At 48.9% G+C, this 144179-nt stretch overlaps 2 protein-coding genes, 1 long non-coding RNA gene and 3 pseudogenes across 3 annotated transcripts; 3 read left to right on the top strand and 3 right to left on the bottom strand.

Moving 5' to 3' along the window:
- Positions 1-8536: 8536 nt before the first annotated feature.
- LOC149344936 (uncharacterized) lies at positions 8537-12333 on the bottom strand. The gene is made up of 2 exons (XR_016283237.1): positions 11771-12333; positions 8537-8867 (listed from the first exon to the last, which is right to left on the bottom strand). It is a non-coding gene; the product is annotated as an uncharacterized LOC149344936 (long non-coding RNA).
- A 71882-nt stretch (positions 12334-84215) lies between these two features.
- Positions 84216-85482, top strand: LOC149344935 (uncharacterized; annotated as a pseudogene).
- A 2180-nt stretch (positions 85483-87662) lies between these two features.
- Positions 87663-105749, bottom strand: LOC149344934 (uncharacterized; annotated as a pseudogene).
- Positions 105750-111236: 5487 nt separating this feature from the next.
- LOC149344933 (uncharacterized) lies at positions 111237-113832 on the top strand. The gene is made up of 2 exons (XM_089546417.1): positions 111237-111554; positions 112728-113832. Exons 1-2 carry the CDS (start codon positions 111429-111431, stop codon positions 112932-112934), a joined length of 333 nt encoding a protein of 110 aa, XP_089402543.1. The 5' UTR covers positions 111237-111428; the 3' UTR covers positions 112935-113832.
- A 17196-nt stretch (positions 113833-131028) lies between these two features.
- LOC149344932 (uncharacterized) lies at positions 131029-135315 on the top strand (annotated as a pseudogene).
- LOC149344931 (uncharacterized) lies at positions 134483-142061 on the bottom strand. The gene has a single exon (XM_089546416.1). The coding sequence runs from the start codon at positions 141472-141474 to the stop codon at positions 138823-138825; it is 2652 nt and encodes an 883-aa protein (XP_089402542.1). The 5' UTR covers positions 141475-142061; the 3' UTR covers positions 134483-138822.
- Between the last annotated feature and the right edge of the window lie 2118 nt (positions 142062-144179).

The following is a 144179-nucleotide window of genomic DNA, read 5'->3' as shown; positions in this document are numbered from 1 at the left end:
ACTACGAGACGCTGTAAACCGGCAGCTTCACAAGAAGAAGACAGAGTGCTTCAGCTATGAATTTTAAGGTACGCTCCAACGTTTTCCCTTTATGGTAGCTAATCCACACGCTAGCGTGCGTATGAGTGCAGAGACCGGAGTGCCAAAATCAACTGCCTGGAATATTTTGAAAAAAGCTGGACTGCATCCTTATCGTCTGCAGTTGCATCAGTGCCTTCAGTCTCAAGATCTTCAAAATAGACTCAACTTTGTGAATTGGGTTTTGATTCAGGAGGAGCAGCATTGTGACTTTATCAGCAATGTAGTGTGTTCTGACGCGGCAAACTTTGCTCGGAATTCATAAGTGAATATCCACAACGCATTCTACTGGAGTGAGCCAAATTCCTACTAGCTGGGAAGATCCCGCCACCAGTATCAATGGTCTTTCAATGTGTGGTGCGGAATTTATGGGAGCACAATCATTGCCCCAACGGCAACAAGTACGTGAGTGAAATCCTGAAGGGACCGGCTGAAGACTCCTGCAACAACATGCAACTCGAACGGCTTGGCGCGGTGTGGTTTCAGCACGACGGGGCTCCAGTCCATAGCTGTGGTCAAGCACGAGCATGGCTTGATACGACCTTCCGAGAACAGTGAATAGGGAGGAACGGACCCGTTCTGTGGCCGACAAGGTCACCCGACCTTTATCCTGTTGACTTTTTCTTGTGAAGCTAAAGGACCTATACTGAGGACCGCGTATACGCAACAGAAACGACAACTCCGGAGGCCTTACAGGAGCGGATAACTGGAGTCTGCCGCAGCATTTCTCCGACGGTGCTCAAGGTAGCGACAGGAAGCCTTCTCAGAAGATTCCAGAACTGCATCGCAGCAGAAGGTGACCTATATGAGCACGTGTTGTGAAAGTGCATGTTGAGAAAAAAAAATGCAACTCTCAGCAAAAGACTGCACGTGGCCATTCGTGCCCCTATTATTCTAGCATTGGCATTGCTTCCCCAGATCAGAATCTTCAGGCAAAGCAGTCCCGCCGCCGGCATCCCCGCCAACCGAAGCAAGTATGTTACATATCTTGTTTTACTTCTCAGTGACGAATAAGACTCGTGGCTTTTGTGTTTGCTTCCTTTGGGCTTTTCATTGTGCTCACAATGTCCCGTGCGTTCGCTGCAATTTGAACCGTCACGCTTGCAGACTGGCTCGCGCGGGCGTCGCAACCACCGTCGCCATATCGGCCTGCCGGAGCAGTGGGGTCGTCGCGCCATACCAGCAGCTGATTTCGTTCACTCAAGCCAGGATTGAGAGCAGCACAATCGTGGCGCGCGAATGCGCTAGTCACGTGGTTTTTTTTTTGTATTTCGCGGACTTCCTTAGAGAGCTCGCAGAAAAGATACACGTGAAGCTTTGTTTATCGTAAATAAATGGACTGGGGGTTTTTGGTGGTGCTCTCCAACCGTGCTAGTCACATCTGACGTCTAAAGTCAATATATAAGCATTTAGAAAAATTGTCGTAATTACTAATAATTAATAGCAATGCAAAAAATTGCCTAGATGCGCAAGCCGGCAGGTAGCTGTATGTAAGTGGTTTCCCTGGCCTACCGCAAATATCTCATTTTTTAACCCCTGGCTAAAGTTAGCCTTCACACCTGTGTATTATCCCTTGTAGGGAGCACTTTTGACTGTAGTAAAGCTTTATGTTGTGTATTTGGAACTTGCACCTAGACGATGTGGCACAGGTAACACCTATGTCTCGCACCTAAAACATTTGAAAGTGCTTCTTGCATGTATAAGTACTGTTCCACGCAGACATAATGCGCACATAAAATAGTTGCCGGAGATTTATTCAAGCAGTGTGTATTGCACAGCTTTCAACATCTATTTTTAACTTCATTTCTCAAAATTCAACAAACAAAACAATTAAAAATGTACAGGTGTGCATATAAGCAAATGGAGCACAACATTTTGTTCGATGTGCAGTTACGCCTTCTGTAGGAAGAATGCAGAAACATTGACGTTACAGTTGCTGTCTTCGCTGTTGCTGCTCATTCTGCCAGGCCTGTCATTGTTGTTGTTGCCTTGGTGGCATGGCAGATACCCACGACGGGGGATAGGCCAGGTTTCAGTCAGGAGAGCCAAAAGAAGGTAAATTGGGGCCAAGCTAATGGTTTAACTTCGACTGCCAAGCTAATGATGTAACTTTCGGTAAAAATTCAGAGAATTTAAAGATTGAATTATAAAATAAAAAATAAAACAAATAAAAATAATTGGAAAAATAAACGAGCGAAAAGATGAGGCAGTTAGATACAAGAAAAAAATTGCTGAAGGATTTTGCAATGCGGAAATTTTGGATACCATTAGCAAGGAAATCTGCCGGTAGCAATTATGTAATTGTGGAGGTACTCGCAAACTTGATGCCTGTCATTCCCCCTCAGAGTGGCCCGTCTTATCTTCTTCTTCTTCAATACGTTGTCTTCTCATTCTTTTTTTTTTTTGGAAAAGAACGTTATAAGAAGAAGTATAAACAAGCCTAGCTTAAAAAGTGGCAAGAGTTCGCGCTAAAGCGATTATCATGAGTTCACTTGCGATAGCCTCCTGCAACGTCCCATCGCAGGCCTACCTTTCTTAGCGTCGTCTCACGGAAGTTGTAGCCGGGCAAGTCCACAGCAAGTGTTTTTCGTCACACTGGTCTGGCGCAGCACCATAATGGGGACACTTGTCAGTCACTTCGAAACGTTTGTCACGCCACCGATGACGCACAAAAGGAGTCAGAGCCGCTCCTGCCCGAATCCGGCCCACAGATACCTCCTCCTGCCGAGTGAGACTCCGGGGGGAGGTTACGAACACGGAGGAATTAGAGCGCGTGTTCGCTGACGCAAAGCCTGTTCTCGGAAACATGGGACAGGAACGGATCTGAGGGTAGAGGGGAAGGTGGCGGGACATCGGATGTGTCAAGGTGTGTCATTGCATCCACATGAATATTATGGGGATCCTGGGCATGCCCGCGAATCCAATATATACGCACAGGACAGGGCTATTGTGTGCAAAGTTGGTGAATGAATTGTGTAACTTGGAATGTGCGCCGGACAGCCATAAGCTGCTTAAGGGCGGCAAGGGAGTCGGTGTAAATGTGGACAATATCGAAAGTGGGTACGAGTGGAAGGGAAGCAATGGCATTGTGTATCGCCTGAAGCTCCAAGGCAAGGGGGGAGCAAGTATCCGCGCTATTAGTAGCGCGGGGGTTAAGATGAGGATGGGAGGGACTGTAAACTGCAGTAACTCCCTGCAATGCTGTGTGTGATTCATCGGTGTATATTATGCACCCTGAAGGAAGATGCGCGGCTGATATCGGCGTCGAAGCAGAGGAGCGATTGTCTGTGAGTTGACAGTATGACCATGGAGGAAGAGTCTGTAAACGATGAAGCTGAAGCGACATCTTGCGTGCTCTGTTTGCCTCACGCTGGTCGATAATTTCACTCAATGTATTAAGTTGAGCGTACTCTTGCAGAATGGGTATGGGTGTGATACGAGGAAGATAAGTTATGGCGCGCATAGCCTCCCGATTGATTGATTCAAGGGAGTCCCACTGTCGGCGGGTGAGCGATGAAATTGCGACTGGTACACTATCCGCGGCTGAAGGATGGAGCGCACGAGCTGACGGGCAGTATCAAAACGCGCTCCGCCAGAGCGCATAGCTATGCGTCGAATCAGACCGAGAGTAACGTGAGCCGATTTACGGGCCGCGTTTAGCCACGGAGTCCCAGTCCCAGATGTATGAAGTAGAAGACCTAGAACACGCACACTTTCTACTTGAGGAATTGGAGAATTATCTACCGTGAAGGTAAAAGGTGCTGCTTTCCGTAAGCCACTTCTGTTTCCAATGCGAATGAAACAAGATTTATTACACGAGAGGGTCAGACCAAAAGGGGGCAGTCGTGATGTTAAGGCATCCAGCGCTTACTGGAGCGCCGACTGTTGCACAGACGCATGTGGATGACAAGACCACAAGGTTATGTCGTCGGCATACGCAAGGACGCGTACAGAAGGCATTTTCTCTAGGGCTCGGACAAGAGGTATACAAGTTACATTAAATAATGTGGGGGCGAGGACGGAGCCCTGGGGTTCACCGCGGTTGGAGGAAAAGTGACCAAAAGGCTTCCCATGGACACGTACACTGAAGGTTCTGTTTGTTAAAAATGAGCGAATTGAAAGGAGAAAGCGATGCGGGAGACCGAGATCTTGAAGGGTGCCAAGAATCGAAGTGTGAAGGACGTTGTCATGTGCCTTTGTGATGTCAGTAGCGATCACCGTACGAACAAGATGACTATGGGGAGAATGCTTAAGTACGTCCGCAGCCAAAACAGCCAGACCGTCTTCTGTTCCAGTGTGAGGGCGGAACCCAATTCGAGATTCTGGATAGCAATCATTCGATTCCAGCCACCATGACAAGCGAGCTGCTAGAATGTGTTCATAAAGATTGCAGGTAGTAGGCGCAAGTGAAATAGGGCGGAAGGCCGAAAGAGAAACCGGCGGCTGACCTGATTTGGGGATTGGGACAACGATGGAATGTTTCCACTCTGCAGGAATAACTCCAGAATGCCACACCTCAATGAATGTATCAAGGAGAGACTTTAGAGCAGGTCCTTCCAAACTGCGAAACAACGAGTTAGTTACACCGTCATGCCTGGGAGCAGTGCTTGTTTTGAGGCGATCTATGGAGGCCAACAATTCTGCCATGGTAAAATCTGGAGTAACGCCATCAGGGTGCTCAGAAATCGATAATATGGACCATGGACCATGGACCAGACCAGGTACCATATAAAAAAACGGCTTTTGAGAGCGGTACAACCCGTAGATCTAGGACATTAAAAACAGATTAAAAAAAGCCAACCCACATAAGTTAAATCATTCAATTAAGAATGATTTTAGGCATTTAAGAATGATTTGAACATATACGCATCAATTTGACAAAGTCTGTACACGTCCCCTCCCCTCGGTCAAATGTATACAGTTGAAGCGGCCTGCTTCTGAGGCCTGCAGCGTGCTTAGTTATGCATCCTCAACGACAGTAATCTATCGAAAAAAGGAATGGTCTTGCGCCTCCAATCTTTCCAAGCATTGGACTGCTAGATGTGCTATAGAGTATTACTAAACATCTTAGAAGAAACTCCTTGGGCCGCATACCTAGAATGGGCGCTGCACAATTTAAGGCGATGTCCTGGCGGACATAGCGGTGGGTATGAAGGTACTGTGACATATTAATTTTAAAGATATCATGTTTCATCAGGAAAGGAAGTATGATCCTTTACACGTTTGTTCTAGGTTAAAGTTTTATAGTTTGTCAATTTGCATAATTCAGCACAGAATGTGTGGCATTTTTTATAGGAAATGAAGTTGGAAGTGGGTATCTAAAAGTGTTCAGTATTTGTTTTTTAGGTATTTCGCAAGACGTTTCGCAACGATTTTTCCATGCCCTATGATTGCCATTACCAGGGTAAATTAAGTATGAACTACTGTATCTGGAGCTGCACTGTCGGGATTGTAGCTTAGTCTTTCGCAGCATTAAGGCTGTATTCCATTGTAGATCAAAAGTGAACTCTAAACCCAGACACTTGTGCTTTTGCTTACTGGTAATTAGGTGGCAGTAACTCATAGCGGTTTTTTGGGAGGTGAGGGGAGGGGGGTGCTGGAATAAAGACAAACTTGCGTGAGAACACTCGGTGCTGGGCGAGTTTATCTAACGTGACGGTGAAAGGCCAGAATGGCACAAGACAAAGACGAAGTGTTGTTGCCGTTCCTGCTTTTATTCGTATGCCGGTTACACTAACAGAAATGTATTAACTAACACAACAAATTACCTAAAAAGCACCTTTTTAACATACCGACAAGTTAGTACTTGTGCGCTAAGTACCAAACTAGATGACGTGCAGTTACGAACAGTATGCCTTGCCATTTGCCATTTTTCCCAGTGTTATACACTGCCTGATTTTTTGTTTAGCATTTATATTGTACAAACTTTAATAAATATAGCCGGAAGTGCAACAGTTGCATGGTTTCCCCTTCAAGCAAACCATTTGCGTTAAATTAACATTGGTTTTGTTTCTTGAGGAGAAATGTGGCAAGGTAAAAAAGTGGCATATCTGCCAGAAAGCCACAAAATGACAAATGCCAAAGATACGCCAGAAAGAAATATAGCATATGTGCGAGTCAGGACTTGTTTTCTGCAGCCTATTCTTTGTCTACATGGTTCTAACTTACACATGGCTGTGTTCAGCTTTTTATAAATGTGTTAACAGCTGCTTGCTGTACATTTATCCTTCATTTGGAGAAGGCAAGTTCATTACAGGTTAAACGGTTTTGATCCCAAGTTTATGATGCATTTCAGCAATTGATAACTTAATTGCCTAACCTCAAGCCAGTGTTTATTCAAGCGACATTGCTAAGATTTTACTTTTGTTGTCCCAATAGGAGTGCGAGGGCTTCAAGCAGTGGGCGTGGTGCTCCTGGCTCGCCGTGAGTATTACGAATTTCGGCTGAGGCGAGAAGAACTGGCACTAGCAAGACAGTGGCCAGCCCTCGAAGAAAGAAAACGCCTTCGAGGAAGAAAGACACCGCCTTGACGTGCAATGCCGGGAAGAGGAACATGGTCATCTGCTTGCGCGCCTGGGTAGGCTTGAGAAACGTTTTGAAAAAGAGAGCACCTCAGACTATTGGACAATGAATACCAAAAATGAATCGGCTGTCATGCTCGTTTTTAACGGGGCTGTCAAGAGCAACAGCAGTGTGTGTAGGACATCGCTCAGAGTAAATCTTGATGGAAGGCTCATTTACTCCTTGTAAGTGGCAATGATGTGCGGACGCGCGGTATAAGTACACTGCTTAAACCAACTTAATGCCTTCAGAACTGCTTTTACATTCTGAGTCTCAATTCAACTTTATTTTCCACAAGATTCTGGACGGCTGCCTGAGCTTGACACTTACCGGGTAACCGTCACTAGGCATGACTTCAGACACACTGTTAGAAATATTCGCACAAGTCAAAGGAATACTTCAAACCCATTCCAAGCATAACCCAACAGGAACAGGAAATCAACGGAGCATATAACACACATATGTCCACTAAATGCATTAAAATAAAAAATACAAAGGGGATAAACATCAAGAAAAATATCAAGAATACAAAGGGGATAAACATCAAGAAAAATATCAAGAATATGCATACAATCAAGGGTTATATAACAGCCATTCACACATACGTGTTTAGGGCTTTGATGCAACTTAAATATAACAGAAAAACTAACCTGAGAGAACCTGAGATGACATGATTGCAAAGGGGCCAGCCCAGCGAGAACCTTCAGTCAAATAGACTGTACTGGCATTGCCACCCAAGTGACCTGCTGAAGTGCAGCACTAGCGATGGGCTAGGTGTCTCAAGGGACGGAGGACCGAGCCCAGAGTATTATGCTACCTTGGCACTGTACAAACACGTGTGGTAGTTCCCGAGAAGGGCACTTCCCTTAAAAATCCTCTTCACATTGTGACGGTAAATTCTTCTTAACATCAACGAAAGCAAAGAGTTCTACAATCTGGCCTTAACACCTATTCTTTCGGCTGTCTGACAGTGCTCATCACTTTGTTGAACGCTAGCTGTTGTGGCGTAATGTTGGCACCGTCATGAGGCTTCATCAGTAGAGGCCTCAAGGGATGTGCAGGGTCCCCATATATGCAGTAAATCTGATATTTCACTAGTGTTGTAAGTTTGGTGCACACGTCACTTTTCCCGAAGTTTCCTGAAAGGGCATATAAAAAAAACATGCATAAAAGTTAGCACAGCCAAAGCCTATCTGCCTTTCTCTAAGCTGCAGGCATAGGAGCACCAACATGTTACACATACTTTCCTTGTGAGGGAGTTTACCGTTGGCGTGTGCCTATTCACCGCCGCCATGTTTACTGCCTGGAAACGACCCGCCTAGCTGGCAGATAATCTTATTCAGGCACATAATTGCTTGGTATTTCAGAGCATGGACACACTTCTGTCAACTGAAATATATCTTTTGGTCTCTCGACCCCCGGCAATTTGGCCGTGCCGTGGAGTAGATGAATCCCAAGCAATTTATCAGCGTGGCTCCTTTGGCGCGAGCGGCCTCAAAACAAATGAGCAATTGTGTACGGAATTTTCAGCACCCAAGTTTTGCTGAGTTTTGCTTCATACCTGCGAGAACCTCGCCAGCATTCAGCCACGTGTGGTTGTCAATATCATCCAGAATATGGAAAAGCTCGTTCAGGTGCTTTAGAACGGCGTTCGTCACGCTCTATATCGTTGCGCTGTGCCTCCTAAACAAACCTTCAAGGTCGCGCAGGCGGTTGGGATATGCAAGGTGGCGTATTGTTATGCACAGCGCCTCGTCCCCGGGTACTCTTACTTTTTGCGGGGTGTCACGGGTTCGGCGACTAGTCGACATCATCACCGAGTCCGGACAATGAGGGGGTGGCCGTTTGATGCCCGGCGTAGCCGGTAAGCAAACGCAGTGACTGAGAACGAGGCGTATTTAAGAGGTAACAACAACAAAACAACGTTTATAGTTCGATTGAACAATGCGGCAGCTTTCACAGATACATAATTCACATTCTACAAAACAATTGCGGAAAGCACATAGGAGTAAACACACTGAATTAAGTTATACATTGAATATTTCTACACGGGTCAGAACACAAGTGAGAGGCCAATTAGATACAGTCGATCAAAAGTCAGAAGGTGAACAAACATACAGTCAACCGGGAAGCGCGGCTGCAGTCCATCCCAAACACGCAGTCAGTGCGGCCCCCGAAGGCGACGTCCGTCCAGGGCAGCTTGCGGTTTTGAGGATGCGGTGCGGCGGCTCGGAGACCCGGGAGTTCGCGGCGGCAGCGTTTCCACCGACGAGCGGACTGAAGTTCGTTTCCATACGGCCCCCTTTTAAAGCCCTCGGGCGCTAGCGAGCGAGCACTCGCGGCGCCACAGCGTCGGCGTCGAAAAAACAAAACACCAAAAAGCGCAACGAGAGCACGTAGGCACCTACACTTTCACTCTGCATGGCCGCCATCTTGAGGAGGAAAAAATTAACGCACAACTAAAAAGAAGCCCCAGGCTTCGACTCTCGATTCGGTGACCTTGGAAACGCAAAAAAAGTAAAACACAACCAAAAAGCCAGTCACGTAGGCCGCAACTTCTTTCCCGCTAATGGTCAGCTCTAGACCGGCAGTATCGGGGACGAGTTTGAGCCGCCTCCGCTTTCGCAACGCGAGGGGTTGTCTACATAACTGAAAAAAAGCGTGCATGCATTCTTGCTCTTCCCGAGACACATACAAAGAAACGCGGACGCATCAGTTATATATAAACAAAAGTAATTTACAGGCTGCCGCCACTTCTGTGACACGGCCCCCCACTTTCGGAATATTATCCGATAATATTCTAGACCCACAGAAGTCGGCGAGCAGACCTGTGCACAGATATACAGCGCGTAACAGAACCTATTATATAAATCTAGCACACACACACTACAAGTCACCGTGTATACATGCACCATAACACTTGAATAAATTAATAGCGAAAATTAATAGCGCGCGACAAATCTACAGCCTGCTAAGAAAATCGGCACCGACATTGTCCTTGCCCTTTATATGCTCGACGGTAAACTGATATTCTTGGAGCAGCAAGCTCCAGCGCAGGACTCTGCTGTTTAGCTGTTTGGCTCTTTGGATGTAGCTCAGTGGTTGGTGGTCCGTCTGAACTAAGAACGGTACACCATACAGGTAGGTGGAAAACTTCTGTATTCCCCAAACTAATGCTAAGCACTCCCTCTCGATTGTGCTGTAAGCTGCTTCCCTGGGGAGCAATTTTCTGCTCGCGTATGCCACCGGGTGAAGCGTTCCGTCGTGCCGCTGCATTAGCACCGCGCCAAGGCTGGTATCAGAGGCGTCCGTGCGCAGCACAAACTGTTTGGAGAAGTCTGGCAGTCGTAGTATCGGAGGGCTTGAGACCCGTCGCTTGAGCTCTTCGAAGGCTTCCTTCCTGATGGGCCGGCGTCCACTTTACGACGTTCCTCTCTTCTTTTCTCGTCAGCTGGGTGAGGGGCTCGCTTATTCTTGCGTAGTCGGGGATGAAGTCACGGTAATACCCCGACAAGCCAAGGAAAGCGCGTACCTGACGCTTTGTTCGAGGAGTTGGCGCCGCCTGTATCTTGTCGAGCGTTTTCCCGAGTGGTGCCAGCTCACCTCTGTCAATGCGATGCCCGAGGAACTCGATGCTTTCCATCCCGAATTCGCATTTGCTTGGTCGTACTGTCAGGCCGGCCATCTCGATTCTCGCAAACAGCTGCCTCAGCCAAGAAAGATGTTCCTTCCACGTAGCACTGACAACGAGGACATCATCATAATAGTGCTGCACTCCGGGAATTCCCTCCACCACTCGTTGCATCAATCTTGAAAATACTGCCGGGGCAGTTTTTATGGCGAACGGCACGAAACGGAATTGAAAGAGACCCGATGTAGTTGAAAACGCCGTTTTGGGCTTGGACTCCTCAGTCAATGGGATTTGCAAATATCCTTTGGCAAAGTCTACCTTTGAGAAGCATTTCTTCTCTCCGGCTGCAGCGAAGACCGCGTCCGCTGTGGGCATTGGCTCCGAATCGGCAACCAGGACGTCGTTCAGGCGTCGGAAATCAATGCAACGCCGGTTCTTGCCTTCGGGTTTCTTCACCAAGAGGACCGGTGAATTGTAGGGTGACTGGGTCTTCTCGATTGTTCCCAGTCGCTCCATATGCTGCATCTCTCTTTCTACGGCTTCTCTCGTCGAAAACGGAAGTGGGTATTGTCTTACCTGGACCGGAGTGCGGGTAGTGAGGTCTAACCGGCACTCGGCCCAGTCCGTCTTGCCCGGGACGTCGGAGAAGATGCGAGAGTGTTCTGAAATCACTTCTCGGAGCTGTCTCCGTGGATCCGCCGTCAAATAATCAGAAAGCTTCACATCTCCCTCGGCTTCTGACTGTTCAAGCGTCGGAACAGGAATGGCTCCCTCGCTGTCCGATTCGGTGACGCGGCAGATCGCGTCGCACACACGTTCTGTTGGCTGGCTTTCCCGCTCTTTCTCTCTAGCCTCTTTCTTTAGTCGCAGACTCTCTATTTTTAAACGCAGAATCTCTATCTGACGTTCGTCAGCTGCCTTCGCGGCCGCGCGCTCCTGCTCCGCTCTCTCTCGGGCAAACGCCCGCTCTTCGCGCTGCTTATCTTCGACCCATTTTCTGAGCTCAGTGCTTTTCAGCCCCAACTGGCTACCCATAGCTATCAACCTTTCCAAATCCATGCTTCTTTCTCCAAGCACACTTTCAATAACACAGCCACAAGCTCAGCACAAAGCAAATCCTATTGATACACGACACCTCTATAAAGTCGGCACAGTTCAACACCTCAACAAGTCTCCCTCTCAGTTCACCACGTTCGCTTCGCATCAAACGTCCTGTCGCGGACGCCAGTTAATTGTCACGGGTTCGGCGACTAGTCGACATCATCACCGAGTCCGGACAATGAGGGGGTGGCCGTTTGATGCCCGGCGTAGCCGGTAAGCAAACGCAGTGACTGAGAACGAGGCGTATTTAAGAGGTAACAACAACAAAACAACGTTTATAGTTCGATTGAACAATGCGGCAGCTTTCACAGATACATAATTCACATTCTACAAAACAATTGCGGAAAGCACATAGGAGTAAACACACTGAATTAAGTTATACATTGAATATTTCTACACGGGTCAGAACACAAGTGAGAGGCCAATTAGATACAGTCGATCAAAAGTCAGAAGGTGAACAAACATACAGTCAACCGGGAAGCGCGGCTGCAGTCCATCCCAAACACGCAGTCAGTGCGGCCCCCGAAGGCGACGTCCGTCCAGGGCAGCTTGCGGTTTTGAGGATGCGGTGCGGCGGCTCGGAGACCCGGGAGTTCGCGGCGGCAGCGTTTCCACCGACGAGCGGACTGAAGTTCGTTTCCATACGGCCCCCTTTTAAAGCCCTCGGGCGCTAGCGAGCGAGCACTCGCGGCGCCACAGCGTCGGCGTCGAAAAAACAAAACACCAAAAAGCGCAACGAGAGCACGTAGGCACCTACACTTTCACTCTGCATGGCCGCCATCTTGAGGAGGAAAAAATTAACGCACAACTAAAAAGAAGCCCCAGGCTTCGACTCTCGATTCGGTGACCTTGGAAACGCAAAAAAGTAAAACACAACCAAAAAGCCAGTCACGTAGGCCGCAACTTCTTTCCCGCTAATGGTCAGCTCTAGACCGGCAGTATTGGGGACGAGTTTGAGCCGCCTCCGCTTTCGCAACGCGAGGGGTTGTCTACATAACTGAAAAAAAGCGTGCATGCATTCTTGCTCTTCCCGAGACACATACAAAGAAACGCGGACGCATCAGTTATATATAAACAAAAGTAATTTACAGGCTGCCGCCACTTCTGTGACACGGGGTAATCAGCGCATCAGGATTAAGGAACGCCTCCTGCAGCCTGCGGATGTCTTTTTCAAACCATCGACTAACGCACGCTCAGAGAATGAACACACAAACTAGAGAATGCTACACATCCATACACGCGCACGTTGCGAGGGATGGTTTGAGTGGTCTTGACTCTCGCAGTCTCAGACTTTTCAATTTTTCGTAATACGAAAACTTCACTGGTAATAAAGTTCAATAAAACTGTTTGCTGAGCGAGTTGGTTCATTTTGCTTGAGGGGATGCTTGTAGCGCGACAAAAACAGACAAGGGACCGAAGACGAACGAGACAGGTGCTGTCCCGTTCGTCTTCTGTCCCTTGTCTGTTTTTGTCGCGCTACCAGCATCCCCTCAAGTTCACTGGTAAAACTGAGCACCGCTGTTACCAAAAAGCATACAAAAGAAGCGGGTTCAATCCCAGCCACGGCAGCCGAATTTTGTGGAGGCGAAATTGTAGAGGCCTGTGTACTGTGCGATGTCACTGCACGTTAAAGAACCCAGGTGGTCCAAACTTCCGGAGCTCTTCACTACGGCGTCCGTCATGGCCTGAGTCACTTTGAGACGTCAAACCCCCTCAAAACGAAACCAATTAGAGAGGCTTACTTATAGCGATTTTCTGGTAATTCCTGTTACGACCACTAGGAGGCACACCGAGGCGCCTCGCTTGAGCAGACGGAAAAGACCGTTCGGAGACGCAGCGCTAAAACTCTACTCTTGCACGACGCTCCGCTGGGAACTGTGAGCGGAGCGGAAAAGAAACCAGCTCTGCTAAACTTCTGTAATATATCCACCTCTAGCAGGCCTGCGGTGAGATACCGAAGCGTCTGGCAGACGTTCTGAAAAAACAGTAGCCTTTGTAAGGCTGTCGGGCCGACACTGTGGTCTTCGAAGAACAAGTGGCGCAGGGTTCCTAGTGGGTAAGCCGGGAGCCCCCTCCCCAGGAAATCGATGCAGTTGGCAACATCGGCCATCCATCGGATAGCAAGCACACCGCACATTGCAGGCACGTGGGAAAGGCTGAATCCGCCCATGTCTATGAGAAACCGGAGGACCGCGCGCTATTGTCTCCGTCTTTCCCGCCGAAGAGAACAAGCCACGGCGCACACCGACGAGAGGATGATCAACGCGCGCTCCGCGAGGGAGAGGTGAAATCACGCAGCCACTGTTTAGCGTTCCTCAGCGGTTGTTCTGAGTTCTGCCCTCGTCCCGCAAAAACAGGTCACATCTTCAGTGCACGCAGAAACCTTAACCTCGCCTTGGCCTGGCAGGCGGAATCCACGTACGGATGGGCTGTCGGCAATGAGACGTAGCAGTGGGTCTATACAATGTTCAAAAAGCATCGGTGATAAAGGGTCCCCCTGCCTAATGCCACAGGATACAAAAAGGAGCACTGATCGCTCTATTCAATACGAAACTGGCTGAAAGGCTCGAATAAAGTGAAAGGCGCCATGCGTTGGTAAACGTCAAAGACCCCCTTCCCAAAGAAAAATATCCTGGCGTAGCGTATAAAATTCCTTGTTCCGACTGTGACTACGCATACATTGGCGAAACCGGAAACTTCGAAAGGCGGCTAAAAGAACATAGTAACGATGTACGTAACAAAAAAGTGGATTCCAACGCTATCGCCGAGCACGCTGTATCTACAGGCCATGACATCGACTGGGGTCGGGCACACGTGCTTTCAACGGAAAAGAAGCTACGCCCTCGCCTGCACTTGGAATCATTAATCATCCAAACTACTAGTCACACCCTCAACCGCAACGATGGAAATCTTAACCCAATCTACGCACGCTCCCTGCGCCCTCTTTTCAAGAATATGTAATGCCATTGAGCTACTTGCTTCATTTCAATGTGAACAAGGCTCCCGTACAGGAGCCGAAACGTCTGTTTTTGTTTTTGTTTTTCTTTGATCGGCGTTCCATCTTCATCGTAAACTCGAATAAAGTAGTCTGATTCTTGCTACAAATCAGAGGGAAAGCCGAAGGCCTGTAGGACACCTAGAAGGCATCGCTGCTCGACGCGGTCGACAGCCTTAGACGGGTCTAACGAGAAGAAGCAGCCCAGGAAGCAGCTGTCTATACGTAACCGTATCAGTAGTCCCGTGACGAAGCTAGGTGATGCATGTAACTGAAACATCATATCAGGTATGTAGGTTGTAATAAAGGGCTGATTTACGAACTTCCACTATCCTGTGGCGAAATGCAAGTGCGACAAACAGCGCGTTGAATGAATGACAGATTAAAGGAACCCAAAAAGTATATGACTAGCTCCAAAGACCACAACCTGCCGCTTCACTGCTACGAAGGACAAAGGAATGTCAGAAAGTCTGAAAAACCATGTTCGGTAAGTGCCGAGCCTTCAGAAGAAGCATGGACCAAACCACGAGGGAAATAGTTAAAGCGAAAAGGATCTTAGCTATGGGTGGCCCCTTGTCTTGCCTTATCAGGGAAAGAACGGGCGCACTTGACAAAGGGCGCCAAAAGCGATTAGCATTTCACTTTTTTCCTTGCGCATTGTATCTGTTTTCCACCTCTCGCCAAGCATCAAGCCATGTATATTTCGTGAATAAACGTGGTTGAAAGTCAGAGCGCTTTGTGTGTTCCTTCTGTGTGCGTTCGTGCCAGCGCTGTTTTAAGAAGCTCCATATGTAGCCTTCATAAAATTCGCCAAAGCTTATGAGTCGAACATCACCTGTCATGTAGGCATTGCGTAACCGTGGTGTAGACGGTGTATTAAAAGATTCCCGAGGACATCTATAGCGGTTGAACAACGACCACCGTCCTTCAAGGCCAAAGTGTTAAAAACCCGATGAGGACACAAAATTCCTCGCGTGTGTTGCACGACGTATTCACAGAACTGAATTGGGAAGAGCTTGGTGTATAAGCTATTCGTGAATACTTAGCAACCTCGGATTGCCTGACGACATCGACTTGTTACGTACCTCAGGGAATAAACTGCAACGAATGAACGAGGAACTAAAAATGCAAAGCAGAGCGTTCGGTCTAAGAAATAATTTGAAGAAAAGAAAAATAATATTCACCAATCTCAAAAAGGAACAGCAGTCGGTGGTAGGCACCCAAGCGTTGGTAGTGTTCAAGGAATACTTATACATAAGGCAGGTATTGATCGCATATCCGGACCACGAAGTGAAGAAATTAGCTGATTAAAATTGAGATGGAGTACACGCATTTGGCAGGCACTCCAGGCCATGAGCACTTTACCAGTATCCCTCAAGAGGAAAGCATATAACAGCTGTATTTGACCAGTGCTCAAATGTGGGGCAGAAACGTTGAGGCTAACGAAAATGATCGGACTTAAATTCAATGCAACGCAGTCAGCTATGCAAGGAAAATGGTAGGTGTAACATTAAGACACTACACTAGAGCTAGTATTGATAGTAATGTCGATACCATGGATAGCTTAATCACTACAGAACTATCGATAGTAAAAACAAATTGTATCTATAATTGTATCTATAGTGCTATCGATGGTTCTACAGATAGGTCTTTCGACTGTTCTATAGAAAGTACTTTTGATAGTCGTATCGATACTACTTGCTATATATTGTCACGTTGTAGTGACGGCAGTCCAGCTGTCAGGAAGACACCAGAAGGACTTGCAAACGAAGCTCTTTATTTGGGCTGACTTGCGCCCGCAAAACAACTGAATCACTCGGTAGCGGCGTAAGTAACAAGCGTGCTCGTCAATCGTCGAACTACCAATGTCCGCCGCTCGCGGCATCGCTCAATTTAAAGGCGGCAAGGAAACTTCCAGATAACAAGACAAGATCATCTACAGTAATCTAGAAAAACCTAGATGCAGCCCTTCATGGCTGCGATCAATCGAGATTAGTCTGGTCGCTTCTCGCGCCACGAACAAAAGTGATAACAGCCCTTTCCTGCAGCCTTGAGCGTGAACGAACAAACACTACAATGATACGTGGCATTACCCCCCTTCCAAAGAAGCATCGTCTCGATGCTTTATAATGAAATTAAACACGGAGAATGCTTCGAGTCCTTTAGCGTTCCTAATAAGGTGTAAGGGCAGCGGTAAAAGCTTCAAGTCTGGTCGTGTCGTCGTCGTCGTCGGTGTTGTCGTCGGTGTTGTCGTAGTTTTTGTCGTCGTATTTGTCTTCGTAGTAGTCGTCGTCGACGTAGGGATCGTCGTCGTCGTAGGGATCGTCGTCGTAGGGGTCGTCGTCGTCGCAGGGGTCGTCGTCGTCGTCGCAGGGGTCGTCGTCGTCGTCGCAGGGGTCGTCGTCGTCGTCGCAGGGGTCGTCGTCGTCGTCGCAGGGGTCGTCGTCGTCGTCGCAGGGGTCGTCGTCTTCGTAGGGGTCGTCGTTGTTGTAGGGGCCGTCGTTGTTGTAGGGGCCGTCGTTGTTGTAGGGGTCGTCGTTGTCGTAGGGGTCGTCGTTGTCGTAGGGTTCGTCGTCGTCGTAGGGTTCGTCGTCGTCGTAGGGGGCATGGTCTTCTGTTTTCGTCGATGGAGGATCTTAGTTCTTGCGCTCAGAAGTAACCTCACCTTCAGAGGCTGCTTTATTCAGTTTAACCTTCGGGGGCTGGGGAAGCGTCCACGCAATGCCTAGCCTCGGCTAGGAGATACTTAGCGCGGTGACGATGGCGACGGAGAATGCGATAGGCGGCTCGGCGACGGCGATGAGTATCCTTCCCGACGCAAAAAATCCTCGATTTCGGCTGGTCGCTGGCCGGGTCGGGGTCGTGGGGCGTCGTAAGGGAACCCTCGGATGGCCATTCTCCTGTATGGGCAGTACCGGAGAATGTGACCGGCTTCTCCCCAGTGGAAGCATTGTGGGCGGCGCTGGTCGGGTGTTCTCCACTCGACGCATTTCCTCGGCCGTGTACTACGCTCGTAGGACGGGCGAGTTGGAGCGAGAGGGCGGCGCTCCAGCGCAGCTGGCTAAGTGCGATAGGGGCTTGGGTCTCGTGGTCGAGGTACAGGACAGCGCACTGCTGCGGCGTAAGTCATGGCTGGAGGCCCCAGAGGCTACGTGGTAGGCTGGAATCAGGCCTTCCGGCGAATAACTCAAAGGGCTGGCGTCACGACTTGCAGGGGTTGTCCGGTACCTGGAAGGCTACCCAGCACCTCCACCAGATGTCACGTTGTAGTGACGGCAGTCCAGCTGTCAGGAAGACACCAGAAGGACTTGCAAACGAAGCTCTTTATTTGGGCTGACTTGCGCCCGCAAAACAACTGCATCACTCGGTAGCGGCGTAAGTAACAAGCGTGCTCGTCAATCGTCGAATTACCAATGTCCGCCGCTCGCGGCATCGCTCAATTTAAAGGCGGCAAGGAAACTTCCTGATAACAAGACAAGATCATCTACAGTAATCTAGAAAAACCTAGATGCAGCCCTTCATGGCTGCGATCAATCGAGATTAGTCTGGTCGCTTCTCGCGCCACGAACAAAAGTGATAACAGCCCTTTCCTGCAGCCTTGAGCGTGAACGAACAAACACTACAATGATACGTGGCATTACCCCCCTTCCAAAGAAGCATCGTCTCGATGCTTTATAATGAAATTAAACACGGAGAATGCTTCGAGTCCTTTAGCGTTCCTAATAAGGTGTAAGGGCAGCGGTAAAAGCTTCAAGTCTGGTCGTGTCGTCGTCGTCGTCGGTGTTGTCGTCGGTGTTGTCGTAGTTTTTGTCGTCGTATTTGTCTTCGTAGTAGTCGTCGTCGACGTAGGGATCGTCGTCGTCGTAGGGATCGTCGTCGTAGGGGTCGTCGTCGTCGCAGGGGTCGTCGTCGTCGTCGCAGGGGTCGTCGTCGTCGTCGCAGGGGTCGTCGTCGTCGTCGCAGGGGTCGTCGTCGTCGTCGCAGGGGTCGTCGTCGTCGTCGCAGGGGTCGTCGTCTTCGTAGGGGTCGTCGTTGTTGTAGGGGCCGTCGTTGTTGTAGGGGCCGTCGTTGTTGTAGGGGTCGTCGTTGTCGTAGGGGTCGTCGTTGTCGTAGGGTTCGTCGTCGTCGTAGGGTTCGTCGTCGTCGTAGGGGGCATGGTCTTCTGTTTTCGTCGATGGAGGATCTTAGTTCTTGCGCTCAGAAGTAACCTCACCTTCAGAGGCTGCTTTATTCAGTTTAACCTTCGGGGGCTGGGGAAGCGTCCACGCAATGCCTAGCCTCGGCTAGGAGATACTTAGCGCGGTGACGATGGCGACGGAGAATGCGATAGGCGGCTCGGCGACGGCGATGAGTATCCTTCCCGACGCAAAAAATCCTCGATTTCGGCTGGTCGCTGGCCGGGTCGGGGTCGTGGGGCGTCGTAAGGGAACCCTCGGATGGCCATTCTCCTGTATGGGCAGTACCGGAGAATGTGACCGGCTTCTCCCCAGTGGAAGCATTGTGGGCGGCGCTGGTCGGGTGTTCTCCACTCGACGCATTTCCTCGGCCGTGTACTACGCTCGTAGGACGGGCGAGTTGGAGCGAGAGGGCGGCGCTCCAGCGCAGCTGGCTAAGTGCGATAGGGGCTTGGGTCTCGTGGTCGAGGTACAGGACAGCGCACTGCTGCGGCGTAAGTCATGGCTGGAGGCCCCAGAGGCTACGTGGTAGGCTGGAATCAGGCCTTCCGGCGAATAACTCAAAGGGCTGGCGTCACGACTTGCAGGGGTTGTCCGGTACCTGGAAGGCTACCCAGCACCTCCACCAGATGTCACGTTGTAGTGACGGCAGTCCAGCTGTCAGGAAGACACCAGAAGGACTTGCAAACGAAGCTCTTTATTTGGGCTGACTTGCGCCCGCAAAACAACTGCATCACTCGGTAGCGGCGTAAGTAACAAGCGTGCTCGTCAATCGTCGAATTACCAATGTCCGCCGCTCGCGGCATCGCTCAATTTAAAGGCGGCAAGGAAACTTCCTGATAACAAGACAAGATCATCTACAGTAATCTAGAAAAACCTAGATGCAGCCCTTCATGGCTGCGATCAATCGAGATTAGTCTGGTCGCTTCTCGCGCCACGAACAAAAGTGATAACAGCCCTTTCCTGCAGCCTTGAGCGTGAACGAACAAACACTACAATGATACGTGGCAATATAGTAGTTTCGATTCTATAAAATCCACTACGCACGCCCACTGCATTCTAAACTTGATTTCTAGATTGTGTGGTAGGGAGGAGATGGTATCAGAAACTGACAGGACTCGCCCGTTTCCACAGCATACGCGTCATCGAGCTCTGCAGACGTTTCCTACAAAAAGTTACTGGATGAATGGTAGTGTCGCCAATGTCCTAGTTTCGAAGCATGTGGGCGAAGAGCATTTCTGCAGCGCTTACGTCTACAAGACAACGTCTGCAGTGCACGGTGGTGTCGATGCAGTTCCAACCATTTTTCTGAACTGTCCCAATTACCATTTGAGCTGAACTGTCCCGCTTTTGCGTCTCAGTTTAAAGTGGTAGCAATTTTATTTTAACTCTAGTATGCAATCACACACCTGCCAGTTATCTTTAAAATTGGTTAACTTGTACACAGTAATGGCTGCGTTTGGGCGAGTTGGTTAGACATGTTAAACCTGGAAAGCGCATAAAAAACAACGGACAACAGAAAGAGACAGACACACGAGCGCTTTTATACACAGGTCGGCGTATAAAAGAAAAAGGCACCTGACATGCGCAGTGCATATGCCATGCCATCATGAGCCTACAAGTAATGAGCTGAACAGCAATTAACGTCCGTTCTTCTTGTTCCGGCCATCGTGCTGTCGAATACCTTTGTTACGATGTGATACGTTTATATATATATTTATTTATGTGGAACTGCTTCCTGTAATCTGTGATTTCTTGCTTATACTTAGCTTTTATTTACCTTGTGAATCAAGATGTCGTTCTCACCTAGTATTCTACTGGAAATACTTCCAAGGTTTCAGCGATAAACCACTGCCACGCTTGCAACCTCACGACCGACGAAATGTTCGATAAGCATCGCATTACATTTCCATGCACTGAAAAAAAGGTAGATATGACCGCGCACGTTCAAGGCTACCACGTTGCAATGAGGATGCGACAGTTCTGTAAACAAAGAACATCGGACACCTCATCGCCGCGCAACTTGAGAAAGCTCGCGAAGCACCTGTAATTCACGCATTCTGAGGTGATCTTGATCAGCACGCGGCCGACTGATCGAATGAGCGCACATCCTCCGCGGTTTCTACGGGGCTCCAAATATCCGGCGGCGCGAGGCGACGCGAAATTAAGCAGCTGAAGAGCAACGTAGAACCGACGGCGTGCGCTCGCTGCTAGTTGATACGACTCAAGCTTATTGCCAGAGTGTATACGTGCGTCTGGCATAGGGAACAAAGACAACGGCGCTGGCTGTTTTGCTGTGCTGTACTTTGTTTTTCTGGATCTGAATTTTTGTTTTCGGCATTCGAGAACACGGATGCCGGTTTAAATGGTCGACCTATTCATCACGTTTGATATTATACTCCTTACAAAAAAAAAACACTAAGCGACTACGAAGTTTTGTATTGTCATTACATCCCGTATACCGTTCAGAAATCCATTATAGCAATGTTCCAATTCTGCTATAGCGCGAAACACGCGGCATGCTTGAACAAAGCACTATCTTGCACATGTTGGCAGCTGTGGAGACGCGTCTGCTCTCGCACTTTTCTGAATACTTGTTACATAGCGCTCATTTGAATGTTTTCTACCAACAACATTATATTACTCATGTTTCTAGTAAGCCTCAAATTTGCCGTCTGATGCATCATGCGTTAAGAAGACAGCTGCTGGCGCCGTCGACTAAGCGGTGCCTTTCGCGGTCTAGAACACCGAGTAGCCACGACAGACTGCCTCAAGGGCTTCTGAATGGGTCGTTTGGGAACTGCTTCGAGGCGCCCTTGCGTCGTGACACGAAACGGCACCCCGCAGTGTAATGTGCGCCATTGATTTTTCGCTTGCGTGCACTATACCTTTATTATTGCATTGTATTCCTGCAAGCGACATCGTACCTTTAGTATGTAGACAACCTTTACTATTTCTGTGAACATCGCTAATGCGTATGTTCTTTCATTCTGTGAAGCTTTGATGAGCTGTTTTGTATTAAGTGCATACATTCCTCCGTAACTTTCAGTAATGAATCCGCACTCCCGCTGACTTTTACATACCTAGCGAAGAAGTCCGTGCACTAACGACTACTCAGCGCTTTTGTCACTGCATTCACGAGAGTGCTCAAACACGTTTGTATATACGTATGCCCTCCGGGCGCCGAAGAATCTTTTATTAACGACTTAATTCGTGCTACAAAAGACGCAGTTGGCCTTGGATTACCTGAGCAATGGGGCGTATTAGAGCTGTACAGGAATTATAAGCGCATCCTCCAATGCCGCGCATTGATTGCCTTCTAGGTGACAGTGTTCTTAGATACATGCCATGCCTTTCCTGAAGTCATTCTTGTTATGCTGCATTGTTTAAATTATTACCTTTATATCAACGGTGCCTAGAGTAAAATGCGTTGCTGTTGTTTCGTAAATGCATTGTGAATGTTCTTGGGTGATTTGAAGAATATCTTAAATTTAAGGAACCACGTGAAGCGGTGCCACGCTACCTCAATTTCATGACGATCGAGGACAATGCGAAGAAGAAGGAAATACATGTACAGATTCGGCTGGCCCCTGAAAACAGAAGCAAAGCAGGTTGCGGTTCTTTATTTCTAGTCGCTTTGGGACGTTAAACCACTATAGACGAAACCAAGCAAGTTCTTTATATCTGATAAAGAAGCAAAGTATGGGAACCAGGTGGAAAGGAAAAGCTTGACAAGCAGTTAGCCCTAATGATAGCAAGAGACATGCAGCCATTTCCAATCATCACTGACAAAAGTTTTTAGATTTCTGGAAAGCACTAGATCTAAGATACGAGCTGCCAAGCCAGACGCAGCTTTCTTATGTTACTTTCGCGTACTTATACCAGAACACCAGGGTGAAATTGCGTGTCACGCTAACGTCAACAAGCCGTTCTTGCATAATAGCAGACATGTGGACATCATGCACGGCTGAGAGCTACATGTCACTCAAGTGCCATTTTCTGCAAGGTAGGACTATGTGGTCTCCGGTACTCTCCACAACAGTTTTTAGGGAGCACACACTGCACAAAGCATCGTAGACGCCATTGCTGATGCGGCTCATGATTGGGGTATTCGCAAGGCAATCACTGCTCTTCTCACAGATAGCGACAAAACGATGATTCTTTGAGCTCGACTTTAGGTGTCGAGAACTTACTATGCTTTGCTCAAACGCTGAACTTCACTGTCCAGCATTTGATAAAAAGCAGTGAAAAACTAGCAGCCCTGCTGCTAAATACCAGGATATTGTGTGCAGCGTAAGGTCCAGCTGCGTCGCTATATACGGCCAAGCTCCGAGAAGAGCAAGAGCGTGCCATTCAGGTTCCGCCGCTAAAGCTAAAACAGCAGACACCAAAACAGGTGGAACAGTATTTTTTACATGCTAAAAATGATCTTGGAGGTACGAGAAGCTCTAACCTTAGCACTTTTAAAGTTACTCCGTGCACGAAGCCCGTTAGCAGCAGAAGATATAACGCTCACTGATGATGTTATGGAAATAGTAAAAGAATTCGACGATGCCGCGAAATTATTCTCTGAAGATGAATTCTCTGGGCCAAATTGTGCGTCAAGAGCCCTTTTTGCGCACGAGGGGGTTAAGCCAGCAAATGCGCCCATCTGAAAATTAACTGTGCAGTGTAGCAGCCGTGCTCGCTCACTGTGGTGAACTGTAGTAGTGAAAGAAGACGACGATCCTGTGGTGTGACGCTCGCTCGCAGCCCGAACGCTTGGCCTGCCTTTGCTGAACGTTGCAAAGCGACCTAGGTTCTGCTCAGCCACAACCCCATCCTACATTTGGTGGAGGTGCTGTAAGTTCCCCCTCTCGTCCTCATCCTGGAGCTCCGTAGACGCACCTTACCTTCGCCGCCAGTTATGCCTGAAGTCACCAGCCAGACAGCCCCCATCCCGTCGCCTACCATTCTGTGTTCTGGCGGGCTCCGGCAGCGAGATCCCAGCGTCTTCAGCGGCGCCGACGACCACGATGTTGACGACTGGTTGGCGACTTACGAGCGCGTCAGCGCCCACAACAAGTGGGACGATGCCACCAAGCTTGGTAACGTACTATTCTATCTCAGCGACGTTGCCAACTTGTGGTTCCGCAACCACGAGGCCGACTTGCCTACCTGGTCGTCCTTTAAGACCAGCTTCTCGGAGGTATTCGGCCGCCCAGCTGTGCGCAAACTCCGCGCCGAACAACGCCTCCGCGCTCGCGCTCAGCACGCCACTAAAACCTTCACCAGTTACATAGAAGATGTTCTAGACCTGTGCAAGCGCATCAATCCATCCATGCCGGAGGCCGAGAAAATTAGCAACATCCTGAAGGGCATCTCCGACGACGCGTTCCAAATGTTGCTCGCCAGGAATCCGCAAACGGTGGTGGATGTCATTCAGCCTTGTCAGAGCTATGACGTCCTCAGGAAGCAGAGGAATTCTACTCGCCGTTCCGGAGTCCTCGACGAGTCCTTTCCTGCGCCGGCGGTCTGCAGTCCGGTCTCTGACTCGGCCTCCCTGCTTCCCCAGATCAAGGCCTTCATACGGGAAGAAGTGGCCCGCCAACTGTCCCTACTGCCTGTGTCTGGCGACCCTGCGTCACCCATAGATCCCACCCTTCGACGCACCATCCAAGAGCAGGTCGCCGACGCTTTGCCCTCTAGCCCTCGGCCTCCGCCTGTGGCTGCCCCCCTCACCTACGCTGAGGTTGCCGCCAGACCCCGACGCCCCGAAGTCTACGTTAACCGCCCATCTGTCGCACCGCTACCACCTCCGCCGGCACCTGTCCGTCGTCGCCTGCCGCCTCGCCGTGCCGTCATGAACCCATGGCGTACCTACGACAACCGCCCCATATGTTACTCCTGTGGTTAGCCGGGCCACGTCGCCCGGCTTTGTCGCCAACACCCGCCGAGTTTCCGGGACGGGGCAGGCCCATTCCACTACGACCCTGCGCCTCCCTCGCAACCAGTTCCCTCCGGCACCCCTGCGGACTCCTTCCACCTTGACCGCTCTTCATATTCTTCACGCCGGTCGCCTTCTCCCCGTCGCCGATCTATCTCTCCCATGCGCCGGAGATCACCCTCTCGTCCGGAGGAAAACTAACAGCCGCAGTTCCGGAGGCAAGAACTGCGATTCCATCGAACTGCCCAAGTCCTCCGTCTTCACCTGCGAATGTTATAGAAGTATTTGTTGATGGCGTCGCCGTTCTCGCCCTTGTAGACACGGGCGCTGCTGTATCCGTTATTAGCGCAGCCCTTTGCCGTAGACTCCGTAAAGTGACGACGCCTGTTTCGAACTTTTGCCTCCGCACTGCAAGCTCGCACCGCATTCAACCTCTAGCATTATGTACAGCTCGCCTTGTTATCCGGGATGTTGTGTATATCGCCGAGTTTTTCGTGCTGTCCTCCTGTTCTCATGACGTCATTCTGGGCTGCGACTTTCTAACCCTTCATCATGCGATCATCGACTGTGCCCGTGCCAGCATTGAACTGTCTCCGCTCTGCGCTACTCTGCCGTCCGCCACCTCTCTCCGCCTCAGTAAAATGCTGGTCGCTGCAGATACTGACATCCCTGCCTTCTCTGCTGCCCTGGTTCCCCTCACTTGCGCCTGCGCTCCTGATTCAACTTTTCTCTTTACTCCGACCGATGCCGCTGCCCGTCGCCACTGTTTCCTCCTTCCGTTCGCTCTTCTGACTGTCTGCGATGGCCACAGCGCAATCTATGTCACGAACCCTTTTTCTTGTCCATCAACGCTTCTCCGCGGCGAATGCCTGGGCCATGTAGAATCAGTCGATCACGCTCTTCCATACTCCGTCTCTGACGAACCTGCCCATCTTCAGATAAATGCCATTGGTTCGCCTCCTGCTACGCCAAACCAAGACACCGCTTCTGTTTTTTCCCGATCTATCGATGCCAGCCTTTCGCCGCACCAACGTGATCAGCTCGTCGCATTACTTCAACGTTTCCGTACGTCCTTCGACTTCCCGCACAGCTCTCTTGGCCGCACATCCGTCGTCACACAGAGCATTGACACCGGAACGCATGCCCCTTTGCGCCAGCGTCCTTATCGCGTGTCGGCCCCTGAACGCACCGTCATTACCAAGGAAGTGGACGACATGCTTCAGCGCGGCATAATCAAGCCTTCTCACAGCCCCTGGGCCTCTCCCGTTGTTCTCGTGCGGAAGAAGGACGGATCCATCCGCTTTTGCGTTGATTACCGTCGCCTCAACAAGATTACGCGCAAGGATGTGTATCCACTTCCCCGTATTGACGATGCCCTCGACTGCCTGCAAGGCGCAGAATTCTTTTCCTCATTGGACCTCCGCTCCGGCTATTGGCAGGTGCCCATGGCTGCTGCTGATCGGCCAAAGACGGCCTTTGTTACGCCCGACGGCCTCTACGAATTCAATGTCATGCCGTTCGGCTTGTGCAATGCGCCGGCCACATTCGAGCGCATGATGGACACAGTTCTCAGCGGACTCAAGTGGCACACGTGTTTGTGCTATCTGGACGATATCGTCGTCTTTTCTCGAGACTTTTCGTCCCACCTGGCCCGCCTCGAGCGTGTCCTGCAATGTTTGACCGACGCCGGCTTGCAACTGAATTTAAAGAAGTGCTGCTTCGCAGCCCGGCGGCTTACCATCTTGGGCCACGTCGTCTCCAAAGAAGGCGTCCTTCCCGATCCTGCAAAACTGCGCGCAGTCGCCGAGTTTCCCCGACCCACCTCCCTGAAAGAGCTGCGTAGCTTCATCGGACTGTGCTCTTATTTTCGCCGCTTCGTACGCAATTTCGCTTCCATCCTGTCACCCCTGACTGATCTGCTTGCCGGCGACACCAGCCTCTCGTCTTGGACACCAGACTGTGACGCGGCGTTCACAACGCTTCGGCGCCTGCTTGTGTCCCCGCCGATCCTCCGCCATTTCGACCCCAGCCTGCACACTGAAATTCACACTGACGCCAGCGGCGTGGGCCTCGGTGCCGTGCTGGCTCAGCGCAAGCCCGGCTGCGCCGAACATGTTGTTGCGTATGCCAGCCGCACTTTGACAAAGGCCGAGCGCAATTATTCCGTGACAGAGAAGGAGTGCTTGGCAATAATTTGGGCTATTGGAAAGTTCCGCCCTTACCTATATGGTCGCCCGTTCTCTGTCGTTACCGACCACCATGCCCTCTGCTGGCTGTCGTCCCTCCAGTCGGTAATTGTAGTGTAGCAGCCGTGCTCGCTCACTGTGGTGAACTGTAGTAGTGAAAGAAGACGACGATCCTGTGGTGTGACGCTCGCTCGCAGCCCGAACGCTTGGCCTGCACCTTTGCTGAACGTTGCAAAGCGACCTAGGTTCTGCTCAGCCACAACCCCATCCTACAACTGTAAATTTAAAAACAAGTTTTGCGCGGGCTAAGTTTTACTGATGAGCTATCGGATAGTGGTATGCTTAAGTTTTTAGATTCACAGTCAAGTTTTCAGACGGGCACATTTGCTGCGCTTACTCCCTTTGTGCGCAAAAAGGGCGCTTGCCGTACAATTCGGCCCATTCGACGATAGTGAAAAGGGGCACCGCGAACCTTTGCCTGGAGTAATCGCTCCGGAAGTCGTGTGCGAGTGACATGCAAGCCAGTTTTTACAACCAATTGGGCAGGCTCGTTGCAGCTGACTTCCCTGTGGCAGAAACGCTTTTGAATAAGATGAAGGCTGGGGTAAGCAGGAGAGAGACGAAGAGAAATTTGGTTTGGTTTATTAGGGTTTAACGTCCCGAAGCAGCTAAGGCTATGAGGGACGCCGTAGTGAAGGTCTGCGGAAATTTCGACCACCTGGGGTTCTTTACCGCGCACTTACATCGCACAGTACACAGGCCTCTAGAATTTCGCCTCCATCGAAATTCGGCCACCGCGGCCGAGATCGAACCCGCGTCTTTCGGGCCAGCAGCCGAGCGCTGTAACTACTGAGCCACCGCGACGGGGCTATATAACAGGTTAAGGTTTTTATCCCGAAAAATAACTATACAGGGTGTTCAGAGTTATACTTTCAGGATATTTAAAACAAATACAAAAAGCACTACACAAAAGTTGTTTTGTGCACTGGATATGCGGCCAGGCGGACACAATCTGTGGGGATAAGTAAAGGCAATAATTGACTTTTTATTCACTGCAGTAAGCATGCATTTTTATATTCAAACTTAGAGATAGTGATATTTGGTGAATATTCTATTCTTTACTTTTTTGAGTAACGCGCCTGAGTCCTGATATATGCGCGTCTAAACTTTCAGCCCAATCCGCGCAACGACGCATGCGAGAGCGCGGCACTCAGCACAGAGATCCTTCCTGGTGTGATGCAGCTGTTGGCTATGGCGCTGCGTGTGACAAGAATGTGGACCGACAGGTGACGGGGGTTACTTTCGCTTTTGGCCTGCGTTATCGTTCTTGGCCAGCAAAGCGGAAGATTGACTGTGCGGTTGATATGATGCGAGCACTGCTTCTTAAGCGATTCCTATTAGAGTGGGTCGCGATGCCATTTTAGACTCCGCACGCAGCCAAGCGCAGCGTCAAACCAGGAACGCTGCCATGTGCCGCGGTCTCGGAAGAGTGATTAGATGGATTTGGCTGAAACTTTTCACACGCACATCTGAGGAACTAGACGCGTTGCTTGCTAAAATTTGAAAAACAGAATAGTTATCAAATGCCCTCGCCTCTAATTTTCAGCTCAAGCATGCATGCTAACTAGTCAATAAAAAGTCAATTGCATTTAGTTAATTACTGGTATTGTATCGACAACCGCCCTTAAAGTTTGTGCCATCCTGGCTGTATATCCTACGTACAAAACATTTGTGCAATGCTCTTTGTATTTTTTTTAATCTTGACAGTATAACTTGAGCACCCTGCATAGAAGCTGCTCCTCATGCAATGCATAAGTTATGGCTGATGTTCACTGTATGAAATGCGTTTAGTCACCTTCTTGGTTTCATGGCAGGCACATCTGAAAAATAATGAAGGTGTTAAATATCGTCGCCAATGGCAGCCTAACTTTTGCCTCAGGGGAAAGAATGCGTGCTTTTCAGGCTCGGCAACTTAAGGTAACGCCATAAATGCGAGCCAGTACAGTAACTAATCATGTAACTAACTAATCAGTAACTAACTAACCAGTGAGTTGGTATCGGCGAAAAATTTGTCGAGCATAAACTGTGAGGGATCTCGACGGGAAGCCAAATTCATAAAGTGGGAAGATAGATCGATACAGATAGGGTGGAAAGGCAGGGATGTTAACCAGAAAGGTTTCCGGTTGAGAAGCGTTTCGCCAAAACTTAACTGAGCAAGTTGGCATTGACAAGAATATTGACGGCTTCACTTCGCTGCTTAGCTTTTGTATCGAGAAAAATTCTCCATGCCTAATCAGTTCACAAGCATTTTCGGAGAGCTTCAACGACTGAGGGCACTTGGAAGAAAATTCGAAAGGGCCTACCGTCGACCCGGAAGCCTGCGGAGCTCCTCATGCAACGCACCCAGCGGTAACCTCGAACCACCGTACCACCCGACCCACGTCCACCTTTCCCCTCCAGAAGTGCCACCCAGCACTCACCCGTGCATCGCTACCCTCCAGCAGCCCCACCAACCCACCTCCCTCCACAATACCTGCGCTGAGTATAAGCGCACGCAACAGCGGAACGAGAAAATGATCGAAGAAACTACGCTGCAGCTTAGTTACAGCACTCGGCGACAGCCCTCATGAGTCGCAAATCTGAAGTAGAGGCGGCAGCTGCTTAGAGCCCACGCTTCCTACACTATCATCGCTGCACGGCGTTCTTAGCACGAGCTTCGTTTGCAATGGCAGAGCAAAGTCCGCACTGTTCAGTGAAGCCCTGGTCTGTGTGTGCGTTCTTTTTCGCCCCGATGCAGGAGGCCAAGCTGGAGGATGTGGATGACGGGGGGGGGGGGGGGGGGGGCTTAAGAATTGCGGTTGGAGTCCCTGAAAATTTGCCACTGAATCTAAAGGCGGCGCGTGGGTGAGCAGTACACCCAGGCATCTCTATGGGATCGCCACGGATCAAGAAACTGGGCACCCTCCTGGCCCGGAAGGTGCCCGGTAGATCAGCCACCGTACGGTTCTCTGGAGAAGGCACCTTGAGAACTGAAAGGGTGCCGGAGCAGTCTGCGGCGGGTGAACCTCCAAGCAGCTCCCAAGGTCTACAGACGACGGTTACACGAAGGCCTAAGGTTGGCTCTCTATAACGGCTCCCGCTGTAAAAGAAACGGCGAAATCTAATTCGAAGACGCCGTGCGAAAGCCAACTGCCCTCGAGCAGCACCAGCCACCTTCGACGCACATTCGCCCACCTTCTCTGTCGCGTGGGTAAAGCATGTAGTAATCATCATGGTTAAATCCAACTGTTTTTGCAGAATTGCCGCACTGGACGTCTTGTCTTGCCCTCGCTTGTTTACTTTAATTTCGAAAGAGCTTTCTTGAAACTCCGGTTCAAAATGATAAGAAGATCACGTGTTTTGTGCCTATATATAAAGAAACTACGTTGAGAGCCATGGTACCTGGAACATGTTTTATTTATAGTAGCATTACGTCGCTTCTGAATAAGCACAATGTTCTCTATGCTAGCCAACATGGATTCTGTCACGGTTTTTTTTTTAATTGAACACTGGTTTTTGAATTCACGCATGAACTACGGATAAAAATTGATAGGAGACAAATTATTGACTATTTTTTACTTCAGCAAGCATTTGAGGTTGTACATCAATACCTCCTTGTCGCCAAACTACGTAACTATGAACTTCATGAGAGCATCATTACGTAAATAGCTGAATGCATTTCTATACGAAAGCAGCCTGTGGTTGTTGCTCTTCTTGGCGTGACCTCCGGAGAGCTCCAAGGTTCTTTTCTGTCCTCTTTGGTCATTGCTTCATATTAGTGACATTGATCCAAGTGTTCCGTCACCTTTGAGAATGTTCCCGGATGATTACGTGGTTTAGAGCTGATTTCATTAAGCGTAATTCACAGCATAGTAACTCACGTACACGATGTCTGGCATATGAAGCACTTCTTCATCCGAAAATAGCATTTGTTTCCTGGATCATCAATCCCCATCAGATGTGCGCAATCAATAAATTAGAGTCGCTACGAAATAAAGGTGTCTGCTGCACGAATATCTAGTGTTACAAGAATTAAAAATTTGTTGAAATTAAGCTGTCTGGAAAAATGAAGACCTTTTTATGTCGTCGTATTTCCATACGTACTATTACGAACAGTCGTAATGATTTTATGGAAATGCATATCCCTTACCAAGCCTGCTCATCGCATGTTTGCGCACCAAGACCAAAACATGACAGTTGAGCCCATATTCGCACGGTTTATCTCATATCGGGCCGTCGTGGTGGCTGAGTGGTTACGGTGCTCGGCTGCTGACCCGAAAGACGCGTGTTCGATCCCGGCTGCGGCGGTTGCATTTCAATGGAAGTGAACCCGCGTACTGTGTGGTGTCAGTACACGTTAAAAAAACCTCGGGTGACTGAAATTATCAGGAGGACTGCACTACGGCGTCCGTCATAGCCCGAGTCGCTTCGGGACGTTAAACGCCCATATATCTTATACCTTGTTATCCAACGCTCTTTCTCGTTACTCATCGCTCGAACAAGCTTCCCGGTAGCATTACATGCGTTAAAAGCTTTGCCGAATACGGTCCAAAACTAAATTTTTGAGATGTTGTACAGTTGCCGCATGGCTTCTTTCATTTTTTTTTTAGTTGCGTTTATCAGTGGTCTTCTCCATGACTACCACTCCGCCCCTTCCCCCTCTCCACCAACTAATGAAATGGCCGTGGAATCCTTCAGGGTATATGGATGAATAAACAGACAATGCATATGGTTGTGAATGCTTTTTTTTATTTTTCTTTATCTTTCTCTCTTTTTAATTTTTCTCGATAGAGTAGTGCTATCATGCACTACTCTATCGTTGAGTAGTACTATCATGCGCCAAGCGAATCTTGGAAAATTTTAATACCCGTCGCATTCAGCTATCGCATCACATCAGCATTTACACTAGAAGTAGCACAGCATTAACAATGAATACGTCCGCACAGGTGACCTAGTGGTTGGACCATCCGCCTCGCATGCGGGAGGTGCGTAGTTCAATCCCCAGTGCCACCGGGTACCCACCGGTGATACAGTGGGCACAAGCTTTCCCCTGGCCTGGTGCTCGGCTCATTCAAGGTGAAATGCATGGGAAATGGGTCTTTGACCCCACCTTGTGCAATGAAAACTACCTTGTGCCATGGCGCTCCTTGGGCAAAAGCTGCCGTTGCGCCATAAAAAATCATCATCATCATCATCATCATAAAAATGTTTACACAATACAAATACCAAGGTGCCCTTTGTACGCCAGACCTGATGTGGAGAAAGGACGTCAACAATGGAGAGAATAACCCAGCTCACCAGCTGGGATTTTCAAAACCTGATTTTTCGAAAGTTGCCCAGTGTTGCCTAAATAAAAAGTTATATTGTACTCGTGTACTTTCGTTTCTGGAGTATGTTGGCGTGAACTAGAATCCGTACGTCGCCGAATATGTCGGTGGAGAAGATGGAAAACAGAACTGTTCAATTTGTTAAAGGCAACTGGAGTGCATATTGTCACGTTGTAGTGACGGCAGTCCAGCGGTCAGGAAGACACCAACCAGTCTTGGAAACGAAGCTCTTTATTTGGGCTGACTTGCGCCCGTAAAAGAACTGAATCACTCAGTGGCGGCGTAAGCAACAAACGTGCTCGTCTGTCGTCGAACTACGAATGTCCGCCGCTCGCGGCATCGCTCAATTTAAAGCCGGCAAGGAAACTTCCAGATAACAGGTCAAGATCATCTACGGTGATCTGGAAAAACCTAGATGCAGCCTTTCATGGCTGCGAACAATCGAGATTAGTCTGGTCGCTTCTCGCGCCACGAACAAAAGTGATAACGACCCTTTCCTGCTGCCTTGAGCGTGAACGAACACACACTGCAATGATACGTGGCATTACCCCCCTTCCAAAGAAGCATCGTCTCGATGCTTTAAAATGAAAATAAACACGGACAACGAAAACTTCCAGTCCTTCAGCGTTCCTAATAAGGTGTAAGGGCAGCGGTAAAAGCTTCAAGTCTGGTCGTGTCGTCGTCGGTGTTGTCGTAAATTTTGTCGTCGTATTTGTCTTCGTAGTAGTCGTCGTCGTCGTAGGGATTGTCGTCGTCGCAGGGATCGTCGTCGTCGCAGGGATCGTCGTCGTCGCAGGGATCGTCGTCGTCGCAGGGATCGTCGTCGTCGTAGGGATCGTCGTCGTCGTAGGGATCGTCGTCGTCGTAGGGATCGTCGTCGTCGTAGGGATCGTCGTCGTCGTAGGGATCGTCTTCGTCGTAGGGATCGTCTTCGTCGTAGGGATCGTCGTCTTCGTAGGGGTCGTCGTCTTCGTAGGGGTCGTCGTCTTCGTGGGGTCGTCGACTTCGTAGGGGTCGTCGTTTTCGTAGGGGTCGTCGTTTTCGTAGGGGTCGTCGTTTTCGTAGGGGTCGTCGTTTTCGTAGGGGTCGTCGTTGTCGTAAGGTTCGTCGTTGTCGTAAGGTTCGTCGTTGTCGTAAGGTTCGTCGTTGTCGTAAGGTTCGTCGTCGTCGTAGGGGGCATGGTCTTCTGTTTTCGTCGATGGAGGATCTTAGTTCTTGCGCTCAGAAGCAACCTCACCTCCAGAGGCTGCTTTATTCAGTTTAACCTTCGGCGGCTGGGGAAGCATCCACGCACTGCGTAGCCTCGCCTAGGAGATACTTAGCGCGGTGACGATGGCGACGGAGAACGCGATAGGCGGCTCGGCGATGAGTATCCTTCCCGACGCAAAGAATCCTCGATTTCGGCTGGTCGCTGGCCGGGTCGGGGTCGTGGGGCGTCGTAAGGGAACCCTCGGATGCCCATTCTCCTGTATGGGCAGTACCGGAGAATGTGACCGGCTTCTCCGCAGTGGAAGCATTGTGGGCGGCGCTGGTCGGGTGTTCTCCACTCGACGCATTTCCTCGGCCGTGTACGATGCTCGTAGGACGGGCGAGTTGGGGCGAGAGGGCGGCGCTCCAGCGCAGCTGGCTAACGGCGATAGGGGCTTGGGTCCCGTCGTCGAGGTACAGGACGGCGCATTGCTGAGGCGTAAGTCATGGCTGGAGGCTCCAGAGGCTGCGTGGTAGACTGGAGTCAGGTCTTTCGGCGAATAACTCAAAGGGCTGGCGTCACGACTTGCAGGGGTTGTCCAGTACCTGGAAGGCTACCCAGCACCTCCACCAGATGTCACGTTGTAGTGACGGCAGTCCAGCGGTCAGGAAGACACCAACCAGTCTTGGAAACGAAGCTCTTTATTTGGGCTGACTTGCGCCCGTAAAAGAACTGAATCACTCAGTGGCGGCGTAAGCAACAAACGTGCTCGTCTGTCGTCGAACTACGAATGTCCGCCGCTCGCGGCATCGCTCAATTTAAAGCCGGCAAGGAAACTTCCAGATAACAGGTCAAGATCATCTACGGTGATCTGGAAAAACCTAGATGCAGCCTTTCATGGCTGCGAACAATCGAGATTAGTCTGGTCGCTTCTCGCGCCACGAACAAAAGTGATAACGACCCTTTCCTGCTGCCTTGAGCGTGAACGAACACACACTGCAATGATACGTGGCATTACCCCCCTTCCAAAGAAGCATCGTCTCGATGCTTTAAAATGAAAATAAACACGGACAACGAAAACTTCCAGTCCTTCAGCGTTCCTAATAAGGTGTAAGGGCAGCGGTAAAAGCTTCAAGTCTGGTCGTGTCGTCGTCGGTGTTGTCGTAAATTTTGTCGTCGTATTTGTCTTCGTAGTAGTCGTCGTCGTCGTAGGGATTGTCGTCGTCGCAGGGATCGTCGTCGTCGCAGGGATCGTCGTCGTCGCAGGGATCGTCGTCGTCGCAGGGATCGTCGTCGTCGTAGGGATCGTCGTCGTCGTAGGGATCGTCTTCGTCGTAGGGATCGTCTTCGTCGTAGGGATCGTCGTCTTCGTAGGGGTCGTCGTCTTCGTAGGGGTCGTCGTCTTCGTAGGGGTCGTCGACTTCGTAGGGGTCGTCGTTTTCGTAGGGGTCGTCGTTTTCGTAGGGGTCGTCGTTTTCGTAGGGGTCGTCGTTTTCGTAGGGGTCGTCGTTGTCGTAGGGGTCGTCGTTGTCGTAAGGTTCGTCGTTGTCGTAAGGTTCGTCGTTGTCGTAAGGTTCGTCGTTGTCGTAAGGTTCGTCGTCGTCGTAGGGGGCATGGTCTTCTGTTTTCGTCGATGGAGGATCTTAGTTCTTGCGCTCAGAAGCAACCTCACCTCCAGAGGCTGCTTTATTCAGTTTAACCTTCGGCGGCTGGGGAAGCATCCACGCACTGCGTAGCCTCGCCTAGGAGATACTTAGCGCGGTGACGATGGCGACGGAGAACGCGATAGGCGGCTCGGCGATGAGTATCCTTCCCGACGCAAAGAATCCTCGATTTCGGCTGGTCGCTGGCCGGGTCGGGGTCGTGGGGCGTCGTAAGGGAACCCTCGGATGCCCATTCTCCTGTATGGGCAGTACCGGAGAATGTGACCGGCTTCTCCGCAGTGGAAGCATTGTGGGCGGCGCTGGTCGGGTGTTCTCCACTCGACGCATTTCCTCGGCCGTGTACGATGCTCGTAGGACGGGCGAGTTGGGGCGAGAGGGCGGCGCTCCAGCGCAGCTGGCTAACGGCGATAGGGGCTTGGGTCCCGTCGTCGAGGTACAGGACGGCGCATTGCTGAGGCGTAAGTCATGGCTGGAGGCTCCAGAGGCTGCGTGGTAGACTGGAGTCAGGTCTTTCGGCGAATAACTCAAAGGGCTGGCGTCACGACTTGCAGGGGTTGTCCAGTACCTGGAAGGCTACCCAGCACCTCCACCAGATGTCACGTTGTAGTGACGGCAGTCCAGCGGTCAGGAAGACACCAACCAGTCTTGGAAACGAAGCTCTTTATTTGGGCTGACTTGCGCCCGTAAAAGAACTGAATCACTCAGTGGCGGCGTAAGCAACAAACGTGCTCGTCTGTCGTCGAACTACGAATGTCCGCCGCTCGCGGCATCGCTCAATTTAAAGCCGGCAAGGAAACTTCCAGATAACAGGTCAAGATCATCTACGGTGATCTGGAAAAACCTAGATGCAGCCTTTCATGGCTGCGAACAATCGAGATTAGTCTGGTCGCTTCTCGCGCCACGAACAAAAGTGATAACGACCCTTTCCTGCTGCCTTGAGCGTGAACGAACACACACTGCAATGATACGTGGCAGAATCCGTACGTCGCCGAATATGTCGGTGGAGAAGATGGAAAACAGAACTGTTCAATTTGTTAAAGGCAACTGGAGTGCATATCTTTGTGCCCGAGAAATCAAACTATAGACGGGAATGAGAGGAGTCTAAAAAACGCTGGAAAGATTTCAGGTAACATTTTTTCACAATGTGTGTCACTCTGAAACTTGAATGAATAAAAAAATACGTAAAGTTTACTCCTTATGTATCGCAAAGGATGTCCACTCTATTCAATGTTGGTGAACTTCCTGTTGGAAGTGACAGCTAGTGGTATTATTATTTTTTCTATGAGAATGGATTGTTTTTCTAGTAGATATATGTTTGAGGAGCAGCCAATGATAAGTTTTATCATGCTCTGTGCATGCGATTTCTGTTTTAATTTGGTCACAAATACGTACTCCCGAGCTATAGTACCTCAAAGAGGCGTTTCAGGTAGCAGATAAATAAACAGAATGCAATGACAGAAAGATGCATGCAATCGCTGCTCATGCATGCCTGATTGTATTCAACTCCTGTGCGTCGTTCCACTCCTGTAGCAGTTCCAATCAGGAACTGAGAGTATCTTCAAACAAATAAATTTTGAACCATGTTGGCTCATGATAGTGCGTCAGGTTTTGATTTATGGGGCAGGGTACACTAGCCACCGGTAGCCTTATTCCTTTCTTTGTAGTGAGGGCCCTAGGCATCCGTGAGAAACAACCACTGTGACAGGAGATATTATTATGGCTGGATTTCCAATTATTTCTGTATTAAAAAAACTGTCATTTTTTGACAAATTTCTATCAGGAACACTTCGATAGTTACTTGGTTAGGCTCTTCGTTGGAAGGGCAATTAATGGGTGAAAGGTGGGGAGTCATTTGTTATTTGGCCATGGTTCCAGCCGATCACCATAAAGCCCAGCAGGGGGTCAGCACAGAAGCTCAGAAAACTGAGCAGAAAACTGAGCGTCCGCCTTGGCTTCCCTCACCACTCCGCGCTGGAATGACCTTGTTCACCAACCAGCCGACAGATACACGCGCTAGGCAACCATTCGGTGCTTGATGTGCACGCGAATCGATCGTTCTTTTTCCTAAGGAAAGCCTTCACCATTTCATCTGTGTCAACTGCAAAGTTAACCACGGGCATTTTGCTGCCGTAATCAGCTTGGTTGTACATGCGATGGCATATCTGCGGAAACGGTGTCCGATGAGAAATCATGCTCTCACTTTATTTGGATGCTTCTTCTTGTTTTCCCCCTCGGAAGCAGAATTTGTCGCTGACGCACTCTCAGAAGTTGCTGTTCGGCTCGCTGGCCTTACTGCACGTCTTCGACGCGTTGTATACCGCTCGTTGAAGCTTCCGCTTCCATGAGACCCACCCACAAGCACCACATAACGCAATTAAACCTTGATGGGAAGCTCGCACAGAAACACTTAAACTGTAGTAAGGTGGAAAGTTTGGCGAGCTGAATGTTATTGATGATGAAGTTAGCGGCAAAAACGAGGACCAAAGTAAGAGAGAAGACACAACACGAGCACTTTTTCGCAACTAAAACTTTAATGGAAGAACACATGACATATATGCCCATCTCGTGAAGTAAATCAAAAGAAACATACATGATAACGTCAAGATTAACCTTAGAGGGCGATACATCTGGAGAGTGCTGAGGGCGCAAAAGATGCATAAAAGGTGCAAAAACAGTAAACTTCATGTTCACAATCACGAAGAGCAAACCAAAATACCCAAAAAACCCCAAAAAAAGGGGGGGGGGGAATTATATAAATTCCACGTGTGATTCAGGTATGCCAGCTCCTGGATCTGGCCAGATCCTGGATTGCAGCACGTGAAATTAATATAATTTCTCCCCCCCCCCCTTTTTTGGGGATTTTTGGTTTGCTCTTCGTGATTGTGACCATGAAGTTTCCTGTTTTTGCACCGTTTATGCACCTTCAGCACTCTTCAGATGTATCGCCCTCTAAGGTTTATCTTGACGTTATCATGTATGTTTCTTTTGATTTACTTCACGAGATGGGTATATATGTCATGTGTTCTTCCATTAAAGTTTTAGTTGCGAAAAAAGCGCTCGTGTTGTGTCTTCTCTCTTACTTTGGTCCTCGTTTTTGGCGCTAACTTCATCATGAACTTAAACGGTAGAGTGGCATCCGGAGTACATGAGGAGCCCTAATAGCTCCGTTTTCATTCCAAACTTATTTTCCTCCTCACCCGTAACCTTCCACGGTAGCCACCCGCAGCCACCTCATCTTCCATAGATGCAGAGAAGGGGGTATACAGGTATATTGAAGCGAAAAGCTTCACTAGGCTAGTCAACACCGCACTTCGCGTGAGCCGGAGACCAGATTTGCCACTTCTGCGCATGCGCGAAACCGAGCGACGTCACGCACGGCGCAGGTGGCCGCCGTCGCCGCCATCGCCGCCGCTGACTCCGTAGCGTGACCTTTCGCCGCCGCCGCACGCAACTGCGCATGTGCGCCGCCGCTTCTTCTCCTCGCCACCGTATGACCTTTCGCCGCAGCCGTGCGCAATGCGCATTTCAAAGGAGGGGTATAAAAGGCGTGCTTGCCCATAGAACAGGCGTAGACACTCGCCATGGAAGGAGAAGGAGGAGCAACAGTCGGACGGCGCAGAAACACCGATCCAGAAGTGGTAGCTTGGGAGTTGGCTGAAAAGCAGCGAGAGCTTTTCGCTTCGAGATATCCAGGCTTAACCTTAGCTAAGCACCAGCCAATTTTTTTAAAGCAGGAACTGATGGGCGAGTTGATTATGCGTAATATAAATAAAACAGCGCAATGCACAAGGCCTAAGAACAGAACAGAGGAAAGAAACGGACAACACAGCGATTTAATTACCCGACACTTCTACAGCTGCCAACCGTCGCAGGAGCCAGTTGCTTCCCGGAGGCTTTAGAGGGCACCACCAATGTACACTGTTTTCAGGCATGGGTGTTCTAATGTTAAGCATTAAAAAAAGAATTTACGCTTGGAAAATTGTATCGATACGCAGGAAACGTGGTAGCATTTTTCTTTCACTCGCCAATCTATTCTATTTCTGACTATATTCCAGTTCTGATTCCAGTGCCTCCCATTCACCAATTTATTCAAATTCTGATTCTATTGTTATTCCACTTATATTCGCAAGCGCTTCTTTCACTCATCTTTGCTTAGTTGTTTCCAGGTTTGCCGAGTCATTCTTAGTCCAGCATCTTCCTTCTTTCCCCTAAAAAAGGAGACGATTTTCCCTCTCTCTACCAGGCACTACCAGTAGCAGCGAGGAAAATCCCCCTCAGCAGCCCCTGCCCCTACCACATTTGGTAGGACGAGGCTTTACGCCGACGCCGGACAGTTATCACTTTGAAGGTCCTAATGATCAAAAAGCCCTCCCCACACCAGAAATAACCAAATATGGCGTAACTTAGGATCATTACCCTATACAGGGTCAATCCTAGCCGCCAGGGATGAAGTAAAAACCAAGAAGGCAATACAAGAGAGGAAAGCCGACAGGAATTCCAAATTAAGAGAGGAGGACAGGACAACCTGACTGACGATTTTCCCCATGCGAGGCGTGGGGTCATCAACGAGAAGCGGAAGCCAAATTATGGCGTGGCCTCTGCCGAAAAGCCTGAAACGTTCAGGAAATCGGCATAGACTTAACCACGAGGGTCTGCTTTTCCCCGGACACAACTGTATCGTTCGTTGTGTCGATAGATTCACAGCTGGGACCTGTTCCGAGCAGGTGCCCCGGCGTTTATTCGCGCTAGTTTTATACATGTTGCGGGAAACAGAACAAGAAAGGGAACAAATGACGAGCATGCGCTGATAATCAGGCCCGCGTCGCATTCCGCTTATCTACACGATACAACAACCAAACGCAACGCACGGCTATACATGGTAGGCCGAGCCCACATGCTCTCGGGAAGCAGTGCTTTCGCAACGCACTATCATCTCTGTGTCACAGATGCCCTAGCGGGGTCGAAATGTAAGACGCAAAGGCAAGCGAAAAACTCCATGTTGACGGATCACACAATTATTGTTTCGTTATATGCACATCAATGTAGCTCTTTTCTATTTCGTACACGCATGCGCCACTCACAGAAAACAAGGAAGACAAGGCGTGGAGGGTTAAGAAGAGGAAAAATAGAATACGATTGGCCTAGTAATACTACGCCATGATGCGATCGAGAACACAAATTTCAACTGGAGTGCATGGTTTGACATATTTTGTTTAAACCACCAGGCATTATGACTATATATTCTTCGACAGGCTCAGTATATATTTATAGCTCCAAATTCTTCGACAGGCTAGATCAGGTAAAGTGCAGAGCAAAAATTCAGCGTAGTGTATTAGTACCGTTCAAACAAACTCTAGTGAAAAACATTTACTACAGAACACAACTGTTTCAGTTGATGTTTATAAGGCTTTCGGTCAATTACGTAATGCCCACTGATGCTGAAGCGATTACTAACGTCAAAAAAGTGCAGACCGGAGCCAACGTACGCACTGTACGGCAAGGTCAACTTTTTTCGGTATCAGGTTGAACTCAATGAGGCATTTCTGTAAAGAAAGCAGTAAAGGTGTAAAAATGTAGCTCCCAAAAAAAAAACCATCCTCGAATTTTAAGCACGATAACTCCTATAAATAAGGTTTAACAAAAACAACATTCGCCGTTTTATGAATGAATCTAATGCTTCTAAAACTTGAAGGCTGCAGGGCCATGATTGTTGACAGTATTTAATTTTTCCGCTTCATAAAGCTTCAGTGCCTCAATAAAATGTACTAATGTGTGATGTCGTTCTTGCTCTAGATTTTAAAATTTCTTTAAAACCAAATCATGTACTCCATACCCTTCCGTCAATCAGGAACCCAGCAAGATCTTGCAATTCTTTCTCCGTCAAATTCTGGAAAATAAATGCAGAATTATCGAAATTGGCTTTTGCATTGCGGAGCTCACATAGCGTCAGTACTAATAACTGTTACAGACATAATTATATAGCAAGACGTAATATATAGCAAGCTCAGCGGGGCAATTTAGTGTACTAGTCGGAGCATAAGGATATATGTAAAAGCGCCCGCGCACCAAGATCTTCAATCTGATCAAACCTACTGCGTCATCAAAGTTAGTTTTGGTTTGTGCTTACACCGCAGTCGTATAAGAGCCTACCATAGCAGGAAAAAATAGTGCGCACAACTTAAATTTATTGGTATTGTAAAACAAATGAAATAACATGAAACTAAAGATCGCTGTAAAAGCAATCATTTTACTTACAAGCCGAAAGTAAAAATGCACGAGATGATAAAAATTACAAATAAACGAAATGCCATCAAGCACGTTGAGCTTCCAGTCCAGCAGGCAGTGTCGTAGAAAAGGAATCACGTCCATAAGCACGAATTTCATTCACTCCACAATGCGGAAGTAACATTCGGAGATGGCACAGGGTGAATTAACGCTGCGTCCAAGCGTAACACCACGCATTTGCATGCTATGATATATCACCATGAGCACTAAAATCTATAAACACTCCAGCCACCGCGGTGGCTCAGTGGTTATGGCGCTGGAAAGTTGACCCGAAAGACGCGGGTTACATCCCGGCCGCGGCGGTCGAATTTTGATGTAGGCAAAATTCTAGAGGCTCCTGTATTATTAGATTCAACAGGAAAACGGTGCAAAAGACGTGGACAAAAGAGACAAACACGACAGGACCAGCGCCAACTTGCAAATGAATTTTATTTCGCACCAAACCCGCCTTTATGTAGGCCAACACGCCCTAACATCCGTGTAATCACGCACAGGCAGTAGAAAAGATCACTGTAAGATATATAACACATGAAGCGCGATAGCAACCACGTAACATACTATCATGGCTAAAAAAACCAACAAAAAACCCAACAAATGTATAGCAAACAACACTAAAACGGTCATGGCCAAGCAACTCTTAAACACCAAAAACGATACACACCCATGAGTGATACGAGATGACCAACAAGAAACGAGGAAAAAAATGTGAAGAATGAAGCGTTAAGACCAAAGCAGTGTCAAAAGTAAAAAAAGGTTGAAATAGATAAAGAGTGCAAACCTTAAAATTGGAAAGGAACAACCAGCAGCCACATGAATGATAACCGATGACCAACCAGAAACATGAAAAAATATGGACGCGAAGCTGATACCAAAGTCAGCGTCAAAGGTATAAAAACGAGAAAAAATTGGAAACGCACAACCAGCAGCCATATGAATGATAACCGATGTAATGCCCTCATGTAATGCCCCATACCAGGGGCCTTTGAGGTATCAAATAAAAAAAAACATGAAAAAGGATGAACGCGGAGCTCAGACCAAGGTCAGCGTCAAAGGTGTAAAAAAACGAGAACAAAAACCGTGAAAACAACCGCACATCGTCAAAAAATCGTCAAAAATTGCAACCAATGCCAAAGGAAAGAGCGTGCACAACAAAACAAAACGAAGAGCCTATAAAAAACTTTCTAGAAAAGTGTACCCCTCGTTGCTAAGCGCAATGGATGGCTTGCTGACGCATCTGCTCCCTTCTTTCCTGATGTAAAAGGCTTCGACCACCTAGCTCTCTCTCAAGTCTGTCCTTCCCATTCCTCAAAACAATAGTTTTCTCGAACTCCGGACGGCAACCCCTTCAGGCTTTGCAATGATCCACTAGGAAGCTTCCTTCGTTATTCCGCAGATTCCGGCAGTGCTCGCTGGCGCGCTCATTAAAATAACTACCAGTTTGGCCAATGTAGCTGAGCCCGCAACTTATGGGAATCTGGTAAACAACCCGCGTCCTGCACCGTGTGAACTTGTTTTGATGTTTCACAGTACAAGCCGGTTGTTTTTTCCCGTTAGTCATTGCGCAAAGCTTAGAAAGTTTGCAGGGGGCTGAGAATGCGACCTGAACATTATGTCTGCCTGCTAGTTTTTTAAGGTTGTGTGAAACCTTGTGGATATACGGTATTACTGCCACACGGTTGCGTGAAACTGGATCTCTGCTTTTAGGACCTTGCTTCAGTTTCTGCAGTATGGCTTCACACACGGAAGTAACCATCCAAGAGGGGTATCCTGCTTCTTTTAACCGCTGAACTTGAGCACCGAAACTGGACGAGACCATATGGCGGCATGATTTGTTCAAAGACGCTTGCAAGGAGTTCGAAACAATTGCCCGCTTCACAAGCTTCGAATGAGCACTGTCAAAGGGGAGCAAACATTTCTTTGAACGCGGATTATACATCCAACACAAGCCATCTTTGCAAACCCGTACCCTAAGGTCCAAGAACTGGAGTTCGCCATTTGCCGGGACCTCCTTAGTAAAACTGAGGCCTTGGCTGTGTTCTGAAAACACGGACATAGTCCTTGCGACCGCAGCGTCTAGCTCATGCTCAGAAGTGTCTTTAAGGATAGCCAAGAAATCGTCCAAGAAGAAACCAAGAAAATTCAGTTGCAAGTTGGCGCTGGTCCTGTCGTGTTTGTCTCTTTTGTCCACGTCTTTTGCGCCGTTTTCCTGTTGAATCGTGAACCAACTAGCCCAAACTAGAGTTCTTCTTGAGCATTATTCGATGTCCGAGCACGTTAAATAAAACCAGGTGGTCGAACTTTCCGGCGCCCTTCACTACGTCGTCCCTCATAGCCTGAGTTTCTTTGAGACGTTAAACCAAACCTTAAACACTGCGTCATCATTTTCTTAACTATTTTGGAACTAGTTTCCGTTGGTCACGCTGTAACCTTGGAATAAGCGCCGGAAATTTTTTTGTCGGCATTAGCTGTATGTTTTCCTTTTCTCAAACTCCGATAACAATTTACCCGACTGACCAGTGGAGTTCCAAGAATATAGAACATGATGCTCTCGGTTCTAGATATATGCACACCATCCTGCAAAGAAAGCCATTCTATTGATAGTTCTCGGTTGTTTTTTTTTTAATATTGTGGTGGCGGTGTGCCTAGCATAAATAATGCTCTTTCCAAAGGCACGCAGCCGAAAAATTAGTCGTCTCGCAATGCAGAGGAAGGAAAACGCTGCCAGCAAAGACCTTCTGTTGAAGCGCTGCAGGTTCCAGCAGGAAGTCGCTATCACCCTTTTTGCTAAGCAGTCCCGGAGAAGGTACTTCCTCTCGCACAAGCGACACAGTGCAGCTAGTTTCTTTAATGACAGTCTTCTGTCGACTATATACACATTTCTGAATAGAAAGCTCATTTGCCCAAATAAGCGAAACCCAGCTGCGCAGCTTAGAAAAACAGGAAACCAATTTAAAACCCATTTTTTTCATACGGCAGCCTTGCTTTTCAGTGGCAGTCGGCGTCACAAGCTCTGCCATCGCGGACAGGACGACTGTCGCGCCGCACACGAGGAGTGCAGTGGTACTTTTGAGTCTGGTAGTAACCTAGATTCATGTTTTATTTAAAGTACAGCTGCGAAAACTAATGTGGTTTTAAAAATACTATCAATAAAATAAATCCGGTCTTAGTGACCATAGATACCAGCAACAGATCTTGCCGATGGCAGCACCACTGGCAGCAAAGTGGAAGTCTTGCTTTGTAAGAAATGTGACAGAAAAATATGGCTCAATCACTTTGGAAAGGGGGGGGGGGGGGCAAAAATATTGAGGCGTCCGAGATTTTTTTGTAGCAGAAATAACGTTGTATGTTGTGCTCATTTCTGTTTAAAACAATTTAGTGTATAAACTCCAGGCGACGTTGGCCCACATCTTGAGACGGAGCAAACATCGCCTCTGACATTGCCTTTTTGTCAATTTAATATATAAATGCCTGTGACAACCGGAAGTTCTGCCTTCGCAAATGTTATCACAATGACCTACAAGAGTACGCCGATATTTTGAAACTCGCCTCCGGCAGCAGACACTGCATTTCAAGAGATCTCTCTCGTCCGATGACACACTTCATCGAAGTTAGAACGCCGCCCTGCAGTACAGCAGTAAGAAGACGCACTTTTTCTTATCTCCAAAGGCTTCTGAACTGGAATAATATCTGTCTTCTTATGAATTCGTTTGTCAAACATCCGCATCTAGTCACGCCAAGGTATTCGATGTTTACGATCGGCGCGTGCGGAACCACACGCGTGCCGAGCAGCGTGCGGAGCTGGAAACATCTGAAGGTAGCCCTTTCCCGACAACCTAAATCGCGACAACCTTAGCAGCGCTGCTACATGCTCTTAGTGTGAAAGCACAATTCCGGACGTAGCAACCCCCAGCAAGATTCTCGTCCTGTTCTCCGAACTTAACAGAGCTACTCGGGCAGGCTCGAGTAAGTTCGGAGGAGTGTCGCGCAAGCTGCAGCCAATGGGAGGCAGGTGGCAGTTCAATTAATGATCTATCGCGAGAGGTCGCTCGGGAAGAGCCACATGGGTGGCACAATCCCTACAGGGAGCTGTGACAGAAATAGCCACCTACCAGTGCAGTGGCGCATCGCTTAACCGCTGCGCAACTGCGCTGGTAGTGGTAGAGGCCTCAGTCGCCACGATCTATGAATGTTAATTACAGAACGACCAATTCTGCACGTATGGGCGTTAACCCAGTAAAGCCCTTAAGGAACAGCTTAAGTGTCCCCTGCTTTCGCACGTGGACTAGGTCTATCTACACTAAACCCTTACATTTTTTGGACAGTAATATGAGAGGAAGAGGATCCAAATATCTTTTTGCGAGTAATTTGATGCCTCTTACCTAAAAGTATAAAAAACGGAGATGTCGACAGCTGCTGCAATGGAATGCCTGCAGGGCTTCTAGATTTAGGTTTGCGTGGATTCCATTACAGAAAGGACAATTTTAATCTAGATGGAAACTTCCAAGTCAGTGGCTCATAGATCAGTGTCTTCGCTTTGAACAGCGACATTACTCTTATCTTACTCTTACAGTACTGCTCTGCCTGTCTAACTCATTGATCATGTTTTGTAGCTCATGTCGTGACTTATTTAGCGATGCAATGTCACCAGCGAATCACAGATTACTAAGGAATACTGCATTGACTCTTACCCCCAACTATCCCAAATCCAGACGACTGAATACCTCCTGTAAAGAGGCAGTGAATAGCATAGTCTATATAGAGTTTCCCTGCCTGAGAGCCTTTCCTGTTGCAGTTTTATTGCTTACTTAAAGAAGGACTATCTTGCCGGTGTCCTGTCGAAATAACCTACAGCCTACTTCTACTGTGAAATACGCAGTGATAGCTGGGAGATTATAGTTTATTGTTTGAACATTAAGGTCGTCGTCCCCAGTCAAAAGCGAATATCTGGTCTGCACCGATGTCCTGAATTCCTCGACTTTTCCTCTGACCACTGACTCGTTAATAGGCTTCCACTTCACTAGTTTTTTCCGTTCTCTCTGCAAGTTTGACTAATTCGTCACCTTACCATCCTGCAGTCGCTACAACGTACCTTCCCGAAGACCTTCAAATCCTGCACTATGCCAGAGCCGACAAGTTTTTCTAGTGCGATACTGAAACAGTTTTCATTTTACGATATATATATGGCGACACATACAGGTGTTTATGTGCAGAAGTCAGGAGACTGCGCATATGCAGAAGGCCGTTATGGTCCTGCACGACTACTGAAATATTGCCACACACTGCACAGAGATAGTGCACTTCCCTGGAAAAGCCGCTTCATGGTTGTCGCGGGTAAAAAGCGGCAACGGCAGACAACAGAATACAAGAAACCATAATATCACTTTCGCCGGAGACATCCTGACGCTTGAGTATCGCTTGATTGAAATACTTAAGGTGAAAGAATGGGTTCAGTAAAGTGCTTAAAACTCACTTTGACGGTAGAAAAAACTGCTATGGCAACTGAGGGGCAGTAACTCAACTAATACAAGCTCTTCTCTTTTCAAAGCGCTCACCGCTTTTGAATGAAACAGTAGTACAGCTGGCGTAATGTCAAGTGACATGGTTATTTTTATACACTTCAGTGATTGTGACTTTCAAAGAGGTTGACCATAGACAGGCTCTAGAAATTTTTATATGAGCTGAAGACTTTCTTCTGTTGATAAACAGTAAGCCTGCCTGCACGCCTGCCAACATAACGATAGCCAGTTCAATTATTTGTAAGGTAACGCTCGAAAAGACTTGCCTTTACTCACGAAAACTCTAGCAATAACAGCATACACGTTTCAGGCAACGGTGTCAAAGGGTTAAAAAGGAATTTGAGGTGGTCTTATTACTCCAGTTATGGAAGAATGTAAATTCTTGCTTTCGACTCATTCAAAAATTGTAAAAAGGACGACCGCTTCTGTCTTCCACGAATCTGGGCAACAGACATCCTCTCGTCAAATGAAAGAGGTCAATTTCCACAGCCAGAATAAAAGCTTTCCAAATTAAAGCATTTAGTCAGTAAACACCTGTCTGTGCTGAGTGGCGCACTGCCTGAGAACAAATGGGAATAGGTAAAATGTGTCTTTTGAATTTTGTGCGCCCGAATGCTCAATAGCCTGCGCACATTTATATATTCCATTTATTTCCATCAAAGATGGGGTAGGCGAGGCAAAAAGCTGCGATAGCAGCTTGACAAATCCTCGTCCCCTACAAAGCAGCAGCAGTACACGCCGACAACCCGACACATATTACATCGAAAAATGAAAAGATAAAAAAAATAACAGAAAGAAAAAGACGTATATGATAAAGTATAGAATGTACCGCACGTCCAATAAAAAAGACGGTAAAAAAAAAAAGAATCTACGACTTGCACACACCAAAAGCATACACCTGTTAACAAATTGATAAGAACACTGTAAATACCCTGCAAAGAACAATGTAATGTTAAAAAGAAGCGCACAAATGCAATACAGCAACATAAAGGCGACATTGCTTGATAGTTCATATTTCAGAAAGCATTCACAAATGTATGCATTCACGACAAGTGAATTAGGCAAAGCTTAAGTATGAGTAAAAAACATTCAGAACATACAAAGATGGCAAGAAAGAGAAAAAAAACAGTGCATTACAAGAATACAGATTTCAGTTCATTTGAGTTATGAACAAGAATATCAATGTTATCCTTCAGGTATGTGTTTAGTATATCAGAAATTCGATATTTTAGTGTCTGAAATACATAATTACTCCTGAAGGAATGCACTTTCCAAAACTCGAGATTGCGTGTGGGGTAGCGTGATGGACCTTTCATGGCTAATTCGGCGAACCTTATAAAACTATTGCATTTAGCTTTCTTTTCTGTGATAAGCCCAAGGCACAGGTGATAATTGTACATGTTTTCAAAACGCATTATGCCAAGGTTTTTCATTACAGAGTATATATCACAGTCGTATAACCCTTCGCTGTAATATACTCAACTTGTTTATGTTAGTCAGGGTAGTAGTGCCCCAGACCAGACTACAATATTGTAAATGAAAGACAAACCAATAATTATATAGGAGTAACAAAATATTTTTAGGGAGGAAATCTTTGTGTCTGTACAAAATGCCGTTAATCGAGGCAAGCTTACTTGAGATATAGTCGATGTGTCTGTCCCAGGATATATGTTCCGTGAAGATCACTCCAAATGTTTTAAATTCACTATTTCTATCTCCATATTTTTTAAACTAAGCGTTAAATTAGGCGGAAACTGTCGTCTCTTAGGACGGAAAACAATCGCTTTTGTTTTAGGAATGCTGATTACTAAGCCATTTTCCCGTGACCAAGCAGCTACGTTAGCGAGTACAGAGTTGGCTATCATAAACAGTTCAGTAGCCAAATCAAATAATGACATGGTATTTGAGCTTTAACCCTCTGAAGCTGCTCTTGAAAGTTGGAGGGAGGGGGGCTATTGGAGATGGCATAGCGACAGGTTATCAACTGCATTGACACTGAACATCACACTGGCGTTTTGGGGTGGGATTCGATCCCGCAGCCATGGGCTTGACCAAGGAAGCCACATGTCTCTATGAGCATCTGCTGACGTGTGTAAGGATGCACGTACAACACTCGAGTAGAAGCTCGAACGTAAGGCGATGGTTTCTAGAACCGTGCTGTTTTCATATGATCTACAACCAACCTGAGAAGACTGGCTGGCTTGCCCGCGAACTGCTTGCGAGATGCAGCACAACCGTTGGATCCACAACAGTGCTTCGAGTGATGAGTTGGTTTACAAAGGAGTGTCGAATTTGCCGTTAATATCATTAGAACTCTAAGTAGGAGCCGCGATAATGCAGTACGCGAAACGATGGACACAGCGAATGAGACGACGCATCTATAGCGCTTCGCACCAAACAGCTCTGCTCTCTTCGTTGAAAAATCTGTGTATTTCAGTGCCTGCGAAAGGGTTAATGCCAATAAAAAATTCTTCAGTTAAGAACAAGCGCATCAACTTCGCACTTGTGTCAAAATTTGATGTGAACGTGCGAAAAAAACTAGCTGCGGGTGCCCCGCATACTGGTCTGTTCCTTGTGCCATCCATTGTGCTTTTTTCCTTTGAGAACATGCACCAACGACACAGGAGCGTTCTAGATACCTCGTACATTTTAGCAGCACCGAGCATCTGGTTACATGTTTCAAGAAATGAAAGGCAACTACTTTAACATACAAATAATTAGCCTCCTGGACGAAGCACAAGCTGGACATTAGGACTTTACTCTGTATATCGTTGACGAGAAGCAGCTAATGCGCGCTCCATAGTTAAAGTACTGTGACCCAATGGCTTTATAATGTCAGGACTATGGTGGGTCCTGATAAGATTGGTTTACGTTTGGTTTATTGTGGTTTAACGTCGCGAAGCAACTCAGGCTATGAGGGACGCCGTAGTGAATGGCTCCGGAAATTTCAACCACCTGGAATTCTTTAACGTGCACTGACATCGCACTGTACTCGGGCCTCTAGAATTTCGATTTCATCGAAATTCGGCCGCCGCGGCCGGGTTCGAACGCGCGTCTCTCGAGTCAGTAGCAGAGCGCCTTAACCACTGAGCCACCGCGGCGGGTGGGTCCTGAAAAGAATATCACTACTAAGTGCGGCTTTGTTAGTTAGTCATATGGAGTTTTAGGGCGCATAAGCAACTATGGCTATCATGCGCCAAACACAAGCTTAGATGATGTTATGTTAAGTGTATAGAGGTTACATTATAATAGATTTAAAAACATTGGCTTTCTTTAGAAACTTACAAACAAATGAAAACTCGACAAGTGTTTGCTCGCCTAAAAGCAATGCGGGAGGAAGTGGAATGTGTTCGTTGTAAAATACCGTAAAAAATTTTTTTGAGGTTCTTCGAGATGCGAAGAAATTAAAATGTGATTTACTGTGAGCTCTTCACCACACATTTCACACACAGGTTTGTCTCTTTTTGTTAATAAGAAGTTATGGTTGATGTGTGTGGGACCTATGCGTAATCGACATAAAGTTACTTCGATAAAACGCTCTTTATGGCGGCATGATTTCCATTCTTTTAAAATGGGCTTTATGGTATTCAGCTTGTTGTTTCCTTAATTTTCTCAAGGAGCTTGCCACTTGGCTCTTAGTTTTGCTATGTACTAACTTCATGTAATCCCTAGGAGGCAAATTCAAATGTTTTATTTCCATGGTTCTGGTTTGTGCAGCACTCATGTCGGCTCTCTCATTGTCCCTAATGCCAACGTGACTGGGAACCCACCAGAATTTTATAACATGTTTTTGTGTTGTGACCTTTACTATATAGTGTATTATGCTTCCTATCAGTGGCTCCGTGGCATTTTTGGAGTTTAATGCTGTAAGGACGCTCAGTGAATCTGTATAAATGATGCTGTTTTTGATGTTTTCATTTGTTATTTTCTGTACCGCAACACAAATGGCATAACACGCAGCGGTGAAAACTGTAGCACATGAGGGCAGTCGTACTGCATTTTTATTTTTTCCTTGTATTACTGCGCTTCCTGCATGAGCATGAGTTTTTGACCCATCAGTATAAAATGCAGTTTAATTTCTGCATTTTTCTTGTAGTGCTAGATATTCTTGTATTTTATGGTCGTGCGGTGTACAGGTTCTCCTGAGGCGTGTTAGTGTGATGGCACACACTGTAGGGAGAGTGTACCACGGTGGTAGCGCTTCGTGTCTTGGGGCAATATTTTTAATTTCATTTAGTATGTTCAGAGCTTGGCATTTTTCTTCGAAGCGCAAGAGCAACGGCTTAACTGCGTGAGGCTTGTTGTTGAAGAGTATTCGGGATGGGCATTTCGTGACAATTGGGTAACAGAGATGTTTGGGCTGAGAAAGGATTTTCAGGATGTATGTACAAGTTAGTGCAGTTCTTCGATCTTCTAAGGAAGGTTCATTCGTTTCCACATACAGACTTGCTATTGGTGAAGTTCTGTAAGCACCGGAAGACAACCTTAAACCAAGATTGTGGGTAGGATCCAGTCGTTTTATGTAGGACGGTCTTGCTCGGCCATATACTATGGACCCATAGTCTAACTTAGAGCGAACCAGAGAAATATATATATGTAACAGGCATGCCCTATCAGACCCCCAACGTTTTCTTGACTAGTTTCAGCGCATTGAGGGCCTGGAAAGCTTTTTTCTTTAAGGTGTTTATATGTGGCAAAAAAGTGAGCTTTTTATCGACCCCTAGAAATTTATGCTCTTGTTTGACAGGTAATGGGGTTTGGTTCAGATATAGTGTGGGGTTGGCCTGTAGGCCTCGTCTCAAGGAGAACAGAACCGCTACTGTTTTCTGAGGGGAAAATCTAAATCCGTTCCTATCAGCCCAGGTAGCCACTTTATTTATTGTTATTTGTATCTGTCGCTCCCAAGTAGGTATGCTGGAAGACGTGCATGCTATTTGGAGGTCGTCTACGTAAATTGAGTAATTATGGATTTTGGGATTACTTTTCCTATGGAGTTCATTTTGATGATGAATAAGGTCGTGCTGAGGATGCACCCCTGGGGTACGCCAGTTTCTTGAATAAAAGTGTGAATAAAAGTCTGAGAAGGTTGCGCCTAGGCGGACTCTGAATGTGCGGCTGCTTAGGAAGTCGCTCAAACAGCCCAGCATCCTGCCGCGGATACCTAGGTCCGCTAGGTCACGGAGGATTACGAACATCCACGTGGTATCGTAAGCCTTCTCCAGGTCGAAGACCCCGATACAGTGTTGGTTGTGGATGAACGCTTCCCGGACTGTGTTCTCAAAGCGAACAAGGTGATCGGTTGTGGAACATGTCTTTTTAAACCCGCACTGGTGTATATCTAAAAGTTGCCGGGACTGAAGTATGAAGGTTAGTCTGATGTTTAGAATGATTTCGAATGATTTCGCTCTGCAGCTAGTGAGTGCTATTGGCCTGTAACTGGTGGGACTAGTTGGTGGTTTCTCAGGTTTTAGGAAGGGTACTATGATTGCTTCTTTCCATGCTTGGGGGATTTCTCCACTCATCCATATTTTATTGAAAAATTTTAGGAGAGCCTCTATGACATTCTCAGAGAGGTGAGCAAGCATGGCATAATGTATATTGTCTGGGCCGGGTGCTGTCATTTTACCGCATGTTAGTACTGTGTTTAGTTCCTGCATTGAAATAAGCTGATTGTAGTATTCATGTATGCATGTTCCAAAGGGAAGTTTTTGTTTTTCTACTATTGTTTTGTGCTTTTTAAATGTGTGTGTGTAGTTTCATGCGCTTGAAACTGTGGAAAAATGCTCACCCAATTTGTTGGCCTGATCTTCTAATGTTGTTTGAGTACCGGGTGTTGTTAGTATTGGAAATGTAAAAGGAGTAAAATTTCCAAGGAATTTCCGTACCTGCTCCCACATTTTCTTTGATGATATTGAGCTGTTTATGGAGGATATGTACTGTTGCCATGATGCCCTTTCTGCGTTGCGTCTAGTGTATCGTGCTTTGGCTCTGGCCCTTTTGAAGATGAGCAAGTTTCCTGCAATGGGATATCTGCAAAGGTTGCCCCAAGCCTTGTTTTGCTGCTTTTTAGCCAATGAGCATTCATTTGACCACCAAACTTTGTGTTTTTCGTGCAATTTCAGATGTTTGTGGGATTGCTTCTATTGCTGCAGATATTAGGCATGTGACAAATTTTTCATTTATTTCCTCTATTGTAAGGGTTTCGGCATATTCTTTTTCTAGTGTGGCCTTCGTTCTGAAAAGTGCCCAATCGGCGAGCTGAATTTTCCATCACCGTGGCTTTGTAGGGAGGATGAATGTAGCTGATGTTAGCTTTAAAACCGTAGGTACGTGATCAATTCCCCGAGGGCCGTCTAAAACATCCCATATAAAATCATTAAAAACAGATGGTGATGCAAATGCTAAATCGAGGCAGGTCATTTTTCCAGAGCTGGGACAGCAGTGCGTGGCTTTTCCCGTATTCATTAAACATATGTTATTCGAAAGAATAAAATCCTCGATGAGCTGACCCCTGGAATGAGTATGCTCACTTCCCCATAAAGAGGAGTATGCGTTAAAATCCCCAATTGCCACATGTGGCTCAGGCAACGGTTCTAGAAGTTCTTCTAGATCATGCATGGCAATTTTGTTGTGTGGTGGTATGTACACAGAGCATATTGTTATCGTTTTATGGCTAATGATGTTAACTGCGACCGCTTCTAAGTTCGTCTTTAATGGTACCTCTCTTGCAGGGACATCGCTTTGCGTAACGATAGTGACGCCTGCCGAGAGTTGGCTAGCTTGCACTCGGTCTTTCCGGAAAATATTATATTTTTTAAAGATGTTTGTGTGTTTTGGCCCAAGGTTCGTTTCCTGCAGGCACACAGCTGTAGGTTCCATTGTTTTCAGCATATCGGTTATGTCTGTGTAGTTTCTGTGTAGACCTCTACAGTTCCATTGTATTAGATACGCCATTGTGATAAAATGGGGATTGGGGAAAGTTATTTATTCTCAGAAGCAGTGATTCGTGGTTTCCCTTTTTTCTCTAGAAAGTCTCGCCGCCGCTGCAGCGGTGGCGAACCAGGAGTTTGATCCATCGCCACTTTCGTGGCGCCGGATTTCCGCGGAGACGCCGCGGATGTGTGAGTTTTAGATGTCGGTGGACTTTCGCTGACATCCATATCCTCTACAGTGGACGTGGAGGATGCTTCTTGGTTGCTATGGCCCGTGGCCTTCGCATTTGTCTTTTTTGTCGGCACCGCTGCACCAGGCCCTGCTACAGCGGCAAAGTCTCTTGGGCCAGCAGTTGCCTTCTTAGAAGGGTGGGCCGACAGGTCCAGTTCAGCAGAGCTGTTCTGGGTGTCTGTCGCCGAGGATGCCGCTGCTTAAAGTGGGGCCTGAGGGCCTCCGGCGAGGATCGCGTGGTCTTCTCGCGAAAGTTTCAGCCCTGTGAACTGTGCCACCGACTTGTGTGGTGGGGACTTGGGTGTCGACACCAGGTCCACCGGATCGACCTGTGTGCCGACAGAAAGTGAAGGCGGCGGCGGTCACCGCGTCACCGCTTCAGAGTATGTCTTTTTTTGTTGGAAAGAGACGCGTTTTTTTGCCTCAAGGTAGGACAGGTTTTCTGTGGTCTTCAAAGTTATGATTTGTTTTTCTGTTTTCCAGACTGGGCACGACCTGGAGTACGCGCCATGTGCGTCATTGCTGTTGATGCATTTCGGTGTGCGTTCGCATCTTTCCTCAGTATGTGCGTCTTCTGCGCTTGTGACACAGGTGGGTTTACCCCGGCAAGCCAACATTCTGTGTCCAAAGCGCTGGCACTTGAAACATCGTCTCGTATTCGGTATGTATGGGCGGACTTTAGAATGGAGGTATGCGGCGTGGATGGAATCAGGCAGAGTTGTACTATTGAAAGTTAGTACCATGTGTTTTGTCTTGATTTCAGCATTGTTTCTCCGGATGGTTATTCGTTGGGCTGCTATTACTCCTTGTTGAGCTAGTTCTTCCATTTCCGCATCGGTAATCTGTAGGAGTTCATATTCAGATATGACGCCCTTCGAGTGGTTCAGGGTGCGGTGCGGGGTTACCTGTACACTCATTTCTCCAAGATTCTGTAATGACACCAGTTTGTTGCTTTGTTCTTCTCTGTTTATTTCGACAAGGAGATCTCCGGTTCGCTGCTTTTTTGCTTTGTAGTCTTTGCCTACACAGCTTTTTAGGCTGTTGGCGATGACAAATGCAGACAGGTTGGCTACCGGTTCATCAGTGTTTGAGTGAACCATAAAAAAATTCGGAAACGTTTCTGGTTTCTGTGGCATCAATTTTTTGACATCGGTGTGACCCCTTTTTGGGGGCCGATCAGATTTTTTTGCAGATTTATCCATACGGCATGTACTGGCTAAGGGTTCCTAATGCTCTGTCGCCTCTGATTCACCCTTATACACAGAGGAAGGTCCCGGGTCTCCCCGCCTGGTAGACAGACGAGGAGCCCATCGGCCGAGGATTGACCACTTCCTCGACCGCCACCGTTCAGGGTTTCTTCCCTCCACCTCTCAACCTATCGCCACGGTACGGATGGCAGCTTCGGTAGGGGGGCTAAGGGTCCGTGGTGGCGCCAAGCACCAACACCTCGTTACACAAGGTGCCCCTGCGGGGAAGTGTGGCTTTGGTACGGATGCTCCTAACAGGGTAGAGAATAGAATTTTGGGAGATTATTGGTGGTGCAGTTTCTGTACTTGTCACAAGGCCAACATACGTTCTGCCCTCGCGTGAACAAAGAAGCATAAAGGTTTTGGCGAGTTGATGACACACGTTAAGCGAAAGATCGCGCGGCAGAAATCGACAAGGGTGAAAGGTAACACACACACACCAGTGTCAACTGTCAACATTATTGTATAGCTGTCAGGCCTCTGAATATATACAAGACAACACATTATCATCATCGTCATCCTGACTACGCCCACTACAAGGTAAAGGCTTCTCCCATGTCTCTGCAATTAACCCTGTTATTTGTCACTTGCCGCCACCCTAACCCCGCAAAACTTCTTAATCTCATCCGCCCACCTCACTTTCTGCCGCCCACTGTAATGCTTGCCTTCTCTTAGATTCCACTCCATTACCCTTAATAACCAGCGGTTATCTTGCCTTCGCATTATATGCCCTCCCCAAGCTCGTTTCTTCCTCTTGATTTGGAATAGGATGTCATTAACCCGCGTTCGTTCCCTCCCACTCCGCCCGCTTCGGATCTCTTAACGTTACACCTATCATTTTTCTTTCCATATCTCGCTGCGTTATCCTTAACTTAAGCTGAACCCCCTTCGTTAGATTCTACGTTTCTGCTCCACAAGTGAGTTCCGGTAAAATACTGCGGTTGTATACTTTTCTCTTGAGGGATATTGGTAAACTGCCATACATGATATGAGAGAACCTGCCATATCAGCTCCATCCCACTCTTATCCTTCTTGTTATATCCCTCTCATGATCCGAATCAGCGGTCACTACCTGCTCTAAGTAGACATATTGTCTTACTACTTCCATGCCCTCGTTACCAATTGTGAAATCCTGCTCCCTTGCTAGACAGGTGAACATCACTTTCGTTTTCTTCACGTTAATTTTTAGACCCACCGTTCTGATCTACCTGTTTAACTCATTTATCATGTTTGCAGTTTATGACATGAGTGACTTAGCAAGGCGTCATCAGCGAAGCGAACACTACTTAGGTGTTCTCCATTAGCCCCAACTGTTCCCAGTTCAGGCCTCGGAATAACTCGTGTAAACAGGCGATGAATAACATTGGCGAGATTGTGTCTTCCTGCCTAACACCTTTCCTATTTGGAATTTTATTGCTCACTTCATGCAGGACTAAGGTAGATGTGCGCAGTCGTTACGGATATCTTCCAATATTTGCACATAACACTCTTCTGCACCCTAATTTCGCAATGCCTGCATGAACGCGGAGGTTTCCACTCAGTCAAATGCTTTGTCGTAATCAATGAAGGCTAATATAGGGGTGAGTTATATTCTGCCCATTCCTCATCATCTGATTTATAGTATGAATATGGTCTATTGTCGAGTATCCTTCCAGATCATTTCGTTGACTGAAGTGGAAAATAGTCCTGACTCTGTTAGCGATTACCTTAGTAAAAACTTGTAGGCAACGGACAGTAAGCTCATCGGTTTGTAATTTTTCATGTCCTTGACATCTCCTATCTTATGAATTAAGATTATGTTAGCGTTCTTCCAAGCTTTTGGTACGCTCGAGGTCACAAAGCAATGTGTATACTGGGTGGCTAGTTCTTCTAGTAGAATCTCCCCTCCGTCCTTCAACAAATCTGCTCTTACCTGATTCTCACCACCTGATTTCGCCCTTTCCATTCCTCCGAAGACTTTACTTCCTCTTTCGGTACTTTCGGGACGACCCATTGATGTGGGCTACTCTCTCTCTCATTAACGCTCTGATTGCATTGGCTGCTGTATACATTTGTGTAGAACTCTTCGGATATTTCATATCTTATCCATATTGGTAATTCTTTGCTCCATTGCATACTGCTCCGTCATATTGCTCCGTTCTTTAGAGCATGCTCATTTCTCTACATATTGAACTTGCTTATGTTGGCAACCTTGCACTTATTTATTAACTGATAGCTCTGCCGATTCTATTCTGTGTGTAGTTAGACGTCCTCGTGATTTGGCGTTTCTTAATTAGATCTTTCGTCTCCTGAGAAGGCTTGCCGGTACCCTGTCGAGCCATCCTACAGCCCACTTCTACAGCGCACTCCGTAACGATAGATGTGAGATTATCGTTCATTATTTCAACATTACGGTCGTCTTTCTCAGTTAAAGCGGAAGATCTATTCTAGCGAAATCCTGAATTCCGGTACTTTCCCTCTTACCGCTAACTCGTCAATGGGCTTCCTCTTCACTGGCTTCCTCCGTTCGCTCTTACTTTTCTAAGCTAATACTAAACCTTACCATTCAGTGGTCGCTACAACCGACTTTTCCCAGAACCTCCACATCCTCTACGATGCCAGTGTGAGCGCACAGTATGAAGTTTAATTCATTCTTAGTCTCACCGTTGGGCTTCTACACGGCCACTTCCTGTTTTCTCGTTTGCGGAAGAAGGTATTCATGATCCGTAAATCATTTCTATCTGCGATCTCTACTAATAACTTTCCCCTGCTATTCCTATAATATATGCAATAGCCACCAACCAGCTGGTCTGCAGACTGCTTCTTGCCTACCTTCGCATTGAAGTCGCGCATCAGTACAGTTTACTGTGATTTTACTTTGTTCATTGCAGACTCCACGTCTTCATAGAAGCTTTCAACGGCCTGGTCGCCATGGCTTGATATAGGCGTGTAGGCCTGCACCACCTTCAGCTTGTACCTCTTATTAAGCCTACTTATGATACCTGCCATCGTCTCGTTGACACTATAAACTGCGGTATGTTGCCAGCTATATCCTGATTGATGAGGAATCCCACACCTAGTTCTCGTCTGTCCTCTAATCCACGATAGCGTAGTACGTGCCCGCCCTTTACTACTGCATACGCCTCAACTGCCCTCCTAACCTCATTAATCCTATGGCATCCCATTTAACACCCGCTAATTCCTCGAACAGCACTGCTAAATTAGCCTCACAGGATAATGTAATAGCGTCAAACGTTGCTAGGTTTAGTTTCCAATGGCGGCCTGTCCGGAGCAGCGACTTTTAGCACCCTCCGCTGTGTCACAGGTCTGACCGCCGCCTTAATAGTTACTCCGCAGCCGCTGGGGACTGGGGTCCGGATATTAATTGGTTTGTTCATAGAAGGTTGCGGCCAGGTACTACTTCAATGTGGCCAAATCCTGCTCTGGTGAGGGAGTGCTTGTCGGTTCTGGTCACCGAGATCAGGCCTCATTATGGAATTTCATCTACACGCGGAGATTTTTTTCATTTAAGCCCGGTGGACCATTGCGCGGTACCGGGATTGAAACCCAGGTCCTCTTGCAAGCGAGATAACAAGACAACACACCCCTCGATAAAAAAATTACAAAGAACAAAGAATACTTGGACGGTCGATATGAGACGCGAGACAATGCTCATCAGCACTATCGTGAGGCAGTGGTTCACATCGGACACGGCGCATGGCAAACGCCAGGTGAAGGTCATTTCTACATGAAGCAAAAGGAACAGAGCTTCACCCTCACTGCTACCCATGACACGGTCTGATGTTGGGTCATTGTTCTCACAGCAACCCATAAATCCTGACTTCACGAAATCCGTCAGGGAAATCCTGCCCTCAGTCGCAAAAATAATCCAGCAATTCGCCCTTGTAGCCATATCGAGAAACGCGACAAGACAAACGCGTCTCAGTGTTCTAAGATGAATAAGTCACTCTAACTTGAAAGATAAGTTTACCCTGCCTCGGAGTCTGTCACATTGCCCTGATAATCCAGCAGCTTTCACCCACTGCGGTGGCTCAATGTTTAGATGCTCGGCTACTCATCCTGATGACCAGGGTTTGCACCTGTCTTAAACACCTGCGCCAGTTTAAACCTCCCGCAGGTCTACAACTGCGTTTCCGTGGCGGCCAAACACAGAAGGCGCCGTTGTACTCTGTGACATCAGCTCACATTGGAGGACCCCAGGTGGTCTAATTTTTTCTGGAGCCCTCCACTACAGAGTACCTCATAGCCCGCATATCACTTCCGGGCGTGAAACGCCACAAATTAAGAATTATCGAGCAGATTTCACCACTTAGCATAGAATGAATAAGTGTAGCGACCAAGTGCTTACTTACCTTCGTGAAGCGATTCAGAGCCATGATAGTGTTCTTTACGGCACATTCAGTCATAACTTCGTCAAAATGAGTTTTGTTCTGTGGACGGAAGTTTGGTTTCAGTGAACAAACAAAATTGAAAATGATTGCTTCATTGCATACCCCGGAAATCTGGACAAAAGCATTTTTTCAACGGGAAAGAGGTTATCAACACATTTTAATATATTGCAAGGTATTACTAAAACAATCAATATACCTGCAGATCTTCACTCGGCAGGCTTTCACCTTTTGCTATTAACGTTCCTGCTATCGTCACAAACGCTCCCTACTAGTTTTCCTTGGCAGTCTTAACTACTCGATGCGAGCGATGGAAAAACTTTAACGGATTCGGTTATGCATCGGAATTACGGACCATTACCTTCAACACCTCAATAACAGTACCTTAAAATTTTTCAATATGTACAAAGGAAGATGGGCGGCTGCGGCAGCCACACCACAAGCGCACGGCGCGAGATTGTTCAGTTGATGACCGGAGCTCGGACCGCCATTTTGGCTAGCTGTCTTTAGGCTGCTTCCCTGGAAATCCTGTTATAATTTGGTGGAACTATGCTAGGTACAGCGTTTGGCCTACGTCCTGGAGCTTCGCAGCATAACCATCGCGTCAACTATGTCAACCGACGCAAGCCGGTCACCTGCCCCTTCGCCTACGCCCGTCGTTTGCCCCCCGACAATTCCGACTGGGACAGGATCCTGCCCTTCATCACCTACGCCTACAACACAGCCACGCAGACCACCACCGGCTTCTCGCCGTTCTTTCTTCTGCACGGGCGAGAACCTTCCTCACCGCTCGACAATGTACTTCCTTACCGGCCTGACGAGTGCACCACCGTTTCAGAGGCTTCCAAGCGTGCCGATTAGTGCCATCAGCTCGTTCGGTCGTTAACATCAGAGGAGCAGGGGCGTCCAAAATTTCGCTTCGACATACCCCACACTGCTGACAGTTTTCTACCTGGCTCTCTCATCTGGCTTCGCGTGCCGTCTACCCCACCCAGTCTCTCCTCCAAACTTCTCCGACGCATTGTAGAGCGCATTTCCCCGGTCAACTTCATTGTCGATCTCGTGATACCCGCGACAGATCAATGCCGACGTAACCGCGAGACTGTTCATGCATCACGCCTGAAGCCGTACTATGTCCCATGTGTGTTGTTGTTTCCCTGACTCGCAAGGATGGCTTTGTGTTAAGCTGGAGGTTATTGTAAAGAGGAAGATAGCCAGCTGCGGCAGCCGCACCACCAGCGCACGGCGCGAGATTGTTGGGTTGATGACCAACGCTCGGACCGCCATTTTGGCTAGCTGTCTTTAGGCTGTTCTCTGGAAATCCTCTTGCAAATATTCAAAATGTTTGTCTAAGAATGCTTAACTTTGCAATTTATGGGCATTTCTATACCTCTGCTTTGAAAGCCACATCACTACGTAATTTTAATAGCAAGTTAACAATGCTAACAACTGCTTCCTTTGCCTGCGAAAAGTAAACCTGGCATACAAGAGCCAATTCTCCCCTGTCCTTTCTTGCTGTCGCTCCCCTTTATTCTTCTCCTCACTATCCTCTCCCTTTCCCTTTCGTTTCCGCCGGCTGCAGCTCGGGTGCTTAAGATATTAGATAGCAATTGCCGCGGCCGGCAACACTCTTTTGCTTCACTTTTTTATTTTTTATTTCAACAATAAACCACTACCACCACCACCACAAGAGCCAAGAAGTGCTCTTGCATTTCTACCGCAACGCACTTGCGTGCACCGCAGCACTGGACGCATCGTTGGACGCAGCAAACTATAAACGTCAGCAGCATCATTTTAAAATCTGAAACTCTAAAAGTATAGCATAGCATCTCTGGTTTAAGAAGGTGTCTGGTCAGACACCTTTCAACACTGCATGTGAATGACCCGTTCCTGGTTCCTAACTCAGAGGAAATTGTTAACTTTCTACTCGGTGACAACCCTGGAGGCTGCTCTGGTTTTAGCGTAGATGTGGAAGATCTGTTCTTTTCCCTACCGCATGTGCCTCTCCTGCAATATGTACAGCAATCCATTTAAAATCAAAAGACGAGCATGCTTTCCAAGATAGATGCCGAATTTCTACCGCATCCTTTCTGGAACTCCTCACCTTCTATCTCAAGAATACGTACGTTGCTTGGGAAAAACAAACAGCCTTGCAAACGTCTGGCGTGTGTATAGGATCCAAAGTAGCCCCTGTGCTCAGCACCATTTTCCTTAGTCATGTCGACAAGGAAGTGGCGAATGATTTGGCAAGTGGTTTCATACGCATTTTTAGGTAAGTTGATGATTATCTTTGGTTGTGAAGTACCATCAGGCAGAAACCGTGTCAAATGTTTTAGAGCGTTTTGTAAAGAACGGGTCCGGACTAAAATTTACGCATGAAATTCCTCAGCGTAACGCACTGCAATTTTTGGACTTGCTGCTGGTCTTTGAAAAAGACCACGTGTGCTGGGAATACTCCCCTCGGAGCGAGAAGCCCCTGTTCAACTATAGGTCTTGCCACTCGAAACTAGTAAAAAACGGGATAGTAACTGGGTGCATGAGTATGGCGTTAAAGAAATCCTCACAAAATGAAGACTAGCCGCTGCGCCCAGGTAAACCGCTGTAAGCAGGCCGGTTTCCCGGACTCAGTTCTTGTGTCGTGTGCGGAAAACATCCTGAAAAAATTGAAAACCCCTGAACGTGACTCTGAGCAGCGCTCCAGTGTGGACGATAGAAGAAAAAATATAGCTGTAATGGTTTGGTTTGATTTACGGGGTTTAACGTCCCAAAGCGACTAAGGCTATGAGAGACGCCGTAGTGGAGGGCTCCGGAAATTTCGACCACCTGGGCTTCTTTAACGTGCACTGACAGCGCACAGTACACGGGCCTCGAATTTCTCCTCCAAAGAAATTCAGCCGCCGCGGCCGGGATCGAACCCGCGTCTTTCGGGCCAGCAGCCGAGCACCATAGCCACTCAGCCACCGCGACGGCTATAGCTGTAATGCCATACGTACATTCCCTTTCGCACAGATTTAAGAAAGTGGGAGCCAAGTATGGTGCCAACGTTGTGTTCTCGGCTCCTAATAAGCTAGGCAAGGTGGGGGCAGCTGTTCAAAGGAAGAGAGATGGAATTGGCAAGAAAACAGGTTGAAAAAAATTGGCTGAGGCTTAGCTTAGATTAAGCCTAGTCAGATGCGAAGCATATTGTCGCCGAGTTGCATATCGAGCACGCCGCTTGGCTAGACGTTCTTCACGCTCTTCATCAGTCTCTGTAGCACACCGCAACTTTTGTTTCTCATTCCAACGAGCAGCCCTGTCTCCAGGAGGCATCTCTATCCCGTGTACGCCTAGCAGAGGCAGGCGCACCCCCTTGTATACCGCCGCTCCAGCATCACGTGTTCACTACAGCGCACCTAGCGGCAGAAGCAGGAAACACATTGGTCGCGACGCCTCGCGCGATGGCGCGAGCTGGGGCCCCGTTTCTCCTATGTCGTTACGTCACGCATCACGTGGTCCTCCTTGGTCGCGACGCCTCGCGCGACGGCGCGAGCTGGGCCCCCGTTTCTCATCTTCTGTGACGTCACGCACCACGTGGTATGACATGGAGGTTACGAAAGGTCAATGGTAACGACACCGCCGCGCTCGAGGAGCTGGGTTGGGCTATTTTAGTATGCTTCGCATAAAAATTAACCATGCAAACAAGTTCGTCTCGTGTAAGGTTACTGTAGTCTACCAGATTCCTCTGTCCTGTGGCCGAACTTATATTAGCCAGACAGGCCGTTGCATCGATGTACGGCTTTTGGAGCACCAAAATTCTTTGGGAAAGTGTTCAACAAACTTGGCCAAGCATTGTCTCGAGTGCAAGTGTACCCTGTTTCTCGTTGGCACGGAAGTCTTGTTCATCCATAATGATCGTAGCACCAGGGAAGTAGCAGAGGCATTTCATATCTTGAGAAAAGGAAACATGCGTCAGCCAGCCTTCAGCAGCATTGTCCTCTAAGGAAATGAAGTTGCTAAACAGTGATTAGCACCGATAATCACACGTACGATTACGAGACATATTATAACCTGACGTGCATTTTGACAAAGCGCATGCGCACGTTCTCTTGATGCCCTGCCTTAAAAAGCAGCTTTTTTTTTTTTCAAATAAACGCAGTTTCAAGTTCAGCGCCGTGTGTGTCTTCTCTTCGTTCTTGTCCTTTGTCCTTCCGCTGTTTTTATTTCACGATGTGCAGCTGTTGGCCAGCGGTTGATGGGGCTGTATTTGAGAATGACTTGGGTAAGCTCAGCAGTAAATGCTGTTCCTCTACCCATGAACAGAGCGCATGCCACAAAAGAACCTCGTCGACGATAAATTTCACGACTTTCGTTGCAGTACTGCTTAGCAGGGCTTTTGCTTCAGCGTAGCGGGTCACGTAGTAGGCCCCACGATGGTCCGCTTGCGGCCCGATCTTGACGTTGGGAAGGGCCCTAAGGGATCCATTCCTTCTACTGAAAGGGCTTACTCCGCTGGCGGTATGGGATTAATATTACAGGTTGCCTGATCTGTAGCGTCTTCCGTCGTTGTCACTCACGGCAACTTTTGACGTAATGTGTGTGACATCAGCGGCTAAGTACGGCCAGAAATAATTGTCTTGAATTCACCGCAGCGTACGTGTAAACGCTAGCTGTCCCATGTGCGCTCGTAGTGCCAAGCCTGCGGAATTTCCTCTGGAAGGCTTGCGGAATAAGGGAGTATGCGGTCGTTCTAGGTGCGAAGTTCAGGAGGACGCCGTTCTGTGAGAAGAACTGCAATTGCCGCTTGAACCACTCGAGAGAGGGGTGGGGTGATTTTGCTTTTCATTTAATCGACAAAATGCGCGCACGTCAGTGACCAGGGTAGGCGCCGAGGACTGAATGGCGGTTGTTTTCTTCCGGTGTCGTGTGTAGCTCGATAGGCCTCTATGCTCTGGGGGCAGTCCTTGAAAACAACAGCTACTTCGATCTTCGCCTTCGGACTGTATAACTTCGCTCTCTTCTCCAAGAGCGGTGCTTGGCATTTCCCAGCATGTCCACCAGATGTCATGTGGCTGTGTTGACAGCATGGACGAAGACGGAAGATTGGCATATAATTCAAACTTTTTATTGGGCTGACTTCCGCCCACAGCGAATTCAATGAATGGCCGGCGCAATTGCAGCAACTGCGCTGAGCGGTCGGCGAAGGCCAGAGTCACCACCGCCCTCGGCCAAGCTTAGGTTAATCCTGGTGAAGAACTCGAGTTAAGGAGACGAAAGCGTCTACGCTAATATCGACAAAAGAGCTACTACTGGGGCTAGTTGGAAATACATACTTGAAGGAATTGGTGAGCGCTAAAAACCACAGAAAAAGGACGAACACACAGGACGAAGCGCTTTCTAACAACTGTTTAATCTCAAAAGGAACATGACTATATACACACATTTGACATCATATCATGCACAGAAGAGGTAGGAACGCACGCGCTGACAAGAATGAAGGAAAAAAAAGGAAAACAGGTAAAAACTACGCGTGCTTACAACAGCCGAAGATTACTATTCTTGAGATAGGTGAAGAAAAGCTGAAGAAACAGATTACAGAGTGCAAGGCGACCTGTCTAAAGCCTTTCTTCACAATCAAGACGCGCAAAGAAGGCATGCCGTTCAGGGTCATCGTCGAAGACCGAGGAACATGGCAACGCTGCTTGTCTCAGTTTCTAAGAGCCTATCTTTCGATCGTTCCGATTCGGGACCGATTTATGGTTAAAGGATATGAGCAAATCATATATTTTTTGAAATCAAGCCCCCCGGTGCTGTGACTTTCATTTGATGTGGTGGACATGTACTATAACATTCCACGGAGCGCCGCCTTGAAAGCTGTGGAAGAAAGCATTGAACACTTTGGAATTGTCAGGTTTTAAAACCACTGTGGGATGAATGTCAACTGCTTTCTGGAATTTTTTTAATGCTACCTATGCTCCTTGTACGTAGAATTTGAAGGTGAATTGTTTTTGCAAAAGAGAGGCATAAGTATTGGATCTTGTTTGGCGCCTGTGTTATCCGACATTTTCTTGGCACAGGGTAATCGGAGGATATCGAGCACCCTAAATGCACATAATATCTTAACTTTAATATCTTAACGTTGATGATTACTTGCTTTGCCTTCCCAACAGCCCAATTGATTCTATAAACGTGGAAAGCATTCTTAATGAATGGAAGATAGCTTTTCCTGGCCTCCAGTTCACTTCTGAAACCCCAAAGGACAGTCAGATTAGATTCCTACACATGCTGGTGACTTGCGGCGACAATCACACTTGCTGGGCTTACAAGCCTAGAGCAGTAAAACCGCTGCTGCGGTTTGACTCCGGTCATTCCAGAATTGTAAAGCGAGCTTTAGCTACGTCTTGCCTGAAACTAGCTATAAAAAAATCTTGCCCCCACTCGATAATCCACAGCGTAGACCAACAGGTCTCCCGATTGGAGGACAGCGGTTATCCGGAGCAGTTACTTTGCGGCATTGCTGAAAGCTTACTGAGAGAAGTTACTGGGTCCCACAAAACTAAGAAAACGAGCTACGAGGGACGCCTTGCCGTGATGCCGTATGTTCACAATATCTCCCACAGAACAAGGAGGACAGCCAACAAGTACGGAGTCCAGGTGGTTTTCTCAGCTCCCAATAAGCTCATTTGAATGTGTAAAAAGGTCAACGAGACTGAAGACCACAAAAAGAAACCTGGGTGGAACATCAAACACGAAAACACCTATGTAAAGTGTGACGAAAACGTCATTTACAGCATTCCGCTCAGCTGCCAACGAACTTACGTTGGGCAAACGGGCAGATGCCTTAACAAGAGGCTCCGGGAACATGAAAGATCATGTGAACAAATTGCAAAATCCGGGAATCTGGCACCTCATTGTGCACACTGTAAATGCATACCACTGCTACAAAGCACCAAGGTTATAGGTAGGGCTAGAAACAGACGGGAAAGGGAAATTATCGAAGCTTTCGCAATGCACGTTGCTCCAGATAAGCAATGCGCCAGCTCCCCTTCGGTGATGTTAGGGGGAACTGAACTAATCTTTCTAAAGAACAGTAATCTTCGGCTGTTGTAAGCGCGCGTAGTTTTTAATTGTTTTCCTTTTTTTCCTTCATTCTTGTCAGCGCGTGCATTCCTCCCTCTTCTGTGCATGATATGACGTCAAATGTGTGTATATAGTCATGTTCCTTTTGAGATTAAACAGTTGTTAGAAAGCGCTTCGTCCTGTGTGTTCGTCCCTTTTCCGTGTTTTTTAGCGCTCACCAATTCCTTCAAGCTAATATCGAACAAAATACAACCAGTGGCGCGCGGCTCTAAACATTCCATGTAAATCTCGCATCTCTCGTCACAAAGTGATAACGCCACATGTCGGACGCTTTGACCATGAACAAACATTACGAAGCTTTGCGGCGGTATGCTGCATTCATCGGGCGGCAATGTTCGGTCTGACCGCGAAGCGTTCCGCCCCCCGTGCGGCTGGATTTTGGTATGGTACATGCGGTTTAACGTCCCAAAGCCACATGAGCTATGAGGGGCGAAATAGTCGAGGGCTCTGGAATAATTTCCACTTCCATGGCCTTTTAACGTGCGCTTCAATCGGATTGTACACGGCGCCTTGTACTTCGCCAAGGCCGCCGCGGCGGCGATGGCACCTGCATCCTGGGGCTAAGCAGCCGAGCGCCCAACCGCTGAGCCACCGCTGTGGGACTTGGCTAGACTTCGCCGTTTCCGGCGTTTCTCACCACAGCAGCACGCAGCTTCTCGACTGCTGAATACGGCTGATCCGACATCCCCGGGTCTAACATGGCGTAGCAGCCCCAAAGAAGCGGAGCCCAAATAGGATCCCTAAAGCAAACAGGGACGCCACGGGCGCGTGAGGTGCGGTAGGCTTAGTCCTGTGGTGTCGCTGCAACAAGGCCTCCACTCTAAGTCGCAAAGAAGATGCGGCCACAAGCACGTGAGGAGCGCTCGTGCTCCGTTGTAGCTCGGCACTGCACCCATGCAAAGGGCAGTTGATAATATGTTCGCGCTGTACCCTCCTACAATGATAATATGATGCTACTGGCAATGTTCTCCCGCCACTTATACAATACAGCCATAGTTGTGACAGTGCGGAAAAGTTAGTTTATTTAAACGTTATCTAGACCTGTAAGGGAAGTGTTCAGTCGAAGGTAATGGGAAAAGGTTCTAGGCCAAGATGTAGTCAGTTCGGGAACATGATTTCAAGTGAGGGTCCACAGAAGGAAAAAATAAGTAATATAAGATAATGAGTTCTATAAGAGATCCATTTCATCTCTTACGTCATGTCACTCGAAGACTCCTGGAAGCGATCTTAGCACTGAGATAGGCGGACTTTGTTAGACGTGTTGATGGAGGCCTTTCCGCTACAGAGTCGGCGTACCCCCCACCCCCAAACAGCGATGCCGCACTTCTTGTTCCGGCGCGGGTGTGTGAGTACCAACCCTTCGCCGGAAGAAGAGCGCCTTCCTGGTCATGGTAACCACGCTCAATGCATCTACGGCGGCGCAGCTGTCTGCTGAGTGACGACATGAAAGACCAATTAAGCCGTCAGTGTCACCGGCTCTCCATCACTGTTCACTCTCGGTTCTGACCTACATATGTACTAAAATTAACGAGCACGAAGTGGGCAGTATCACTTTTTCTCGTCTTATGTAACAGAGTCGTTAGAGCATATGATTGGCGCCTTTCTGTTCTGCAGTGCAAGAAGCCCCGTATTACGAAGGGAATGGAAGGTAAGTACAAAGTTTTAATTAACATAAAACGTCGTCCTCTTTGGCGATATCATGGTGACCGCCAAGATACCCAACATATCCATCCCATAAGAATGAGCGTAGCTGACGGTAGATTTTTATATTTAAATCATGAATCGCCTTCACTAAAACAACCCGCATTCTAACGACCGCATAACCAACAAAATACCGTGTTCTAACGACAGAGATTTTGCTTTAACCGAAATCGGAGGTAGAATAAGCTAGAACGCAAAAAAAAAAAGCTGTACCACAGCTGTAGCTTCGCCATCGCCGGCCGCTTTCGCGAGTAAACTGCTGTGTATCGACACACCTTTTAGGGTGAGGATCTTGGAAGCTAGGCCAGGAATTTTAGGGTATATTGCCTCTTTACCTCTAAAGGGTACGGCTATAGCCCGTTAGTAAGCGTACATTTCCAAATTCGGTTCACTGTGTACACTCCGACATGACTATACTGTCAGAGAATTTATACAATGGCTGTTATCTGAAGCGTCATTACAATCATTACGGCAGTTCACATCAGCCGGGCCAAAACAACGCCTCACTTCTGATCGCTTATGCTGAATTACACCAGACACGACCCAATCGCACCTCTCTTTAAACTCATCAGCGCCTGCTGGAGCCATGAGGTCGGCTAAAACAAGACTCCATTTCGAAATGAAAGGAAATGAAAATTTCAAAGGCTCTTTCTTACCTTCTGTTTTATTTCTTCGTATTTTTTGTAGCAAAGGCGTATGTAAACGCATATCACATTCAGACCCTGCAAGTTTCGATATAATATCAAGCACTCCACAGAAGAAGATAAAAGTTATGTCACCGTTTTATCAGGAAACGATTCGAGACGAAACGTTTATGCACCCCGAAGTGTGCAAAAACAGAATACAAGTATTAGATAAAAACGAAAAAGTTAACTACGAAAACTACCCGTAACAGTAGGCGAACTCCCTTATTTGACTATAGCCGGGCTTCATACTATTTCTTGCGCAAAACAGTATGTCAGTCCCTGTCGCGCGTTTGTGCTCTCTTATTCACCAACTAGACTGTTTGTGTCATCTCGTTTTGAGGCCTTCTGCAACCGAAGTACGACTGTGCATGTCCGATGATGCTGCAAAGTGTTACTGACTTGGTTAGCAAGGGCGTAAAGCAAGAAGAAAGTTATGGGGGTATTTTTTTGTCGTAACGACAAACTCATCCTGTGTGCCAGTGCCGGCTCCCGAGCGAGACCAGAGCTACGCACAGAGACGTTCATGACAATTCCCTTACCGATCCACCCAGCCATGTGCGGCGATTGTATCCTTCGCACGGCACAAGATGGAGCAGCCGTTGCGATGCTCTGGGCTAAGCTCCAGAATTCTCTAAAGGTCTGAAACGTCGCTTTACAGCAGTAGCGGCAACGAAAACACCACCAGCTCTGGCCGCCATGACTACGGCTGAGCGATACGCTCCCGTTTGCCACGATTAAAGTGCACCTACATGGAATAAACGGAGAAAGAGGCAAGAAATGTTTGGCTGCCTTAACTGACCTTCAAAACAATGGGTTTTATTTAGCTATTTAATTGCAAAATTATGCAGGAATCAAAGCTCAAAATCATTACTTCCACATTATGATAACTAATTTGCTAGTATTGAACAACTAATTAAAAGTAACTGTAAGCGCCGTTAAAATTTAACAAACAGGTATTGCTCGAATTCGCGGCAAACTGCGTTTGGTCAACTTCTGCAACTGATCTCACTTGCGGAAAACCAACTCGAATGCCCGTATTCGTGACGAATACAGTACAAAACAGTTATTATTTATGCAGACTGCATTTCTAGCAGCGGGAGTCGATCTCTGCAATGCAGTGGAGTCATATTCACCATTGCGTAGGAATAGGACATTTTCAGGACAGTCTTTTCACATTTACTGCGCTTGTCTAATCCTCCTACAGCGAAAAACAAACTCAGAAAGGGGAGCGCTCTTCAGCAAACCTACTTCGAATCAACACCAGTCCCGTCATGTGTGTCCTGTTTCTACTTGAAACAATAGCGCTCAACTGCATTCCTTTAAAAACTCAATCATTTGTTTTGACTCTCTCCTTCCGGTTGCCGTTTCTTCTATGCTGAAAGACTTATCTAAAATGGACGCAGAGTCCGAGTTACCACTGGAGCGGTCACTCGTGCCGCAGTTCACAGTTGGAGGACAACGAGGAAGATGCCTCTTGGAGCACAAAATTCAACAGAAGCAGCTACGATGGAAGCCCAACACCACTGACCGACAAAGGCATGGAAAAAAGATGTTCCGACAAAGGGGCTTGTCTTTACCTGGATGATTGCGGTTATCCTGGGCAAGGCTCAGTCTGACCCTCCAGACGAGAGAGGTAGAAGTGGAATGAAGAAAAAGGGAGTGCAAAGTGGCAGAAGTGGTAGGGAGGGTGGGAAAAATATTTTCTTTCAGGTAAAAGCGGATGCATTAGACAGCTTTTGAGTTTTCTCCCTCCCCTCCTATTGTTCAGTGTCGTGCTTCTTGCACCCGCTGTCGCGATATTTTATTACTAAACACGTGTTTTTTAGGTTGGTTGGCCCGTAACTGCCTGTGCTACACATTAGAGCCCATGGCAAAGAGAGGGCAGGTAGGTGGGTTTCTGGGCAACACAAAGCTAACAAGAGAGGCTGAAGCCTCAGAGCGCTTGCAAGCACTGTGAGGACCACCCCTCCCTTGTTCACTCTGCGCAGTGGTTCACACTGTATGTCAGGGGAAACGCGCAGAATCTGCGGTGGAATGAGTTTCAATGTATTTCAAAATGCTGGTACAAAGCTCTCCCTCATGCCCAATGTGCCAAATTCGCGATAAACGGGGACCCAACTAATTATTCTCCCAGTAGGAGTGCTTGAAGCACCTGGTTTCTACAGAGGCAATTTTCAGGCCAAAGGAGAGTATACATTTTTTCCCGACAAATTTTTCCCCATTTTTCCCACAATAGTTCTCACAAATTATGACACGACCCATGCACCACAGGAGATCGGTCCAGTATTGCGAATGGATGATTTCACTGTGGCCCTTTGTAGTACCGGCATTTCCCAATACCTTTCTAATATCGGGCTGATTACCTGTGCAGTTCGGAGAGGAGCAGTTGAACTTCAATAAAACTTGGGTTGGGCCTAGTTGGTACATGATGTTGCGAAGGTATAGGATGCGCAATCAAAGGACGAATCAAAGGCGCAATCAAAGGCGCTTGTGTGTGTCTCTGTGTCTTTCTTCGTGGTTCGTCCTTTGATTGCGCATCCTATACCTTCACAAGAGCAGTTGAACGCTCGCTGCAAGTCGTACATTCCCGTCCCTTTTTCCTTGACAAAGCTTGCTCAAAGCGGCGCCAAACAATTTCAACACAAAGTGGACGCTGCTGGGAGCATAACGACATCAAAGTTTGCATGGAGGCTCCGTGTAGAAATGCGTGCCGGGCGGGGTGAGACACTAGGCCTTATACGTTCAAATTGACAGATCCGGACACACTAAACAGGCATTCATTTAGCGTAATAACGGAAGGCGCTAGAACAGTGATAATCTGCAGCGTATCTCTTGTTAAACTTTGTAGAACGTTTAATATCACCTTCACGAAACTAGAAGCCCCATATCGTATCTTAATAACTTCATGCTTACGCATGTCAAGATTTCTACAACGCGCCTTGTAAGGGTAAGATTAAGTACCTGCAGTCAAGAAATTCCGACGGAGCGCCATACCCTGTCACCTTTGTTGTCTGAAGCTCTTTGGAAACGTTCGCTATGCATGTTAAAATTCTTAACGCTGTTGCGTCAGGACCGTCTTCCTGTTAGCCAATATTAGTTACGGAGAACGGGCTGCAGACTTGTGTCCTACCGCCTGTATGACTTTTGTAGGAAGCTTGTAGCGCATCACAGTGTACGGCATGCACTGTTGAAGGATTCTAGATCCGTATCTTGCTGCTCTTGCTGCAATAATTACACCTGAAAAAGCAAAATCATTGCGAAAGTAAGATTATGTGATCTGCTCATGTAGAGTATACCAAGGAACATTATGTGGTGCTCCGAGAGCAAGAGGCGATTCAAAATGGCACCATCGATATCTTCTGTCCAAAAGGGTATGATCACATTTGCTGGCGTCGAACAGTGCCTTCGTGGGCACATAAGCATCAGAAGTGGTAGTTAAAAGCTTATTTGAACTATCTTCAGTAAGGTTTCTTTAATTGAACGTAAGCTACACTATAGATTCGCATTGATTGTCGCTGTCATTAGCTGCGTTTATTTTTTACGCTATCCGCGCAGAATTTGCAGACAGTACGTGTTCCTCTCATTATTGGTTTATTGGGGTTAAACGTCCCAAAGCAACTCACAGGCTATGAGGGACGCCGTAGTGAAGGGCTCCGCAAATTTTGACCACCTGGGGTTCTTTAACGTGCACTGACATCGCACAGTACACGGGCCTCTAGAATTTCGCCTCCATCGAAATTCGGCCGCCGCGGCCGGGATCGAACACGCGTCTTTCGGGCCAGCAGCCGAGCGCCGTAACCACGGAGCCACCGCGGCGGGGCAACTTCCTTTCATTATGTAGGAAGCTCTGGAGCGTTTCCTGATTACACCGTATGTTTTTTTTTTCTTCCTCAGGTGACATAACAATGTGCCCCTTGAGAGTAAATAACTATACACCACATTTGCACCATCTTCTGTCATCCCCTCACTATGCCTACCTTCCTTTCAGGACGGTGAAGGCAACCTCGAGGCTAAGAGATTGTACGCATCGCATATTCCGTACAAGGCTAATTCTTTCCCTTAGTTTCTGGGGATCACTATGAACCAAAGTGCCTGTTCGGGCTTGTTGATCAGTGATCACGGTTAAAGTGATCACCAACACCTCATGTGATGTTGGTTGTCAGCGCCAGTCCTGTCCACTTCTTCGTTTGTCCTTGTCTTTTCACGCTGCATTCTTTAACCATTAAGTATGAACTACTGCTGGCTTTTAAATCCTTGGTGCTAAAAGGGAGCGATTTGCTATGCTGTGCCGGCTGCACGATAAATATAACATCGGCGTATAGAAAAGTCGGGTGCCCCACAAGATGAAACACAAAATCTCACCGTTTGTTCCTTCACAAACCTTGAATCTCTCGGTTTCTACCTTTGTCTCCATACCGCGGCAGGCGTGCAAGAAAGCGAGAATAATTGCACTTTTCATGGTATAGCATGCGTGAATCGCGAAGGGTACTAGAGTGGACCGAATAAAAGCTGGTTCCCGAGAGCTGAATGAGATTGATCGTTGCCTTCAGGTCGAGCAAACAGCTCGTTCGACATTAGGAGTTCGTGTACGTCGACTTCCTCAGTCATTTTCTTGATGGCGTTCGTTCCCTGAATGTGGTCAGCCATCCTGCTTAATCTTTTAGTCATATTTTTTTTCTCAAAGAACGATGGCAGTAAGCGAGCCATAGAAGTTAGTTAGTTATATGGGGTTTTATGGCGCATAAGCAACTAGGGCTATCATGCGCCAAACACAAGGTTAGATGATATCATGTCAAGTGTACAGAGGTTACAATATAATAGATTTAAAACATTGGCTTTCTTTAGAAACTTACAAACAAGTGAAAATTCGACAAGTGTTTGCTCGCCTAAAAGCAATGCGGGATGAAATGGAATGTGTTCATTGTAGAATACCGTAAAAAATTTTTTCTAAGTTCTTCGAGATGTGAACAAGAAATTAAAATGTGATTTACTGTGAGCTCCTCACCACACATTTCACACGCAGGTTTGTCTTTTTTTGTTAATAAGAAGTTATGGGTGATGTGTGGGTGACCTATGCGTAAACGACATAAAATTACTTCGATAAAACGTTCTTTGTGGCGGCATGATTTCCATTCTTTTAAAATGGGCTTTATGGTATGCAGCTTGTTGTGTCCTTCATTTTCCCAAGAAGCTTGCCACCTGGCTCTTAGTTTGCTATGTACTAACTTCGTGTAATCCCTAGGAGGCAAATTCGCATGTTTTATTTCCATGGTTCTGGTTTGTGCAGCACACATGTCGGCTCTCTCCTTGTCCCTAATGCCAACGTGACTGGGCAGCCAGCAGAATTTTATAACATGTTTTTGTGTTGTGATCTTTACTATCTTGTGTATGATGCTTCCAATCATAGGCTCCGTGGCATTTTTGGAGTTTAATGCTCTAAGGACGCTCAGTGAATCTGTATAAATGATGCTGTTTTTGATGTTTTCATTTGTTATTTTCTGTACAGCAACACTAACAGCATAACACTCGGCGGTGAAAACTGTAGCACATGAGGGCAGTCGTACTGCATTTTCATTTTTTCCTTGTATTACTGCGCTTCCTACATGAGCATGAGTTTTTGACCCGTCAGTATAAAATGCAGTGTAATTTCTGTATTTTTCTTGTAGTGCTAGATATTCTTGTATTATATGGTCGTGTGGTGTACAGGCTTTCCTAAGGCGTGTTAGTGTGACGTCACACACTGTGGGGAGAGTATACCACGGTCGTAGCGCTTCGTGTCGTGGGGCAATATTTTTAATTTCGTTTAGTATGTTCAGAGCTTGGCATTTTTCTTCGAAGCGCAAGAGTAACGGCTTAATCGCGTTAGGCTTGTTGTTGAAGAGTATTCGGGATGGGCATTTCGTCAGAATTGGGTAACAGAGATGTTTGGGCTGAGAAAGGATTTTGAGGATGTATGTACAGGTTAGTGCAGTTCTTCGATCTTCTAAGGAAGGTTCATTCGTTTCCACATACTGACTTGCTATTGGTGAAGTTCTCTAAGCACCGGAAGACAACCTTAAACCAAGATTGTGGATAGGATCCAGTCGTTTTATGTAGGATGGTCTTGCTGAGCCATATACGATGGACCCATAGTCTAACTTAGAGCGAACCAGAGAACGATATATATGTAACAGGCATGCCCTATCAGACCCCCAGCGTTTTCTTGACAGCAGTTTCAGTATATTGAGGGCCTGGGAACCTTTCTTCTTTGAGCTATTTATATGTGGCAAGAAAGTGAGCTTTTTATCGAAAGTTACTCCTAGAAATTCATGCTCTTGTTTGACAGGTAATGGGGTCTGGTTTAGATATAGTGTGGGGTCGGCCTGTAGGCCTCGTCTCAGAGAGAACAGAACCGCTACTGTTTTCTGAGGAGAAAATCTAAATCCGTTTCTATCTGCCCAGGTGGCCAGTTTATTTATTGTTATTTGTATCTGTCGCTCACAGGTAGGTATGCTGGAAGACGTGCATGCTATTTGGAGGTCGTCTACGTAAACTGAGTACATTCTGGATTTTGGGATTACTTTTCCTATGGAGTTCATTTTAATGATGATTAAGGTCGTGCTGAGGATGCACCCCTGGGGTACGCCAGTTTCTTGTATAAAAGTGTTGGAGAAGGTTGCGCCTAGGCGGACTAGGCACGTGCGGTTGGTTAGGAAGTCGTTCAAACAGCTCAGCATCTTGCCGCGGATACCTAGGTCCGCTAGGTCACGGAGGATACGGAACCTCCACGTGGTATCGTAAGCCTTCTCCAGGTCGAAGAAGACCCCGATACAGTGTTGCTTGCGGATGAACGCTTCCCGGACTGAGTTCTCAAAGCGAACAAGGTGATCGGTTGTGGAACATGTCTTTTTAAACCCGCATTGGTGTATATCTAAAAGTTGCCGGGACTGAAGTATGAAGGTTAGTCTGATGTTTAGAATGCTTTCGAATGATTTTGCTATACAGCTAGTGAGTGCTATTGGCCTGTAACTGGTGGGACTAGTTGGTGGTTTGCCAGGTTTTAGAAAGGGTACTATGACTGCTTCTCTCCATGCTTGGGGGATTTCTCCACTCATCCATATTTTATTGAAAAATTTTAGGAGAGCCTCTATGGCAGTCTCAGAGAGGTGAGCAAGCATGGCATAATGTATATTGTCTGGGCCTGGTGCTGTCTTTTTACCGGATGTTAGTACTGCGTTTAGTTCCTGCATTGTAATAAGCTGATTGTAGTCTTCTTGTATGCATGTTCTGAAGGGAAGTTTTTGTTTTTCTACTATTGTTTTGTGCTTTTGAAAGGAGTGTGTGTAGTTGGATGAGCTTGAAACTGTAGAAAAATGCTCACCCAATATGTTGGCCTCCTCTTCTAATGTTGTTTGAGTACCGGGTGTTGTTAGCATTGGAAATGCGAAAGGAGTAAAATTTCCAGTGAATTTCCGCACCTGCTCCCACATTTTTTTGGATGTTATTGAGTTGTTTATCGAGGATATGTACTGTTGCCATGATGCCCTTTCTGCGTTGCGTCTGATGTATCGTGCTTTTGCTCTTGCTTTTTTAAAGTTTATGAGATTCTCATGTGTTGAATATCTCCGAAAAATGCCCCAGGCTTTGTTTTGTTTCTTTTTTGCATCTTTACATTCTTTTGTGTGCCAGTATTTGTGAGTTTGTTTTACTATTCCAGAGGATTGAGGAATAGCTAAATGTGCGGCAGCTAAGATACAATTCGTGAATTTTTCATTTATCTCATTGATGTCAACATTTTCTAAAACTATTTTCTCTAATGTAGCTTGTGCTGTAAAACGTTGCCAGCCAGCTAAATGTAGCTTCCAACACCGTGGTTTTGTGGGAATAACTTTTAGCGAGGATGAAAGACTTATTACGACAGGGAGATGATCACTTCCATATGGATTGTCTAAAACACTCCAGTTAAAATCGTTAAAAACAGACGGTGAACTAAAAGACAAATCTAAAACACTCATTTTCCCCGAGGTTGGGGAGCAGTATGTAGGTTTATTAGAGTTGAGTAAACCGACGTCATTGCATAAAATAAAATCCTCTACGAGATGGCCTCTAGCGTCAGTTTTCTCACTTCCCCAAAAATATGAATGTGCGTTAAAATCTCCAACTACCAGGTATGGCTCTGGTAGCTGCTCTAAAAGATCCTCTAAGTCATGTAGTGTTAAATTAAAGTGCGGATCGATATATAGTGAGCACATTGTGATGGTTTTATGGGCAACCAGAGTGGCTGCGGCAGCTTCAAGTCTTGTTTTTAGTTTAAGCTCTCGAGCCGGGACGCCGCTTTTCACTATGATGGCTACGCCTCCCGATAGTCGGCTCGCCTGTTCCCGATCGCGGCGGAAAACAGTGTAGGTAATTCTTTAGAAAGTTATTTTTTTGGGGACCTAAATTTGTTTCGTGTAGACATAAGGCGACAGGAGCGTGTGCTCCTAGTATGTCTTTTATGTCACTGTAATTGTTTAAAAGTCCTCTACAGTTCCATTGTATTATGAAAGCCATCTTAATTCTGTGTTTCTATAGGGTGGAAAGGTAGATCAAGTTGTTGTTGGCCCCGTGACTCGGGGCCTGTCTTTTTTTGATCGATCCAGAGAGCTCCGCCGACCGTCCGACGTGGACGGCGCGGGGCTGCCCGGGGCCGTGTCCATCGCCTCTGCGGAGGCGCTGGACGACCGTGCAGGAGGCGCGTTCGCGTTCGAGTTTGACCTCGACCTGTGGGAAGAGGTCTTGAGGCCCGCCGACCCGGGGGTCTGCGCAGCATGACTTGCAGTTGGCGGAGCAGCGTTAGCTGCTCTGCCTTGGGGCGCGGATGGCACCGCCACATGCTCACTGCGTGTGACCTGGACGGGTGCTGAAGCCTGGTGTGGTGCGCCGCGCCCACGCACCACATCGGCGAAGTTTGATTTTGCAGTGAAGGAGAATGAGTTGATGAGTGCGAAACGCCTTCTCGCTTCTTTAAATGAAATGTTTTCCTTTGTCTTTATGGTGATTATTTCCTTTTCTTTTTTCCAGGACGGACACGCCCTGGAGTATGCTGCATCTCCTTCACAGTTTGAGCAGTGCGGGGCTGCGTCACATTGATCAGAATGATCCTTCGAGGCACACTTCGCGCACGTTTTCCGACCGCGGCAACTTTGTGAGCCGTGGCCGAACCTTTGGCAGTTGAAACATCGGCGAGGGTTGGGAATGTATGGTCTTACGTTAACTTTCAGATATCCTACTTCGACTGTGTCGGGCAGTGTGCTAGTGTTGAACGTCAGGATCATATGTTTTTTGTCTATATCCTTATTATCCTTCCGGATCTTGATTCTGTGAACGTCTACCACGTCTTGGTCACTCAGACCTTCGAGCATCTCTTTTTCTGTGATGTGGACAAAATCATTTTCGGATATCACGCCCCGGATGGTGTTCAAAGATCGGTGTGAAGTCACGGAGACAGGAATATCTCCAACAGACACAATGTTTACGAGTTTTGAGTGCTGGATGTTGTCTCGCAGTTCGAGCAGTAAGTCACCGCTGGCCATTTTTGATACCTTGTAGCCAATGCCCAAGGCTTCTGTCAAACACTTTGATACTAGGAAGGGAGACAGGATTCTTGCTTGCTTATTTTCTACTTCACTATGGATGACATGGTATTCAGGAAAACTCACTTTTCTTTTTTGGAAAAAAACATCTGCTTCGTTCCGCCCTCTCTTGAGAGAGCGATCAAGTTTGGAAAGTGGGGGAGCCATAAAAAATTGATGTTTTTCGGTCATGGTGCCAGTCACCCACCATGGAGTCCAACAAGGGGACGCGACAGGAACTTGCGAGCAAGTCCTGCCCACGCCAGCTGTACACCTTAATTATAACTTAATATGACTCAACTCAGGGTAGTTGGTCACACACGGTTAACCCTCGCCGCCAGGAAAAAGAGGAACAAACGAAGAAGAGAGGAGGAGACACGAGAGTTGTAAGAAAGAGATAGGATAGTGAAAGATAGAGGGGAGGATAGGAAAAGGCGACTGCCGATTTCCCCCGGTCGGGTCAGGCCGGAGGTGCCGTCTACAGGAAGCTGGGGCCAAAGTGATGTGTTGCCTCCGCCGAGGGGCCTTAAGGGTCCAAACGCTCGGCATCGGCTCAACCACCAGGATCCCCTTTTCCCCGGACACGGGGATGCCACGCACGGCTAAGCGCGGATGCTCGGGTCCGTGGTGACGCATTGTTCACCATCATCCCCCTGCGGGGATGTCCCTGCGGGTGCTCGGGTTAACCCCGTGGTGTCGCCACTCACCAACGTCTGCATGCTGCAGACGCCTCCCTGCGGGTAGAGCCATAGAAGAATCCTGTGTAAAACAGAGCATAGCAAGAATTTTGCTGGACTCGAAGGCAGAAACCTTCTCTTCTATCTTTCAGCCATTGCTTCTTTTCCAAGAATAAGGGGTAGTAAAATGGGAAGTTTCATTTTCTCCGCTCCTATTCAAAGGAGTATTTTACAATCTCATAAGCGGTTATTTTAAATCAGAACCTTTAAACATGTAGCACCGTTCCTACCACAAGGGATCCACACGAACTTGCTTGCAAGCTTTACAGATAGACAATCTGCCCGGCAAATCTCTATCGCAACCATACAGTTTTTAGTTTTTAAAAATCACTCGCCCTCCGCTCCCCCCCTCCAAAAAAAATAATAATAATACAAGAATTGGAAAAAGCAGTTTAGATTATTTTATCCGCTCCTCACCACCTTTCAGTATCGTTTAGACACATCAGCAAGCCAGCCGAACGAAAGAAATAATGCACAAATAAGGCATAAAGATCCGTATGTCTCATGCGCCACGGGTGTGCTCTATTCAATTCCTCTGTCCTGCGGCAAATACGTTCGACAAACAGGCCGCTGAGTGAACAAAGGGCAGCGGGAGCGTTATTTTAACATGGGAGATGAAAAAATCTACCAATTTGGCCATCCACTGTCCTGACTGCTCACCTGGCAAGCAACGCCAAACATCGCGAACACCAGAATCTTGGCAAAAAAACAATAACCACCTCACTCGGGAAATAATTCAAGCAGCCGCACTGACAAGCTAAAAGCAGGCTGCGTTGGCGTGTCATCAACAGACCTTCTGGAAAAAGGGATCACATGCTTGTCTGGGTCAATACGATTGTACTGCATTCCAAGCTGCCTTCAACCCTTTCCACACGCCTTTTAGATCTCATCTTATCACTTTCCGGCCTGTTAACTCTTGCCTCACTCGTATCCTCCTTTTACCTGCTTTTATCATCGCATTGAAATTTTGGCTGTTAATCTTGGCCTTAATTATGTGATCCTTTTGTCTGCTTTTATCTCTTCATTGAATTTGCGGCTCTGTTGATTGTCGGCCCCCATTCATTTTACCTGCATTTTCACCGCTTCATGAATTTTTCCGATGCAAATTGTTGGCTCATCTATGCCATCTGGTCACCTGTTTTTATGCCTTGTTTTTAGCCTTGTTACCATGTCTGCTCTATAAGTGTGAGCATTGGTTGACCCAGCCTCGGTCAATTTTTCTTGCGGTTTTTCGTGCTGGTTTTCTTCTTTCTGCCGGTGTTGAGGACTCCGTGAATGTCTTGTCTTAAATGGCTGCTACAGTCTGTCCTCTTCTATCTGTATTGCAGGTGCCCTTGCGAATGTCCTTCCGTTAAACATAAGGCGCCGATCAAACACGTCCAAAATATAGTTGACAGTTAAGCGCAGTTGTGTGTCCTCTCTGCGCCCTCCTCAGCAAGAGCTGTGATTCCATAAAGATTGTGCAATGAGCATAACGGTAGTTTTTATTAAGCACGATGAAGGTACAAACAAAAGGGATGTGCTTAATTTAAAAAACAATGTTCTGCGAAAATGGGTGCTAACCAGGTAAAGGACGTATCTTTGTAAAATTGGGCGTCCAAGACGCCGCCGTATTTGTGCTACTGTAATAACTACATAGCGTTAAAAGGTAGCATACATTATTTTAATTCACACACGCCGATATTCCCTTCCGCAGTTTCAGAAAAATTAGTACTACCTTGGCACAAAAAATAAAGCCGAATGGCTTGGAGATATTGTCATGTTTCTTGTCACCACACATTCTCCCGAAGGCACACCAGAATCCTTTTCTTCCTTAAACACAAGCGTTCGACACGGACGGAAACTTCGGAGCGTTTGTGTTTTTTTCTTTCTGCACAGATGGTCCAGAGATTTCTCCATTAAAAGTCAGGACTGCTATAGTCTTCACTGCCATAATTGAACAGGGCCGATGGAAAAACTGAAGCATTAAACTCCATTAATACTTGCTCATCATCTTTACTTGGCAATGCAATACCCGCTGTTAGTGTGCTAACGTGGTGGGATGAAGCTGTTTGCGTTGGAGCTACAATGCCGCTTCTTCCTATTGAATACCCGTACCGACTCTTCGTCCCACGCCTCGTCTCGGCTCTCTGTCTTGTAAAAACCAGTGCGTCCGGCTTGTTCGTTCCTTTTTTGGCACTACGTGAGGTTTCTTGCAGTTGTTGTATTGTTTGTGACGTTTTGGCAGACTCTGTGGCAACAAATCTCTCGACCTCATTTTTCGAGTATGACTTCCTGTTCGGCCTTTGCTTCGGCTCGAACAACGCTGCCTCGCTGTCGTCTGCGTCGCTGTAGTCTTCGAAAAGCAGCCTTTTCGCCGTGTGCTTAGGTGCACTGAACAGCTCTCCCGCTGCAAGCTGAGTGGCGATGCCGCACATAAATATCAGGGTGACGGAGAAACAGACCACCGCCCAGCTGCGTCTGTTGCCTTCGGCTTCACGAAGCTGTCGTGAAGATGTGACGGAGAAGCGCGTGGGAGGGTACTCGGGGCAGACGCTGCTACCAAGTCTGACTCGAATTAGACGCGCAGACTCCCCGCTCGCTGCACCGACGCACCTGCGGTCACAGCGGTGCGCCACTGGGACGTCTCCGAGTGCAGCGTTGGTGGGCCTCGTGCTCCCCTCTGGTAGCGGCGCAACGCGGCCAGGAGTGCAATTTATCACGTGGCACGACTTGGCGGAGCTCACCGGAGGAGGCGTCCTGTGTGTTCGCGCAGGAGACACCGGCCTCGAGGGTAGTGCGGGAACCGAGAGGCTGGAACGCGGCAGCAGTCGCGTTTCCATTCTCACAGCGCCAATATATAGACGCTAGTTTTGCTGCGCCTTTGATGATGATGATGATGATGATGTCCTCGGGCTGAATGGCACATACCCACGGCGGGGGATTGGCCAGGGTGCATAGCGGATACAAACGCACTCATGTACAGGGAATGGAGTATAATTAAATCTAAAATTTGGGACACAGAGCTAGAATTTGTACAATACAAAAATACTGAGAAAGAAAAGTTGTGAATTCACATTCTAGCAGAGGAATCTACCAGATGAAATTATGTAATTGTGAATAGAATCGAACACTGGTTTCAGGGCATATCCCTTGGCGCTTGCCCCGAAGGATAAGAGAATCGGAATAGATTGGTGAATGGTAGTCTCTTTCCTGTAGTCCTCTTCTTCTTCTTTGTCTTCTGAGCGTTTCGCTCTCTTTTCTTTTATTGTAATTCACTGCGTTATCCAATAATCGCCGTCGCTAAAGCAATATGGGCTAAAAGACAACTGTGTGGATGGCACTGACTTTTAGTAGCCCCTTTTTTCAAAATATTCTCTCTGCGCCTGGGTATCTGTTCTCGCCCCGGCGAGCGCGGCTTCGGCCGCTTATCTGTTTTTTTCAGCAGCGTCCGCTCCGGCGGACGCAGTTGATGATGATGATGATGTCCTCAGGCTGAATGGCACATACCCACGGCGGGGGATTGGCCAGGGTGCATTGTTGCTGCGACGCGCGTATTTTCTTTCCTTTTTCTCTTTCCTCTGATCTTTTCCTCACCTCTATCTGCACGTGGCAGCGGTGGTGGCTCGGCTGGAGCCAGTTGGCAGGCCCGTGCAATTTCCTTTTCATCCTTCTCTCAGTCACAACAACAACACAACAACTGCCTACGCGCAGTAGTGAGTTCATGTTATGTTGGGTTTTATGCCGCACAAAAAACTAAGGTACGTTGCAAACCCGGCGTTACGTTCCTATTGCTGTGTTAAAAAAAACTAATAAATCTATTTTAGAAAATAAGAGTTTGTTTAGGTTTATTTCCTTAAAAAAGCAATAAAATCTAAATATTCAGAAAGGACAGGCTGTCCTAGCTGAAAGCTAGGATGAAATGGGCTGTGCTCACCATTACATTATTTTTAATCATTTTTTTATTCATTTCAAGGCTTTGTGGAGGACAGTAGGACGTGATTGATTGTGAATCCTTTCCGCATGCTTCGCATGTTCGTTCTCTTGTGTCAAAGGTATGGTGTGCGATATGCATTGCCCCAGCGAGGGCTGCATAAAGTTACTTCGGCGAAGCGTTCCTGATGGATACATGGCTTCTATTCCTCGATTAACGCCGGAACCAGGCGTAACGTGTTCCTGACTGGGAGCCGCTAGCGGGCAGACAGCGCGTGACAGGCCTGCCGTAGGCGTGGCTTTCTGATACCGCAGTCTCTATTTAGGCCATGTGCGGCCCCCAAAAACACTTGCAGTACAGCGCAATTTTAAGGTGGTGGTGGTGGTGGTGAAAAACTTTAATATTCAAAGAGAGCTTGAGGGTTAAAAAACCCTGCTGCATGGTCGGTATCCTCAGTCCGGGACACCGCACGACGAGGCCCCGTCTCGCGCCCGCTTGACCGGAGCCCTTTGGGACTCCAGCGTGAGCGGAAGCCTTTAATGCCTAAGAAAGTTTTAGCTGAGCGGATTTACTGTCCGCTCCGCTCGCAGTTCCCAGCGGAGCCACAGCGGAGCGTCGCGCAAGAGTAGAGTTTTAGCGCTGCGTCTTCCCCGTCCGCTCAAGCGAGGCGACTCGTTGCGCCTCCTAGTGGTGGTAATTAAAACTACCACAAAATTATTATAAGCAAGACTGTCTAATTTATGAGTGAAAAATAATAATAGTTGATTACGTTTACTGTGCGTTTTTGGTAACTGCGGTGGTTTGGTTCTAGCTGCGCTGTTTTCATATTACGAAAAATAGAGAAGTTTGCCATTGCGATAGCCAAGTCAAGACCACGCAAGCCATTCCTCGGAGCGCGTTGTCGTGAGCGTTTCTGATCGTTGGGTGCGCGTGCGGGCATCGTGTTCGAGTTTTTCCCGAGTTTCGTTCGCAGGGTATCCGTCACCGCCTGTTCGCGATGCCGAAAAGTATACTACAAGACCCGCTCCTACTCTCACAGTTGAAGTGGTCCGAAATAGAGGACTTTTAATGTCTGGAAGTGTTCGGACAAAATCGCCGTGACCCGCTTTCGGTGCACGGGTTCATGAACATCGATACAATGGACAGTGGAGTCTTTCGGACTGCATTTCGATTCGAGAAAGGCGATATACGCAGGCTGCAGCGGGCATTGCTAATACCCGATGCGCTGACCACTCCGCAAAGGGTGACAGTGCCCGGGGATGAGGCCCTCTGCATCATCTTACTTCGGCTCGCGTATCCGAACCGCCTCCGCGACCTCGAAGGCGTTTTCTGGCGGCACAGTTCGACGCTATCGTCTATGACAAACACCGTTCTTCAGCACCTGGAAGAGAAGTTCTTCCATCTCCTGGATGATGTCAACAATCATTCTTGGCTCAACATTGACACACTGGAGAGGTTTTCGCAGGTAAGGAGCAAAACGCAGCAAAATTGCGCAAATGAATATTGCTTACACAATCGCCCTACTGTTTTCAGGCCGTTCACGCCAAAGGCGCCCCGTTGAAGAATTGTTGGCGGTTTATCGACGGTACGGCGCGGCCAATTTGTCGGCCGTCGAAAGACCAGAAGATCTATTTCAGTGGGCACAAACGCGTCCATGCTCTGAAATACCAGGAAATCATGTGCCCGAATGGGATCATCTGCCAGTTAGACGGATCGTATCCAGGCAGCAAACATGACGCCGGTGAGTGTCAAAACGTCGCCGCTAAAAGCCCTAACGAGCGTACACTGTGTAACAAGCTGCTCCTAAGCCCGCAGCTTGGAGACCGGCTTTTTCTGTGCTAATTTTGCGGCATGGTTTCTTTTTATACCCTTCCAGGTAACTTCGCGAAGAGCGATGTGTATACAAAGTTGGAGCGGCTAGTCAAAGGTCAAAACTATTGCATATATGGAGACCCGGCCTACCCATTAGGCCCCTCCTGATAAAGCCTTATGGCGGTGCCCATATAACACCACAACAGATAGCTTTCAACAAAGTCATGAGTACCGTGAGGCAGGCAGTTGAGTGGGGCTTCGGGAAGATTGTTGGAGTGTTCGCCTTTTGTGACTTCAAAAAGAACCAAAAGATCTACCTCCAAAATTTGCCAAGGATCTTCAAAGGAAGTGCCCTCCTCGCCAACTGCCACACATGTTTGTACAGTGCCCAGGTCTCACAGTACTTTGGCGTCGACCCCCCATCACTTGAAGTTTACCTAGCCCCTCGCTAACGCCACACTTCAGCATATAAATTGGGTGGCATTTGTCTGTTATACTTCTGTTTACAAGGTTCCCGCAGCACTGGGCCCCTTGACCTATAAGTGGATACAACTCGACAAAGGACCGCCTTGTAGCCAATGGTGTCGACCGATTCTCATGAACCTGCTAGCGTCACAACGCAAGGAGGGGACTATCCCCTTTCATCTCCAACTCCATGCTTTGCCGTGCTAGCGCACTCATGAGAATCGGCCGAAGGCATTGCTTGAAGGGGGGTCCTTTAAGAGGAAAAACTGCTTAGTTCTTGAGTCGTCTCCAGCTATAGTTGTAAAAAGAGTACAAAAGAGATCACATTGGTTTAACCAGTGCACTCATACATGTCTGCAAGGCGGTGCCTCTCTTCTTCAAGAGCCAATTTCCTTGTTTGAAAACACAACAGCATGAGGTCACACCATAACTCAGTGCTCAAAAGTCCTCTGTGACTTGTAATGTACTCGCCTTCTCCAACTAAAGGATGTATGTATAACAGGGAACTGTAAACACACCAAAAACAAAAAAAACCTGCATACATGCATGTGTACACAACCCCATGGGCTGTATACTTTTGACAGGGCAAGTACACTCTTTTTCAAAGTGCTGTGTGGATGCTTGTGCATAGGGTTTGGACATAAATTGTTATGTTACAAAGATTCTTACTTTTTTTCAGTGTTTATTTCACAGGACAACTTCCTTTTTTTTCAGCGAATATTATAAATTCGACTAATGAATTACTGACTTTTTTCGGTGATTTTATGTGCCAATCTTGTCCACTCAAAACTCACTTGTAGTCTATCTCTGCGTTCTCTTAACACCAATTAATGCACTAATGGCAGTACCTGTAACTGTGCCTCAACTTTTGTGTACTACTTTTGTGTGTGCTCGTGTGTGCATGTTGACTTCTTTTGCTTGTTGAAGTTTCCACAAATAAAATAAATATGGCAAGGTGTGCATTACAATTTTGCGAGACCAAATCTGCGTGTGCATTTTTCGTGTGCATTTTTTAATGCATTACGTATACATAGAAAATTATTACATATGCAAGAAAAAGTTTCAGTGTTTTAGGGTGTACGACATAGATTTGACCTGTGCCACACTCGATATAGGTGCATCTTCCAAGCATACACCACACAGCTTCCTCACAGTCAAAAGCGCTTCCAGCAAGAAGGAAAACTTGGCAAAATTGATATGAAAATTCCTTACACTATTGCTCATTTGTTTTCGGGCTGTTCACGGCAAGGAAGCCCCCGCTTGATGTTAATCTTGAATGGCTCGAGTTTCGGTTCAGGTGTGGTTTCTGTCATCAAACAGTGCATTACGTAGGCATGGGAGAAACTTAAGACTTGCATCTAAATTTTGGGAGGGTTTTCAGTTAGGAGTTGTCATTATCCCTTAGTTCTGTGAAAATGTCTGCCGTTAAGAGCACATCCTTTTTTCAAGGACAGTAAAAAAGGAAGTTAACAAATTCTGCTTCCTATTGTGCCCGTTTCATTTCACTTTCGACTGTACAGATTGCTGCCTTACAAGATAACTGCGTTAGTACTCCGTCCATTTCCTTGTCTAAACGAGAGCTGGCCTTCTTGGGTTCAAAACATCCGTGATCTCACATTTTTTATCGCATTTTTCGCACCTTTTTTTCGATTTTTTATCTTAGGTCAGCGCATGCGCTACTTTTGCTCAGGTTCCGTTCACTTGGTTGTGTTTGGTTTTCTTCGTCAGTCGGAAGTTAGCGCCTGCGTTGTTGGTGTGTGTTCTCTCCCCTTGTGTCCGTCGTCCTGGTTTTGCGCTACTCTTATGTTATGTACTTGGAATTTGTGCTGATTCCAGACACAACTCTTGGAATAAGACAACACTTACTCTGTCAGAGGTCTACTTTTTGTTTCCTAGCAACCTGGTGTAACCTTCGCCAACATGTTATACTGTGGCAATATAGCTCTGAACACATCTTCTGGAAAATGAAGTTGAATTGAAACTGAGAATGTAAAAGCAGCACTGGAGGCATTACACTGGCTTAAGTGTGCACTTATGCAAAGTGTCGGTACATCACTGACACTAAGGAGTAAATGAGACTTCCTGTGAGTGATGGCCCACCCTCATTTCTGCTCACAGCTACAAGAGAAACGAGCATAACCACCGATTCATTTTTCGTATTTATTGCTTAATTGTTTGATGTCTGTTTCTCGAGAAGCTTCTCAAGCCTGTCTAGCCGGGCAAGCAGATAGTCACGCTCCTCTGCCCGGGATTGCACAAGGCGGTGCTTTTCGTTCTTCCAGGGCAACTTTTCGTTCCTCCAGGGCCAGCCGCTGTCTTCCTAGTTCTAGTTCCTCTTTCCTCAGACTAAATTCGTAGTCCTCGCAGCGGGCCAGGAGCTCCAAGCCCATCGCCTGAAGACCTCGCACTCCTATTTAGACAGCGAAATGAAATCTTAACAATGTCGCCGAAAATAACACTGGCATGAGCTCAGGCTATTACATTACTATAGCTGAAACACGAAATAAATTAGCAACCAAAAGCATATCTTTGGGATTTGGTATTTTCTGGCATTTGTGGCAAATATTCCCCATTTTTTTACCTTGCAACATTTCTCTCGAACAAACAAAACCAATGTTAATTTAATACAAAGAGTTCCCTTCTTGCTCGAAGAAGAAAAATGCAACTTTTGTATTTCCAAGTGATGTTTACTCAAGTTTGTGCAATATAAATGGTGAACTAAAACATCGAGCAGTGCATAATACAGGGTAAAATGGCAAGCAGCAAGGAGGAGGAGGAGGAGGTAGAAGAGGAAAGGCAGCGAGGTTAACCGGAAGAATAATCGGTTTGCTACCCTACACGGGGGGAAAGGAGTGAGGGGATAAAAAAAATGAAAGAGAAAGGGGAGTAACAGAAAATTGAAGTCACTCTAAAAAGTCAGTGTTCGTTGAAGTCACAGCCTATCGTGCAGGCCAGAAGCTCTCAAGAAGCGGAGCAGTGCCTTGGAGGCCTTCACCGCCGACGATCGCCGCGGCCAGTGGCCGAGAATCTTCATTTCTGTCAGTGGGCGTGGATCTAGGCGTTCCAGCGCACGGCTGAGAGTCTGCCTTTCGGCGCTGTAGGCAGGGCAATCACAAAGAATGTGGGTTATAGTTTCGTCATACCCGCAGATGGCACATGCACGGCTATCAGCCATACAGATCAAAAAAGAGTAATGATTGATGAAATCTACAGCAAGCCAAAGCCGACACGGCAAAGTTTCTTCACGTCATGGTAGGCCTGATGGAAGCCGGAGCTTCATCAAGCTTCGGAGCTTCCAGCAAGGCTTACCGTTGGTAACTGCATGTCAATCCACTTTGATACTTCGTGTGCAAATACTAACTGGTCGATATGTTAAACCTTTGCTATTCTAGGCAATTTGTTGGGTTAATACATAATTCTCTCAGAGCAACAGGCATAAGAATACAAACAGGAAAGAAAGGCAGCAACTTTTAGCATTTCTTTTATGCTGTAGTGGCCTTTCACTCTCATGTCAGATAAACTCACCCATCATCTAGTGTTCCCAGGCAAGTTTGTCATTATTTCAGCTACCCTGCTACCTAATTACCAGTAAGCAAAATAGAGAGTTCAAATGCTCAAGCATCTAGTCTAGAAGTTCACTTTTGATCTACAATGAAATACAGCTTTAACTAATGCATGCAACCACGCACGCTGTGAAAGGCTACACTAGAGTCCCCACAGTGCAGCTCCACGTGCACTAATCCTCACTTAGTTTACCCTGGTAATGCCAACCATAGGGTTGGACATGCAAAACCATTCCTCTTTTGGAGACATTATTGTCACTGAGAATGCATAACTAAGCACGCTGCAAGCCCCACAAGCAGACCCCTTTAAATCTGTATACTTTTGACTGAGGGCAGGGGGAAGTACACTCTTTTTCAGAGTGATGTGTGTATGCTCAAATTGTTCTTAAATGACTGAAACCATTAACAACTAAATATATAGTACTCCTAAACATGACCAGAAACTATGCTTCAACTTATGTGAATTCATTTCTGCTCTATTTTTACTATGCTAGAACCATGGCTTGTGCTGCGCTGAACAGCCGTTTTTTTTCCCTATATGGTACCTGGTGGGGTCCATGGCAGGGTGACGAAGAAGAGTGAGAAGATAGATTGAAGAAGAAGAAGACAAGACGAGGCCTCGAAGACCAACTGTCTGAGGTGGGAGGCCAGGCTCGGCAGAATGAACAGCAACAGCGAAGGCAGCAACTTCAACGTCAATGCTTCTGCATTTTTTATACAAAAGGCATAACTGCACTTAGAACAAAATGTTGTGTTCCGTTAGTTATGTCCGCACCAGTACATGTTCAGTTGTTTTGAGTGTTTAAATTTTCAGAAATAAAATTTAAGATGCATGTGACCAGGTGTGCGTTACAACTTCACTTGATTAAATCTGTGCCAGCTATTTCATATGCATTCCAGGATTTTTTTGACTGCATGACGTCTATATCGAACAGCACTTATACATGCAAGAACCACTTTCAAATGTTTCAGGTGCAAGACTGTGGGAATCCTGGCTTTCCGCCGTCGCCTTTGCGCGGCTAGCCGGCCTCCCGCGTTGTTTCTCCTCTTTCCCTTGCTCCCGCCTCAGGCGGTGGAGAGGCGGCTGGGTGACTAATCACTGTCATTTAGCCACAGCTCCGCCCCGGCTCCCCAAGGGCCTTTGCCATTGGCGCCTTTTGGCGGGAATCCGGGACCCGCTCTGGGCGGCCGCGCAACGCGCGACCGTCCGAGCGGGGCCCAGAGAGAGATCCCTCCGAGACAGCGTAAGGTGCGTACGCTACTCTTTGTCCGTGCCGGCCTTTGCCGTTCGGACCAGTGCTTACTCGAGCTCGCCCGCACGTGTCCTCTGACCTGCAGCGGCTCGAGCCTGTCCAGCGGGGTCCAGCGACCTCTGACAGGCGTACCTTGCGTTGAATGCCCACTCTCTCTCGCAACCGGCCCAACGGTCGACACGAGAGAGAGATCACAGCACTGCCGCGGGGACATTCTCCTGCAGCGGCGTGCTAGCGGTGCGCATTACTCGAGTCGCTTCGTGCGCGCAGCGGAGCCTTGCTCCTCGCGCGCCCCCGGGACGGGGAGACTATTGAGTGTGTGTGTATCAGCTGGAGGACGATGTGAATAAACGTCTCCTTTGTGAACTTGGAGGCCTATTTCTTTGCGGCGAATCGCTCTCCTCCCAGCGGAGGCTGAGTGCACTGCATCGGTGTCCCAGTGTGTGTGTGGTGACGGCTGATCGGGGCCCTTGGCTCGCGCGAAGCTCGAACCCGCGGTGGGTGGTGGCCTGTGTCCACTTAGAAACCCACAACTGGCGCCCAACGTGCTAAGTCATTGGCGCTTACGCCTCTGATGACACATTAGCCGAGCAGGTCACCTTGCCGATCACGCTCGCACACCATGTCTACCCCCAGCGGGGCACTCGGCAGCTACATGTCGGCTCCCTACGGAGTTGTAGCGTCGTTTGATCCGCTGGCTGCTGTTCTTTCGAATAGCCAGACACCGTGGTTGGCCGCGGCCCCCGTTGGGGTTTACGGCGCCACAACCCAAAATGTCGACCACGCGGCTCCCATTGGAGCTGTATCGGAAGCACCCTGCGGTGCATCCGCTGGTCACATGCCTCAGCTGTGCACGCTTTCCGCCCAGTGCGAAAGCAGTTCGTGTCACGCTGCCGCAACCGGCAGTTTCGAACAGCAGCAGCCGTACCCCGCGAGCAGTCAATTCTGCTCTGGGAACGGCGAGGCGCTGGCCCGGTTCCCTGCGGAAACCGCGCCGCTCATCGAACTAGGAGCCTTGCCTTCCTCGTTCGTGCAGCCCGCCCAAGCCTCCACTGAGGCCGGGGCGCAGGCGCTGCTAGCCAGTGCTGCCCAGATGATCCAGTCGCTGTCAGGGGTTGTTGGGACACTTTTGGCCACGCCGAAGTTGTCTCACCCCGCGGTCAAGTTGCCCATGCCAACATACCGCGGGTATGATGACCTACTCAGTGCCCGGGATTTCCTTGAGTCCCTCACCCATTATCAGAGAACTATGGGTCTCACTGATCAGGTGGTGCTTGCACACATCATCCCCGCAGCGCTGACTGACACGGCAGCTCTGTGGCATCGGCTTTCCGGCCACCGGGCAGCGACTCTCGAGGAGTTCCGTGCAGCATTCCTGCGCGAATTCCTGCCCGCTGACTACGAGCGTAGGATGCGGCGAGAGCTGGAGCTCCGTACTCAGGCTCCGGATGAGTCGCTGCAAGAGTATGTTCGTGCGATGGAAGACCTTTTCTCAATCGCCGAGCCCAGAGCCTCGAACGAGGAGCGTGTCGAAAGGACGATCAGGCAGGCACATCCGACCTTTTCGGCTTACCTGCGCGGCGGCCGATTCCGAGATTTGGAGGAGCTGGCCGCCGAGGCAAAGCGCATTCAAGGCGACATTCTCGCCGCGCGCGCCTATCGTCCGCCACCGCCGGCAAGCGAGGCCCTTGAGCCACGCTGTGCATGGAGAGGGGCCTTGCCCTTACCCAACCGGCGACCACCCGCACAACCTGCCTTTGTAGCTGTTAGCGGGCAAAACGAGGCATGGGAGTTGAGCGACAGAGCTCTCGATCCCTACTCGTACGGGAGACGGGCAGCCTGCGCTGCACCGTTTTCTGAAGCGCGTGTTGAGGGGCGCCAAGCGCTCCAACGCACAGCGGAGGGGGAAACCCGACTCGGCCGACCCTTTGGTCGTGCAGCGGGCGGACCCAGGCAGGGAGCGGCGCCATTGTCCCGCGACCAAGCTCGCGGCGGTGTGCGCTGTTTTCGCTGCCAAGACAGGGGCCACTTAGCAAGAGAATGCACCGTAGCCAGGCCTCCTGCGAGGCAGGGAAACGGCGGCGGGGGTCGGTCGTGAAGGGACCACCGGCCCAATCTCTGCTAATTCCCTCTGCGTACAGAGCAAGCTGCCTTGCTAATGCGCACGCGCCGTTTATTCCGGTCACCATTGCTGGCCGCGAATTTTCGGCGTTACTGGATACGGGAGCCAGCGCTTCCTTGTTCGGTGAAGAGGTGTTGTCCCACTTGCAAAAGCACTCTGTGCGCTTGCGGGACTGCCGTACGGCATTCAACCTTGCGAAAGGCGTGGCCCATTAGGCTGGCGCCGCGAGGCTGACTGTCAGGTGGGGAGAGCGGACGAGACGCACGCGTTTCATCCATCTCCCAGGGCTCAGTGTGCCCATGATTCTCGGACGGGACTTTCTCCTAAAAACCGGGATCGTGGTGGACATTGCGAATGGCGGCTATCGCGACGGACCATTTTCCCAGCTTAAGCCGTTCATCAGCCCACCGGCGTCAGTATCTGCCTGCGCAGTGAAGGCGTTCGGAGAGTGCCACGCTCAGCGGCCAGGGCCACGCCCTTATGTCGAGCGTTCCGTCGTTCAGCCTCCCCTTTGGGACCGAGCGGCGCGGCACGATCAGGCACCACATCCGCTGGCCGCCTGTGCGGTAACATTGGATGACACACAGAAGGCTCGTTTGACAGCGCTATTGCGTCAGTACGATGAGCTCTTCACGGATCAACCTGGCTGTACCACTTTAGTGAGCCACAAGATCCACACTGGAGACGCGCTTCCTTTGAAGTGCAACCCTAGACCCGTCAGCCTTGCGAAAAGGCAGGTGATTGATGGGTTGCTGGATGAGATGCTGTCGGCGGACATTATCCGCCGCTCGTCCAGCGCCTGGGCGTCTCCGGTGGTGTTGGTGCCTAAGAAAGATGGCAGCCACCGTTTGTGTGTGGATTATCGCCGTCTGAATGCGCTGACTCGCAAGGATGCCTATCCGCTCCCGACGATCAGCTCAATCGTAGGAAACCTGGGCAGCGCGCGGTACTTTTCCACGCTAGATGCCTCCAAAGGTTACCTACAGGTCCAGATGGCTGACACTGACCGGTCTAAGACCGCGTTCACGTGTCACAGAGGGCTGTTTGAGTTCACTCGTATGCCCTTTGGTCTCTGCAATGGTCCTGCGACTTTTCAGAGGCTCATGGACCGCGTCCTGGGGGAAGCGAAATGGTCCCACGCCATGTGCTACCTGGACGATATCGTGATTTATTCACGAACCTTCGATGAGCACTTAGGCCACATTGCCGACGTGCTCGAGAGGGTACGGGCTGCTGGGATGACTTTGAATCCTGCGAAAGCCCAAATAGCGCGGACCCGGGTTCAGCTACTAGGGTTCACGCTGGGCGAGGGCTCCATTGAGCCTGATGCGGAGAAACTTCGAGCCATACTCGAATTTCCCGCGCCCAAGGACGTACGCGGCCTCCGCCGCTTTCTGGGAATGGCCAATTTTTATCGGTCGTTCATTCCGTCCTGTGCCCGCGTGCAGGCACCCTTGACCAAGCTCTTGGGAAAGACTGCAGCGTGGCGATGGGGGCCCGAGCAAGAGCGATCCTTTCGCCTCCTGTCTAGTGCCATTGCCGAGACAGCGCAGCTCAGGCTACCCGACCTGACCAGACAGTTCGTAGTCCAGACTGACGCGAGCGATCTGGGTTTAGGAGCAGTTCTCCTACAGGAATTCGATGGCATGCTGCAACCGCTGGCCTTCGCCAGCCGCTCCTTGCTGCCCTCGGAGAGGAATTATTCCGTGACCGAGAAGGAATGCCTCGCCATCGTGTTTGCACTGCGCAAATTTGATGTCTACCTTGATGGAACGCAATTCGTGGTGCAGACAGACCACAGTGCGCTCAGTTGGCTGATGCGGCTCCGCGAGCCTGCGGGTCGGCTGGCGCGCTGGGCTCTCCTGATACAGCATTACGACTTTTCGGTGCAGTATCGAAAGGGGAGCACAAACGTGGTAGCTGACGCGCTATCCCGTGCCCCACTCGCCAGCGGCGCCTTGACGCCTGCAGGCGGAGGGGGCGAAACAGCGGACGAGCCGCCGGGCGGCAAGGAGGGGGAGCCCGCAAACGGGTTAACCCATTCCGCTAACCAGGCAAGCAGCGCTTCCCAAAGCGGACGAGAGGCAAAGCTCTTCGTGAGCGCCTCGGAAGTGCCGACGCGAACGGAAATTTTGGCTGCAACCCTGAGTGGGGACGAGACCATGCTCCCCTCTGGGATGACTGGAATCGTTTTCAGCCGTAAAGAGCTACTGAAAGCCCAGCAAAATGACCCCTTTTGTCGCGAGGTGAGCGACGGTCTCAGGGAGACGGAGCGCCGTGACGCTACTTGTATTGTAGCGGGCGCAGGGGGGCAGAAGCCAGCGTCTGTCGCGGCGAACCCCGGGGATTCATATTTGCTGGACCATGACGGGCTCGTGCTGAAATACATAGCCACCGATGACGAGTCCATCGACCCGTTCAAGGTGGTTATCCCCAAAAGTGAGAGGTGCACTGTTGAGATTCTCTCATGACAAACCACTGGCCGGTCATCTGAGTGGCTCCAAAGTTTTTGCAAAACTGAGTCAATCGGTGACGTGGCCCGGCATGAAGCGTGACATTTTCCGCTATTGCCGTTCCTGCCATGTCTGTCAAGCGGTGAAGTCACGGGGCGGCAAGCCGCCTGGAATGATGAAACCAATTGACAGTGTGCGTCCGTGGCAAATGGCCACCTGCGATTTGATGGGGCCTTTCCCCAGGAGCAAGCAGGGGTTCATTTACCTGATGGTAGTCGCTGACCACTTTTCCAAATGGGTTGAGTTGTACCCCCTTCGGAAAGTGTCAGCACGAGCGGTGCTGGATAAACTCCAGGAAGTGTTCTGTCGGTTCGGCTTTCCGGAAAGACTGATCACGGACAATGCGTCCTATTTCACCGCTCGGGTGTTCGGTAACACGTGCCGTTCCCTCGGAATCGAGCACTACACCACTTCACCCTACCCCCCCCCCCCAACTTGACCGAGCGAATCAACCGAACGCTCAAGCCAATGCTGGCGGCCTTTGCCGAGTGTCAAAAGGATTGGGCAGACCATTTGAGCGAGTTCGCGTTCGCCATCCGAACAGCTGAGAATCGCTCAACTGGTTTCTCTCCCGCCTTCCTCAATTTCGGGAGGGAGCTGGCGAATCCGATGTCAAACGTCGTGCAGAGCCAGCTCGGGGATGAGCAGACGCGGGCAGACTGCTCTGCTTATGCGTCGACGCTTCGGGACCGGCTTGATCGGGCTCTCAACAGAGCAAGGCAGAGTTTGGCGGCAGCCAGAGCCCAACAGAAGGCTCAATATGACCGCAAGCACCGCCGCCTGACTTTTCAGGTGGGTGATCTTGTCCTGAAGCGCAACCACGTTCTTAGCGATGCGAGCAAGGGGTTCTCAGCCTCGCTCGCTCCTAAGTGGCTTGGTCCGTACCGAGTGGTCAGAGTCTGGTCGCCACTCGCGTACCTGCTGGAGGATCCCCTTACGGGGAAAACCAGCCGTGCCCACATCGCAGACCTGAAGGCCTACGCGTCACGGTCTGACGAGCTTGCGCCGGTACCCATTGGTATCAAAGGCAAGCGCAAAGGCACAACTGGTGCTGCGGAACGCAAGCGTACGGAGCACCGGTACAATCTGAGGCGACGGTCACCGGTGTGATTGATGCCGGACGGCGGACTTTTCCGCAACCGAAGGCACGCAGCCTCAGCTAGCTGGCGAGCTTTCTCGTCAGGCCCTACCCAGGCGAAGCACGGTGTGTTATTTTTTTTGTTGTTGTTTTGGCAGCATGCTCAGTTCCAGCCTTGTGGGTTTATCAGTTTATTTATTTGTTTTGTTTTAATCAGTTCTCTAGCCACTTTCGTTTCCTGCTGGCTCGTCTGTTTTTGTTCTAACGTACCCAGATGTACATAGGCAAACTTCAGCCCGCTCGTGCTTGCTCTTATCGTCGAGAAGGAATAGATTGGATTAGGTGTCGTTTGTACAGCGCGCCTTTTCTCATTTCCGGCCCGACTGTGGGTGGTTGGCTCGTTAAGGAGCCGTGTGTCGCGGTGCGAGTTTTGTGCGGCCCGCATGGAGGGGAAGTTGGCGGGGCGTTTGGGGCGATGGGGGGCGGAAAGTGCACCCTTTGACCCTCGCCGCGGCGCCTCTGGACGCTTCTGATGAGGGGGTCGTTGTCGCCGACCAGCGTCCGCGCACTTGCCGGTGTATGCGTGGTTGTGGCTGGGACTGTGTGCGCGCGTAACCATGAGCCAAGGCGACGCCTGTGAGTTGTGCCGTTGTGTGCTTCTGCGTGAGCGCGAGGATGAGAAGGACCCCTCGCTGTGGCCAAGGTTACACATCGGGACGCCGCCGAACGTCTGCGCCCATTTCAGCCGGCATGAAGGGGGTGCACTAACTGTTTTGTGCCTGATGTCGTGTCCAAGGGCGCGAGGTCAGTGCTCTGCCGCGGCCCCGTCGTCATCAACGCACCCTACATCAACGGAAAGAAGACCGCCATCAGTCGTCGGCCCTCCCAACCCGTTCAACTTGAAGTCTGCGAGCGGTAAGTCGCCGACCGGCCTACTGGGCCGCGCCATCGAACTTTGAGGCTGACATCCACCTGTCACATAGTTGTACAGTTGAATTCACATCGCCTTGTGTACCGTGCATATAATCTGCAAGCTGTTTTGATTTACTGAAGCGTATGCAAGTGTTGTTTGCCTTGTTTTTCCTTTGTTTGTGTGTTGTTTTTTTCGTTGTTCTGGCTGGAACTGATGTGTAGCTAGTTTTTTTTGTGTATTCATTTCTTTATTTTTGGAACTGGAGTGCAGCTTATTTTTTTGTGTGTATTGATTTCTTTATTTTGGCCGCGTGCTTTGCCGATGGGTAGGAGGGCATTTAAGGAGAGGGGAATGTGGGAATCCTGGCTTTCCGCCATCGCCTTTGCGCGGCTAGCCAGCCTCCCGCGTTGTTTCTCCTCTTTCCCTTGCTCCCGCCTCAGGCGGTGGAGAGGCGGCTGGGTGACTAATCACTGTCATTTAGCCACAGCTCCGCCCCGGCTCCCCAAGGGCCTTTGCCATTGGCGCCTTTTGGCGGGAATCCGGGACCCGCTCTGGGCGGCCGCGCACCGCGCGACCGTCCGAGCGGGGCCCAGAGAGAGATCCCTCCGAGACAGCGTAAGGTGCGTACGCTACTCTTTGTCCGTGCCGGCCTTTGCCGTTCGGACCAGTGCTTACTCGAGCTCGCCCGCACGTGTCCTCTGACCTGCAGCGGCTCGAGCCTGTCCAGCGGGGTCCAGCGACCTCTGACAGGCGTACCTTGCGTTGAATGCCCACTCTCTCTCGCAACCGGCCCAACGGTCGACACGAGAGAGAGATCACAGCACTGCCGCGGGGACATTCTCCTGCAGCGGCGTGCTAGCGGTGCGCATTACTCGAGTCGCTTCGTGCGCGCAGCGGAGCCTTGCTCCTCGCGCGCCCCCGGGACGGGGAGACTATTGAGTGTGTGTGTATCAGCTGGAGGACGATGTGAATAAACGTCTCCTTTGTGAACTTGGAGGCCTATTTCTTTGCGGCGAATCGCTCTCCTCCCAGCGGAGGCTGAGTGCACTGCATCGGTGTCCCAGTGTGTGTGTGGTGACGGCTGATCGGGGCCCTTGGCTCGCGCGAAGCTCGAACCCGCGGTGGGTGGTGGCCTGTGTCCACTTAGAAACCCACAACTGGCGCCCAACGTGCTAAGTCATTGGCGCTTACGCCTCTGATGACACATAAGCCGAGCAGGTCGCCTTGCCGATCACGCTCGCACACCATGTCTACCCCCAGCGGGGCACTCGGCAGCTACATGTCGGCTCCCTACGGAGTTGTAGCGTCGTTTGATCCGCTGGCTGCTGTTCCTTCGAATAGCCAGACACCGTGGTTGGCCGCGGCCCCCGTTGGGGTTTACGGCGCCACAACCCAAAATGTCGACCACGCGGCTCCCATTGGAGCTGTATCGGAAGCACCCTGCGGTGCATCCGCTGGTCACATGCCTCAGCTGTGCACGCTTTCCGCCCAGTGCGAAAGCAGTTCGTGTCACGCTGCCGCAACCGGCAGTTTCGAACAGCAGCAGCCGTACCCCGCGAGCAGTCAATTCTGCTCTGGGAACGGCGAGGCGCTGGCCCGGTTCCCTGCGGAAACCGCGCCGCTCATCGAACTAGGAGCCTTGCCTCCCTCGTTCGTGCAGCCCGCCCAAGCCTCCACTGAGGCCGGGGCGCAGGCGCTGCTAGCCAGTGCTGCCCAGATGATCCAGTCGCTGTCAGGGGCTGTTGGGACACTTTTGGCCACGCCGAAGTTGTCTCACACCGCGGTCAAGTTGCCCATGCCAACATACCGCGGGTATGATGACCTACTCAGTGCCCGGGATTTCCTTGAGTCCCTCACCCATTATCAGAGAACTATGGGTCTCACTGAGCAGGTGGTGCTTGCACACATCATCCCCGCAGCGCTGACTGACACGGCAGCTCTGTGGCATCGGCTTTCCGGCCACCGGGCAGCGACTCTCGAGGAGTTCCGTGCAGCATTCCTGCGCGAATTCCTGCCCGCTGACTACGAGCGTAGGATGCGGCGAGAGCTGGAGCTCCGTACTCAGGCTCCGGATGAGTCGCTGCAAGAGTATGTTCGTGCGATGGAAGACCTTTTCTCAATCGCCGAGCCCAGAGCCTCGAACGAGGAGCGTGTCGAAAGGACGATCAGGCAGGCACATCCGACCTTTTCGGCTTACCTGCGCGGCGGCCGATTCCGAGATTTGGAGGAGCTGGCCGCCGAGGCAAAGCGCATTCAAGGCGACATTCTCGCCGCGCGCGCCTATCGTCCGCCACCGCCGGCAAGCGAGGCCCTTGAGCCACGCTGTGCATGGAGAGGGGCCTTGCCCTTACCCAACCGGCGACCACCCGCACAACCTGCCTTTGTAGCTGTTAGCGGGCAAAACGAGGCATGGGAGTTGAGCGACAGAGCTCTCGATCCCTACTCGTACGGGAGACGGGCAGCCTGCGCTGCACCGTTTTCTGAAGCGCGTGTTGAGGGGCGCCAAGCGCTCCAACGCACAGCGGAGGGGGAAACCCGACTCGGCCGACCCTTTGGTCGTGCAGCGGGCGGACCCAGGCAGGGAGCGGCGCCATTGTCCCGCGACCAAGCTCGCGGCGGTGTGCGCTGTTTCCGCTGCCAAGACAGGGGCCACTTAGCAAGAGAATACACCGTAGCCAGGCCTCCTGCGAGGCAGGGAAACGGCGGCGGGGGTCGGTCGTGAAGGGACCACCGGCCCAATCTCTGCTAATTCCCTCTGCGTACAGAGCAAGCTGCCTTGCTAATGCGCACGCGCCGTTTATTCCGGTCACCATTGCTGGCCGCGAATTTTCGGCGTTACTGGATACGGGAGCCAGCGCTTCCTTGTTCGGTGAAGAGGTGTTGTCCCACTTGCAAAAGCACTCTGTGCGCTTGCGGGACTGCCGTACGGCATTCAACCTTGCGAAAGGCGTGGCCCATTCGGCTGGCGCCGCGAGGCTGACTGTCAGGTGGGGAGAGCGGACGAGACGCACGCGTTTCATCCATCTCCCAGGGCTCAGTGTGCCCATGATTCTCGGACGGGACTTTCTCCTAAAAACCGGGATCGTGGTGGACATTGCGAATGGCGGCTATCGCGACGGACCATTTTCCCAGCTTAAGCCGTTCATCAGCCCACCGGCGTCAGTATCTGCCTGCGCAGTGAAGGCGTTCGGAGAGTGCCACGCTCAGCGGGCAGGGCCACGCCCTTGTGTCGAGCGTTCCGTCGTTCAGCCTCCCCTTTGGGACCGAGCGGCGCGGCACGATCAGGCACCACATCCGCTGGCCGCCTGTGCGGTAACATTGGATGACACACAGAAGGCTCGTTTGACAGCGCTATTGCGTCAGTACGATGAGCTCTTCACGGATCAACCTGGCTGTACCACTTTAGTGAGCCACAAGATCCACACTGGAGACGCGCTTCCTTTGAAGTGCAACCCTAGACCCGTCAGCCTTGCGAAAAGGCAGGTGATTGATGGGTTGCTGGATGAGATGCTGTCGGCGGACATTATCCGCCGCTCGTCCAGCGCCTGGGCGTCTCCGGTGGTGTTGGTGCCTAAGAAAGATGGCAGCCACCGTTTGTGTGTGGATTATCGCCGTCTGAATGCGCTGACTCGCAAGGATGCCTATCCGCTCCCGACGATCAGCTCAATCGTAGGAAACCTGGGCAGCGCGCGGTACTTTTCCACGCTAGATGCCTCCAAAGGTTACCTACAGGTCCAGATGGCTGACACTGACCGGTCTAAGACCGCGTTCACGTGTCACAGAGGGCTGTTTGAGTTCACTCGTATGCCCTTTGGTCTCTGCAATGGTCCTGCGACTTTTCAGAGGCTCATGGACCGCGTCCTGGGGGAAGCGAAATGGTCCCACGCCATGTGCTACCTGGACGATATCGTGATTTATTCACGAACCTTCGATGAGCACTTAGGCCACATTGCCGACGTGCTCGAGAGGGTACGGGTTGCTGGGATGACTTTGAATCCTGCGAAAGCCCAAATAGCGCGGACCCGGGTTCAGCTACTAGGGTTCACGCTGGGCGAGGGCTCCATTGAGCCTGATGCGGAGAAACGTCGAGCCATACTCGAATTTCCCGCGCCCAAGGACGTACGCGGCCTCCGCCGCTTTCTGGGAATGGCCAATTTTTATCGGTCGTTCATTCCGTCCTGCGCCCGCGTGCAGGCACCCTTGACCAAGCTCTTGGGAAAGACTGCAGCGTGGCGATGGGGGCCCGAGCAAGAGCGATCCTTTCGCCTCCTGTCTAGTGCCATTGCCGAGACAGCGCAGCTCAGGCTACCCGACCTGACCAGACAGTTCGTAGTCCAGACTGACGCGAGCGATCTGGGTTTAGGAGCAGTTCTCCTACAGGAATTCGATGGCATGCTGCAACCGCTGGCCTTCGCCAGCCGCTCCTTGCTGCCCTCGGAGAGGAATTATTCCGTGACCGAGAAGGAGTGCCTCGCCATCGTGTTTGCACTGCGCAAATTTGATGTCTACCTTGATGGAACTCAATTCGTGGTGCAGACAGACCACAGTGCGCTCAGTTGGCTGATGCGGCTCCGCGAGCCTGCGGGTCGGCTGGCGCGCTGGGCTCTCCTGATACAGCATTACGACTTTTCGGTGCAGTATCGAAAGGGGAGCACAAACGTGGTAGCTGACGCGCTATCCCGTGCCCCACTCGCCAGCGGCGCCTTGACGCCTGCAGGCGGAGGGGGCGAAACAGCGGACGAGCCGCCGGGCGGCAAGGAGGGGGAGCCCGCAAACGGGTTAACCCATTCCGCTAACCAGGCAAGCAGCGCTTCCCAAAGCGGACGAGAGGCAAAGCTCTTCGTGAGCGCCTCGGAAGTGCCGACGCGAACGGAAATTTTGGCTGCAAACCTGAGTGGGGACGAGACCATGCTCCCCTCTGGGATGACTGGAATCGTTTTCAGCCGTAAAGAGCTACTGAAAGCCCAGCAAAATGACCCCTTTTGTCGCGAGGTGAGCGACGGTCTCAGGGAGACGGAGCGCCGTGACGCTACTTGTATTGTAGCGGGCGCAGGGGGGCAGAAGCCAGCGTGTGTCGCGGCGAACCCCGGGGATTCATATTTGCTGGACCATGACGGGCTCGTGCTGAAATACATAGCCACCGATGACGAGTCCATCGACCCGTTCAAGGTGGTTATCCCCAAAAGTCTGAGAGGTGCACTGTTGAGATTCTCTCATGACGAACCACTGGCCGGTCATCTGAGTGGCTCCAAAGTTTTTGCAAAACTGAGTCAATCGGTGACGTGGCCCGGCATGAAGCGTGACATTTTCCGCTATTGCCGTTCCTGCCATGTCTGTCAAGCGGTGAAGTCACGGGGCGGCAAGCCGCCTGGAATGATGAAACCAATTGACAGTGTGCGTCCGTGGCAGATGGCCACCTGCGATTTGATGGGGCCTTTCCCCAGGAGCTAGCAGGGGTTCATTTACCTGATGGTAGTCGCTGACCACTTTTCCAAATGGGTTGAGTTGTACCCCCTTCGGAAAGTGTCAGCACGAGCGGTGCTGGATAAACTCCAGGAAGTGTTCTGTCGGTTCGGCTTTCCGGAAAGACTGATCACGGACAATGCGTCCTATTTCACCGCTCGGGTGTTCGGTAACACGTGCCGTTCCCTCGGAATCGAGCACTACACCACTTCACCCTACCCCCCCCCCCCCAACTTGACCGAGCGAATCAACCGAACGCTCAAGCCAATGCTGGCGGCCTTTGCCGAGTGTCAAAAGGATTGGGCAGACCATTTGAGCGAGTTCGCGTTCGCCATCCGAACAGCTGAGAATCGCTCAACTGGTTTCTCTCCCGCCTTCCTCAATTTCGGGAGGGAGCTGGCGAATCCGATGTCAAACGTCGTGCAGAGCCAGCTCGGGGATGAGCAGACGCGGGCAGACTGCTCTGCTTATGCGTCGACGCTTCGGGACCGGCTTGATCGGGCTCTCAACAGAGCAAGGCAGAGTTTGGCGGCAGCCAGAGCCCAACAGAAGGCTCAATATGACCGCAAGCACCGCCGCCTGACTTTTCAGGTGGGTGATCTTGTCCTGAAGCGCAACCACGTTCTTAGCGATGCGAGCAAGGGGTTCTCAGCCTCGCTCGCTCCTAAGTGGCTTGGTCCGTACCGAGTGGTCAGAGTCTGGTCGCCACTCGCGTACCTGCTGGAGGATCCCCTTACGGGGAAAACCAGCCGTGCCCACATCGCAGACCTGAAGGCCTACGCGTCACGGTCTGACGAGCTTGCGCCGGTACCCATTGGTATCAAAGGCAAGCGCAAAGGCACAACTGGTGCTGCGGAACGCAAGCGTACGGAGCACCGGTACAATCTGAGGCGACGGTCACCGGTGTGATTGATGCCGGACGGCGGACTTTTCCGCAACCGAAGGCACGCAGCCTCAGCTAGCTGGCGAGCTTTCTCGTCAGGCCCTACCCAGGCGAAGCACGGTGTGTTATTTTTTTTGTTGTTGTTTTGGCAGCATGCTCAGTTCCAGCCTTGTGGGTTTATCAGTTTATTTATTTGTTTTGTTTTAATCAGTTTTCTAGCCACTTTCGTTTCCTGCTGGCTCGTCTGTTTTTGTTCTAACGTACCCAGATGTACATAGGCAAACTTCAGCCCGCTCGTGCTTGCTCTTATCGTCGAGAAGGAATAGATTGGATTAGGTGTCGTTTGTACAGCGCGCCTTTTCTCATTTCCGGCCCGACTGTGGGTGGTTGGCTCGTTAAGGAGCCGTGTGTCGCGGTGCGAGTTTTGTGCGGCCCGCATGGAGGGGAAGTTGGCGGGGCGTTTGGGGCGATGGGGGGCGGAAAGTGCACCCTTTGACCCTCGCCGCGGCGCCTCTGGACGCTTCTGATGAGGGGGTCGTTGTCGCCGACCAGCGTCCGCGCACTTGCCGGTGTATGCGTGGTTGTGGCTGGGACTGTGTGCGCGCGTAACCATGAGCCAAGGCGACGCCTGTGAGTTGTGCCGTTGTGTGCTTCTGCGTGAGCGCGAGGATGAGAAGGACCCCTCGCTGTGGCCAAGGTTACACATCGGGACGCCGCCGAACGTCTGCGCCCATTTCAGCCGGCATGAAGGGGGTGCACTAACTGTTTTGTGCCTGATGTCGTGTCCAAGGGCGCGAGGTCAGTGCTCTGCCGCGGCCCCGTCGTCATCAACGCACCCTACATCAACGGAAAGAAGACCGCCATCAGTCGTCGGCCCTCCCAACCCGTTCAACTTGAAGTCTGCGAGCGGTAAGTCGCCGACCGGCCTACTGGGCCGCGCCATCGAACTTTGAGGCTGACATCCACCTGTCACATAGTTGTACAGTTGAATTCACATCGCCTTGTGTACCGTGTATATAATCTGCAAGCTGTTTTGATTTACTGAAGCGTATGCAAGTGTTGTTTGCCTTGTTTTTCCTTTGTTTGTGTGTTGTTTTTTTCGTTGTTCTGGCTGGAACTGATGTGTAGCTAGTTTTTTTTGTGTATTCATTTCTTTATTTTTGGAACTGGAGTGTAGCTTATTTTTTTGTGTGTATTGATTTCTTTATTTTGGCCGCGTGCTTTGCCGATGGGTAGGAGGGCATTTAAGGAGAGGAGAATGTGGGAATCCTGGCTTTCCGCCATCGCCTTTGCGCGGCTAGCCGGCCTCCCGCGTTGTTTCTCCTCTTTCCCTTGCTCCCGCCTCAGGCGGTGGAGAGGCGGCTGGGTGACTAATCACTGTCATTTAGCCACAGCTCCGCCCCGGCTCCCCAAGGGCCTTTGCCATTGGCGCCTTTTGGCGGGAATCCGGGACCCGCTCTGGGCGGCCGCGCACCGCGCGACCGTCCGAGCGGGGCCCAGAGAGAGATCCCTCCGAGACAGCGTAAGGTGCGTACGCTACTCTTTGTCCGTGCCGGCCTTTGCCGTTCGGACCAGTGCTTACTCGAGCTCGCCCGCACGTGTCCTCTGACCTGCAGCGGCTCGAGCCTGTCCAGCGGGGTCCAGCGACCTCTGACAGGCGTACCTTGCGTTGAATGCCCACTCTCTCTCGCAACCGGCCCAACGGTCGACACGAGAGAGAGATCACAGCACTGCCGCGGGGACATTCTCCTGCAGCGGCGTGCTAGCGGTGCGCATTACTCGAGTCGCTTCGTGCGCGCAGCGGAGCCTTGCTCCTCGCGCGCCCCCGGGACGGGGAGACTATTGAGTGTGTGTGTATCAGCTGGAGGACGATGTGAATAAACGTCTCCTTTGTGAACTTGGAGGCCTATTTCTTTGCGGCGAATCGCTCTCCTCCCAGCGGAGGCTGAGTGCACTGCATCGGTGTCCCAGTGTGTGTGTGGTGACGGCTGATCGGGGCCCTTGGCTCGCGCGAAGCTCGAACCCGCGGTGGGTGGTGGCCTGTGTCCACTTAGAAACCCACAAGACATAGGCATGACTTGTGCCACACCGTCTAGGTGCAAGTTCCAAATATACAACATACAGCTTTTCTAGTCAAATGTGCTCCCTGGAAGAGATAATATATGCAGGTTTGCTTGACATTACTGTCAGAACATACTGGTGATAAGATGCTTTAGGGCACCACTCAGAGCTTTCTCTTACCTGTTGTTCCACTCTTCCGACACTGCCGCTTTCGTTGCGGCTGTCCTGATGCTTCCTGTGCAACAGGCACAACACCAGCTTCACTGTGCACTGCAGTACCATTTTGTACTGCAGTGTTATCCACCTGTTCGCCTCCCAGAGATTGAGGGCTCTGTGGGGACGGTGGCTGCCGGTACTGTGACTCGCATAAAGTCATCAGCAGTTGTGAGGCTGGTGACTCAATGTCTGCAAGAAAAGGGCATTAGAGAAACTTAATAATGTGTGAGTCACTGCAATAACAAAACTGCAGTGATGATAAACTGGGACAGTGAAGAAATCAAAAGCTTTCACAACTTTTTTGTACACGCACAGATTTGCTGTATGTTTTATGTGCATACACCCTTAAGCAGCCCATTTAACCCAGACCGAAAATCGTAGCGTTTTATATGCCATCACTACTCATTGCAGTCCTGCAAACACCCATGCCAAAAATCTCAACAAGCAGAACACAGTGCAAACGAGGATTACGGCAGAAATACTTGTGAACAAGACCACAACACTTGCCGCTCATTTCGCTGTCCTCGTTCTGGCTCGGCTGTTCAACACAGGCTCTCGCCAAACCAGCGTCCCTGGTTATGTGGGCCGTCCGCATTGCTGCTGCGGCCGATATTGGAGCTGGCAGCATTTGACGCGTAGCTGGCGCCAATGTGTTGCCCTTTCTGGGAACAGTTCTGACGATGTGAGCAAATTCCCTCGCCAGGTCAGAAACCTTTTGGAGCAACTGCTCAAGCTCGGAATAGTCTTCTTCGGTGCCTGATCTGAAAAGGAAATTCGAGAAGCTCAGGCTAAGTGATCAGAAGTGCTAAACAGTGGTAATAAGGGCAGCAAGAGGACAGATCACGAATTTGTCGACTAGAAACAACAGTGCCGCGATCACTGCTGCATGCGAATATAAGGGAATGAAAAGGAAAAACAGATTCAAAGGACGGAAATAGGCGGGCTCCTTAGCCGCCTCGACGAGCGCCGAAGCGACAGGGATGGCCGCGGAAACGCTTGACAACTAACGCACTGGATCCCCCCCCCCAAACAATACAAAGCTATAAGTGAAAAAATCTAAAATCACTTATTTTCGCAGATTAGCCCGGTCTTGCTGCCGGAAATAGCCGACAAGTAGGTCCACCCTGTCACGCACGGCGCGAAGAGTGATCTTCCGATTGATCGCAGCCACAACATTCTCCAACACATTCCGCCACATACGCGGGTTTTGGAAGGGATTTAACGACACCACCTCGCGCAAGAGGCAGAGATCTTCGCTGATACGAAACCTCCTTCGAGGCGCTCGAATCGAAGAAAGATCTGTGCACTCTGCGGAGGCAGCGGAGGCGGAAGCAGCGCCAGGGTTGCCAGATGGCTCGGGCCTCTGGTAGCCAAATTGGCCTATGTAGTAGCCCAAACGTAGCCAAAAGCGAAAATTTTGCGTAGCCCAAAAGTAGCCAAGAATATTTGTTTTTGGGACGACATTTCTTAAGCATATTAAATTAATTTTCGGCAAGAATATTTACATATTAGATTTCTTTCCCGCACATGATGTCTGAGGTGATACCCACGGCGTGTTCTTTCCGTTGTTACGTTTCGCATCCCTCATGCGCGCTAACCAGTGCGGCTAAGCAGGTGCGCTAACCAGGTCCTGAAGATGGGGCCGCAGTTCCACTTTTCATGCGCGGCAGTAGGCCATATCACCTGAGGCAGGTTACGACCATAGAGTTTCTTACTATTTAACAGAGTACACTGTGGGGCCAGTTGGTCATACATATTCTGAACGAACAAACGTAGCATTTAAAACAGGACATAGAAAGATGAGGACAGGACGGGGCTACAACTTACAACTGAATGAAATCGATAAACGAAAGACACATCCCTTCTCGAGCAAAGACACGCATGCGCAAACTTGAAAGAATGATAAAACTGTGATAAACTAGAAAAAACCGGTAAAAGAAAAAGAAAAAGAGATGAAAAGGCGTGGAATAGCCACCGGTCATGAAACTGTTTACAAACATTAAGTGCGTCTTAGAAAGTTTCTTTCTTTTTCCATTAGATAAATAGATGGTGTGCTAATGCACGTGTCATTACCGCGTTGTGATATTTCATGAGCTTCCAGGATTTCCCTCGCCAATTGATCTTTACCCCTTCCTAAAATCTTTCGTTTATCTTTCGTTTATCGTGTCTTTCGTTTATCGATTTCATTCAGTTGTAAGTTGTAACCCCGTCCTGTCCTCATCTTTCTGTGTCCTGTTTTAAACGCTACGTTTGTTCGTTCAGATTTCTTACTATTACCTAGAGGGAAAGCTGGCGGCGCTGCACTTCAGCCACCATGGACGCTCAAAGCATCATGGGGCGGTGAGCTACTTGTTGCGAGACAGTCGTAGTTTTTGGGGAGCACGGAGTGGCACTAAGAAGACTTTTCATTCCGAAAACGCTGTTCGTGTGTGCGCAGACGACTTTCGCGCGAACGCAGTGTGCAAAACCCATAGTAGTGAAAACGCGACGTCACACGACGCCAATAAAAGGTTTAACTTTTATGGAATGCCATTAAAAACCTCTTATAGTGTTTAAGCAACAGCATATTTTTTGAAAACATATTTACTTTTAAAAGTGCGCCTGTTAATTACGAAATATTAGTTCTTGTAGTGTTCATCACTGGGCCAATAGGAGAGCTAGCCATGCCTTATTTTGGGCGAACTTTGCACTTAAATGCTTTTCTGCTCGTTTGTTGCAATTTACAGACAGAATATTTAATGTTAGGACATTCTTGATTATCGAATAGCGCTTATTCTTGCATTATTTTTTGGTCAAAAGTTGAAGTTCCGCAACAAGTAGCTCACCGCCCCATGATGCTTTGAGCGCCCATGGTGGCTGAAGCGGTCTCGAGGGGTCTCCATGCAAACTCCCATAGACAGGCTGCCAGCTTTCCCTCTAGGTAATAGTAAGAAACTCTATGGTTACGACAGCCAGTCTGCACGCGGCAAAGAACGGCGGCGCTATATAACGCAATCGCAGCTCTAGTTTATAAATATTTCACCTTTTAAATGTTCGCGCGCAGATTACCCACATCGACAGTGAAAATACGTTGCTGTATACTTACGCAGCCTCACATTTCATTTTTATGCAATAAGAGAAAGGGTATCGCTGAGAGCGTCACCTCAAAGCACCTAGCATGCGCCTTCTTGAACCTACATTCGACGATATGCATGAGCTCAGAATAAATTAAGGATATGTGCCATTAGATGATAATCTATATCGATTTCATCTTCAGTCTAACAGTACGTTCACAATAATGAGAAAAACATTTTACCCTGGAATTCCGGCTCCTTTTTCCATTTCTTTCTGTAGTTCCGGATGTACATAGCCATTTGCCCATTCTGATTAAAGTTCTCGTAGCGACGGATCTAATGCCATGTCATACCACTAACTTCCGCCGTCCTCGTTAGTAGTTACAGTGGGTTCCGCGCCGCGCCAAGGGATGACGCCATGGCACCGCAAGAGTGCACGCTGATTACGCAACGGACACGGCGCTCTCGCGTAGCTCGCAATGAATCTCGACGGCTGCACGTGTGCCGCTTGAGGCTGCAGAAAGAGTAGGCACTTGCGAGTGGCGCGCTTGCTGTGTCCACCACGAGATTAAGAAGAAACAGAAGAATACCTTATTAATGCGTGAGCAAATTACTTGCTTCATGCGTATCTTGAGCAGAATGTGTCCGCTGAACCAGAATAAACAATACAAGAAAAGAACATGCCTGGCGGTGGGTTTCCAACCAGCCACTACCGCAGCCGAAGCGGACGCCCAAACCACTAGGCCACGTCTACGGTTAATGATTAATATGTGAGGATCACGAAACCACGCAGCAGAAGCGAAACAGTAGCATTTAATGCTTACGCATTCGCACCACGTAGGGAGACTTAAGTTCTCTTTGTGTTTTACCTCTATTCTAGTACCATGCTCACCCGTGGTGCACCGTCAATGGGAGAACGCTCACGTGTGCAGACTGCAACAGTCTATGTTCGGTGACGCGCGGGTGGCGTTAGTTCGCGAATTAAGTGGAATCTATAGGCCGTGAAGTGTTTTGCTGGAAGCAACTTTCACGCAGTGACCACTCTTTATAAAAGAAATCGAAAGGCCATGATCCTTGGCCGCCTGATACACACAAGTTTTCTCGAACACAGCGTTTACAAATTGTCATTTTGTAGCAGACGCGCTCAATTTGTTTAGCCTGCTATAGCCTGCATTTTTATTCCAACATGCCTTTTATTTCTCTGCCTGCGTTATTGTAACACAGCACATTATAACTATTTTAACTTTTTTTTTCACGCATGAAAAAGATGTAGCCCAAAAGTAGCCACATAGCCAAACCGAAATTTCTGACGCCAACTCGGACAAAAAGCAGCCCAATTTGGCTATTATTAATAGCCCAATCTGGCAACCCTGAGCAGCGCTTGAGGCAGCCATGTTGGATGTGTACGTTTGGCTCCCAGAAGCCTTTGCGCGAGGCCCGCTCGTCGCGCCGCTCCGAGCTTCGCTTGGCTCGCGCGGGAGCGGGGCCGAGAAGCCGTTCCGCTCGCGCGCTCCCGCCTGAGCGCTTCGCGCATGCGCAGTAGCGCTCCCGCTAGCTCTCTGAGCGGAGCGAGCGCACAAACCCGCTCAGCTAAAACTCTCTAACGCCTTATCGTTGTAAGCAGGAGTTGTCGACGGAAATGTCACGCTTTTCAATTGGCCGAAACGGTCGTGACGTCACAGTGCGCGAATTTCGAACGGGGTTAATTGTACTTTGGCTAGTAACCATCAAACCAATTAAAGGGATCGTATAGTGATGCTCCAAGTAAGTGGGAATGAGTTTAGTTAATTGCTGAATCACCCAATTAGGCTAATTAACCTTTCTAATTAGACCAGATAAATAAATAAAACCGAGTAGGAAATTGCTCGAGTTCGGGAATCGAACCCCGGTCTCCGGAGTGCGAGACGAGCGTTCTAACCACTGCGCCATGCCAGCTCGATGGTTTGGAATGAACAAAGGCGCGTCTAGTGAATACGGCGTCTTCGTTCACTCCCATCGTCCTCCCTTCCCGCTACGGCGAGGTTCAGGTGTCCACCGAGGTATGCGTGAGAGATACATTTCCTTTCCTCAAAAACCAATTTACCGACGAGCAAGGCGTAGAATCGAACGAGCGATGGCGTTCTGTGGACTCCCTGGTAGCGTTGCAAGACGCTGTTGTGTTTCCCTCTTACAAGCGAACTTAACATCTTAACAACACATCAGTGACACAAGCAGCAACACCGCGCTTAAAGGGAAGCTGAAGAGATTTTCGAATTCATTAAGATGCTCACGTATGGATGTGGGAACCTTAAAAATCATGCGGGTGAAATTTTTTTGCAGATTAATCACTTAGGAGCGACGTAATGGCCGTTTAAAATTGCGCGGTAGCTCCGCCCCCCGCTGTCCGCCGAGCGCTGCTGATGACCCTGACGATGCGAGCCGAAACCGGAAACCGTGGGGTGGTGACGTAAACATTGGTGTTCCGTCGCCACGCAGCCTCCGCGACCGTGCTTGTTTCTGCGTGCGTGCCATCGTAAGCTGCTTCGATCTGCCGTGTGTTCCTGTATTTGTGCTTTTTTATGTTTGTGGTGACGTACAGAAACGTGGGCAGCATCGAGTGCAGCGGTGGACCATCATGCCGGCGTTCTGCGCAGCCTTCGGCTGCACTAACACCGGCGGCCGCGACGATGTGGTCTTTCATAATTTCCCGCAAAATAAGAAGCTTTCCGCGAGGTGGGTCGCTGCTGTGAAGCGAAGGGATTTCAAACCCTCAAAGACTACAGTGCTATGCTCTGACCACTTTCGTGATGAAGATTATAACCATAGCCTGTCGATAATGCGTTCATTGGGCCTGTCAACAAAGTCAGCTGGACTGAAACCCGGCGCAATACCGTCTGTCTTCGCGCACAGGAGCTCGTCACCGCCACCGAGGCCAGCTTTCGCGAAAAGGAGGAAGCTCGAGGTAAGAATTTGTGTATTAACTCTGTGAGAATTTGACTGCGCGAACCGGTGTTCTGTGTAGTGTATGGCGCGTAATTTCGTGGATGCAAGACTTCCGCTAGTAGTGAGATGAACGGCGCTGGAATGAGAATGTCAGGACGGCAGCAAACTGCAGCTTACAAAATAAGTGCTTAGCTGTTATGCTTGCAGGCATGCATCATGCATCTCGTACAGCATTACTCATATCAGAACTCGGCCCTAAATTTTTTGGCTGAGTAAAAATCGTTAAACTGCTATTAATACTGCAAGAGGTGGAGCGAAGCGAGGTGCGCCTCACAACCAGAGACTGCGCGCCGCGCGTGAGCAGAGAACTTCGTTCGGTAAGCGAGCACGTGAAAAGACGTTATACGCAGACTCTTTACTCAATTATGTTAGAGCTCAGATATTCTAGGATTCATGCGTAGCCCTCAGTGGCGAGAACATAGGGAGTAGTACGCGGCACATTTTTCTTCGTGGTCGGAGCGCCGAGAAAACTGTTTGCACATGTTTCTGGTATACGGGCGCGCGGCGTTTCGTTTTGAATTTGGTTTCGCCTGGGGCCTGGCTGATAGCAGCCTCGTCAGCGCCCAATGTGCGCAGTCAAGGCTCTTGCAGTCCGGCCCCAAAGCGCACACTTTTTTTGAGCGATCTACGTCGGACGCGGCCGCTGATTTTGTGTTAGCGCTTGAAGTTGCCTGTCAGGGTTTTTAAAGTGATCTTTTTTGCTTGGCTATAGTATTTGCAGGAGGTGCTCCAAATCTGCAAATACAACATAATATGAAATACAACATAATATGAAAATAAAAATTTAATTCAGATATGCATTTTAGTGAGCTAATGGAAGCCTTCTGCCTATTACTAGTGTCTGCCGTATCCCCCAATATAGCCCCAGGTATAAAATTAATACAAGGTTAGTATTAGTATAAGGTTAGTTAGTAAGGTTAGTATAAAATTAATACAAGGTTAGTTACCCATTTTTTAAAATAAATTTTGGACCTTCTAAAGGAACACCTGGTATATAATAAATGATCTCACTTCGCACGGAGCTCGCCAATCAACAAAATGGTTTATGAAATAAACCAGCAGATTTTACTCATACTGAAGCACACTTTTGTTCTGTTTGGAACAATAACATCATGTGGCTTATGCCTTTCAGTTTCTTGCTGAACTGCTGCAAGATCAAGACTGCGCACCAGACGAGAGTGCAAATGAAGAGTGCATGGAAAATGACATCACACCTGGAGGCTGCACACCACCAGGCAGTCAAGAATCCACACCAAACGGCAATACAAATCAGGACTGTGCAACAAGTCGAATGCCACTGGCAGATGCTGCTGAGGACCCTGCCATCGAACTTTTCTAAAAGTGATGACAAGGCTGACAAGTCTGTTCAAGTTCTAATGCAGCCAATAGCAGTAAAGTGTTCTGCCAGGAATACGTTTATAATAACACATGTAGTCGTAAAAAATTGCCGAGTGCAGCATGGCTTCATACATTAATAATAATATTATATAATTGTGCGCCACGTGTGCTACAGCCAGCCTTGCGATTCGGCCTGCTTGGTTGCAGCACGAGGCCATCGAGAACAGCGCGATCAAGGCGGCCGCAAACGGATGGAGATATTCCTACAAGGGCTTGCAGTATGAAGCAACTCGCCTAAACAAGGATTTCAATTTACTGCCAGATCCCATCTTGGCACGCAGAACGGAAGGCGCACGTTTGTCACCTCGACGAGTTCTGCCGCAAAGCGCCGCGAACTTCTGTCTTTCGCGTGTGTTATGAACCGAGCCGGCACGCAGCGACCATGAAGCGATGCCAGCATAAAATTTGCGTGCAAAAAGAGCCTGATAACTTCTTGCGCTTGTTAATGGTCTGTGTGGATTACAAGCAGATTTGCGGCAGCACCGACAAGCGGCAAGACAAGAATGCCGACGATCGCATCCCGCTTACATTGCATTAGGAAAATTTCGTGGAGCAGTGCTATACTATACATTTGCTCGCTTCAAAATTAATTTATTGTATCTCTGAATGAAGTTTGGCTAGAAAAGTATGCTTACCAATGGACATTTCCAACACGTGGAGATGCTGACGCTTCGCTTTCGTTCAAGCCAAAAGCACCGCTTGCGCCAGCATCGTTGCTTCCTTGGAGCGGTTTGCTCTTTGCGATGGGTTCGTACATGTAGGGGATGACGCCAAGATCCTCCTGGTATTCTTCGATGTGTTCCATCGTGATATAAGCATCAAACCAACAACCGGAACACAGCGCGCCGCGCTTCATGTACTACATCGGCGGCGACCGAGCCGGGCTCACCGAGCCAACGCCAGTGCTTACGTCACGAGGCGCCCAGCCAATCACAGGCGGCAACGAGGCGCGCGAGCTGGATCGAGGCTGCTGCGGCACTTTTCGCCAAAATAAAATAGGTTTGCGCTTTCTTTTGCCTAATTTCGATGAGAAATTCGAATTCCGAGGGTGGAAAACTGTAAAGTGTATCTCTTCACTCAATTTTTTGGTGAAACCTTTCAGCATCCCTTTAAGGATTTCGCCTCCCCGCACTTTGGTATGGCTGCATTTGTGTCTCACTTGGCAAGGGATGAATGAATGCAACAACGGCCAGTCGAGACAAGACACCATGTTCGGGTTTCGCCCACAGAGATCTGCACAGGATGTCCTGCTACAACTCAATCGGGCTGTCCTTGACCCCGTCGAATGCGCTCACAATGACAAGGTCGTACTCGCCTTGGATTTGAAGGGAGCATTCGACAACGTTACCCACGAGATCATTCTCACCCACCTCTCTCAAACTAACTGCGGCAGAAACGCCTTTCAATACATTCGGCAATTTTTGACAGACAGACAATCTTACATTCGAATCCAGGATAAGGAACATGGCCCTTTTCATTTAGGAACCAGGGGTACACCACAGGGCGCGGTGCTCTCTCCCCTTTTATTCAATCTGGCTATGATGCGCCTACCGGCCCAGCTGGGCGCTGTCACCGGTGTCACACAGGGTTGCCTTGGAGACATTGAGGCCAACCTGCAGGAGGCGGCGACCATAGTGGACCGCTATGCTCGCCGCTGCGGCCTCCAATGCTCCACCCAAAAGTCTGAATTTGTGCACATACGCCCCTCACCAAAGTGCACAGCCAAAATTTCATTGTCTCTTGAGACAGGTCCAATCCCTGAAAAAATCGAAGTCCGGGTACTGGGGCTCTTTATACATCAAGACAGACGGTCAGAAACAACATTGGCCAAACTCCGTCAGGTTGGGGACCAGGTGGGCCGCTTAGTCCGCCGGGTTTCTAACAAGCGCGGGGGGTTACGATGTAAGGACGCCTTGCGGCTGGCGCATGCATTTGTAACCAGTCGAATTCTATATTCGACTCCATACCTCCACCTGCGGAAGCAAGACGAGGATTCACTCGAAGTCATCCTCCGAAAAATTATTAAGCGGGCTCTGGACCTCCCCGTGACCTCCTGGGGCTGGGCATGGTGAACACATTTCGGGAGCTCCGGGAAGCTCACTTGACCAACCAATACACACGTCTCTCGAAGACATCGTCGGGTCGCCGCCTTCTTGCCCGACTACACATCCAACACACCACTCTCATGGAAGAGCGCGTACGTATTCCATCCCAGTGGAGATGCGCCCTCCACGTGCGCCCTCTTCCCGCGAACATGAACCGTGAGGACCATAATGGTCGGCGCCTGGCGCAGGCGGAAGCCCTGGCCCGCCACTATGGATCGAAACCCGGCGTATTCTACGTGGATGCCTCCGGCCCCCACCATGGGGGATGGTTCACGGCCGCAGTCGTCCACGAATCCAAAACAGTGAACGGCCTTACTTTCCGAGCCCGTGACATAACACACGCGGAGGAGGTCGCCATTGCTTTGGCTGCATCTCATTCCAATTCAAAAACAATTATTTCCGACTCGCTTGGGGCATGTCGGAACGTCGAGCAGGGCTGGGTACCGTATCTAGCCTACCGCATTCTCCAAAACAGCGTCTATACCGGGGACCCCGCTCACCGGCGTATCGTTTGGGCTCCTGCTCACATGGGCCTTGAGGGAAATGAGGCAGCTGACGCCGCCGCCCGCGCGCTCTCTCACCCGACATTCCCCTCCGACCCCGACGATCAGGAACTCGAATTCACTCCAGCTTACTCGTTTAAAGACATTTCTTTACTTTATCAATCTGGCCATAGTCTTTATCCCCGCCCGTGTAAAGGTCTCTCAAAGGCAGAGGAGCGGCTTCTGCTTCGCCTATATACAAATACTTTGCTGTGCCCGGCAGCTCTAAAACACTTTTACCCTTCTTTCTCTGGCAGCTGACCGCACTGTGCGGAGAAGTCTTCGGACATCTACCACATGGTGTGGGCCTGCCCCTCCAACCCTGCTATCCCCCCTCACCCCAACCCAACCCGGGAGGACTGGGAGGCGACCCTGCTCGGCTGCTTTGACCTGCAGGCCCAACGGGCCTTGGTCGCGCGAGCCCGGGCAGCGGCCGACGCCACTGGGGTCCCGAACTAGGGACCTCCACCTAGTACTTGTGAGGGCTGGCCCCCTTTGGGTCAGCTCATACCTCACCTCCGGAAGTTTATCTGTAAATAAATGTTTTCCACCACCACCACCATCCCCGCACTTTAGGCCAACAAAGTGCCCCCCTGAATTTTTTTTCGATATTACTTCCGATGGGCTACAAGCCTGTGAATAAATAAGGATCATAACAGCAATAGTTACAAGTTAAAAAATAATAAGTCAAACAATGAAGACAGAAATTTGAGAACCGAGACAAAGACTAACCGGAAAATTGACTACCGCAGAAAGCACGGCACTTATCTGCACAGAGAGAGAGAGAGAGAAAACTTTTATTTGAATTCAGGAAGGTTGCTGGAGCAACTTGGGTGGCACCCCTAGTCCAAGGCGCCGCTGGCTTTAGCTGACTAACGGACGTGCTGAACGAACTTAAGTTGCTGATCCAAGGTCTCGCTGGTCAGGGCCACCTCCCACTGCTCATATGTCGGGTTGGATACAGTTAAGTGTTCTGGTTTCGTTGTGCATTCCCACGATATGTGGTAGAGCGTAGGGCAAGCTCCACACCAAGGGCATGTATTCTGATATTGAGTGGGGCTAATCTTGTGTAGGATGAACAAGTTAGGGAAAGTGTTGGTCTGAATTTTCCTCCAGTCTATGGCTGCGGAGGAGTCTAGTTTTATGTGAGGGGGTGGGTATTTTCTGCGTTCCAGCCGAATATGTTCTAATCTGTCACCATAGGTGCTAGGCATGGGCGAGGGGTAGGGATGAGAATCCGCCCAGTTGGTTAAATCTCGGGCTAGGTCGTTGGCTACCTCATTTCCAGCTAGTCTTTCGTGACTAGGTGTCCATGTTAGTCTGTGTGTTTGGCTGAGATTGCCAAGTAGCTGTGTTGCTCTTGATGGAAGCCTGCCATTAAGAAAGTCTCGGCAGGCTTGTTGGGAGTCTGTTATAACGTGGGAGGACTCTCCTCTTTGGTCTTTATGTTTGATGGCGATAGCTATTGCCAGAGCCTCTGCAGAGGAGGGGTTTTCTGCATAGATAGAAGCTTGGAGAGCCGGTTTTAGTTGGTGGTCAATCGCAGCGACTGAGAACTTTCCCGGCGTGGGGTAGGCCCCAATGTCTACGTAAGCGGCTGCACGGTCGCTTTCTAGGTGTTTCTGAAGTGCCTTTGCTCTCGCTTGTCGTCGGCCTGGGTGATGAGCATGATGCATGTGCCGTGGGATTGGGCTATCGGTGATCTTTTCTCGGGTTTGGAGTGGAAGAGAGGTTTTACTGCCTCTTGTCTCCAGCCCCGGCCATATCCCTAATTTAGTCAGGATCGTCCTTCCCGCATTGGTTGTTAGAAGGCGTTCATTTTGGCTTTCCAAGAGGGTTTCTTGGAGCTCGGTAAAAGTGTTGTGCAGACCAAGCTCTAGGAGTCGTTCTGTAGAAGTGGCTATTGGAAGATTGAGGGCAGTTTTGTAAGCCCCTCTTATGATTGCATCGATAGCTCTGGTTTCCACAGCGCCCAGTTTTTGGTAAGGGAGGCCGTATGTTATCCAGCTCAGAACTAGGGCCTGGACGAGTCTAGGGGTCTCTCATACCCTTGCGGTGCCAGGTAATGCGGCGGATCATTCTTGAGATTTGATTAACTGTTGTTTTGATGGTTCTGATCATATGGTCGGATCTGAGGTTACTTTGTAGCCAGAGCCCCAGTATCCGGATCTTGTCCACTTCATTAATCTTGCGTCCTCCCAGGAAAAGGTAAACTTCTCCTGGGGATGTGTAAGGGAGTTTGTGGAGTCTAATGACCTCAGACTTCTCCGGGGCACATTCCAGACCACTTTTCGCAGCAAATTCTTCAACCCTGTGTATGGCTTCTTCTTTTTGGGCTAAGGAGCCGTGTGTGGCCCATAGAGTTATATCATCGGCATAGACCGTGTAGTCTATGTCGGGCTGCGTTTCAAGCTTTCTTGCTAGCTTTAGCATGGCAATATTGAAGAGGAGGGGGGATATTACAGACCCTTGAGGAGTACCCTTGTTAGGCATGGGGAAGGGATGAGAACGGACTTCACCAATGCCTATGGTGGCGGTTCTGTTGGAGAGGAAAGCCTTGATGTAGTTAAAGATCCTCTCTCCACAGTTTAGACCACTCAGCTCCTCTAGGATAGCCTGATGAGAGACGTTGTCAAAGGCTCCTTTTAAATCCAGGGCTAAAAGAAGGTTTTCTCCGTGGGAGGGTATTGTATTAATCACTTCTTCGCTAATCCTTAGGAAGGCATCTTGTGTACAGAGACCTTTTCGGAATCCCACCATAGTGTAGGGGTAAAAGTTGTAATCTTCTATGTAGTTCTGGAGTCTGGTGTGTATGATTCTTTCATACAGTTTGCCCAGACAGGAGGTTAAGGAGATTGGGCGGAGGGACTCTACTGCCAGGGGTTTCCCGGCATTTGGAATCATAATGATGTCCGCATGGCGCCACTCAGCTGGTACCTGGCCATTCTCCCATAATTCCTTGTTAATGTATTCTGTTAGGTCTTTCAGATGGTCGTTGCTGAGGTTTCGAATTATAGCGTTGGTAACCTTGTCTCCGCCCGGTGCTGTGTTCCCCTGAGCTATTCTTGCTGCAGCATAAACTTCAGATACCGTTATAGAGGCGTCTAAGCTTGGATTTTGTTGTCCTTCATAGGTCAGGGTGCATGGAGGGGTGTGGTCTCCTATGTACTTGCGATGAATGGCTGTTATGAGGTCTTGGTCTGTGCCTTGAAACTTATGGGCAACTGTTTGGAGAGTTCAGCTGGTAACTGATTTGGCCTTATTCGGGTCGAGCATGCATCTTAAGATGGTCCATGTCTGGGCTGTGCTTAGGGTGCCTTTCAGGGAAGCACAAAACTCAGATCAGTTTTGTCTACATAGTTGTACAGCATATGCTTGCGCTTGCTGTGTAATCTTAGCAATTCGTAGTTAAAGTTTTCTATTGAGACGCTGCTTTTTCCAGCGTTTAGTGAGGCCTTTTCGAGCCTCCCATAGATGCAATAGGTGGCGATCTACTTCCGGTGCTTCTACGGTCCGTTGGATGGTTCGAGTGTTGCTTGAGTGGGCATCTTTGATTAGTTGAGTCCACTCTTGAATATTTTTAATGCCTCCTTCTGGCGGCGGGCAGTCTCTGAATTTTGTCCAGTCCGTGATGTGTAGATTTCCCAGAGCTCTTCTGATTCTGGCAGTTGGTATAGAGAGACTTATGATCTTGTGGTCGCTGCCCAAGGATTCCTCTAGATTAGTCCAGGTTGCATGATTAATGTTCTTAATGAAGGTGAGGTCTGGGCAGGTATCTCGGCTAATACTGTTCCCTGTTCTGGTAGGAGAGGTAGTATCAGTGACAAGCCCTAAACCTAGCATTTCCACGGCTTCAAGTAGATTAGCACCTTTTTGAGAGTCGCTTATGTAGCCCCAGGAGCTGTGTCTTGCATTCATGTCTCCCAGAACCACCAAGGGGATGTCCTGGGCTGTTCTGGTACATTCTGTTAGTATAGGCAGAAAATCTTCCTTCTTGCGGCTTGGAGGGCTGTAGATATTCAAGATAAAGATGCTCTGCTTTCCCCTCTTCTGCGGCAGAACTTCAACTAGAACATGGTTAGTATATATGAAGGGGAGTTGATGTGGGACTGTCGTAACTGATTTGGCAACAAGCGTAGCTACTCTCGGCGAGTCCGTAGGTGCCATTGTGCTTGCTTAGGGGAGGGGGCCATCTTGACTGCTAGCAACGGATTCACAATCGCTGACGTCAGCCACGCTTGTGTGTCTTCTGTGGGCTTTGGCCCGGGGGTTGTCAGTCATTCCTGCGCGTTTCCTGACTCCCTGCGTGACGACTTGAATTTTAGAATTGAATTCTTCTTGCACAGCGGAAATTTGCTGCTGCATCTGGAGGGAATGTTGTTGCATTTGTTGTTGCAGAGCTTGCATCTGAGCCTGGATTTGGACCATAATTTGTTGGAGAGTGGGTTATTCAACATTTTTGTCAGGGGGAGGGCATTGAACAGAGCCTTGGGGTGTTGTGTTCTGCTTCTGAGGCCGTAGATTGCTAAGGTCTTCAGTTTCCATACTTGCTGGGGCTGGTAATGCTTGTACTGGGCTAGGTGTTGCTGAGCGAGAGCTAAGGAGTTGGTTTACCTTTTCCTCTAACCTCTTTATGCGTTGGTTTTCCTCCGCTATTTTTGCTCTGAGCTGTTTGTTAGTATTTTCTAGCTGTTTGCAATCCTGGCATGTATTACTATTGTTTTGAGCAGGGGAGACGGCAACCTGAGACCAGCTTACCCTTTTGTCGGGGGAGTCCATTTTCTTCCCTGGTGGAGGTCCTTGGCCCTGGCTGGTCTTGGTCTCCTGCTTCGCCTTGTCTTGCTTGTGTTTTGGGAGGGAAAGGTCTCCTGGCCTTGACTGGGACCGGGAACTAGATCGCCCTCTGGATCTGGATCGGGATCTGGAGCGGTCGGTATACTCGGCCTCCTCGTCTTCTGATGAGAACCACCTGAAATCTCGCTTGGACTTGTCGATTCGGCTGAGCCTGCCTTGATTTTTGGTGTTTAGGGGGGAGGTGGGAGGAGTAATGTTGGTCTTCAGACGCTGTTTGCACTCCTTGGATCCCGTTGGGTGTTTTCCCTCGCAGATAGCACACTTTACTGTGCAGGGATGGTTGTGCTCGGGGTTGTGTTGGCCACAATTCTGGCATACTTTGATGTTGGGGGTCGGGCAGACGTCCGATCTGTGCCCCATTCTCAGGCACACATGGCATACTTGTTGGGTAGGTCTGAACGGATAGCAGGCCATCTCACCCCCGTAATATATGACATAGCGGGGAATTATCGGGCCGCGAAACATAATGACCGCTGTTTTGGTCTGGCCCAGCATGCGGGCTTGTAGTACTTCGGCTCCCTGGGTTCGGACACGGACGTTGGCCAAAAGTTCTTCGGACGGTGTTCCTGGGTCAACTCCGTGAATGACGCCCCGCACGACGTCTTCCGGCGCTGCCACATAAGCATTGACGTGATATTCCTTGCCCCCTAGGACCAGCTTGGTTATGCAGCGGAGAGCCTCAGCTGTGTCGTCGTAGGGAGTACTTGCGATGATTATATTGGAGCCCATGCGAAGTCTCACCAGGAATTTGGTGTGATCGCATTTTTTCCCGGTCGTTGCAGGCAGCTACGATGGCGCGGGAAAACTGGAGGGTCGTATATTGTTTGACTTCTAGGCCTTTCTTTGGTCGGATTATTACCTTCAAGTCGGTCTTGGGTAGCGGTGGCAGGCGTCGGCGCCTTGGTGGCGGTTTGCTCGGCGCCACATGGCATTCCGGTTGGGGAGTGGTAATTGGTTTCACAAAGGTTTTCAACAAATGAGCTTGGGGACATAAGCCGTTCCTGCGATGACGACTGTTTCCCCTCGTGCAAGCTTCTTCTGGTTCCGTTTACACATATGGAGATGCCAGTTGGAGTTGGGGTCGTCGGGCGTCCACGTACGCCCCCCTTCCGTCACTTGAAGATTGCTGTTGGTGGGGTCTACATCCATTCCCTGATAATTCTGCACGTTCAGGTGGTCAACGGAAGGCGGTTGGAGTCCGCTGGGGTAGACGAAGCCATGGGGTTCGGTCGGCTGCGTTTGGACACACCACGCGCTGGCTAGGGAGCTAGGTAGCTCCTAGGGAAATCCTAGGGAGCTCCTAGTTGCGTTAAGCCTAGCCCGTCTCCCGCCGCCTCGAGATTTCACAAGTCCGTAAAAGAGTCCGAAAAACACTCACAGACTTGATTTTTCGTCTCGATGGAATCCGGAAGGATTTATAAAGGTCCTCGAAACAAAATTCGGGAATCCAGGGGAGAACTTTCACAGGATTTCGGCACTTTGTTGCGGAGCCCATGCGAAACGCGTCCGCTCCGCACGGCCCCCAGCGAAGACTCCCCTGCACACAGAAATTACATCACAAGGTTCGCCCTTAAAATTTAAGCTGCTTATCTTATCCACTGCACTGTGATCAAGAAGCCCGATTGGGTTCCGAAACGTACAGCGTGTCCAAAGGAAGGCCATCAGATTTATCTTTGCAAAAGATAAACGAGAGGATTCCCCGTCTTTACTAAAGCTTACACGTATAAAATCAGTACACTAGAGCACAGGCGTAAAGTAAGTCGTAGCCAGTTCTTGCATAGCATGGTAAATGAAAAAATCTGACATCAGCTGCCTCATTCGTAAAGCCTCTAAGTATACACGGAACAAGAGAAACCCTTTTTCTTATGCTACTATTTTCTAGAACAAAATCTCAGATGAATAGCTTTTATTCCGCGAACTATAAACAAATGGAATTGTATCTTTTTAGATATAAAGAGCTTCGCACAAAAGTGAGAAAATTTTTCTCCCATTAACTAAGTTAAACGTAAGTAGTGTTTGCAACCAACTTTCTGTAATTTCATATGTGCGGCTCTTCTTTATGTAGTTATTGTGCTAATGCAAGAAATTACTCCTTTTGAGTACCACTGTTACAGCCTGAATCCTATTCTTGGGTTTCTGTCGTCGTTGCGCACCGTCATGGCTTGTACTGATTGCCGCTCTTGCTTTGGCCAGTTTGGCCTGCAGTATCAATGAAAAGAAAAATTGTTACTTACTTGCAACTGTCATACAGGCAGATTTTTTAAAGTTAATTTTCATGTCCCATGTAGTACACTAGTCATGTAGAGTTTTCAAAGGCTCCTTCAAAATTATTTCGTCACTGACACTTTCCCCAGGACGAAACAAAACACAGTCATCCGCAAACAATTTCACATCAACCAACGGTTGGAAAGCAGTTGCAATATCGGTGATGTGCAACAAAAATAAGATAGGTTCTAAAACCGATCCTCACGGCACACGAGACGACACGGGCAATGTAGATGAATAATAATAATAACTTGTTTATTTCCATCAGTGATGGAGGAGACTGCAGATAAAAGCCGCTTGACAACAAGCGACTGGACTGAAGCCCGCAGCCTCCCTACAAGGCAGGCAGCGATAGAACAACAAAAACAAAACTCGCAGAAAGCACAATATTCGAAATTAATGCACGCACGCTTGGTAGTCACAAGAGGTAAATAACAAAAGGCAAGATAACACTTTTAGTTGTTATTGTAAGCAAGGATTGTTAATGAAATGTTTGCGTAGGGTTCGTACAGAAATTGTATGCAAATCTAACATGATTTGTGGAATGAATTTAAAAGGGATGGCAGTGTGTATGACACTTTTTGCCTGGAATAATTTGCCCGCGCAGTGACCACCTTCCACGGTTCTGCGTAACGGGTGGTGTAGAAACGTGTGTTTTTATCGAGATCTGATAATTCATGAAAAAAGTTGAGATTTTCTTGCACCTCCCGTTTGAAAGCCAGACTTAACTTATAATTATAAAAATTAAACGAGCCTATTATGTTTGCTTTTGAAAATAGCTCTGAAGTATGGGAATGATACGGTACATTAAAAAGTGCTCGAACATTTTTTTTTTTTGCAGTATATGTATTCTTTCAAGATTTGTACGTGTCGTGGTACCTCATACCAATACACAATAATACAAAGAAAAAAAAAGAGAGTATTGTAAATAAGAAGCTTTATATTGAAAGGTAATATAGCTCTGTGTCGCGCCGTCATACAAACAACTCGAGATAGCTTCCCTGAAACAGATTCAATGTGCGCTTCCCAAAGCATATTCTGTGTGAAGATAACTCCAAGTATTTAGCACTGCTATCTATTTCGATTTTTCGTTCTCGTAAAGAAGGGTGATTAGACTGCTCTTTATTTGCTTCGATTTCGGCGTGAAAATTACGGCTTTTGTCTTTTTTGTATTAATTTATAGACTGTTTTCTGCGGACCATTTATGAAGGGATCTTAGAGCGCAGTTGGTTTTATTTTGAAGGCTACTAGGTTCAGGTGATGAAAAAAATATACTAGCGTCATCAGCGTATAAAATGCATTTTGCATCTCTGTAAATATTAACTAAGTCGTTTATATAGACTATAAAAAGGAACGGGCCAAGAATACTGCCTTGAGGAACACCTCTGTTGATTTGTTTGAAACCTGAACGGCAGTTCTCTATTTGTACATATTGATGGCGATGATCTCGGTACGATTTTATGAGATTTTGACTGTGTCCTCGAACGCCGTATAGTCTCAAGCTTTTCAAGTAATATGGAATGATGGATGCAATCAAATGCTTTAGTAAAATCTATGTCAAGGCCGAGCACAAAATTCTTGTTGTCAAACTGCGACAGAATAAATTCTTTTTGCTCAAGTAGTGCTAATTCCGTCGATCGGCGTTTTCTAAATCCAAACTGGGCAGAGAAAATAAGATTATGCTTATCGAAAAAATTAGACATTTGCATATGTATTAGCTTCTCTAATCCCTTGGATAGCACCGGTAAAATGGAAATAGGCCTGTAATTTTTTCTATCGTTTACGTCACCTTTCTTAAACAGGACCGAAACTCTTGCAATCTGCATCCTCCTCGGAAAGATAGCGCTCGCCAAAGACATATTAAAGATACAAGTCAGATATGGAGAAAGAATATCGAGCACATATTTGATTGGCCGGACCTGCATGCCTTCTACATCGCAACTTGAGCTATTTTTGATTGAAAGGAAAACTGACTGTACCTCAAGTTCCGTAAAAGGGCGAAAAAAAAGTGAAAATTGATTTCTATCAGGCAGTATTGTCGAAATATCAGTCGATGCACAACTATTGGCTTCCAGATATATTAATAAAGTGAAACGAACTATGCAAGCAGGCTTGAACTCTTTGAATTGTCTGAGTATCAACACCAAGGTCACGTATTTCTTCAATCGGTTTGACATGGCACATCCTGTCGAAGGGTTTTGACACGTCTATGCAAGCATACCTATTTGCTGCTGGGAGTTAAATGCTGTTGCAAGGCTGTGTGGCGTTCGAACAGCTGGGTTACTGTAGACAAGCCCTTCCTAAATCCGTGTTGTTCGCGGTAAAACAAATGATCGTTTTCTATTGTATATATACATATATATTAGACTAAGTGCTTTGCGATCACATGTGCCAGACCTTTACACACCGCGCAAGTTTCCGCAATCAACTGCGGCCTGCACTTCAGCGACCTCAGCCCCACAGGCGTGGGGTGCTTTTGAGGGCTGATTCAGACGATGCGGCGGGTAGTACGAGAGCCGCTGAGTCAGCAGCGTCGCCAGCAAGATATGCGCAGCTGTCGACGCTGCCGCTGTCACCACCGAGCCACCGTCACGACTGATGAGCGGAGACTAGCAGGTACGGACGCATTTAAGTCTGCAATAATAGTTCTCGTAGCGCCGGATATGCAGCCCAGCGACTTTTACGTTGACGAAGCGAAAGGATATGCTGAGCGGCGCGTTTGCTAAACTGGAGGCGTGTGCAGCACACGCTATCCACAGATCTTTTCCTTGTCGCCGTTGCTTTCCGCTGCATGAACTTCATCCGAGGAGCACTTAGAGGGGCACTTAAAGGTCCTCTGCTGCTCCGTACTTGTAAAACAAGGCGCGTCAAAAACGAAACCGCGAGGGCACGCAAAGCACATACCGAAACTCAGCTGGCCGCCTGTTGCGCCGCCAAATATATCTCACCTTTGTCTTCCCACACTCAGGTTGTCTTCTTTTTTCGTTTTCCACGTGTAATAAAAGTGCACTAGCGGTTTTAAAACAAAACTTTTATCTTCAGTACAGATCAAACGCGTAACCTTCGTGCACATTTGTCGGCCTCTGAGATCTGTGGTGTATTTTCTTCTATTTCATCATCATGCTTGCACTTGCGAGATTGGCCTGTGGCAGCGATACCTGTAATTTAGTTCTTGTTCTTTTTTACGTTACAGGAGCTTGGTTTTCAGTAAGAGTGGCCTTTTTTGTATAGGAGCTGGTATCCGATCTATAGAGGCCAACTCCAATTTCTCCTCAGTGTCCCTTTAGCAATTATTTTTCTTAATTTTTGTGATGATGATGCATTTTTATGGAGCAAGGGCATCTGCGGCCAAACAGCGTCATGGCACAAGGTTTTTTCGTTTGCTCAAGGTGGGGTCAAGGACCCATTTCCCAAGCATTCCACCGTGAATGAGCCGAGCACCAGGCCAGGGGATGCTTGTACCCATGCTTCCCCAGGCCTGGTGCTCGGCTGCCTGCCAGCCAATGGAAGCATGGCTACAAGCTTACCCTGAAATTTCTTTTAACCTCATCTTTTTGTTTCCTCGATTTTCATTTCTATCACATACGGCTCTTTTAAAAGAGCCATACTTCATTCATTATTCGATTTCTCCTGGTAGCTGAATTTTTTTATGACCCGTTTGAGCAAAGTCTGGGTGAATTTTTCTTCCCCCTGCGCCTGCACCAAACTATGGCTAATCCCCAACCGTGGGTGTGGTCATTATTCCAGAGGCAGCAACAACATTCAGCCTTCACCTCACTAGGTCTCACGCAGCCCTGTGGTCTTACTTTCTGTCTGGTAATTCTCCAGAAGCATTCCCTCACCCGTGATATCTGGTGCAGGTGCTGGGTAACGCACCCCATGCATCGTATCCCACCAGAGGCCGGTAATAAAAACTGCAATAGGCTCTCTGAAGAGGTAGCGTCAATTCTATCACAAAATTATTTGTTTCACCTTTGTCAATTCCTTCTTGGCCTGTAGTGATCACCTTTGGGGATGCATTGTCTGTATATCAGTTTCTCGCCTGCTTTCATAAGTATTTTTTGTTATCCCCCCCCCCCGCACACACACACACACACACACTGTAATGCCATTTGTGTCGCTGTGGGTATTTGAATAAGTAAATAAACAAGCCGAACCTCAAGCTAGCCGGGATGTCCTACCATCGAGATTACGCCTACGCACAAGGGTAGCCGACGGCTCCAAGGTCTTCAGCCGGAGTTCGGGCCTCTCCAATTTTATCACGCCGTGAGGGCACAGCCGACTGCTCTACCACCACCTTCAGCGACCACGCAACCCCCTGTAATCATGCAGGCTACTTTCACTTCGCCGTCCTCCGTGTTGCGGTATTCGCGGGAGCTACCCACTTCCCAGGGCTTCCCAGGCGAAGCCCAGAAGGACTGGCTCGAGACTTTTTGGCACATCGCCCAAAACAACAGGTGGACCCTCTGTGCTACCACTGTGGCGAAGCTGATCAGGTGCACCGCAACGGTCTTTACCGACGAATAGATCTGCCGGAATTTAGTGCCGACGCATCATCACCACGACGTGGTCAGCGGCCCTCTGAGATTGGTGATCACCTGGCCGAACCATCCGGCGGGTATGGCACTGTTCGCGTTCGCCGTCCACCCCGCCATTTCTCCACTCGCGACGTCCACACGCTCGCCGGACGCGGGGACGGCCACCTAGCCCCCGTCGGGAAAACTAGAAGCGGTAGCCTTTGGGGTATAGGTAGCTTGTCGGCGAAATGCTCACTGGCTGCCACTACGTGGCGCATGGCTTTGAACATTCAAAAATAGGGCGCTGACATCTACCGTTAAGTAAGAAGGCGAAAAAGAGAGTGGCTGCATAAATGAACGTGCCAGGGAGCTATGCTTAGCGGCACTAAATGGGAGCTGTACCCAATACCTGGTAATGGTGGCCGAAAGCGCGGACCTCACCACATGATTGAGAATATCGGAACAACTAACAATCGCAACCCGGCTATCGCATGTAAGAGCACATTCAGGGCACATGCACACCTGAATGTCGCGGACGATGCGAGACTGATTTCGGTTTATTTAGAATTCTGGAGCCATACAAAACCACCAATAGGCCGATATCAATCATGATCATCACCCTGACTACGTTCACTTTACACGACAAGAGCCTCTCTCTTATCTTTCCAATTAACCGTGTGCTGTACCAGTTGCAGCCACCCTATCTCCGCAAACTTCTTAAACTCATCCGCCGACATAACTTTCTGCCGCCCCCTGCTATGCTTCTATTCTACCCGAGTGTCCGATCCGCGTAATCGTTTCAGAGAATGACACGTGGCAAAAATTTGTTACTAGCTTTCTTCAAGCCAAACTCAGCGTCCTCGCCGCTGAGGACCCGTTTCTAGTGAAAAATTTAAATGAAAGCATTCAATTTTTACACGAATATAGGAGCAGGGCCTACCTAGGTTTCTCCGTTGACGTGAAAAACCTATATTATTCCATTCCGCGTGACGGTCTCCTCTATTGTGTAAATGATTGTATCAATAAGCACGGAGTTGTGACTTTCCAAAATGCCTGCAGCGTTTCTGCTAGTGGCTTTCAGAATTTTTTGTCTGTGTTCTCAGGTCTACTTATGCTGAGTGGGATGGGTCTCTTTTTATACAGAAGCAGGGCATATGTATTGGGTGTTGCATCGCCCCTATCCTGAGCGACCTGTTCTTGGCAGCGCGATACAGAGAAGTAAGCAAAAAGATTGTAAATTCGCCAGTACTAAAAAATTTATATTTGTCGATGATTAACCAATTTTTCTCGACTGCCCAGATATCGCTTTCAATGCCGAAGTTTCCAAGGTGTTAGACATTTTTAGAGAGTCTTTTTATCCCCTTGTCTTAATGCATGAAGTAGCGGAAAATGGCTGTATTCGCTTTCTTGAACTTAAGCTGCACTTTCCGCCCGATCACGTCTGCTGGATCTTCGAGCCAAGGGCCAATAAGCCACTTTTACCGTACGAGTCAGCACATTGGCTATTAGTAAGAATAAGCAACCTTCCACAATACGCTACTAAACTCTTCCGAGCACAGTATTGAGAGTAGTTTCTTTAACCAAGCGCAGAGACTTCTCAGTTCTGGGTACCCGGCCTTACTCCTGCCCTCAGTGGCTCAGAAAATGATAAAAACTAGGCAAGGAGAGAACCAAACCACAAGGAAAGGTCAGATTCGCAAAAAAATTAGCTGTAATACCCTACACCCACCAAGTATCACAAAATGTTAAAATAATTGAAGAAAGGGCAGGGGTAGGCGTTATTTTCTCTGCTCTTCACCGTTTTTCTAGACTCTGCAGGACGGTCAATGGATCGGGTTAAAAAATTCCAGAATGCACAAATAAGCATCGGGATCCCTTCGTAGCATGCCCATCGGCCGTCGTTTATTCCATTCCTTTACCCTGCGGCTGGAAGTACATCGGCCTGTTTGGACGATGTATAAACAAACGGTTACTAGAGCATAAAGGTAATGCTGAGGATGAAAGGTCTCGTAATTTGGCCATCCACTGCCGTGACTGCAGTGGCTGCTGACGCGTCTCCCCCACTTTCAAGGAAACAGAAATTCTGGCGAAAAACAAAAATCAACTCACCTGAGAGATCATAGAAGCCGCCACTATAAACAAGCTAAAAGAAGAGTGCGTTAGCACAGCGTCAGTTGCCCTGTTAGAGAAAGAGTGTTCATTCCTCTCTGTCTCTACATGATTCAGTGCATTCTTTTGGTTTTAACCTGTGATGTTTTCTCCGCGTACACTTTTTACGATGTTTCCCATCTTAAATTTTTTGTAAAAACTTTTCTGTTATCTCATTATAGGTTTTATCGCCATCATATGTTTTCGTGATTCATTGCTTCTTTTTAGCATCATTTGTCTGTTCAATTTTATTTGCGTCACCATCTTCCCTTCTTTTCATTCTCACCTACTTCTGCGGGGTTTTTTTTATCAGTTTTAACGCTTTTAATTCCATCATCTTTTAGCCGTGCCATTTTTTTTTTGTACTATTTCAGTCATCTTTTCTTTTTGAGTCTGTTCAGGTTTTAGTGCCTTTATCTTTGTCACCTTTCATTGTCACTCGTTTAGCCGTGTTGGCTGTTGGCTTCTTCGGGATCTTTTTAGAGTTGTTTGTTCACTCTCTCTCCCTTTCTTTCTCCCCGCTTTTGGGAATTCGACTTCCGGCCACAGAGAGCGACGGACGCGTTTGCGAGTGCGCTCCTGCCAAACCGGACTGTTATCTCCCGCTTGCAGTGACTGCTATCTGGGACACTGGCCGCATTTGTTTTTCCAGTCCCGGACTACTTGCTCATGGTCACATCACCTACTTGCCATAGGCTGCTTTCGAACTCGGCGCCAGAGCCGGGCTCCCCCTCGGTTACCGTACAAGGACGCTGTCATCTGCTAGCAGAGGACGCAAGCCACGGCCACCACGACGCCTAAGCTACGCCGTGCGCTCGATCATGATACTGAGTCGATTTAAAGACTGTACTGTCAGCTTAGCGTAGGTGCATTACAGAACTCAGCTTCGGAGGTATGCTCGTCACTACTGCTTGCGGCGAAGTTCGCACAAAGTAGCCCAACTCGTTGCGGATCGGCAGATAGACGAAAGCCTTCGCAAAAATGTTGACAACAAGCTCTATAGCTGCTCCAGTATACGAGTGGTTCACCTGCGATGCTTTCAGGTAAGCGTACAGACAGCATGTGGCAAAACAAGCGAACAAGAACCTCTTACGACACGAGCAAACAATACGCGCTCGCAGCTCCGAACGCGCGTCCGTGTGCGGTGGATTTCAAGAAAATAAACGAAGATGCAAGAACAAAAAGTCTTGCGATGGCTCAAAGAGGAGCTACGGAGCTCACGTGAAGGTTTAACGCATGATATCGACCTCCAGGAACACGAAAATCACTCAAAATATACACGGAGTCTAACTCAATATGGCTGCCAGCGCGGCGCGCAGCTATCGTCTGCTGCCTTCTCAGCAGCCCCAAGCAGCCCGCGGACTGCCATAGGTAAAAACGAACGCGTTGCTATGGCGATGCAGGCAGGTGGGCGGAGCTTTCGGGCTGCCCGAGAAAAACAAATACCGGACTCGAGTCCGCAAGTAGTCCCGGACAGTCCGGGACCGAAAAACAAATGCAGCCACTGCTATTCGAGCCCGTCACCGCCCCCGCCATCTGGCCTGCTGCCGGCGGCCACCGCTGCTAACGCTTACACCGCCCAAGTTTTTCGGTTTTCCTCTGACATGGCCTCGCCGGACTACATCGAACAGACAAGCGACGTCCCCGAGGAAATGGACCTGCAAGCACCAGGAAAATCGGCACACCCTATCAACGCCGGGGACCCCAACGGGCAATGCGGCCGCCGTTGGCATGCCTCAAAAGATGCTGCTCCTGCCGTGCACCAACCCATTCGCTCCACTCGCGAATCTCGAGGACCATAACGGCACTGAAGACAAGTGAGAAAACTCCTTTTATGAAGCTCGCTTCATTTCTACCGCGCTAAACGGACAGAAACGAGCGCGAGGATCGTTCCCGTTGACGGCAGACCGGCAGTACACTACTCACAATATGTTCAAGGAATGTCCACAGGAGACAGGCGCAAGTCAAATGCTGTCTACTCCCGTTAGTTGTCAGGGCGAAGTGGGCGTCTGGAAAGACGTTACTTATAAACGGAAAACAAATGCCTGTACGAAAGACACGGCGACGCCGATCGACAGGGCCCCATGCAAATACCAGCACACCATCATTCTTCGTCCTAAGCAACCGTGCCGAATCATGGATAAACACTTTATACGGATAGACAGACTCATAACGCGCCATATTGGGGCTCATCTCAGTCTCTCTGAGGAAGATGTGTTATCGGAGTTTTCGGTCCGCTTCTTAAGCCAGAGCAACCAGCTCGCTGTTGACGCGCTGGAATACGCGGTGCGAAATGTACTTCTCGCTACAGAATCCCTGACAATCAATGGAAAGGACGTGCCGTTTCAAGCATACGAAACCACTGGTCATAATCAAATCAGAGAAAACATTAGAAACGCTGGTGATATGACTTCTGAGGAACTAATCAGCTATTTGCATTGCCGCAGATGCAAAATCCTGGAAGCGCGCCCATAGGCGCGCTTCCAGCTTGGGACAAAGGCACTGCCATAATAACTTTTGAAGGTAACAGCCTACCTTACAAAGTCGGACTGCGGTCATTTACGGTCCGCGTTTTTCCGCATCGTCCGCGAGTTGCGGTTTGCGATGTATGTCACAAGATTGGACATCGCAAGGAGCAATGCCCAACGTGGGGGTAGCAAGATGCTCCACCTGCGGTTTGCGGCAACATGAAGAGGGCACGCCGTGCCCGAACGCAGAACCGAAATGCCGGAACTGGGTTGGTTCTCATTTGGGCATGGTCAAAAATTGTCCAAAATGGCGACAAGTTAACAAACAAATTGTGCAAAAGCAAAACCATAAACCGGCTAGAAAACCAACGCAAGAAATGGCAGGCATAGGGGCGTCAGCACAGCCAACTCGAGAACGGAAAGGAAGAAAACTCGTCCAAACCGGTAGCCAGGGCAACACGGCGAGTTTCTACACCGGCCCAAAGGTAGCCCTCGCACACTCTGAAAGCAGCCAAAACACCTACGCACAAATTGCTACACAGGCGAACGGACATAACAGCCCATCATGAACATGTCTTATCAGTTTCAAGTTCACCTCGTGGGTTCGCCAAGCATTCTGCTTCTGAAGGACCGGCAGAGTCGTCTCGAAAGGAAGTAGCTCAGCAAGCGACAGCGTTCCCGCAGCCCCACGATAATACATATCTTCCCGCTCCACTGACACCCCAAGATTTCGAGCGGCACCTTCAACAACGAATGACACAAATAGAGCAGTCCATCCTTCAAAGAGACTTATCAGTCGGGCCATAGAAACAAGCGTCCACACCATCACGAAGCGCCTTTTGCTTTCGGGCACGTTCCCTTTTGGCAGTACTCATCCGACAATCGCGGAAGCACCCGCTCTATCTCCTCGAGCAGCACCAAACTTCACTGCCTCTAACGGCACACAGCCTCACCATGGCTAGTTCTTCAGGACCACTGCCGTGGGCAACCGTCCTACAATGGAATTGTCGTTCGCTTCGCAGCAGGAAAGCGGACATGGTCGCCCAGTTCCTCAGCAAGCACGACGATAAGAGTCCACTAGATATCGCCCTTCAGGAGGTCAACGGTCCAGTCCTGCGAATAATGGGCTGTGACGGATACCCCCCGTCTGAAGATCTCGCTACACCCGCGAAAAAAGCACGGTAAGTGCGGAGGGCAGCAGTACACGTGCAGCTAGCCACGCAACCGTGGTGCAACGCATCTCTAAGCGTCGTTGGTTGTCGGGTACAAGTCGCACCACAGCGCGCAATCCTCGTCTTCTCTGTTTATATCATTCCCGAAAATACGAGGAATAAGGCTAATCACGCACCTGTTCACCTCAGCTTCATCTCCCATTTTAAAAGGCTTTATCCTCAAGATAATATAGTCTTATGCGGGGACTTCAACTCTAAGCATATTGCATGGGGATACAACACATGCAGCCGGCGAGGCAGACGTGTCATGCAAGACGCCTCGGAATACGGGTTGACGCTTCTCAACACGCCCCAAACACACACTCGCCCAGGACAGACATGTCACCAAGCAGACACGTCACCTGATCTTACTTGGAGCGCCCGTCCACAACTGTGTCGATGGGAAGTGTTAGACGACTGCTTGGGAAGTGATTTGCCGATACTGGTATGTTTTCGCACATGCCACGTCAACACGATGATGAAGCCAGATGCCACTACGAGGCTAGGCCATATCACAATGGGATAAATACCGTGAGGTACTGGGGCAGCAGCCTTCATCCAGCCACATTAACCAGCTGGTATCACAGCTAACGAAGCCAAGCGGGGAGCCACCAAGAGCCTACGGGTTTCTTCTGAACACCCCGTGCTGATCGGCATTTGCTTACCTTATGGAATAGAAGGCGACCGATTCTCAGACAATACAGGCGGTCTGGCTGTGCGGCGTACGACAAAAAGATGTTACGTAATATACAACGCTCCATACAAAATTATACTAATAGGCTCGCATCAGACTGCTGGATGGAACTTTGTGATTCCATCAACGGGCAAACTCACACGCCTAAAGTCTGGGCCATCCTGCATTCCCTCCTCGGCCAGCGCAAGACTAACGGTGGGGCGGCGCGCGCTGCCCTCCGAGAAGGAATCAACGCTAAGGAACTCGCCGAACAGGCCGCTCAAGTGTTCTTCCCGCAGATGCCTTGCCCCTCAGATGCCACGTGCCAGAAGGATGAGCCTTCCGAGGACAGCGATCCCCTTAACAAGCCCTTCACCATGCCCGAGCTGGAACATGCTAATGCACGTAGTACTCCGGGAGCCGATCAGGTGTGCGTGGCCCATCTACGTAATTTACCCCCCCCCCCCCCCCCCCGAGTACAAGCAAGCTCTCCTAGAAGAGTTTAACCGAGTCTGCTATGCCGGGGTGTTGCCCTCCCCTTGAAAGTTCTCGGTAGTCAACCCATCCCGAAGCCTAGGAAGCCACCATATACCTTATCCAACCTCCGTCCTATCTCCTTAACCCCTTGCGTCTGTAAAGTAATGCGTGGTACGACCAGTCAGCCAAGAGTCAGGGCCGATGCCACCATACATCGGCAGAAGCGCCATTCAGCACCCGAGCCGAGCTAATGGCCATATTAGACTACTTGGAATCGGCTCTCGCAGTTTCTTCTGAAACTGACCCCATTCACCATCGCGTGTACACGGACTCTCAAGCTGCCTACCGGGCATGCGCCAGCATTCTTTATACAGACCCTGTAATGCAGAAGATAAGGCATAACGCACGCCTGCTTCGCAAACGTGGTCAGCACGTTAGCGTTCGCCGGGTTCCCGCGCACTGCGGTATCCCTGGAAACGAAAAGATCATGTACTAGCATGTGCTCATCTCTCTACCGTGCTAGCCAGAGCTTCCGATACTCTTCCTCCTTCCGACGCTACCAAACCTGAGGTTGCAGATCCGATCGCGGAGAAGCTTGCGATGAAACTTCATCGCACCGCCTACCCCACGGCAGTGGGCAACCCCTTCTCTATACCTGCACTTCCCCCGACGGTATTCACGCGACGAGAATCGGTCCTTCTGCGGCGGATCCAAACAGGCACCATTCTTACTCATTTCTTGTTGAACCGCTTTCATCGGAGTGGCGCGACGCCACCTGTGTCTGGTTCCTGCTCCAAGTGCAACTGCCAAGCGGATCTGAACCACCACTTCTGGAAATGTCCTCTCTACACACCATCCCGCCCTGGCCACCGTTAAGCGGGGACCATGGCCTTCTTCTGTCTGGACCTGGGCCTGCCCTGATACTTCGTCTGAAGATCGTGCCATCGAGCTCTGGCGGGCACTCCTCATGCTCATCCAGGACTCGGAGGCGCCGCTGGTTAGCGATCGGCTCCGCAGTGCTCACGAGAGGCACGCAGCCTCTACTTAGCTGCCTCCAGGAAGTTTTAATAAAACGGAGGCAATACCCCCTCCCTTTCCACCGTAGCGCCTTCGGCGCATTCTAATGTCGAATAAACGTGGTTTCAATCAATCAGTCAATCCCCGCTTTTGTTTCTTTTTTCCCTTCCTCCTTTTTTCTCGCTTGTTTGAACCGCGTTATTGGTTATCGGTGACGATAAGAATAGTTCGCGTATCTGTTGGCTCTTTTCGTGCATGCACTTCGCTGATCTTTGTGCGTACGCATAACTCCCCCCGGTTCTGCATAAAAGGTGCGGATCAGCTGCCTTCTGAAATAAAGTTGTTAGTCAGCGCAGTTGTATGTCCTCCTTGTTCTCGTCCTTTGTCTGCAAGCGCTGTTCTTTCTCAAGATGCTTCCATTCCCTTGGAATCCAATCTGTTACCCTCAAGGACCATCGGTTATCTTGTCTTCGCATTACATGCCCTGATTAAGCCCATTTCCTGAACAAGCACTTGATTTCGGCGAGGTTGTCATTAACCCATGTTTGATCCCTGACCCACTCTGCCCTCTTCCCGTCTCCTAGCCTTACGCCTACCGTTTTTATTTGCATAGCTCGCTGCGCTGTCCTTAAGTTGAACCCTTTTCGTTAGCATCCACGTTTCTTCCCCATAGGTAAGTAACAGCAAGATACAGCTGTTATATACTGTTCTCTTGAGGAATACGGGTAAACTTCCATTCATGATCTGAAAGTACCTGCCAAATGCGCTGCACCTCATTCATATTTTTATAGTTATTTCACTCTCGTGATCCGGATCTACGGTAACTACCTGCACTAAGTAGGCGTCAGTTACCACTTGCACTAATCTTTTTCTTTAAACAAAGACATGAACTAATCGCGAAATGCTTTAATTGAAGTGTTCATTATTTGTGGACAGACCGTTAACGATGTCATCGCACCAAGCTTCTATCGGTAGGCACTTGGTGGAATTAGGTCTCTATGCGGTAGTTATGGCAACAAACCAAGCCCAGCTTGCGGTAGTTGAGTTTATTAGAAAGGTGGAAATCGGAAGGAGAACGGTAGGAGTCAGAGGACAGAGCCCTTGGTGAAGATAAGGGAAGAACACCTTCAGGCAGTGTGTCTTGAAACGATGACTTGGGCGTGTCTTATAAGTCTGTCACACGGGCACCACAAAGGCATTTGAGAATCGGGTTCTTACGTTCAAAGGCGTAAAGAATGCAGCTACAGAGCACAAATGTTGCGCCTTTGCCGTTAAGGGACTTGGAGGCGAATGCACCCGTGTGAGACCTTCGGAGCCCTTGAAGCCGCGGTGGCTCATTGGTTATGGTTCCCGGCTGCTGTCCCCAAAAGACGCACGTTCTATCTCGACCGCGATGGTCAAATTTCGATGGAGGCAAGATTCTAGACGCCCGTGTGCTGTGCGATGTCAGTGCACGTTAAAGAACCTCTAAGTAGTGTAAATTTCTGGAGCCCTTCACTACGGCGTCCTCACAGCCCCAGTCACCTTGGGACGTTAAACCCCCGTAAACCAAATTACCGGAGCGCAAAGGCACGGCCTCCGAGAACCTGCGATCGCAGTGGCGTCCAAGGTCGATGTTTGGAAACATTTTCATAAAATGCGAATGGTTGGTATGGTTTGCTTTTTGGACGTGTGCTTATATTTTATGCCCAGATTTCCAGACGGTAGAAATGTAGAATCAACAGCGAGGCGCCCAAGGCAACACACGAAACCTGCCCCTGTTAATGAGAGCAGCTGCTGCAGTTCTTTAATAGGAATAAAGAAAAGAAATGTCTGAGCTGAAAGACTACGTACAATAGGCCGCTTTAATTATAAAACACTCACTTTAGCCGCCTCATGCACAGCAGCGGGTGCTAAGCCTCAACGATTGTTTTACCTTTCGGCTGCACCGCGTAGCTGGTCCTTGGAGCTCTCGCTCCTTTGGCCAAAAGCGATGCTTTTGTTGGAAAGGCCTTGTTTGGTTTGATTTGGAATGGAATGCTTTGTGACAGGGGTATTAAAATCGATGGCTCTCCGTCGGCCACGCGCTAGCCCATCTTTCAGCTCTGATTCCAAATCCGGGGTCAAGGCCGCACATTGCCCACTAAACTTTGTTGACGGAGTGCGGCCAGGCTGGCTTGGGGTTACTGTAACCGAACATCCCGAGCATTTAACTGCCAGTCCCTCGCGCTGTGCTTTGAATATCGTCCTCATCAAAATCTACAACAGCGCAATGGACCCAGAAGACACTGCTCTCGCATTGTGCTCTTTAGGTGGCCAAAGCTGCTCCATAATTTTTAGCAAGCAGCTGTCGGATACTTTAACATAAGAGGAAACAATGATATTATGCTGAGCCTTAATGTTTTGTGGCCGACCAGTCTTCTCTTGTGCAAACAAAAAAAAGTTAGACACTGCTAAAGTTAATTCATTGTCCGGTGATTACACCTATCCTACCTTATTTCCCAGCGCGTAACTGTTAGTGTCCTCTGTCCAATAACGCCTGCTGCTGCTGCCCCCAGCGAAGGTCCTCGCAACCTAGATAAGAGTTCCACGCTCTTGCGTTAATTGGATAGACTACTGACTCGATTGCCATTGAAGCCGCCCACGTATAGCAGCGCTCAAATGGCCGTTGAGTAGGCTGTTCCAGGTGCCTTCGAAATGCCTGTGCGATACAGGTATAAGAATGAACAATACGGCTCACCACATCAGTTCCGTTGCTTTAACTTTAATGGAATGCCTGAGATACATTCTGTGAGCTAAAGTCGTTAACAAGATTCACGTGGTATCCAGCATCTTGTTCAAAATGACATGGCGAATCCTTGCAGTTCTAATGAAACACTGCCTCACAACCTGCATAATCCAGGCTCTTCGCGCATAAACATTGCCACTCAAACATTTCAGACTCTGCCCCTCACTGGCCCACTATTGTGTGTCAATAAGGCACCGAACATTTTAGAACACATTCATCAGATTTAAGCGCTAGATACCGACAACATGCTTATCCCTGAGCAACCGATTTCAATTATAGAGCACGTAATTCATGCACTGAGTAGATTATTCAGTTTCTGCAATTGCGAGGTGGTAATCAGCGGACAGCGAGCAGGGCGTGTTGACGAAACGCAGCAACGCCTTCGTAGACAAACCGGTAGTGCTATATAAAGTACGGCTAACCAAACGGCCACAGCAGGAAGCGATCTCTCGAACATTGTGGGAACGCCACTGCAAGATCCGGGCAAAAGTTTGGCACGCATGATTAGGATACGCTCGACCACTATATCAGCATCATTGTAATGTAGAGATAGTAGATACAGTATACACAATTTACTATTCAGAAACATCTCTTTACGCTCTGAGCGCGGATATAGTACGCGACAGCAATAATTTATATAGGAGCAAGTTCGGCGGATCTGTGAATACAGCTAACTATTAATAAGCAAAATGTCAACGGTTAATGAGAAAAAATTGTAACGAAGGTAAAGGTTAACGTAATTTAAGCTAATTCTAAAAATAGAACCGCGCCGTCAAGAACGCCATTTAAATAAAAACCGCGTATCTGTTAAAAATCGCCACAAGAGCCACGTTAGCACCTTCAACGGCAATGCGCCAGGAAACGTTGGAAGCAGTCCACGAACTACTGTCTTTAAGGTGAGCGCCCTGTTGCTCTTCATTTGCTTCGGTAGTCTGTTCCCGGTTAGTGGGACTAGGTTCGCTTTTCCCGGAACTCTGTTCCCTTTTGGTGGTTCCTGAATCGTTACCACTGGTAGGAGATTCCATTTTATCAGTGCTCAATTCATTTTTAGTGGCCATGGCTTCCATTTTGCCAGAATCAGATTCCTGTGTGGTAGCCCTTAAATCGTTTTTAGCGACGGTCCCTCCCATTTTCGCAGTGCTAGATTCACTTTTATTCACGGTCGATTCCTCTTTAGCTTTGCTTGATGTCTCTTTATCAGAAAGCGATTTCTGAGTGTTGGTCTCTGGGCTGGTTGCACCGGCAGTCCATTTAGAGGCGCTCAATTCATCTTTGCCAACAGTCGATTTCTTCTGGGCAGTGCTCGATCCCGTTCCGGCGGAACGCGCTTCCTCTGTAGTGGTACTAGAATCGCTTTTTTCAGGAATCAATATCAATAAGGTGGTGCTCAATTCCATTCTGCTGATGCGAGATTCCTCCTTAGTGGCGCTGGATCCTTTTTCTTCAGAAAGCGTTTCTTTTTTAGCACTGCTTGAATCGCTTTTACCATGAGTAGATGTTATTTTCGTGGTGCTCGATGTTTCCTTGATGATGGTGCTGGATCCTTTTTCTTCGGAAAACGCTTCCTTTTTAGCACTGCTTGAATCGCTTTTACCATGAGTAGATGTTATTTTCGTGGTGCTCGATGTTTCCTTGATGATGGTGCTGGATCCTTTTTCTTCGGAAAACGCTTCCTTTTTAGCACTGCTTGAATCGCTTTTACCATGAGTAGATGTTATTTTCGTGGTGCTCGATGTTTCCTTGATGATGGTGCTGGATCCTTTTTCTTCGGAAAACGCTTCCTTTTTAGCACTGCTTGAATCGCTTTTACCAGCAGTCGATGTTATTTTCGTGGTGCTCGATGGTTCCTTGATGGTAGTGCTGGATCCTTTTCCTTCGGAAGACGTTTCCTTTTTAGCACTGCTTGAATCGCTTTTACCAGCAGTCGATGTTATTTTGATGGTTCCCGATGGTTCCTTTATGGTTGTGCTGGGTCCTTTTTGTTCAGAAAACGTCAGCTTTTTAGCACTGCTTGAATCGCTTTTACCAGCAGCCGATGTTATTTTCGTGGTGCTCGACGGTTCCTTTATGGTTGTGCTGGGTCCTTTTTCTTCAGAAAACGGCAGCTTTTTAGCACTGCTTGAATCGCTTTTACCAGCAGCCGATTTTATTTTCGTGGTGCTCGACGGTTCCTTGATTGTGGTGCTGGATCCCTTTTCTTCGGAAGACGTTTCCTTTTTAGCACTACTAGAATCGCTTTTAACAGCAGACGATGTTATTTTCGTGGTGCTCAATGGTTCCTTGATGGTGGTGCTGGATCCTTTTTCTTCGGAAGACGTTTCCTTTTTAGCACTACTAGAATCGCTTTTACCAGCAGTCGATGTTATTTTCGTGGTGCTCGATAGTTCCCTGATGGTGGTGCTGGATCCTTTTTCTTCGGACAACGTTAGCTTTTTAGCACTGCTCGAATAGCTTTTACCAGCAGTGGATATCATTGTGCCGGTGCTTGATCGTTCTTTGCTGGTGGTGCTGGATTCTTTTTCTTTGGAAAACGTTTCCTTGTCAGCACTTATCGAATCGTTTTTACCAGCAGTCGATGTCCTTTTGGTGGTGGTCAATTTTGTATTGGTAGTGTTTGATCCCTCTTGACTGGGGCCCGATGCCTTTTTGGTCGTGTCCGATTCTTGTTCCGCAGCGGCAATACCGCACAGGCCGAAAGCCTTGTCACACACGGTTCCGTTCGGGCAGGCAGAACAGGCAGGGCCTTCTTGGTACAGCGGCTTCATGAACACGTTTCCGGTGACTGCGTAATTGCACACGTAGAACTGCATGTTCGTCAGTTTGACGGCTCCGGTGATGCTGTACTCCACAAACCCGCAGCCGACGTAGCTCGTCTTGGCCCACACAAGCTGTGTGAAGTGCCCTATCATAGGCTTCGAGGCGGGTGGAGGTCGGAACTCGTGGCGCTCTTCCAGCGGGTAGTCTTCGTACTCAGTAAACCACTCCTTGATGCGACCAGGCCAGTCGGTGCTCGTGAAAGGGAAGTTTCTGCCACGGAATGCAAGGTTCTGTCCAGTCGCATTGAACTTGGTCGTGAAGCGGTCGCGCCAGTCGTCGTGGTTGTAACCTCCCTCGGCGGAAGTACACTGCTCGGCTTTCGCTTGCGCCACGGAAGCGAGCTCTTCGTCCCAGACAAGCCGAGCCATATTGGCGGCCGGAGGGAATCCCTGCAGTTTTCCCAGCGCCACCATGCTCCGGTAGTCGTTGTGTGTCTTCAGTATGAGAAGGCGTTCCTGCGGGCTGATCCTTCTTTTCGTGACGATGCAGTTCCTGTTTGGAGGCTTGCAGGCCGTGTGCGTGGGCCGGCGCTTCAGGTATTCCTCCTTGCACTCCTGGAGAGTCGGAACAGTGAGGAAAGAAAAGCACAAGACAAGGAGCAAAACCCGAGGCACTTCCATGTCACCTCGTCTTCTTCTTCTGACTATGGCACGCGCTTGCAGATAATATACCGCAGTTCTTCTCCACAGTAAACATGGATACCGCACTTCTTCTTCTTCTCCGCATGAAAATGGCACATACCCACGGGGGGATTGCCCAAGGTATGGTGGTGAATGCCAAGGAGGTATATGTGTGGGAAAAAAACTAAGTCGAATAGTAGAATTATTGAAATTAGAAAATATGCACGAATTGTTGAAATTCTTCAATAAATAAACACATTAGATATACCAGGAATAAAATAAAATACGCTTGTTAGACTAAAGAGCTCTCTTCACCTTCCACGCGCGTACTTGAGCAACATGTTCATTACGCTTAAGACCACAAACCAGTAGGAGCCGATATCAGTGGCGTGAAATGCAAACGGCTTAAGCAAGCACTTTGCGCAGTCCAGAAAGGAGGAAACAAAGAAAGAGGAACTTAAAATGTTATCTTTTATAGCATCGAAAGAAAAATACGTTTCCACTTGCTCTGGCTCTGAAGCAAAATGACCGAAGCACGAAATATTTAGCCGGCCAGGACACACTGCAAAGAAATTTTGTATCCTTAAAGGGGTGGAGACACCAAATTTTGAAGCTATAAAAAGCCTGCTATGGGATTCCTATGTATGCAAGGGCAGTCACTGCCAGGTGTTGGACGCAACAAACGTTTAAAAATTATTTTAATTCGGTTCCAAAGATTACCTAAATGCTCACTCTCACGACCTAGACCCATTCGCTAGCGCCATCAACCATGACGTCACAAGGGGTGTAGAAAAATAAAGTTTTAGTGACGTCATACCAAAATACAGTGACGTACGATGAGCGGGGCACAGCCGCGTGAGCGCAGTCGACGCACCAGCGAGCCGCGTTTGCTGCTAACCGCCACTCGCTCGGTTTGCGGCGCGCCGTTGCGAACAGCGTCGCAACGTCCGATTGCAGCTCGTTGCCTGCGTCCGGCCTGCTAGATGTCAACGGCGGGCCGCTCGCGGCAACAACGACGGGAAGCGGCAGCCAATGCGAGCGCGGAGAGCGGCAGCGTCATGATGACATAGGGCGCACTCCTTGGAGCCGGGCGGCCTGCGCCAGTCTTCGTGCCGAACGCCGGCATCTGAAGAACGCGATTGTATTGTTTGTTCACGTTCATAGCAAACCCTGGGATATATGAATATCAAAAATGCATCGTTTGTGACGATCGTTGGCAAATACCGAGTTCCTGGTAGAAGTGATGACTGCGATGCAAGCAAATTTCATCCCATAGCCGGTTTTGTGCTGCTGCTACCTGGTGCGGTTCGCCTGCCGTCTGCTAGCTCTGTTGCTGAAGACGTCGTGGAAATCGAGCATATCTTTTATTATGGGACGAGTTCACAGTAAAGGGGTGCCGAGCGGAGCACGTTTCTGAGCGCTGGCCAGTCCCGAAGCTCCCTCAGCTGCGGAGTCGATATCGAAAGCAGCTAGGCCTAGCGACGACTAGGGCAGTCTGGGACCAGCGCGCAGGTCGTCGGCCGGCGTTGCCGCAGGCAGTGTCGCTGCCGAAAGATCCACTTTTAGCACAGATGCATGCTGTCGTATCTCGAATCTAGAAAGCATCCTTTCTGGTGGCATGGCTGTTTTGTATTTTCTTGTGCGGACGTGAAGTACGCCGAGTCTGCCGGCCGGTAGGTCAGCCTGGATACCGTCTGCCGACGTCATAAAAGCGAGCTAAAGAGTGTTATTGACGTAAATAATAAACCATGGGACAAGAAATGTGAAAAAAGTGTCATTTTTGAGGATCGCTGACCAATACTGAGCTGCTAGTAGAGGTAACAACTGTGATATGAGCAAATTTCTCACAACCGCGCCTAGCAGCTGCCGCTGGCGCGACGTCGGGGTCCGGCTCGCCTGGCGCCCGCTAGCTCCGCTGCCGAAGGCGTCGAGGAGATTGACCATACTATTATTTTATTGTGAGATGATTCTGTTAACACTACAGCTATTTGTGAAAAGTAGGCCTTTTATTATAGCGCAGGCGACTTCCGAAGCGCCGGCCGCTTGCTAAACAGGCTATAGGCCTAGCGACGACCACGGCAGCCAGGCAGCAGCAGAGCTCGTCGCCCGGAGCGCCCGCGAGCGGTGCCGTTGCCGAAAGCTCCCAACATAAGCAGACATGCTTTGTCGCTGCTCGAGTATAGCTGGCAGTTCTGATAACAAGGCGATCTTGTCTTTTCTTGTGATATTTGTACACCATCCCAAGCAGCGCTCAGGTACTGCTGCACGGCAGCGAAGTGTGACACCGGTTGTGGGCGCAGCTTGGGTAGAGCGGCGCAGCGATGCTTACTGGCTTTTTGCAAAGTGTTTCGCATCCTCACGCGAACCCGCGAAGGCGATATTAGCGTGCGAACAAAAAAAAAGTCTATGTCCTCACTCGTTGCAATCAGATCTGTCAGAATCCGAGCTGCTGGGACTATATAGACGTGCAGTTGTTTGTTTTCATATGCGCTGGTCAGCACGTGTGTGGGAAAGCAGACGATGCAGCAGTAGGTGCGTCACAACTTTTGTGGGCCCACGTGACCAAGCGAAGCAGTTGATCTTCCCCCTCTGTGACGTCACTGTACAACTCGGGGTTCCGAAACCGAAACCGAAAATCGTTCACCTAAAAATGCTATAATAAATTATTCACTGTGCATATATGAATCTTTGAGTGTGTATCATGC

Source organism: Amblyomma mixtum, chromosome 5 (genome assembly GCF_055824585.1).
Source record: "Amblyomma mixtum isolate Tamu chromosome 5, ASM5582458v1, whole genome shotgun sequence".
In the NCBI taxonomy this organism is placed as follows: Eukaryota; Metazoa; Arthropoda; class Arachnida; order Ixodida; family Ixodidae; genus Amblyomma; species Amblyomma mixtum.
The sequence above is the reverse complement of the archived record's forward strand: the minus strand, read 5'-3'. Positions and strand labels throughout refer to the sequence as shown.

Excerpts from the sequence above, each read along its gene's own strand:
- LOC149344933 (XM_089546417.1), top strand. The coding sequence starts at position 111,429 with ATGCGTTCATTGGGCCTGTCAACAAAGTCAGCTGGACTGAAACCCGGC. Across the intron at positions 111,555-112,727 it reads CGAAAAGGAGGAAGCTCGAG|TTTCTTGCTGAACTGCTGCA; the intron begins GTAAGAATTTGT and ends TATGCCTTTCAG.
- LOC149344931 (XM_089546416.1), bottom strand. The coding sequence starts at position 141,474 with ATGGAAGTGCCTCGGGTTTTGCTCCTTGTCTTGTGCTTTTCTTTCCTC.